Below are 143,871 nucleotides of genomic sequence, written 5' to 3' on the forward strand. Positions count from 1 at the left end.
GCAGGCTAACCCTTCCGCCCGGACCCCAGGGGCGCGCAGAGGGGCCGCGCGGGCACGCGGAGGGCCCGCTCGTGCACGGCGCCCGCCTGGCCAGGGGGTGGGGGGCGCAGCCCGCGCTGGCGGTGGGGGCGCGGAGGCCTCGGCCGGGCCCTTGCAGCAGCCGCAGGGCCGGGCGGGCGTCCGCCCGGGTCGCCTGGCACTCGGCTCGCGGCTCCGCAGGCTGGGCGGTCCGGCCCCGGGCCGCACCTCCCTCCGCCCCGCCGCCGCGCGCCCGGCCAATGAGCGCCGGGAGGAGGGCGCCTGCGCGCGCCCGCGGCCCCGCCCGGTGGCCCGCCGCCCGCGGCCCTGCCGCCCCACGGCACTCGCGCGGCAGGCCGAGCGGGGCGGGCGGCTGCCCGAAGATGCGCGATGGCAGCGCCGCCGCCGGCCAGCGCCGCGTGCCGCACCACGGGCTCCACCTGCCTGCGCCCGCTCAGCGAGCTCCTGGGCATCCCGCTGGACCAGGTAGGCGCGGCGCCCCACGGCGGGGCCTCCCCCGCGCCCCGGCAGGTGGCTTGGGGTCCTGGCGGGTGGCTCTCTCGCCTGCACGTGCCAAGACACTGGCGTTGCCCGCACGCCGGGCTCGCACGAACTTCTCTTGCCGTCAACTGTGGGGTCGCCTCGTTTCCTGTCACGGGTCGATGCGCCAAGTATTTCTGCCACAGTGTAGTCGCCTTGATTCTTTTTAATTCGCATGGCCCTGCCCCGCGAGCCTGACAGTCGGCAGGCTGCAGCCGGTGGCTTCGGAGTGGGGGCCCCGCGGGGGAGGCGGGCAGCGAGGCGCGCAGCCCGGGGGCAGTTCCTTGGCGCCTGTGTGCTGTGTGTGCCTCGGACAGGGAGGCGGCCCCCAGGGACCCGGCGCCCTCGGTGGTGCAGCTCGCGCAGTCGGCTTGTCCCTGAGGTTCCTGGCTCCTGAGCAGGACAGGTTACCGGGGAACCGGGGCTCTGTTGGAATTACACTGTCCAGGAATGGCCTGCTCCCATTAAAATTGAAAATGGCCACATAAGGAGCGGGGACCCCTGGTAAGGGAGCTGCCCGAGGGGCGGGGCTGCCCTCCTCCCTCCCTCGTCGCCGTAGGTGCTGCAGGCTAGACCGGCGTGTTGGGTAGCGGGTGCATAAATACAGGCTGGTTTCAATGAACCCGGAGGGTCCGCGGGGCCCACTGCTGGCCGTTTGGGTCCGTGCTGAGTTTTGCCCGGGTTTCTTCCTCTGCCTCTCACTAGCGAGCTGTTTCTTCTTCTTCTTTTTTTTTTTTTTCAAACAACAGCATACCTGTTGTCCTTTCCACCCACATTCCTTCAGCAATGAGGAAGTGAGACCTGGACGTTTGCCTTACTCGGATACTGTTTACCGAGCCGCCCTCCCACCGGGCTCCCTCTGCGGAGCCGATTCAGAACCCCACCCGGTCTGACCGCGGCCTTCTCATCAGCTGCCAAACCCCGAAGGCCGGGAGACTGGGAGAGGGACCAGATGCCACCCAAGCTTCTGTAACCTGCTCCTCAGGTGGTGCTGAGGATGGGAGAGACCAGGGACCTGGGCAAAGGCAGGGAGAGCAAGTGCTCTGGCCCCCAAACTCACAGGGCACAGGGCAGATTCCTGCAGGGGAGTTTGTTTTGTACTTACCCCTCCAGCCCGCAACAGTATTGATTTTAATTGCATTTGCTGTTTTCAGCTATTCTGCGCAGCTGGAAAGAGGAATCCAGGGAGGAGGCTCTTGTGTGGATAGAGATGGTGAGGGGACCCTGGTGAGTTAAGGCAGGGAGGTGCTTGTGTGACCTTAAGTGCTGTTTAACTACATCCACCCACAGCCCCAGTCTGGACCGAGGTCAGACGTAACCTGGTTTTAATTTATAAAAAAGAACCAAAGAGCCCTAGGGATGGATGTTTAAGGCTGGGAGAGAGGGATTCTGAGATGAACTGAAGGGAAAGTGTGGGTGGCAGGCCGGGAAGAAGCACCCGTGGGCTCTTTGTTCTTAGAACAGTTCCAGCACCCTAACGCTCCCGGTGGGAGGAGCAGGTACAGAGCCATGCCCGGCCGGCTTATTTTAGGCCCAGGGAAAATCCCCAGCCATTAATGATGTGGTTTGAGGCTCAGTTGTGGCTTGAGAGTTTGGAAGCCTGTTGTGTTTTTCTCCCTCACACTTTCAGAGGCTTTTTAAGGTCTTAGATGTCAGACTGACCTGGCTGTGATTCCTTTGTGACCGCTGCTGTGTCCCCTGACGGGCACTCTGCCACCCTCTCAGAGCCCCAGCCACCTCATGCATAAATGGGAGCAGGTGATAAGATCTACATTTTGAAGTTGAGAAATTTTATAGAGACATAAACCATCCTACATCCAAAAAGTCCTTGTATCAGATAGGTCCTGGCAGAAAATGGAATTCACCTCAGTGGGGTGCAATGAAGAACCTTTAATGAACTACTTAGAGGTGTGCGGGCAGCATTCAGAAGACCTGGGTGTCAAGGGTCCAGTGAGAGCTGCACCTAACCCCTGCCCCATGCAGGGGGAGCAGCTCAGTTCTTGTCCCCACCTGCAGCCCTGCCATCTCATTAGCACCCCTCAGTGGTCAGACCCCATCCAAGGCTGGCTGGCCTGGGGTGCCTGGCTGGTGCAGTCTGAAGGGGCTCACCTCTAGGTGCAGAACTCAAAGAGGAAGGTAGAGCCAGACCCAGAGGTCAGGCTGAGGCCAACAGCACAGTCCTTGGCAAATATTTGCCCCTGCCCCATTAAAGAGTGACGTTTTATATACTGCAATATACTAAGCATGATAAGACATATTCTTCAGGTTGCCCAAAGAGTTCTTCATATGCCTCTTTAAGACATTTAATTCTTTTTGTTATTTGTAATTTCTGAATTGATTGCACTTGTTAGAATGCCTGTGGCTTCTAGGTGTTCCCATGTCAAGTAGATTATTATTTGCAAAAACTGAACTATCCATTGAGCTTTCTACTACATAAATGAGTAACTTTTTAAAATTATTTTCCATTTGATTCTTTCACTTATCTGTTAATTCCTGGGGGAAAACTGTGTGAAATTGTGTCAATGCTGCAGAAAAGTCTATGGTTTTAGTCTCCAGGGATCTTCAGTAGTCAGACATCCTCCTAAAGGTGTTAAATATGATTTCTTCTTCCTTAATTAGAAGCAAAGAGAGCACAGCAATTCACACAGAGTAAAGGGAATGCACGACGACTTAGGGCCTCCACGGGTGCCTCACAGATTAGCTTGTGGAAAATGGCATTTCTAAAATAGTGAATCCCTGTCTGCCTAGCAAATGTGAAGCTCTGGCAATTAGAAACTTATTCAGATACAAAGCTTCGCTTGTGGGGATAAATTAGGTAAGAACTTTTCTTTCCCATTTAGGAGAAATCAGGGAACAGAGGGTGAGTGTTTAGTTTTGTTTTTTGTTTAAATCATCTACTCATGCCCTCTCCAGTTTGTTTTGGTTGTGGTATGACGTGACCTGTCTACAAACCAGCCATACATAGACTTCCAAATTTGCAAGATTGACTCAGCTACCAGGATGCAGTATTGTTGATATTACTGATTTGTGTGGTGCCTGGTCATATCCTAGGAGCTGTGAAAGCTAAGAAAGAAACTGTTTTCTGGTTTGAAGGAATTTCCAGTTTGGTGATGGGGACCTCTGGGAACTAAGGCTATTTTTGCTGACTGGCACCCAAAAACTTACATAAAGTATGTGTGTGTGTTTGTATAAAGTATCAATTCAGTGTTAAACTAGGATTCTTTGTGTGGATTTCATCCCCCCCCCCTAATTTAACCAGCAGAAAAAGGGGTAAGGGAAAAATAAACCAGGCAGAAAAATCCCAGAAATGATATTGATATAAAAGCAGCAGAAGTTCAGAATTCTTAATGGAAGCTTGTGTGACAGTTTGAAAGGCTGGGCGAGGAAGACTGGCTCTCAAGGCCTGGCGCTCTAGACCGACGGTGGCCCCAGCAGCGGGTTTTGATTATTCCTTGGGGCCTTGGACCACAAGGTTTCCTTACCTGCTTGGAGCTTTTAGTCGCCTGGTTGGTTCCCTTGTCTATTTTTGGAAAACCCAACCCTCAGTCCTCTTCTTATCTAAGTCTTGCCCTTTGTTAAAAGCTCAGCTCACATTCCCCAGTCATTATTAAGCGATTAAATATTTATTTAGCTGTATTAGTGCCAGGTACCTGGCCAGGTGATAGAAATACAAGGGTGAGAAAAATCAAATTGCCTGCCCTGGAAGAGCTTAGATACTAGCAGAGAAGACAAAGGACCCACCTAAGTACGCACGTGCTGTATACCCACAGAGGTGGGCAAGTCTAAGGACAGGTGGACTCCTGTGGCTTTTACTGTTTACCTCTGGTGTGGTTTACATTTGACACTTAGTATTACCTTACACTGTCAGTTAGTTATCTTGCTGAGTTAATAGGCTGAATTCCCAATTAATTTAAAGTCCCTTGAGATTGAGATTTTATCTCTCTTTATAGTCCCAGGAAATAGTAGGTGCTCAATAAATGTTTATCACTAGTAACAAAATATGCAATGTTAATGATACATATTAGCAAACTTCAACATATAGAAGCTTGTTTTTAAAGTGGATGGTATATTGGCCTCTGTTGGGGGGAGGGTCCTCTACCTAACATCCCCGCTGTTGACACAGCCTCCAGGCTGTACCCTTAGATTCCGACTTGAACAATCTTCTCTTCACCCTGTGTCTTCCCAGTTCTCCCAGCTCAGGATGGGTTTGGGCATGTGGCCAGAGGACATTAGCCCTGTGGAGAGCTACTTAGTTTTCTGTTTTGGCCTCAGTAGTTCCTGCAGTCAGGTCTCCTCTCCTCACTTAATTCCCCTTCATTGTCTGATATTTACGGTGATGGGCTTAAAAGAGGAAAATGATCTGGATCAACCACAAACAGCAAGTATTGAGTTTCTACTCTGTTCCCAGAGTTCCTGAGGGTGTGTTAGGCTGTGATGATTCAAACATGAATAAAATAGGGTCCATCCTCAAAACCCTTGCTGGCTAGGGACACGGCTACCCACCAGTGTGGCTTGTGTGCGTTACCAGTGTCAGCCTGGAAACCTGTTGGACATGTATGTTCTGTGCCTGGTGCCCCTGGCCAGGGCAGCCCGGCCATGGGTGATTTCATGGGCTGGCTGGTGGTGCTCATCACCCTCAAGTTGGAGTAGCGCTGCTCTACACAGACAGGATGTAAACCAGTCAGGCCCCGGGGAGGCAGAACGGACGGGGAGGTCTGGTCTGCTTTGCGGGGGGGTGGTTGTCTGAGCGTGCAGTATCTCACAGGTGAGCAGGCGCGTGAGCTGGGTCCTCCGGCATGAAGACCTGTTTGGGCAGAGTGGGCAGGGAGAAGGGTACGTGTGGGTGTGTGTGGAGAGTCTGTGGAGTGGCTGGGGTGCCAGACTCCAGGCTGGAGAAGAAAGCAGGGTTCCCAGCAGGAGAAGCCGAGGCGCTCAGGGGAGGCCTTGGCATTCGTCCTGCAGAGCCGGGCTCAGCAGACTTGATCTATCGAGGACCAGACAGTAAATATTTTTGGCTTTGCGGGGCCCTACAGCCTGTCACAGCTACCCTGCTGTTGTAGGAAAACGGCCGTCGATAATATGTTAATAATGGGGCATGGCTGTGTTCTCATGACACCTTATATATGGACCCTGAAATTTGAATTTCATATAATTTTCCTGTCACAAAGTTTTCTTTTGACTTTTTTTAAACCTTAAAGGAATGTAAAACACATTTTTTAGCAGTTAGGCCACACACAAACAGGCAGTTGGCTGGATTTGGCCTGAGGGCTGGTACTTGCAGACCCTTGCTGTGGACTGATTTTCCTCCAACCTGGTGATGGACTGTCATCAGCATCTACTGCCATGTGTGTTTCTGGGATCCAGCCCAGCCGAGTATCAGAGTCGAGGGGCGTCCCAGATGATTGTCACGCCAGCCCGGGTGGAGAGCCACAGCTGTCATCAAAGGGGAGGCACTGAAGCACTTTAGCTGTGAAAGGATTTTCAGCTTGTGATGCGGGCAGGAGGTCATGGCTGAAGGAGGAGCAGGGGTTTGAGGTTGGGTGAAGGTTTAGAGTTGTTTTCGTAGGGCAGTGGTGAAAAGAGATGACCAGGGTCAATTTAATGGGTTGCAGAGTATACTCAATGCACTGAAGATCATAAATGTGTAGAGGCACGAGTTGGTGCCAATTTATGATTTTCCTCTTTTGGCAGCTTTGTCTAGGAGCAAAAGTAAAACAGACAGCTGGATGTTTGCAGAGAAGATTGTTGAAAAGCTAAGAAGTGAAGGTGTTAAATGATGCTGACAGGGAGTTGGAGGTGATGAAAACCAAAGGAGAAATATCCAGTGACTGGAGAGACTTGGAGCAGGTGCAGAGGAGGGGAGAGGTCGGTGGGGAGAGCAGCCTCGGAGCTTCCTGGTGCGGCCTTCCCAGGTGATGATGGGAGTCAGGGTGTGGGCGTGGCGTGGGGTGGAAGTGGTTTGGTCTAGCAAACTGGGGACTGGGGATCGGACGGTGGTGCTCCTGAGCTCTGACGCTGCCCGGTGCACCTGGGCGTGTGAGGTGGAGAAAGGACTCTGCTGCCGCTCCCCTGCAGGGCTGTGGAGGCTGGGAGACTCGGAAGCCAGCTGCTCAGGGGCCATTCTGAGCATCCTGTCATTTAATGTCGGGAGTCCGGGCAGAGGCTGGAGGGAGCCGAGGATTTGTATGAGGGTGGTGGAAGCGGGGTCCAAGCGGCAGCGGGCGATCTGGAAAAGCAGTGGCTGCTTCTCTCTGTTTGTTTGCTCATTGTGGTGAAATGGGGAACAAACAGCTGGAGGCGGTCGTGTTCCCCCGACAGGCTGGGAGAGCTGGGAAGACACCGGATGTTTCTTGATGGAGCAGAGGGGGGCTTTGCGAGGGGATCAGCAGTGGGAAGATGAGGCACAGGGGAGCCGCCGTCAGGAGCTGCACGCGGCTGCGAGTTGACAGGTGGAGCTTGTGGGCTGGGCGGCCTCGAGGGCCTGGGATGAGAGGTGGGGTTTGGGGCTGGGGAGGTGGCCCCTGGGTTCCCGAGTGCTTACAGGGCTGTGGCCGGTGGCTGACCCTGAGCATTTCAGACCTTCCTGAGGCTGTGCACAAACATGACGGCAGTTCTTTGTGACTCTGAGAGCCTGCACCTGCCGCTGGGAGGTGAAGGACGGCTTGCAGAAACCACCCGAGAATATCAAGCCATATTCTGTGGAACTGAGCCCCTGGGGGCGCTGGGGGCTGTCCCTTAGCCCAGCCTGCAGGAGCTGTGTGCATGGAGCAGGGGGGTGAGCAGCCTTTGTGTTAGGGCTCTGCACGGGGCGGGGGTCCAGGGGCTGGGCTGCCCCACCTGCAAACTGCTGACTGTGTCTGCCAGGTGCCTTGATGACATCGAAGGGAGGGCAGAGGGCACAGGTGTGGCCAGAAGCTTTCTGGCCTTCCAAGCAGAAGCCTTGTGGGGCCTGGAGCTTAGCCTCTTCCCAGTTCTTCCCAGCCTGGCCTCAGTTTTCCTGCCTGGCTAGTGATACCAACAGCCTCCTATGTTGTATGCTGCACTTCCAGGCACTTGGGCCGCCACTCTGTGCACAGTCTCCTCTAATTGGTATGGCAACACTAAGCCACACCCCAAATTTGAAGGTAAGAGCAGGCCTACCCCTGAAGCTGAAAAGGGGCAGAGGCTGGACTTGAACCCAGGACTGTCCTCTGTAGCCTGTGCTCGCAGTCACTGCCCCGCACCCCAGCCGCCACCTCCCTGCGCACTGTGCTGTCCCCTCAGTGGAGGTTTACCTCCTGCCTGCCCCGCAGCGTATCTCTGGCGCCTCCCAGCGCCTGCTCACGCTCTTTATCCCTGGGCGTCGGCCCTCCCGCCTGCCCTCCGTTCCTGCCATCCCATCTGCTCTCTGGGACCCTGGTCCAGCTGTCTCCCCTGGACTCGTTGACACCCCCACTGCCCCAGGGCCAAACGGGTAGCAACTTTTCTGTTTCTCCACAGCGACAGTCCTGTCTGTGCGCACGGTGGGCACATGATGGTTTTGCCTTAGGTTGGGGATTTACAGGTCTCCCTGCCCGCCTGGCTCTGGGTGGCTTCTTTCAATAGTCATTTAAGGAGCCTGTCTGCCAAGTGGGGCTGGAATGAGGAAACAGGGATTTACTGGGGTCTGTGCCTTCCAGCAGATAAGCCCTTGAGAGACTCCTGAGTTACAGGTACCCGCTTGGAATACAAGGTGCTCGAAGCCACAGGGAATGTGCACAGGCCAGTGCCTGGGGACACAGGGCCTCAGCACCTCTGCGCCTGGATGTGTGTCAGGGGAAGGGGACCCCTGGGAGCCGATGTTGCAGAAGGGGAAGGGGATGTGCTGGGGTGGGGCTAGGTGGGATGGGCAGAATATTCCAGGTGTTTGAGCCAAGGTATTGCCACTCCAAACAAGATGGGCAGTGACTAAGGATGACTCAGTCAGTCATCTCGGATGCTTAGGACAAAGTGGGAACTTTGTATGTATGAATAAATGTATGTTGAGTTGACATGGAATTTTATGTACACTCTTGCATTGGAATGAATGACTAATCAAGATAGAATTGGGAGCTGGCACTTTTTACCAGCTAGTTAGGCCTGTTTATTATTTGGAGCCTGTAATTCAGAGCCGTAAGTTCTGATTTGGGAGTTAACTAATGGCCCCACTGCTGATCATGGGGGTCGTTTCCAAATGAAGACCTCCATTCCCATTTTCACCATGTGGATCTGATGTGTATGTCACTTGCAGTTATAGATGCAGAGACATTAATGTCAGGTTTTGGACCAGTTGTCTCAGATCTGTGAGGACATGTGGAAGTTTCCCTAGCAATCTGACGTCAAGCATACATAAAAGGTGCCATATAACCTGGTACTCCTATGTGTTCTGTAGCATGGCCTCCAAATTACATTTATAAAGAAAAATATTCATGAAAGGATTATTTCTAAGGAGATACAATCTGGAAATACCTTTTGTAGCAGCAACTTGTAGAAAGAATTCAGTTTGCATAATTTAATAATGGTGTGTGGTTGTGTGCTTTTCGGAAGCTTCCTATTTTAAGCCACCTGTTCAGTAAACAAGATGGAGGGAAAACTCACTGCAGTCTTATTAATGACAGTTTCTAGGGGGTTTGCCAGGATAACACAAGGATAGAGAGTCAGCAGTGGGAAAGTAATTTGAAGTAGTTTATACTGGTTAAAAATGTGCTTTATTTAAAGATCACCATCCTTTTGGACTGAAGCAATGTGACCATCTGCCACAAAATGAACTCGTTAACCCATTTGCCCTGTTTTTTACTTGTCCAAAAAAAGTGCTCTTGGCGAATCATTTACCAACTACCTTGTAGTAGTAGGGCTCTGCTTGTAACTGTACAGTTATCAGTGGTTAATCTTCTTTCATGCATTAGTCATATTGATCTGCTCTGAAGTATGATTTTGAAACTTCACAACAGCATTAAAGCGGTTTTGAGTGTTGAACTAAGATTTCTGGGCTGATAGTGCTGGGGATTTCCCAACCATCATAGTATTACAAATATTCCATCCTCAGGTTTATTCACCAAAACAGCACAGAGCTCAGGTTCTAGACTAATTTGAAACAGAGCAGGGGGACATTTGAAAAGCTTTTGTTCAGATGGTTCTGAATTCTTGTTTCAATCAATAATTAAAATAAAAGATTGTTTCTCTCCAGCCACTCCCCCGCCCCACCTTCCTTAAGTCTCATTCATCTCTCTGTGGCTCTGATTGGAAACAGAGTCAGCACAGGTATACACAAAATGTTGCTCAGGCCTAAATTCAAAAGTCATTTTGTGAAATGTCCTGAAGTGGTTTAAACTGTGAGTGTCACTGGGTTGAAACTTCTTTGATCCAAAGGACACTCCCCCCATTATTTGTTCTCTATCTTTGTTATTTTATTTAAATTATTTATTTAACTATATTAAGTTTAAAAAATATTTATAATCGTTTTTAAAAATTTATAATTTTTTTTGTTTTCATTTTGCATAAGTACAGTTTAAAAATTTTGACTGGGTAGCTTATGTACAAAAAGCACAGACAGAAAGGGGCGTCTAATGAAAGGCTGGCCCCCCCCTCCCCAGCTGGCCCTGATGCCCTCGCCCTAGCAGCCTTCCAGAGATGGGTGTGCAAACACACACAGAGCCTTCTTGTTTGCTTTCTGACATGCGTGATAGTGTAGGGTTCTTCCACTCCTTGCCTGTTTTTTTTTATTTTAAATGTAACTGTCTCTTAGGGATCGATTCATATCTGCATATACAGAGCTCTTGTGGCATTTGGCTTCCTTTCTGCCTTTCCTGTTTCTCTGCTTGCAGGACTGCCTTGTCCTTTAGCAAGTGCAGAAAGGGCTGGGGTGGTGGGGGAGCAGGGGGGAGGGGTCTTCCCCAGGAATATGGCACTAGGTGTCCAAAATTCAGCTGAGTAAATTCAAAGATGGAAGTGGCTTTATTCAATGATTTCATGGGTTGGGCGGCACCCCATCTAGCAAGAAAAGGAGCTTCACTGAGCTGTAGAATAGGCCCTGGAAGATGGAGAAGAGGTGGGAAAGGAGCTCACTAGCAAAGAAGTATAGCAGCAGGCAAGGTCCCCGCCCAACAGGGAAGGAAGCCGCCTGGCCGATCATCTCGCCTGGCTGACCAGGTAATCCCCTGCTGGTGGTAAAGGTCCTGCTCCTGGAGTGTCACAACTGCAGTTAGGTTCAGTCTCAAGTCGTGGTTTGCTGATGTGGGTTTAGCACTGTGACTCCAGCTGGGGCCTGGCATCTCCTTTCTAACTATGGAGAGCGCCAAGGGCCCCATCCTGGGGCACGTGTGGGGGCCGAGCACCGAGCCCTGTGGAGGGGCACCTTGGCGCTTGTTCCCACTGTCCTCTGGGAGAAGGACACTCTGGGCTCGGGGACCGGAGCATTAAGGATCCCCGTGTCCCCTGCCTCGGGGTGAAATGGCCCGACCTCTGACTAGCCTGCTGTCTGCTGCACACCTCTGGAATTCTTGGTATCCCCATCTGCTGGAAACAGTGCTTTTTCAGAACTCTTCAGCTCTAAAGTCCTGTCATTCCAAGATCTTCAACAGTCCCAAGGCCGGCTTAATGTTAGATTATAAAGAAACTTTCTGAGGGCAAAGCTCACAAACCCAAACTCTATTTCCTTTTCTACTTCCAGTGGATGTAGCTAAGAGGACTGCACCTGTAGATTTACTTTATTATTTCTTCAAATGAAGTATGTACATTTTGGTGCATTTGGCCAAAGTGAATTGACTTGGGGCTTCTGGAATCTTCTCTCTTCTTTCACCTCCTTATTAGAATAAGATCAAAACGGTGCCATGGGAGTGTGTGTACTTTACTTTGGAAAAAAGATTATGTATAGAGGAGCTTCTGTTTCTTATCTTCTAGGGGCTTTGAGGTGTTTTCCTTCCTTCTCCTTTCTGAAAGATAATTGCTCATTCTTCTCCAAACAGTGTATTAACCTTCCTGCATGTTATTTAAGAAAAGGGAAGCAAGTCAACATCTATATGAATTATATTCAGAAAACCATTTCACAGAAACTGGAGGGAAGACAAGGAGATTGTTTTATTTTTCTCATGTATGGGGTCTGGAGGTAGAGTTTACAAAAAATAGTAGAATATGATCTTACACTTAGTTTTGTAACCTCAGCCTTACTGAGTTAACATTTACCTCATGTTTATAGTTAACTTTAGTGAGTTGCAAAATGTCCATTGATTTATGTGTTTTTTTAATTTTTCTACTGACGTATTTATAGTGTCTTTATGTGTTTCTTTATCTGATTGTCGGGTCTGCTATGTTAGTTTAAAAAGAAGGGCCAAAGGAGGCTGTGAGCTCAAAGCGATCGTCTCATCAGGAGTCAGGACAGGGTTCTGTTTCAACATTAGAGCGGATGATGAATCATAACTGCATCTTAGCTAGCTGAAATTGCAGAGGGTATTTGCAGGCAGGTAGTGGACTATAAAAGAATTTAGTAATTGGCCACTTACAAGTTTTTATAGGAGCTGAAAGCCATCTCTTGTGTTCGAATATTTATGTGTCTAGTTTTGGTTCTCTGTTGCAAAATTTCTGGAAGAATTGGAGAAGTTAGAAAAGAGCAAGATAAATGGTTATAAACTGGAACAACTGAGGATTGCTAGACAGAAGGAAGTAAGCTTGAGTAGAAGAGCTGTCCAATGACGGGAAAACCCCAGACGGTGGAGCGTCCATCAGCAAGGACCCTGACATGCTGGCTAGGCAACCACAGGCGGGGTTCACCACTAATGCATCTCATTTCCTGAAGAAGGTCTTGAACTTGATGGCCTCAGAGAGCTCCTTTGTTGTGCCATTTGTAATTAATCTCTTTAGCTCCAGTGAAAATACCAAGGGTCCCAGCAGTGTTTCAAGAAGTATTTTGACTTGCACAGTCAGTCTTTTAAAGATTGCTCTGAGCTTCATAATAGATGGATCACACTTTTTGGTAATTTTGTTTTAAAAAATGTTTTGTTTTGAAATTATTATATATATATACAGAAAAGTAGTAGTGATAAAACTGAGAGTTTTTACACATGCTTCACCTAGTTTTCCCCAGTGTGAGCACCTTGCATCACACGGTCCATTGGTCAGCACTGAAGACTCAACACTGATAACGTAACTATTCAGTAAATACCAGACTTTTTGGGTTTCACCAGATTTTCCATTATTATCTTCTTCTGTTCTAGGATCCTGTATGTTACATTCACCCACTTTAAGTGTATAAGCAGTACTTTTTAGTATAGTCACAAGTTTGTGTGACCACTGTCACGATCTAATTGGAGAACATTTCTGTGCCCCCCTCACCCCAAAGAAACTCCTCGTGGTTAGCAGTTTCCACTTCGTCCCAAATCCGTCCTTCCCATCCCCTAACCAGGACTCCACTTTCTGCCCCTCTAGCTTGCCCTGTTCTGGTCATTTCATGTTGATAGAATCAGGTAATATGTGTCTCTGTGATGGTTTCTTTGATTTTCAGCTGAATGTTCATTCTCTGTTGTACTTTATCTGGGGGAACATTTTGAGACCTGGATTTCCGGCACCACTCTCCTGAGAGGACTTGGGGTCCCTCTGCCAGGGCTCTGGGGAGCACTCCCAGCCCACTCATGCTGAGAGCGTTTCCTGCTTCTAGTGCTTTTTTTTTTTTTTTTTGCCGTAACAGGGAATGTGGATTTAGGCCTCAGACTCGTTGTCAGGGGAGTTTTGTACATTTTGTCTCCCCACCGAGCGCCAAGGCCCATGGAAACACACATTCCACTGTCTCTGTCTGGGGTGAATGGCTTTGTTTCCTAGTGAGGTGTGACCTTGTAGAAGTTTAGGAAGGGTCCTGGCTTCAAGACAGGTCTTAGCTTTACACAGAGTCTCTATCCTTCCTCCACCTCCTTTCTCAGCCTGCTTTGTTCTGGTGTCCAAACTCTAGGCTGCCTGGATAGACATACGCTCCAGGGCAAATGAATGCAGGTCCTAGGGTGCTTGCTTCTGGAATTTCTGCTTTTATGCATTTCTGGCTTACGAGGAATTTTCTTACTATTCCATCAGTTGAGCTCTGCATGAAAATGATAAAACACATCAGTATGAATATTTAGCTCAGTATGGATATAGATGGTTCCATGTCAAAACATTTATAAGTTATGTGTATAGTCAGGGTTTAGTATACACACATTTATTTCCTTGCTTTGTCAGCTGAGAGGGTCTGCAAGGAGTGGCATTCCGTCAGCGGTGAGCACACCTACACCTAGATCTTGGTTTCTATTATCATTCCACAGAGAAGCGGACCAGGGCTCCTTGAAGAAGTGGCTGATTGTAGGACTGGGGCAGGAAATACACAAGAGGAGCCTGCAGTGTCTCATGGTGCCACCCACTAAGGAGGTGCAGAGCAAAAATAAAAACTCATGATGATGAGAGTATATCAAATGGACACAGGAGCCAAATGAAACAGCTTCCAATGGCCAAAGCTGGAACAAATTGAGCAAGAAAATAAAGACATATTAGATCATAGAAGCACAGATTAAAGAAGTATAAATTATAGATCTATAATCTATAGATTATAAAGGTATTAGATCATAAGCCAAAGTATAAGATAAGCATCCATGCAGTCATGCTGATATAAATAAGTGAGGGAAAATAGACAAATCTCCCTGTACAAGAATTCTAAATAATTCATGTAGATACTTTTCCCTCAAGAAGGGGGAGTGTTCTCACTTCTTAAGTGTGGGCTATGTATCATGACTTCCCTCCAAAGAGGACAGTATGGAAAGGGAAGGGGCGAAAGTAATCTTGGAGTGGAAGAACCTAACAAATGACTTCAGTTGAGTGGTCAAGGGCAACATCAACAGAGATAGTTATAGTGCCAGCATGTGATTCTTAATATGATGTGGCAAAAATAACACTTTGGTTTTGTGATCTCCCTCTGCAAACTCATAACTCTTGTCTAATTATGAGAAAAATATCAGACAAATTTCAATTGAGAGAGTCTCGAAAATATTTGACCAGTACTCTTCAAAACCATCAAGGTCAAAAACAAGGAAAGCCTGAGACGTGAGAACTAATGTAATGTGGTATCCTGGATGGGATCCTGGTCAGAAAAAGGGCATTTGGTAGACACTAAGGGAATCTGAGCAATGTATGGGCTTTAGTTAGTACTGGTGTATCAACATAGGTTCCTTGACTCTGACAGTGTACCATAGAATATACGATGCTAATAATAGGGCAAACTGGTTCTGGGTCATATGGGAACTCTGTACTTAACTACCTCTGTAATTTTTTTCTGCAAATCTAAGTGTTCTAAAAAATGAAATTCATTTAAAAACCAGTTCTTCTTATTTTTCTAGATGACTAGTTGTGCTTTTTCTATGTACATTGAGCTCAGGGTATTGTCAGAAATGGAATTTGGGACCAGTATATTCCTAGAAAATTGTTTGGTCAGAAAAATGGAGAGAAATGATGCAGGAATACTTGTGTTTGCACTTTAGATTTACTTTTTGCTTGAACATTAGATTTATTAAAATTTCTGTGTGCATCTGAGTCACTTTCAGTAAAGATGTGGGGGTTGATTGGTGCATCCTGAATCCTCAGGCTCCTCGAATTTTCATGAATGAATAGTTGTTTAATAAAATAAACATTATCTTAATAATTTATCTCTCAAATAAGTAGTTATCTGTGAGATTCCATGACTGGTCAGCAGTCGGGCCAGGATTCGGACCTAGGAATCTGGGGCTTCAGCCCTGGCTCCTATCTACTCTTGTGTTTTATGCTTAAGGGCACCTGGCTCAGCCTCCAAGCTGGGGTGGTGAGGAGGGTATGTGGTCAATCTGGGAATGAGCTAGAACGTAAAGCAGTTTTGCAGCCACCTCTTTGGCTCGCGGTGTGGTTGTGCCCTGGGGGTAGGTGTTTGTCCCCCTCCCCATAGCAGGTGCACCTGCAGAAGGGCAGGTGGCCACAGCGGTCCACTCCGTGCTGGTCAGGCCACAGCTCCCCCTGCCGGCTAGTGCGGAGTGTCCACTTTGCAGAGGAGCCATGGACACTGAGGCACAGCTGAAGGAAGTTCAGCAGCAGATATGTGGCCTTCAGCCCGCTTCATATGAGGAGGATGTTGGAGGAAGACGCTTAGTTTCCTTAGGTATGATGTCATCGCTGTTCTCAGATATTCGAAGAGTATAATTTTGCTTGTCCTCAGCAGAATTAAACTCAAGGTTCACAAACTCTGGGCTGGTGGTTTTCAATTTGTCATAAAGCTCCTTCTTAACAAGAGCTGTGTAGACAGAAGGATTGATCCCCCCGGAGCTCCTGAGTCCCGCATCCCTGTGTGCATGCAGGGGCTGTACGGGGATGATCCCTGTCATCAGGAGCCTCCCCTTCCTTCCTCCTGCCCCTGCTGGCTTGTGCTGAGTTCTGTTCCTTATCCAGCTGCCAGTCCTGTGATTCTTGTAGTAATTGATGAATAAATCGGTGGTTAAAGGAGTGACCTTTCTCAATGGGCATTTAAATACAGAACAATCCCTAAATGTTAAGCAGTAGAGGAATAGTTAGGTTAAGTTATGGTTTATGCAAGCTATGGAATCACATATCATATGTAGAGAAAATGAAGTCAGATTGAAAGACGTTTTCCATCATATTGAATAAAAAGAGCAAGTGGCAGAACAGCGTGCGTATTGTGATCCTATATCCTGCTTAAAGAATCAAAATGGTCTCTCTCTGCCTTTCTATCTAGTTCTGGAATGATAGTCACTGAAGTGTACTCAGTGGTCATGACGGCCCTGGCCCTCTTAACTGCCATCCATATTGTTGGGGTGGGGAAAAAAGGACCCTTAAAAATTTTTACGTTGGTTACTTTTTTAAACAAACATACTATTTTGGTATTTAAAAACTTTAGAAGGAAAAGAGAGCTTCAAGACCCAAAAGAGTGAAGTAATTGTGCAAAATGCCAGGCGGTGAGGCCTTTGGGCTGTCTGGTCACAGAGCCAGTGGAGTTGGAGGGACCTGCAGGAGGAGGCAGGTAAGAGTTGTCACAGGCTTGGGGTCCCCAGGATCCTGGCGAATGGGGCTCCTTCTGACAGGATGGCGAAACGGGAACTGGGGGTGACTGCGGAGGTGGAGTAACGACTCCTGCTTCAGTGGGGTTCCGTGAGTGCAGGATTCTCCAACAGACACACCTGAAGGCAGCGTGAGCCGCGAGAGATGAGGGCTGGGGAGATGGAGAGCTGGCGTGGGGCAGCGTGTGAAACCAGGGCAGGACGTGGACTCGCTGGCAAGGCAAGGTGGCTGGGCCCCAGCAGAGCCGTGCCCGGACCTACACGGCCCGTTAATGCACGTGGGGGATCCCAAGGAGCCGGCAGCACTGGGCAGGTAACTGAGCTCCGAGGCCCGGGACGGGTGAGGGTTAGGGGTGTGCAGGGCCCCCAAGGGAGGAAGAGGGTTGAATTCTGTGAGCCAAGGCCATTTAGGATGGCAGAGAAGACAGTTTCAAGGCAGTGGTGAGAAGGGGAAAATGTCATGTTAGGAGGGAGCGAGGAGGAAGGACGTGGTAGTGCCGGTGGCTCTCGGGCGAGACCTGATGACCTTGAAGCAGGGCGAGCGGACAGTGGCAGCGAGGGCCGAGGGGAGTTTTGTTTTGTGATTGTTTCTGTAATACATGGATGTTGTCAGTGTTTGACGACCGCAGTGAAGAAATGACAGGGCCCCTGGGGAGAAGCCGATGCAGGGCTGTGGGTGCGAGCGGACCGGCGTGCGAGGGCCCGGGCCCCGCGCTCTGCCCCCGGTGGACGCGGACGGAAGGTCCCCTCGCCGCCTGGGGGCACGCGGGCGGGCGGGGAGTATTTCCAGGGGAGAAGGGCTACTCGGGGGTCCCCGCTGCACGGTCCCGGGGCAGCTGAAGAGGCCTGGGTGACAATATGAAAACTACGCTTATCAATATTTATTCTTAAAGAGAGCGCGGACGGGGCGAGCAGAGCGGTGGGATGGGACCTGCGGCGCCCGAGGCGGCTGGGCGTCCAGGGTGCGGAGCGCCCCCCAACAGCGCCGCCCTCAGGACGGCCTGGGCCGCTGACACGGGGATGCCCGGGCCGCACGCCTGGCTCTCCGGCCACGGTTTCCTATGAAGCCCCAGCCTGAGAGTCTTAGAATGGGAAGACCCAGGTCGCCCCTCGGAGCTGCCCCGGGGCGCTGGGGGTCTCGTGCTTTCTGGAGAATGAAACTCAGTAGTGGCTGAAGGTTGGTCTGAGCAATTGCTGCTTCACGGACTTGGTCCAAATTTTTGCCCACTTGGGAAATTCTCATCTCCCAGTGACCAGGCGGCCTGCCGTTCCCGAGGCCGGGCCATCTCTGCATGTGTGGGTTTGTGCCTGTTTGTCTCTAGTCTCCCCGGCGGCTCGTTCCCGCACAGGTGCGCCCCGAGGCATCTCTGAGCAGCCCGCCGTCCTTTGCTCCAGTTGCTCTCCCGGTTCACGGGGCGCCTGTTAGGCTGCGCAGAGCGTCCCCACTTTACTTTGACCGCAGGTAGAAACCAGCGCACTGTCACATTTCTGACTTTCTTGCCTTGACGATGGGAATTAACTCTTTTTTTTTTTTCCTTTTCTCTCAGTAACTCACCCAGGGGTCTAACTCTTAGTGTCCCAACTCTCTTCTCTTCCGTCTTTGCTTTGTGGAAGATAGAGATCCTGGAACCTCTTCTGATTTTGTAAATCGTTTTAAATTTGTAAAGTAGGACTCTGGAACTGTTTTCACAGGGCAAGTGGGAAGAAGTGGGTGCGTGGGAACCAGAGCAGAGACTTGTCTGGGGAACATTCCCCACTGAGTAGGTGTGGAAGAGCCACTTAGGTGTTCTCACTAGATGAGCCACAGATAGTTTGTTTTGGGATTTTCAGAATTACACTAACAATAATCCTATTCCCTCTCTGAGTTTACAGACAGGAGGACCTCGGCTCCTTGAGGTTATATCACTTGCCCAAGGACACCCAGGTAGCTAGTGGCCAAGCTGGCTGTTTGGCACCAAACTTCATGCTCCTTCCAATGTAGCATGTTTACTACTTTGCTCATATCTGCGGAATTAATAAAGTGTGGCTGTGGTAAGAAGGCTAGAGCTTTGAATTCCATGGTTATTGCCATTGGTTGGTGTTAGAACATTAAGCAGCTGAGGACTCCTCTCTCTTGTCCTTGGGCTGACATTATTTTAATATCTGAATGAGCACATTGTGATGGTCAAAGATGTTTTAGAGAAATAAACATAGGAGGTGATTTTTATGCCAAAGATGTTTAAGTTTGAAATAATTGTTTCCAACAAACTTGGTAAATTGTTTTATAACCCTATTTACAGGCTGTGGGGTTCCTGTAAAGCTGAATGGTTTATGCTTTGCTGTCCACATGGCAGAATGTGGGACTCATAAACTAGAAACTGATCATTGGGAATAACTCAAGGCTCCGTGGGTTTGCTTCTGAATTTCTGGCTAGTTTATTTACTCTTCAGAAGTAAATGTTTTCTTCCTCATGTAGTTCTCTTAAGACCCGGGCCTGGATGGAATTTAAAGCCCTTTACTTGTTCGGGATACACTTTGGATAGAATATTCGTCCTTGTGCTGTTTCTTCAAAGGCCCCCCGAGCTCGGCCCTGAAGGCATGTCATTTCCGGCTGGCCCCCCTGGTTCCCCGGATCCAGACCCAGCAGCCGGTGGGGAAGAACCTGGCCGGTAAACTTGCTTCAAACAGCAAGTTCTTGTCCATTCCACCCTGGGTGGCACTTGGCCTCTCTCTCCATCTCTCACTGCCTCACCCTGGGCTGCAGGAATGGTGATTGGATGCAGGGCCTGTGGGGTTTTAAGTGCTGGGCGTGGCGAGTGAGGATAATGGGCATGGTGTTCCTGGGGCATCACTGGAGGTGGGGTACCAGTTGGTGCAGCCACTGTGGAAACCAGTATGGAGGGTCTTCAAAGAAGTAAAAATTGAACTCTCATCTGGTCCCGCAATCCCACTCCTGGGAATGTCCAAAGGAAATCGCTCTCAGAGATTTCCCTGTGCCCTGTGTTCACTGCAGCATTATTTACAGTAGCCTGAGTGCCCGTCAGTGGCTGAGTGAGTAAAGAAGATGTGAGATACACATACACACACATTTATATATACACATATATACACACATGTATATATATACACACACACATACATACAATGGAATATTATTCAGCCAAAAAACAGAAAGGACAACATGGATGGTCCCGAGGGCATCATGCCGAGATGAGTCAGAGAAAGACAAATGCAGTGTGATGTCACTTAGAGTGGAGTCTAGACAAGCTGAATTCCTGTGGAGATGCCCATAATCACATCAGAAAGCCGCAGACACTTGTTCCCTGTGGGGATGTGTTGATGAGGACATAGAGGAAGCTTCCCCCCGGTCCCAGCCTCTGGGCCTGCTGGCCTTCCTCCCACCACTTACTAATGTGACCAGTGGTTAAGTCAGGGAGGCAGGCAGCCCTGGTGGTGACCCGTGGGGCCCCAGGCAAGTCGCCTGTCACCCTGAGTTTTAGCCTTCTCATCTATTGAATGCAGATAATTGTACCTACCTCATAGCTTTGGTAAGAGGATGGAATGAAAAACATGGAAAGTGGTCAGATTATAGAGAATAAAATTATTTATTAGTAATTGTTGGACTCTGTCCTCAGACCTAGGCTTTCTGAAAGATGTGTCAACGTGTTCCTTGTCCACAGAGAACTCAAACGTAACTAGAATATACACACATACAAAAACCTAATTGTAATTGTGTGTGGCATTTGAACTATTGGGTGATACAGAGGTAGTACACAGGCAGACATGCAGCCCAGCGTGTGTGTCCAGGGGCGGGGGTGGCATCTGAGAGGAGGGAGGGAGAGAGGGGGCTGGGGTCTGACGGTGGGAGGGGTGGGTGGGCAGGAAGGGCTTTGGGCCTGGGAGAGACATGGCTGGGCTGTTCTGAGCAGTTCATCTGATGGGGGGTGGTTTGGGTGGTACAGACGGATCACTCACCACAAATCTGGGGAGCCTGGTAGACACACAGGGCCTGGGTATCCATCCAGGGACTGAGGCCCAGACTACACTTGGCTTAGTGACTAGGTTCTGCCAACATGCTCTAGTTGTCATCTGCTCTTCTCTGCCCACCTGTTGTGAATGGCATCGCCGTAGACAGTGTCCCGTCCTCCTGTCCCCCATCTGTACAGTGACCAGGACGCTGTGCTCATCAGGGCTGGTTGTGCCTGCCAGGCCGGCCTCCCTGTCTCTGTCAGCACCTGGGTGACCTGGGACATGTTCCCCTCACAGGCGGCCCGGCTGTAGATCCTTGTCCCCTTTGTGTCGCTCTTGCTGTGAGTTACTGGCTGGAGCCCCCTGGGTCCCTAAGGCACCCTCACCTATGGTCCTTGTAAGAGTCAGTGATGCCAGAGATTCCGGAGGCGGGCGGGTAGTCCTATGGGCAGGGCCTCGCAGGCAGCAATGACTTGGTGGGGCCGCGGCTCTTCAGGGTCCCGTTCTTAGCTTTGCAAACTATCTACAGTCTTGCTTTTGGTTGGAGGACTTAACACCAATGGCGCTGCGGGACGGAGACCAAACCGAAGGCCATTTTATCCATTCCCCGTGACTAATAGAGCCAGTAGGCAGGTGGGAATACTGAGGCTGCGTACTCATCCCATTTTTATGGTCATGGTGATCGGGGACTGAGCCACGCTGGTCATTAGACCCCATCGTATCCTACGGCTGTACCCGGGTCAGCTGGTTGTGGCCCCAGCTCACCTATAGGGTGCTCGCATAGTCAGTGTTGCTTTTTGCTGAATACAATCCCTGTAGACCCCCCCTTTCTGGAAACACATCATGTCTTCCGGGGAGCTCATAGTGCTGAGGGTCATGTGATGGTTCATTTTAGTTCTGTTTCAGCCCGGAGGACGGGCTGCCAGGTGCCTTGAGGAGGGGGCAGCAAAGGCAGCAGAGGCAGGGAGTCCCCTCGGGCCACCGTCGAAGCCACACCTCTCTGGGGACAGCGACAGGCCAGGGGCCTTTATGCATCTGAAGGGCACTGTATGTGACCCTGTTCTTTTATAAATGTAACACCAGTCTTTCCCATTGTGTTTTCTGAAGTTTTCTCCACCAGTGAAACGTCTCCACCATTTTCCGTAGTTACAGCTGTCGAGGTTTCACGTTCCATTTTCACCCCTTCCTGTGGGTTTGAATCAGGTCAGAAATACACACGGGTCCCAGCCAGGGTCTGGATATCAGCTTTGAAATGGGGGAAGCTAAAATGGAATGTCAGAGGGGCCCGGGAAGGAGAAGGGGCCCCTGCAGCCCAAACTGAGCTGATTTGCCCCAGGGGCAGTGAGCTACCGCCGCGGGGACTTGCCGCATGGGGGGAAGAGGCAGTGGGCGCTGGGCAGGCATCTCGGGAGGGGCCCGGAGAGCAGACCACGCATCGCTCCCCCTCAGGAGGAAGGAAGGGTCTCCCCAGTGTTAGTGCCTGCCCCCCTTGGGCCCACTGAATCTGGGAGGGGACAGCGTAGGAAGGTTCCTCCCCCCACGTTCCAGGGATGCGCTGCCCTTGGTTAGTACCAGCGCCTGAGAAGGGCAGCCACTTACAGAGGCGTGGGCGACATTCGCTGTGAGTGGCCTGCTGACTCACATTCTCCGAACAGCTCTGGAAGTGGGCAGACACCCGCACTGCACTGCTGAGGAACTCGAGCAATCTGTGTAGACTCGCCCGGATCTGTGAAGAGAGCAGGGGCTTGAGCCCAGGTCCCAGTGACCCCAAAGCCTGGGCCGGTGTAGCACAGTGGGTGACCTGTGAGAAAAGGTGTCCTGTCACCCCATCCTTGAGTTTCCTTCAGGTGTGAGATAAAAGCCCTTGGGTTTGAAGCAAGGTCTCCACGTGGGTCTCCTGCGTCATGTGCTCCCTGTGCAGGTGGGAGCTCGCTCCTCCCAGGCCCACGGGGTCTGTAGCTCAGCGTGAGGAACTAGGACACCTCGTGCTTCAGGGGCCCACTGTGCTTAGCAGCCTGCTGTGCTTAGGGTTCCGCTGTGCTTAGGGGCCCGCTGTGCTTAGGGACCCTCTGTGCATAGGGGTCCACTGTGCTTAGGGGCCCGCTGTGCATAGGGACCCTCTGTGCATAGAGGTCTGCTGTGCTTAAGGACCCGCTGTGCTTGGGGACCCGCTGTGCTTAGGGGCCCATTGTTCTTAGGGACCCTCTGTGCATAGGGGCCCGCTGTGCATAGAGGTCTGCTGTGCTTAGGGGCCTGTTGTGCTTAGGGGCCTGCTGTGCTTAGGGGCCCATTGTGCTTAGGGACCCTCTGTGCTTAGGGACCCTGTGTGCTTAGGGGCCCACTGTGCTTAGGGACCCTCTGTGCTTAGGGACCCACTGTGCTTAGGGACCCTCTGTGCTTAGGGACCCACTGTGCTTAGGGACCCTCTGTGCTTAGGGACCCGCTGTGCTTAGGGACCCTCTGTGCTTAGGGACCCGCTGTGCTTAGGGACCCGCTGTGCTTAGGGACCCTCTGTGCTTAGGGACCCTCTGTGCTTAGGGACCCTCTGTGCTTAGGGACCCGCTGTGCTTTGGGACCCTCTGTGCTTAGGGGCCCGCTGTGCTTAGGGACCCACTGTGCTTAGGGACCCTCTGTGCTTAGGGACCCTCTGTGCTTAGGGACCCTGTGTGCATAGGGGCCTGCTGTTCTTAAGGGCCCGCTGTGCTTAGGAACCTGCTACACATAGGGGTTGTTGTGCTTAGGGGTCCAACTGTGCCCCTTTCTCAGGGTTTGCGGGGGACCAGAGTCCTTGCTACTTAGTACATGTGGAGCCGTGTGGCTCGATGCCTGAACCCAGACAGGTGCTCTGGGAATATTTATCTAATTGAATAAATTTCAGTAATACTCTTCATCCAGTTCATAGTTCAGGGCTGAAGAGAACAGGATGGAGCGAAGAGGCAGGCAGGGAAAACAGAATGGAGTGGGGGCAGGAAGCAGGAGAGGGAACTCAGGCGGGGAAGGAAAAGCAGGTACAGAGGAGGAGAGAGGAAGGTCCCCCAGCAGGCGTGGGAAGTGGGCCGGAATGTGCTTCCTGGGACCTGCCATGCTCCCACCCCTCCGGAGTGGCTCTGACCACCCTGGTGTGGGGTGGTATTTGGGGTGGGGTCACCCTAGTGGTCAGTAGTCAGTGTGGCCTCAGTGTCATCGTAATCCACGCCTCCCCACTGCAGCCGGCAAGTCGGGAAATACCCTCAGCAGGCACACACTTGGGCAGCTGAGAACTAGGCGACCTTAAATCAGCTGGCTTCTATTTTTAGCCTGCTGTTAGCACTGCCTAAAAGTGGTTAGTCCAAGGTCATCATTTCCTGCTTTATTCCATTTTTAATTGCATATCTCATTAAACTCAGTTTGTGCCGCATCAACCTGGTTTCTGGTTGCTTCACTTTCTTTAATTATTAAATTTAAAGTTCTCATCAAACTTTTCTGTACCTCCAAATTGGGAACATTTTACAAGTTTAACTAAGAGATGCCATTTTTTAACTGGAAGTTTGCAGTGAATTTGACCATGGATACAGTGCATGTTTTTAAATTAAAAAAAAAAAAAAGAAATAACAAATCATTGGTATCTGTTAAGCAGCAGCAGGGAGAGTTGCTGTCACACTCAGATGCCAGAGACGCAGGTCACGTGCAGGGCAGCTCAGAGTGGGGTTTCCTTGGCAGCTCCGCCAAGTGCAGACAACTCTTGAGTTTAGTTGGCACAAAAATCAGAGCAGCAGATTCTTTGAGGGTCAGAGTGGGGAGCAGGCAACCCCCTGCCACGCCGGTGTTTACTGGAGGGAGAAGGGGCTTTGCGAGCTCCCTGGAGGCCTGGCGGAGGGTCCAGCTGGGGAGGCCTTGGGGAGACAGCAGGAGTGAGCAAAGGGCAGAGAAGGGCAGGGCCAGTGTGGGCACAGCTGGGCAGGAGAGGAGGGGACACATGCAAATGGCAAGTAGAGTGGGGGTGACTGTACATGGGGGGCAAGGAATGAGGGGGATTAAAGCAGGTTGGGAGGCATCAAGCTACCTCGGAGCTTGGTTGGAAAGAGCCCAAGAAGGTCTGCTTCCTGGCGAGTGCAGAGATCATCCCGGTAAGGGCCCTCCCTTCAAGGAAGATACCGTCTGGTGGCGGTGGTGACCTGCAAACAGCTCCTCAGGGTATCAGACAGTGTGCAGGGGGGCAGGAGGCATGGAGGGGAGGCCCAGTGCTTGCCTCTCCCAGGTCTTTGAGGGAAGAAGGTACTGGAGTTTTTTATTTTAAACCAATTCTTGGTAGGCTCCTGATACCGCCTAGACACCAGTGTATGAACTTTGAAGAGTGCATGGCGGGATACTGCTGTCGTTCCCCTGCTGTCTCGTCACCAGGGACCTCGCGTGAAGCGCGTCCGTCAATCATTAGCGCTGGTGGCAATCACCTGCTCCTGCAGGCTATGTGCTTTCATCTCAGCCAAAGCCGTAAAAACATCAATAAAAATTTCTGAGTTAGAAAGGGTCTTATTGGACACTGATATGCTGATTTGCCCAGTTAGAAAGCAGAGGCTCAGGGCTAGGTGAGGCGTATGATGCTCAGTGCATGACAGAGGCGGACTGCACCCGCCACCAGCCTGTCACAGCGCGCGTCAGGGGCTGGCCCGGGATTAGGGAATGGGTATCCTCACCCTGACTGCAGGTGTATGTGGACAGGCCACATTTAAAACAACTATAAATATTTTAAGTGTTTATTTCCCAGAATGCTGCAATGCTTTCCCAATGCTGGTGTGTTCCTGACGGATTGCTCCTTGCCGAGGGTTGTCAGGATGGAGTCTTGGTAGCAGGCAGCCACAGCTGGCTTTTGCCCTCTCGGGGAACCGTGTCATGTGGGGGGCCTGGAGGTCCACTCATCGGCTGGGTGCTTGCGTGCAAATCATAGGGGCTTCCCTGTCCCATTGGTGCAGATGGTCCTCTACCTCCCCTTCCCACAGAATTTACACCCCTGGAATACGAGCAGCTGCCAGGCACGTCTGCCCTACACTGTGGAAGGTCCGACTCAAAGGTAAAACAAATAGGAAAATCACACAGGGAAAGGAGGCTACATCTTGGCTTGACAGGGCCTGAGTGAGTAGATTCATTTATTTTTTAAAGTTTCCATGACCAAAAAAAATTAAGGGGTTACATATAAAGCCCAAAGGACTTCTCCCTCCACTCTGAGATAGAGGAGCTGTAACCCTCAACTGTGCGTCTGAGAACCTTTCAGGCAACTAAATGAATATTGCGAGTGACCTTTGATGCCCGCTAATCTGCCTGGTTAGCAAACTCCTTCTTCCATCAGAGACCTCTAGAAACTGGCCTCAGAGAACAGGGAAGGGGGAGGGGGAGCTGGCAGGCATGGTGGCAGACAGGCTGAGCTTTGGGGAGACAAATAAGTGAGAAAATAAATGTAAAACTTAGAGAGAGCAGACATGTTAGGATAATGCCTCAGAAATGTGCCACGTTTCATGAGAAATCACAGTGTCATGTTCCGCTTTATTGTCCATGTCTTTGTATCTTGGAGGATTGTTTAGTAGACATATTTGCTGTTATAATATCCCCAATGCAGGTTCGAAATTTCTGCTGAAGTTAATGAAGCAGGAGAAAACTTCCTGAAGGTCACGGCCGATGTGCTGGCCAAAGGTGACCGTTTACTATCAGTTTACTCTGTTTCAAAGATGGTAACAAGGTCTGGCCTCAAGATTATTCATTATGAAGATGGGTAAACTGCACACCTGACCAGCTGCCTCGTACAGATGAGAAACACTACAATATTTTTTAATGGTCTAGGCTACCCAAGGAATACCTGCTCACAGCCACTATTCACATGAAAACACTAGCAAAGATCCCAATTTCTGGAGTTTTGAAAAAAAAAACAAGCAACTGTAAAGCAGAGAAGCAGGTCGTAGGGAGGAAGAGCTGGTTCGGGTCACTCTCTGCACCACCAGCTGTGGGCGCTGCCGAGCAGTGCCTGCTGGCCGCCGTCCATGTGCCCCTTTCTCTGCTGCTTCTCGTTAGCTTCCTTCTTAGCTTTATCCCAGGGATTCATCCCTCTTGCAGAGATGGAGCACTTCTGATGTGCCTGGCACTGGGACCCAGAGAGTAATCAGGCCCCGGGGTCCTGTCCACAAGACCCTGACATTCTACTGGGAGAGTCACCAGTCACCGAGAGCTTTTACCATTTACACTGTGCTGTCAAGCCCGAGGCCTCTCGGAACAGGCGCCTGGTCCCATCCTCTCGTTCTCCCCCTGTTCCCTTCCCTTCCCCATCATCTTTGTCCTTCTCTGTTCTCCGTACTCAAGACCCGGTATTCCTAAATAGTCACCGTCACTGTCCAGCGCTGCGCGGAGTCCTCGGTTTGAAAACCCTGTCTGGTTTCTGGTCCATCCCTTCCAAAGCCAAACGATTTTAAATCTCTTTCATGTCTTCCTATTTGCAAGCAGCCAAGTGTATTTTGACTCTGCTTCAGGTTATTTTCCAAAGTGAGTCATCAGCCATTTCTGATGTAATGTTTCCATTAAATCGTGGTATCTTTTAAAATCTGTCTTCTTAATCTCTGCTTACTTTATGGAATTTTAAGATTTAAATCCTAGATAACCTTCAGGCTTTTTTTTCTTTGATGGGAGCCGAGGTCTAGAAAATACTGGTTTCGGTTACTCAGAGACCACAGAATTCCAATTTTGTTCAACTTGGGAAGACCTTGCTTTTTCTTTACAGAATCCATCTGGGAAAGCTGAGCCATATTCACACATTTTTGCCCTCCCTGCCTTTCCCTCTAGTGTTTTATGCATCCTATCATGTTTAAATGTTTATTAAATACACTACTGATTTATATATAGATTCAAATCAAGGTGATGTATACATACCCATATTATGCATTTATGTGTTTGTAGGACTTCTCAGGGTTGTTCTCCTTAAGGTTTACTTTTCTTGCAAAAGACATTTAGACCCATAGGGCATTTGCCAACTACGGATTTGGAAAGACGAAAAGACTGAGTTCCTGTCCCGGTGGGTATTAAGGGCCAGAGTTGGGAAAGCAGGTGGCAGACACTCCTCTGATTTTGTAGATATAGTATAAAAAAATCCAGCCACTCCTAGGAGCCAGTTTTTCCTAGCGGGTTAACCACAGCACATTTCCTATCTTCTCTTTTGTTTTCCTTCTGTTAAAGGATGTAGAAGGATTTCCTGCATTTAGTGATGCTTCCCCGGTTGGATTAATGAGGGTAACTCTTAACCTTTTCCATTGAAGTTGGGAGTGAGGATTAGATTTGAAAGAGACTATCAGGTCTGGATTGCGTTAATTACATTTAAATGAGTATATGTTAAATAAGTTTGATCATTTAAAAACAACACTTTTAATTCCAAGAAGAAGAGTTAATGAAGTCAGAACAGCCCATCTTTGCACAACAGTTTTTCAGTAAACATTTTCTGAATACCTAGTGGAGGCCTGGAACTGTTCTCCTTACAGAATAAAGAGTAAGCATTGTCTTGAGAGCCTTCTATGACCTGTTTTCTGTCCTGCCTTCCCTTTGTCTACCTTTCCTTGTTCTCCTAACATTCGGACCAACCTCCTCTGCTCCTGAACATGCCGTTCATTCGCTCATTCATTCGAATACTGAGCACTTAATATTTAGCAGGCCCTTAGGATGCGCTGATCGAAAGGGTAGACGTGGCTTCTGCCTTCCTGAAGCTGTCTGCCTAGTAGTGAGATCATTACAACCCATGTGAGAAGTGCTGCTATTGCAGAAGCTGAGGGAGCCGTAGAAGGGAAGGCTTCCTGGAGGAGGTGGCTTCAGTGCCAAGATCGGAAGGACTAAGGCGGAGGCAGGGAAGTGAGTAAAGGGCTGTTGAGATTGTCCAGGTAAAGGGAATGGTGGCTTGAATCAAGGCAGATGTAGAGAGGAAGGCAAATGGCTTAAGGCAGGCTTAGGTGGTAGAATGAATAAAGTAGGGAGATTTATTCTATGGAGGGAATTGTAAGGGAGGTGCAGTTCTCTGGTGCCTGGCCTCAACGATTGAGTGTTGAAAGGCCCTGTGCTTACGTAAGAGACCTAGCAAGAGAGGCAGGTGAGGTGGAAGGCGTTGAACTCCTTCATGGGCTTGGTGAAAATTAGGTGTGTGGTTTATCCAAGTGAGGATTGTGGGAGGCACAGGGGGTGTCTGCCTGGGAACTCAGAAGGGAAATCTGGGCCAGAGAAAAGATCTAGAAGCCATTAGCTGGTATTTGGAGGCACAAGAATAAGAGACGTTCCTTTGCATATAATGCAGTGTGTGTGAAGAGAAGCTGGCCTGGAATGGCTCCCGGAAGGGTGCCGTCTTAACAGGGGTGGACAGTGGGGGTGGGGGGCAGCTGTCGCAGGACGGGGCTAAGGACCAGTCAGCAAGGTGAAGGCAACCAGGGGGCTGTGGTGTCAGGGAGGCAGGAAGGACAGTGCGCGGTGTGCACCGTGCTCAAGGCGGGCCACCTGCATGGGGGGCCTGGCTTGCAGACACGGCGCTGGTGACACGATGGGCACAGCTGTGGAGTGTTAGGGCTGTGTCGTGGCTTACGGCTTCACGAGGGGGTAAGAAATGATTTTAGGGATTCTTTGGAATTAAATTAGAAGATACCAACCCTTCCTGCAATCCTTTCTCCCCTGGCTCTCACAGGTGGGAGAAGACCCCCCAAGGAAGTGGTTGCCTCCGACTTGCAGTTTTTCTAAACCGACTGTTGGTAATTTGTTTCCTGCCTTTGCAAACCATTGTCTAGGTTGCTGTTCATAGGCTCAGGTTTTTTGAAAGCAGGATGTGCAGTTTCTTTGACTCTTGGTCCTCATCGGAGTTTCCCTTGTATTATAAACACATATTCTAGAGAAGGTGATTACATAACAGGAACTGAAAATAGCTTAGTTCCTAGGGATCAGGCAGAATTGGATGCTCCTGTTTTGATGGTGCCCAGGGGTGCAGTTGCCACTGGGCCTGGGCCCCTCCACTCCTGCAGTCGTGACATGACTATTGTATCCCGCCTGGCCCCCCAGTGTCTCCTTTTATAAAAGCTAAATGGTGATGTGTTTTATTTTCAGCTTCAACTAAATACCAGTTAATTCTGCTTTGGGACTTTTGAGAATTTCATAACACACTCTGAGCTAATTGGTCACACCCTGGGGTGTTGCATAAGAAAATGTAGTCCTGGTTCCGCATTTTCCATTGTCCCCAAAGCTCTCACTCACGGTGGCATCTTGAACAGTCAGTCGCCTCGTCGGCGATAGGAAAGTGTACCTGCCTCTGGGGAGCACGTCGTTGGAATGAGAAAGTCTCTGCTTCAGTCCGCCAGGAAAGAAAGTGCTTCAGTTGGGGTTTTTGTTTAGGAGGCAGTCCAGGTTGTTGGGGAAAGAGGCATCTTGGGAGTCTGTTCCCCTCTCTCTCATTAAATAACCTTATTTAACCTCTCCATGTCACCCACTGGGAAAATACTGATGATATTTGTGCTTACTGCCTCCTTAGTGATAAGAGACAACCAAATACAGTGTGTGTGTGTGTGTGTGTGTGTGTGTGTGTGTGTGTATACTTACCTTTTTATGAGAATAATGAGACTGCAGTATTGTAGTATAATGATTCATGCTCTGTGCTGGTTGGGCTTATGTTTCTTGATTAATTCTGTTTCAAATGTGTGTGCCTAAGAATTTAAAAATAAATAATGAAGTTTGAAAACAATTTTAGAGTAATGAATTTGGCCTCTTTAAAGCACAGCCATAAATTCAGACCTCCTTTGGGAAAGATGAGCTAATTGCATTTTTGCATTTAGGACAGGTCTTCAACAATATAGGAGCTTATTAGGCATGTGGTAGAAATTCACGATTTTTAGGGTGTTCATCATATATGTGTTTTCTAAGGGATGTCTTCTTGCTACTGTGGTAGGTAAACAACTTGATAAAAACATAGATAAAAATATCTAGCATGCATTGAGCATTTCATGCTGGACAGGCACTGTGCTAATCACTGAACATGTATTAACTCATTTAATTCTGTGAGAATAGCTATGTCATCCTCATTTTATAAAATTAGAGATGCAGGTTAAATAACCTGGCTAAGGTTGTACCGCTGGGGGTGAGTTAGGGTGGGATCTGCCGCCATCAGGCCAGTGTCCAAGCTTGTCTGTAAGCACTATGCTCTGCTAGCTCTCATTACCACTGATTAAACCTGTGTGTTTATTCTATCTGTATAACCCCCTTTTTTACAGTAAATACTCGAAAACGTTAATCCAGTGGCCAATAAAGCCATTGGCCAAACGCCAAAAAACTAAATGAAAAGGAGCTCAACCAATAGTCAGAAAAATGCAAACGGAAATGAATACAATACTAGTTATTTATCATCTGATTGCAAAAACTAAACAGATTCATGGCATGCAAAGCCCCAGAGTTGAGGGTGTAAAGAACATGTACTCACCTGTGACTGTCAGGAGTAAAAAATTGCTGCAACTTTTAGAAAAAATAATCTGGTCGTATATTTTAAGATTGTAAATAGATGTACCACATGACCAAACTCTTTGAAATTTGCCTTATAGATATAAAATCACCAGTACATGAGGATATATTTGCAAGATTTTTTTAATGATGCTATTTGTAGTAGCCAAAAAAATTGAAAACTTCTTAGAAGTTGAAGAATGCTTGACTAAATCATGTCACAAATGTAATACTGGAGTTTTGGGGAATAAACTAAACCCTTTTCTTCCCCTCCTACATGTGCAACCAGTTTGGAAATAATGTCCAAAGAGTCAGAGGGAGGTCAAAATATTATCTTTATTAGTGATACAGCTGGTTGAGGACAACAGGTTTCCTATCTCTCTAACCCTGAGTGAAACTGACTTGCCCACCAACCTCTGGTAGTTGGGCAACCATACAAGACCCTGGGGTGGGGCCCCAGGGCAGGGAGCATTCAGCAGCGAAGGCCCTTGTCTAAATGCAGACGGGTCCCCAGAGAGAAAAGCCCCGAAGGAGCTAGGCAAGCTCCGTGTCTCCCCTCAGGTCTGCCAGTGGCCAAGTCATTCGTCCTTCCCTGCGGAGAAGAGAGCAGGGGGGTCAGAGTGAAGGGAAGCTGGAGGGTGTCCTTTTGTATTTTCTCTCCTAGGGAATACAGTGGAAATTATCTTATTCTTATGGAAATTTAAGGGGTGGGAAATGTCCCCCTCCACCCCCAGCACATGTTATGGACTATTACGCAGCTTTAAAAGTATAAATTAGTTCAATGTGAATAGACTTGGGATAATGTCTATGATATTCTGTGAAGTAAAAGATTGAGTTTCAGGGTGATTTTTATGCTGTGATTATATTAAACAAAAGGAGAAACCAATGTATATGGGTCTATTTTTATAGACACAGAAAAAAGTATTAAAAAGTATATTCCAGTTGGCTGAGAATTGGTTTTTTACTGCACCTCTCTGTATTATTCAATTGTTAAAATGCACATTTATTAATTTTGTAAGAAAATGAAATTGGATTAAAAAACCTATGGTATCTTTTGATTGTTTATTTAGGTATAGTTTAGCTTGATGTCTGGAAGAAGGACCTGAAGCTTTTAATATGTTTAGTCCATTCCTCAGAATATGAGGTAATAGTTTGATAATGACTTACCCAGTCTATATGGGGGTGAATCAGCTGGGTTCGCTGTTTGTCTGCATACCTTCTGTGAGGAATACAGTGTGCGAAACCTTTCTTGGTAGCTCCTCTGCCAGTTCACAAAGCAGGAGGTGATGGAGTGGTAACGGTTAGGGGTTCAAACTGCCGCAGTTAGTCAGCCAGCACGTGTGTGAGCAAGTGCCAGTTGCTACAGCCACCATAGTTCATGTGGGACGTGAAGTTCTGAATCCATTTGTAAGGTGGAAGCAGACCTTCTATACAGCTGGAGACTTTGGCCAGTCTCCCTGCGTCTTCCTTCTGTGGACCCAGTTTCCTTATCCACAAAATGAGGGTGTTGGGCCAGATAATTGCTAATGCTCTGAGATTCTCTTGCCTATTTTATGCCTGATTTAAAATCTTTAATTACTTTAAAAATATGTTTACCAAACTGCCTCTTACCCACCACTAGGCAATATGAGAAGGTGAAGCTCTGACTCGCAGACTTGGCTACACATTAGACTCATTCAGGAGCCTTAAAAAAAGATGACTGGCCCCCAACCCCTCACCCCCACTCCCTCCAGGTTCAGAGTGGGGCTCTAGAATTGGTCTTTTTTATTTTTTGTTTTTAAAATAGCTCCCTGGTTGATTTCTTCAGGGAAATCAGTGTTCAGTATTGAGAGCCACTGTCTTAGAGGGGCTCCCCGGAGGAAGCTGACTAGTGGGCGCTTTGGCATCCAGTGGCCTGTGTGTAGTTGGTTAGCTGACCTGACAGGTTGTAGCGAACCTAGTATTTGTGCAGCTTTCTAGTTTATACAGTCCTTTTGCCTTCCATTTAGTGCCCCTTACAGTCTTGTGAAGTAGGTATAGTTGTTACCCCATGTCACCTTGTCAGTGGTGGGAAACTTAGTTGAGGGTACTTGTTACTATGTAACCAGACTGAGAGTAGGTGGCTCCAGGCCCAGCTGGGGGTGGACTTGGGTCACATGAAAAAAGTATATATACACATACATCTACAAACACATTTATATATATTGTTTAAATTAAGGTACATATTGTGTATAAATCCCATATGTACACCTCTGTTCCTGGTGGTGATCTCCATCTGTGTGTAAAACTTGACCAACCCAGGCCCTATTCAAGAATATAAAGTCATAATTGAATCAATAATCATAAACCTCCCAACAAACAGAAGTCTACTAAACATTTAAAACAAGAATTAATACCAGTCTTTCCCAAACTCTTCTGAAAAGTAGAAGAGGAGAAGGAAACACTTCTAAATTCATTGTATAAGGCCAGCATTTCCCTAAGAATAAAACCAGACAAAGATACTGCAGGTAAAGAAAATTTCCTGATCAACATATATGTAAAAATCTTCAACAAAATATTAACGAACTGAATTCATTAATAGGTTAAAAGGGCATACACCATGATCAAGTGGGATTTATTACAGCGATGCAAGGATTATTTAACATCCACAAATCAGTCAACATGATGTGCCACATTATCAGTATGAAGGACAAAAAGCATTTGATTATCTCAATAGATGGAGAAAAAAACATTTGACAAAATTCAGCATACATTTATGATAAAAATTCTCGACAAAGTGTGTATAGAGGGAGCACACCTCAGCATAATAAAGGCCATATTTAACAAGCCCACAGCTAACGTCACACTCGGGGATGAGGACCTAAAAGCTTTTCCTCTACAACCAGGATCCAGACAAAGATGCCCGCTCTCACCACTTTTTATTCAAAGTAGTAGTGGAAGTCCCAGCTAGAACAGTTGGGCAAGAAAAAGACAGAAAAGGCTTCCAAGTCAGGAAGGAAGAAGTAAAACTGTCGCTATTGCAGATGTCATGATATTATGTACAAAAACCTCTTAACACTCCACCAAAAAACTGTTAGAACTAGTAAATGAGTTAAATTGCAGGCTACAGAATCAACATACAGAAATATCTTGTGTTTCTATGCATTAATAATGAACTCTCAGAAAGGGAAATTAAGAAAGTAATCCTATTTATAATTGCCCCCAGTTTCTCCCTGAGTGACAGCATTTCTGGGGAGAACACTGGGAACGAGGGGAAGCCTGCAGCCGGTGAGAACTCAGGCCAGGCTTTACGTGCCGCCTCTGCTGCTCACTGGCTTTGTCAGGTCACCTGCTACACTTCACTGTTTCGGTTGTTCATCTTCCTCCTATGTCAAGTGGGAGTAAGCTAGTTGGTAAAGCTGTTAGGATGCTTAAGGTGAGCCACCTATGTAAGGCTTATCGCTGTGCCCGCCACATGGTGAGCGCTCAGGAAATGGCATTCATTGTTATGATGAGACAGAACATCAGAAGTTTGGTTATGAATTACACACATTGATTATCAATCTTAAATAATATTTGCTTATCTACATGCTTGGAAAAAAATTGGCTCATTACAGATTTAAAAGCCTTTCTCGCTGACATTCCGAGGAGTCTGGAATGAAAATGTAGCAAGGATCTCTTTGAGAGCGCAAAGTTGAGAGGAAGTGTGGTACAAACGCTTTTTGTTCCACAAAAAGCTTAACTGTTCTAGCTGGGACTTCCACTACTACTTAAGGAAGTGGGACTTAAAGGAATACTCTTCCTGGGCACAGTTATTTGTCGGGGGGCAGTGCAGAAGAGTACTACTGACTGCTGTCTCTGGGGAGGAATGGCTTGCCTTTGAATAAGGAATTGTTTAATTAGACTGGTTTTGTTCTGGGGCATATAAGGCAGTGTTGCTGAGAAAAACATTCCAGGCCTGGACAGTTGCCTGCATCTCCCTGGGGAGCCACGGGTACCTCACTGTAGTAGGGAAATCATTGCAGACTGTTAATCTTTGCTGTTTGGTAGAAAAGCATCAACTTGCATCTCTTCATCAGGAAGGAAGGCAGTGTTTGTCGATCCTTCCCAACTTTGTGTTTCGTCGGAAGAATACGAAGGCCACGGGGCAGAAATCCCCAAACAGTGCCTTTCTAGCTGCACATTGGGGCACAAAGATTTAAAAATTAACCTTTAAAAACTGCAGCATTGTTTGTGATTGTGCTTTGGAGAAATAAGAGGTCAAATCCAGGGCTTGTTGCATTTCCGTGCAGTGACTGCAGTCTTGCAAGAGGGGGGCGGCCGCACCTTTGCTGAACGGAGCTCTGTCAGGATTGTTTGTGTGAAGACTGACCAAAAGCTGTGCTCCGCTGTTTGCAAACGCTAAGGGTCCTTCAGTTGTGGAGAGCGTGATGCTGGACACCACAGTGGAGGCGCAGCGTTCCTCCCGGCTCTGGACGGGAGTGTGTCAGTAGACAAGTGAAAACTTGGTGCCGACTCCTGTTAAATGTGAAGGATTTGTTTAAGAGCATCGTGGAACGTGTTTTCATTCTCTCTGGCCGTCCACATTGTTACCCTTCACAATTTGCTGTGCATTAAAACTGTTTGTCTTTAAGATGAAACTTTTTACAGGCTGATTTCTTCCACTATGCCGAACTCTTCCTGAAACTTTATTTGTACTACTTTCTAGTAAGTGCAACTCTGAGGGTAGAGTAAGTAGAATTTAAATAAAGATTTTTATGACTTTGTTAGGGTGTCCTGGTAGTGTGTGTGTGTGTGTGTGTGTGTGTGGTGAATGTAGGGGAAATTCCACATGGAATTTATAATTATAAATTGTAAAACAAAATTTATGAAATTTTGCCCAGATTCTTGTCACCCTGAGAAAACAACCATATTCAAATTTTCATATTATCTTTGCCACTTTCTATATGCCACTATTGTTTTAACATGGTTGTAAATGTACACATAATTTTATATTCTTCTTATTAGTGAGAGGAAATGTTTTTCATTTTATTATAGGTGCTTTATAATGCCCATTTTTCTACTATGATATTGAATGGGTTTACCATTAATTACTATACCACTCTTGTCCTATATTTAGGTAGATTTTACTTCATTTTGTCTTGTAAATAATGCCTTAACATTTTTTCAGCATTTAGATTTTTATCATCCAACAAATAAATTTTATCATCCAACAAATAAAGTAGCAAACACTACCGTATTATTATTGACAAAAATTATAATGCAAGATGTATTCTTTAGTTCTTCATGCTTTACCTGGTGTCTTTTCTAATCATTGAACTTTTAGGTACCTTCTTCTTGCTACTAGAAACGTCACCTCAGTAGGTGACTAATTTTTGTGTACATTTTTTGTGCACATTTCTAATAGTTGTAAGAGTGCATTTAAAATTTATAGGCACAGATATGCGAAAAATATAATTTTAATATTTCTCTGCACTAAAATAATTGAGCTTTCAAACTAACCTGCCAATTTTAGGCAGCTCACTTCCCATTTGAGGCCGGTTGTGTTAAGGGTCTGGTGACCCTGAGGACCTCTGAGACCTTGGTGAAGGCATTGCGTCCCTGGCCACTGGGGCCCAGCTGGCTTCTGCTCACATGGAGCCCATCCCTGCGGTCTGGGTGCTGGGTGGGGGCTGCACCCTCTGCTGTTCCCTGCACCCCTTCTGTGGCTCCTGGTGGCAGGTTCACACTCAGCGCTCCCCGCGGTCCACCTGCAGGACTCTCAGGCCTGCCAGCCGTCAGCGGACCTCGGTGCCGATCCCAGAGGCTGGGAGAGGCCCCGCGTGGTGCCCCAGGCCCCGGGCCTCATCACCCTCTCGGCCTCCGGGAAGTGGTGCTTCTCTGCGGGACTGGCCTTCGCCCGGGCTGCATGCAGAGAAGCCAGACCGCCGCCCCTTCTCCTGGGATACCTGAGGGTCCCCCAGACTTCCTCAGGGGCCCTACCACCTTATGCTGTCCCAGCCCCTTGGGCCTGATTTCCACCTCCGTAGCCAAGCGGTGCTCCTGTCCCGGGCTCCCCCCATTGGCTCACTGGCTCAACCAACTCTTTCTCCTTTATTGGGGGCAGAACGACAACCCTTCCATCATTAAGGGCTGTTTCTCTCCTCCACGACTGTGGAACAAACTCCATGCTTTAAATTCGTCAGCTTCGCTCTTACAGTTTATAGAATTGAAAAAAAAAGCTTTCCTAAATTTTGAGAAACTGCTCTGCCTTTCAGACCGACCTCTGCTTTAGCTCTGCAGGACCCTACTCAGAATCTGGGAGCCCGGAGACGGACTCTGGCCCTCCGCTGCCTCGCCGTCCCCTGTGGGAGGAGGACACGGGAAACGGCTCGCTGTCCAATGTTGGGTGGGAAGCGGCTCCGTCCAGGGCCAGCGGGAGCCGGCGCGAGAGGCCGCAATGACAGCCCGCCGGTGGGCAACACATGCTGAGCTTGTTCCGTGCAGCAGGGGGTGGTGACTTCGTGGGTGGCGCATCAGCCAGCGAGGGCGTGGCGTGGCGGGCACTGCCCAGGTGAGCTTCTGTGTCGGCCCCCTGCCCTCCACAGCCCGGCGGGTAGTACTGCTGTTACTCCCCCTCCCGTGGCCCAGGAGCCAGGAGGCACAGAGCCTGGGACTGCAGCCGGCCTGGACCGTGGTGGACCCGGCTGCTGGCCGGGCTGCACCTGTGGCTGGTCAGGGGTGGGCGGTCCCAGCACCTCATTGCGGGAGGCAGATCCCTCCCCCTTGTAACAGCCGGGATTTGATTTTCTTCTGTCGCGGGGGTTTGATCATTTCGTAAAAGGTGGTTCTTTCCCTATTTAGGAAGACACATCCCTTATTGTTGGCTTGTTTCTAAACATATTTATTACCTCGCTAGCGTAGGTGCATCTCTGAAGGGGAAAAAGAGAACCTCCCAGTTTGGGCTGCTGGCGCTCTCCACAGTTCAGTGTCTGTGTCAGGTCGGTGACGTGCAGCACAGAGGTGTGTAGTTTGCAAAACGCGTTTATCAAACATACCCGAAAGTGGGGAGGTTGGTGCCCTGAGCTTCCATGTGCCCGGCCCTCAGCTTTAGCTGATTTCACCTCAGGCCAATCTTTGTTTCATCTGTACCAGGATTTCTTAAACTTAGTACTGCTGACATTTTGGACCAGGAAATTCTTTTCTGTGGGGGGGGGTCATGTGCCTTTTATGATGTTTTACAGCATTCCTGGCCTCTACCCACTGGATGCCAATAGCACTCTCTCCCCTGCATTTCTTGTTATAACAGCCAAAAATGTCCCCTGTGGGGCAAGTCATCCCCAATTAAAACCTTTCATTTATTCTTATTCCACCCTCTCCATCCCTTGAAGATTATTTGGAAGCAGATCCCATACATCAAATCCAATCCATTTCTGGACAGTAACACCTCCAATTTTGTTGGCCTTCTAGAGAGAAAAAGAGCAAAGATCTAATTCTGTTCCTTTGTGACGTGTCATGACAGGGGGCCACTCTTGGCCAGAGATGGACATAGTTCCAACCAGCTACTAGTGCTGGAATGGGGTAGCAAACACTAAGAAATTGGTATCATCCCCATCTGTACTTTTTCAAAGAAATTGTGGTCAAATATACATAATGTAAAATTTTCCATTTTAACCATTTCTTAGTGGTTCATTCAGTTCGTTGGCCTTCAGTACATTCACACCATTAAGCAACCATCACCACCATCCATCACCAGAACACTTCATCTTGCAAAACTAAAACTCTCTACCCATTAAATAATAAACACTTTCCTCTATCCCCAGCTCCTAGGATGTCATGTAAGTGGCACCAGGCAATATTTGTCCTTCTGTGACTGGCTTGTTTCACTTAGCATAATATCCTCAAGATCCATCCATGTGTAGCATGTGTCAGAATTTCCCCCATTTTAAGGCTGAGTAATATTCCACTGTATGGATGTACCACATTTTCTTTATCCATTCACTCATTGATGAATAGTTAAGCGGCTTCCACCTTTTGGCTCTCGTGCACAATGTTCCTCAAGACCCTGCTTTCAGTTCTTTAGGGTAAACAACCAGAAGTAGAATTGCTGGATCCTATGTAATTATAGTTTTTTCTGAGGAACTTCCATACTGTTTCCCTCAGTGGCTGCACCATTTTACACTCTCATCAGTAGTGCCCAGGCTTCCAGTTTCTCCACATCCTTGCCAGCACTAATTATTTTGTTTTTAAAATAATAGCCATTGTCATGGGTGTGAAGTGGTGTCTAATTGTGGTTCAGCCGATACCTTTTAAGGTCATCTGGTAATTGGAAAGCAACTCTGCTCGAACCAAGTGGTGTGCTGTGTGTTTCCACTTTGGCCTCGGAACAGCTCGCATGGAACATTCAGATCACCATCCATGACTCACTCCTGGGAAGAGGGTGGAGAGTGGGTTGTGTCTTTGTGCAGGGGGAGTTTCTGACCCATAAAGAAGTTTTGCATTTAGGCATTTACCATTAACCATTAAGGGAAAGGATACAGGTTAGATACAGAATCAGAGGTCATAGGAGCTGGAAGAGGAGACATTAGAAATCAGTTTTCCCAAAGCATACATTTTGCAAAAAAATAGGATACCTAGGGCATATGTCTTTTCTTTTTGACATAAGGGCAGTGACAAGGTCCTTCTTATTGTCCCCAGTATCTGGCATATAGAGGCAACCAGTAAATATCTGTGGAATTCGTCAGTGAGTTACCCAAGGCTGCCCAGAACCAGGCCATGCAGGTGGCGCCGCAGCACATTATGGTGACTGAGACGTGGCAGATCGCTTCAGTGACCCTGTGAGTCTTCCTGGCCTCTTTTGCAGTCACTGGGTGACAAGGTCAGGTGTCGTGGCCCACGGTGGGGCTCCTTCTCCCTTAGCAGTAGGCTTGAGGGGTCCTGAAGGAGACAGACCCAGCTCAGGTGACCGTCAGGAAGCTGTGGCGGCCTGCTGGCCTGGTGACGGCCCCCAAGCCTCGGTGCCTGCGGTCTCCCACTGCATCTCTTCCCCAGCCCTTTCACCGCTCAGTCCCCGCTGGCCTTTATTCTGCTTTCCCTGTTTGGGAAAGGCCCAGGTCTTTGCGGAGGCCTCCCTCGGCCCTCTTCCTACTTCTGCACCAGCAGGCCTCTGTCTTGCCTGCATGTGAGAATCACCTGAATGCTTTGGGAAATTCTGATGCCAGGCCAGTGAAATCAGATCCTGGCTAGGATCCAGGCAGCAATACTTTAATGTCCTCAACCCTCTGCAGTTTTTACCTATTTGAACAGTTTTTCCCCAGTTGTCTGCCTGAGTCTCATCCCTCCATAACCGTGAAACTTGTCCACTTTGGATCGAAGGGAACATAATGTAAGACTAGAATAATAAATGGAGCAGGTTCGTCCAGTGTTCACGTCACTTTACCATGACTCGCACGCCACCTGTACCCCTTTCCCGTGTGGAGTGCAGACTCCCCCAGCTGGAACCATGCTTTCCTGCTCCTCAGTCCCAGGGGTTCTCAGACTGGAGCGTGCATCACCAGCACATGTAGGGCCTGTGAAATGCTGATTGCTGGGCCCGCCCTGGGAATGTCTGGCTTTGTGGGTCTGAGGGGGGTCCAGAGAATTTGCATTTCTAACAGGTTGAAGACCGCTGCTCTGTCCTCTGGGTCATGCTCATGTGCAGGGATGCTCAATAATTACTGGCCAGCCACACAGAATGGAGCCGATTGCCCCTTGGTTGCTTTTCTGAGTAGCTGTGCTCGCTGTGGCTGCGGGCTGGTCCCTGGGCTGGGAACGTGTGATTGATTATCTACAGATGATCATAACTTTGACTTTTCAGTTGTTAATTCCTTTACATTCTGAATATTGCTAAGATGGTTATTTTTCTGTGTGTATGTCTGTGTGTATGCCTGTGTATGTATATGTGTGTTTGTGTGTGCGGGGGTTGTGCATGTCGGCTACATGAAAAGATTTGACCACATCAGGCAGGATGGGATGTCAGGTCCCCTGCTGTCTTACAGGGTGGGAAGTAAGAGTGCATAGTTTTTTCAGGAGTAAGTTTCTGGCAAGATTAGTCAGGAAGGATCTCCAAATAGAGGGGAAACTTAGCACAATCAATTTTTAAAAACAAAACAAGAAATTCTCTGAAAGTTATTTTCTATGAATTATCAAGGGTTCAGAGTGTTCTTGTTTTTTATTGGGAAACCAGATGAGCTTGTGCGGAGCTGATGTCTGCTGCCTCCAGCCCTGCGTCTGAGCACAGCCCTCAGGAATGTCATGAACAGCTAGTGTTTTGTAGTGTGAAAAACTGCGAGGCTGAAGTTGAGGGTAGAATAGATTGAATAGATAGCAAATCAGTGTTTGTTCCAAATAGTCTGTAGAGTTTAAACTGCTTTCCCAGCTTTGATTAATGGTTAAACCATTTAATGTATTTTGGTTTTGTGTCAAATCAGCTGATCTCATCTATGGGTATCGGGATTGTTTTATATTTTTCTTTTAGGTGAAATACTTTCTGAGCGATGGATAACTGAGCTTTTTCTAAGGAAATTTGGTGCCCATATTGCACAATTGGACAGCGTTGGCCACGGAGGCTTAAAAGCAGGGTTATTTCTTTTTTGGGGGGGGGGTCCTTAGTGTCACACTCTGAATTTGAGCAACACTCTTGCTTAATTGGTGTTAATTTAAAATAAGAAGATGTGAGTCAGAAAACAGCTGATGATTCCTTTGGAGAAGCACTTGAGTTCTTAGATATCAACTGAGGGAGGCCTCATTGATTTGATTCATTTGCATGTCCAAAAGCACCTTCTTTATCTCAGCATAGAGCTGGGGCTTTGGGGAGGATGGGGAGAGGGACTTAGCAAACTGACCCCCTAGTCAGCTACACCCCTTGTGCGGACAAGACCCCTGCTTGAGGGTGGGAAATCAAACTTGGCTCGTCTTCAAGGATTAGAAAAAACAGGCTCCTCCCTTACACCAGACGAGGGGTTGGTTATCTTTTAAGTTGCTTGCAACTCCTCCCAGTGGACGCTCCGCTGCGGAAGGAAATCTGGGTTGATGTGGGAAGGGGGCAAAGGCCGGGAAGACTGGCTGGCAGGCCGCCAGTAGGGGTCCGGCTCTCCGTCCCGTGCAGGTGAACTTCGTGGCGTGCCAGCTCTCGGCCCTGTGCGCTGCTCTCTGGTTTCGCACCTACCTGTGTCCCGGGAAGACCAGTCCCGATGTCCGGCACGCCTTTGCCATCGTTTTTGGCATCTATTTCATCATCTTCTGTTTTGGCTGGTGAGTATGAGCTGCAGAAATCCTCATGGCTGCTTTTGGGTGTTTTGGGACTGTGTTTTTGGCATTTCTGAGGTGCTAAGGAAGGAAATGTATGGTATTTACTCTTTGTAAATTGTAAAATAATGATGTCACCAGAATCTCCATTTACTGTAGGAACCTAGAACCAATAACCTACCTGTTAGGTGAACTCGGTGATTTTTCTTAAAATTAGACTGTATGCATCTCAGCCTGGTCATGAACCGGGCATTACAGGGCCGCTGTCTGCGGAGGAACCTCCCCTACTGCGTAGATATTGGGGCTGCACTTGCCTTGCTGCTAGAGATGCTCGTATAGTCTAAGGGAATGTGAGTCATTCCTTCACAGGAGAGCCTGTCGTTTAGACTTTTTCACACTAGGTAACCGGGGCAGTTACCCTGGGAGTGGCCCTGACTGGGGAAGAAGTCTCAGGAACCGGTATTTCTAGTAGTACCACTGAAGGAAATTTGTGAATGGTTCAGGGCACCAGGGCACTGTTCCTTCTTCAACAAGAATTTGAGGAAGGGTGAGTATTTGTATCCACCACCAGGGGGAAGTCTTGGAATCGAGGGAAGCTCAGTTTTGGTCCTGGAACTAAAAAATTAAAAACCAAAACGTCCCAAAGAAAGAACTCTGTTCCAGACTCCCAACTGTGCATGTGAAAAAAAGTGTAAACATCCCATATATGGATACCTGACCTAGTTAGTGCTGTGTCGTGACTTCCGAGTGTAATTTCCAGATAGAATATCTTAATTGCATGGAACAAAAATACTTGATTCATCTTGTCTTACATAAACATGAGTTAACTGATCACTTGCTTTTTGGCAGGGCTGGGGGTGTGTAGCAATATGGGTGGGCAATATGTACATTGGTATGAAATACATTCAGTGTTCTTCCTTCCTCCAACGATGTCTTAAAGGTACTCGGTACATCTCTTTGTGCTGGTGTTGGTGTGCTACGGAATCATGGTCACCGCGAGCGTATCCAATATCCACAGGTAAGACCCTGGTAAGGTTTGCATGATCTTTGAAATGTATTTCCAGGGTAAAGGGGTTCCTTCCCCATTTGCCTCAAGTGGCACATCCTGAGTTCTCTGGGATATCAGAAGGAGGGATAGGGAGCCCGCAATCTTCAGAGAAAGCTTTATGAAAAGGGTGGGATGCAGGTGGGACCCTCAGGTGGAAGAGGGCAATCGGAATTAGGAGCTCTGTGATAGCCCCAAACTGGGAACAAGCCAAATGGTCACCACAGTGGAATGCGACTCAGCAATCAGGAGGTATGGATGATCGCCACACACAATGGCATGGCTGAATCTCAAAAACGCTGGATGAAGGAAGCCACACAACCTATTCTCGAAAATGCAAACTGATCTATGGTGACAGAAATCAGACTGGAGGTTATGGGGGGGGGTGCCTGGGGGATGCAGGGAGATGAAAGGTCACAAGGAGGCATTGAGAAACTTGGGGACCGCCAGGTGTGTCCGATATCTTGAATTTGGCTGTGACTTTGCTTTCTGGGTGTGCACATATGTCAAAGCTTTGCACACCTTAAATATGTACAGTAAAACTGTTAAAACAAGAAGAAACTTCCTTACTAGGATATTTTGGTTTCAAAGTCTAGAAGAAATTTAATTCTACCTTGCTGGCTATGTGCTTGGATAATCAATTCAGATATTTGGTTTATCTGTTTTGCATGGTCTCTGTCCGCTGTGGTCTTCGGGAATCCTCAGTGTTAGTTCAGCCTTTCGCCTCTGGAATGTAAGCTCTGTGGAAACAGACTTTCTCTCTTGTTCTCTGTTATGTCCTCAGACCCTAGAACAAAACCTGGCACAAGTAAAGAATCAGCAAATATTTATGGAATGAATGACTGAATATCTTTGAAAAGACATTTACTCTTTTATGACTTCTGATGGCTCCTCTGGAAAAACAGATGACTCGCTTCAGCTTCAGAAAACTCTTTGATTAACAAGAAAACTCTTTTGATTAGTAAGAGTATTAGCATGAGTTTTCCTTCTTAAAGGCATTGCAGTTTAGGCATTCATGGTCATGTATAATCTTGTAATTACTTAAAACAAATTTCTGGTTTTCAAGGGAGTATTTTTACATGCTTTTAAATTTTATAGTCATTCAACTTTTGAGGTCTGAAAATTTAAATTCTAATGATTCATCATCCAAAAGGGATAGTGTCATTCCTTCCAAAGGAAAAGAAATCCATATTTTCAACTTGATAAGAATGGGTTTTGGAAATGCTTCATATTATGACAAAATGCTTTTTTTAGCTAGGGCAGGTGGGAGGGCTGAAAATATCTGGCTTTTGCTAACCTTGATGTTGGAGGCAGTTAAATGATTAATAAAGATGTTGCATCTCTATAGCACGTTCCCAACTACTTTACAGGGTGTAGTTGTTGTAATTTGTCAGCTCTTCTCATACTCATGTGATGCTGAGGTGGGTGGGCTCTTTCTCAGAGGGTCAAAAGCTCATGTGCATCTGGGCCAGGCCCAGGCTCACTGTGTCAGCCTCTGGCTGGGAATGGAGTACTCAGGCCAGCAATGGAATCCTCCAGCCTTGGCAGAGCCGAGCAGTTTACAGAAAGGCTGCGACTCTTGCGCCACAATAATATTGCGGTAGCTGAGGGTGGTGTCATAAGACCAGAAAGAAAAGATGCCAGAACGTTTTTCCCCTTTTTCTTGGCTTGTGTGCTTGCCAGGCGTACAGAAGTAGGGAGCAGCTCACTGTGACCCGCGGAAGTTGTTCCCTGTTGATGCAGGGAAAGAGCAGCAGTCTGGAGTCAGGAAATACGGCTCCGGCAGTGTGAGTTCCAGCAGGTCACACAGCTTTTCTGTACGTCAGATTTCCTGATCTATAAAAGGTGGGGTTTGTGGTAATTTGGATGGAAGTTCTCTGCTGGACCAGGACTTCCCGATTCTTTGTGAGCTGTTCTCCTCCCTTCACTGGGAGCTTTAGGATGCTGTCGTCTGGCCTGGAGGAGGGGATGGGTAGAGTTAGCTGCCACGCACAGCCAGCCCATTTCCAGACCAACTGTTGTTACTCAGGGTGTGTCTGGAGTTCTTGGGGTACCACCTCTGTCTCTTTCCCAAGACACTGTGTTGGGTGGAAATCACAGCTGTTAATTTATCACATACGCACCAACTGGAGTAAAATGTGGTCTGTCTGTCCAAGGACAGACGGCCTGTGTGAGAACTTGTGTTGCAGTTACCATTTTTGTGGTACCTGCTTTGTGCCAAGTGCTGGCCCAGCTCTTTTAAATATGTGTGTCTCATTATTTTTAATATGTGAACTCTTGTTTCAGATATCATTTGATATCATTATTGCAAATATCTTCTTCCTAGGGAGACTCTATGGGATATAGGTGTTTTTTGTTCTCTCAGATGAGGAGTTAAAGCTCAGAGAGGCCCATAGGGATGTGGTTCATTTTCAGAGAGTGAATAGATGCAGGTAGCCACCGCCAGGTTGGTCAGGATGGGGCATATCACCATCCCTCCCGTGCCAGTCGCTACCACACACCTCCTTCCGGACGCGAGCGCTGTCCCGGCTTCTCACACCGTGGGTTAGTTTTGCCAGTGCTGGGCCTGGAGCCGTGCTGGCCTGTCTTCAGGTGCCTCTCACCATGCCTGTGTTCCTTAGGTTTCCAGGTCTGCCCAGGGCCGAATGCATGGCCCCGCTGTCGGAGCGCAGTGCCCGGAACTGCATTCGGCACGTGGGCCTTCTTGTGATAGTTACAGTGAACTTGCTTCCCAGCCTGGCTTGGGGGGCAGGGAAGCTGTGAGTCCAACTGCCATTGAGCAGAGAGAGGAAGCAGCAGGCATGGCTGCATTTGAAAAGGCCCTTGAAAAGAACCTGCCTCTTGAATCTGCTTTGCACGCTTCTGCCTTGACACTGGTGAACAGGTGGAGCGTGGGAGCAGGTGCTGGAAGCAGAAAGGTCTGACTCCCTGCGCCTTCTGCGTCAGCTCCTAAGGGAGTGGTTTTTTCTCAGCCATTTGCTTCATGCACTATCTTCCTGGTTTGGTAAGGGTTAAGGATGAACCCACAGCAGGAGAAATCTTTTTTGTGTAGTTATATCTGCAAATAATGGTAAAGGGAACATAAAGTTATATGGTATCTTAGAATCACAGAACTCCTTTGCCTTCATTGTCTAGCTCTCCCTTCCTACCAAATGAATTTTTATTATCCCTACTTTACTAATGCGTTAGGTTGATCTAGTCTTCATGACTTATTTTAATGTGAATTTGTGAATTCCAATGTAATTTAGTATCAGCATATACATCTTCCTCGTTTTATGACACGTTTAAAAGTTATATCTTCGGAATTTATGTCTGTTTCTGATTGCCTCCTGAACCACTTAAGTCGTTTAATGTACTCATTTCAGTGCATTTCAGCCCACAGTCAGTGAACCCTTCCAGTGGTCAAGGGTTGAAATGCTCAGGTCACAGTGAGTCGGGGAAACAGATGCGTACGTACGTTATGTGTGTTAGCAGGTAGCGCTTGATAAACGGGGGCCTGGGAGCAATGAGTATCCTGGGAGGAGAGCAGGTGACCGGGGGGCTGAGCCTGCCTGATAATCAGGCAGTTTCCAGATAGACTATAGGATGGAGAGAGGAGCTGCAGGCGGCGGGGAGCAGGCGGAGAGCTACCTGGCCTGGAGACGCAGGATGTGGTTGGGGAAGGCGAGCAGAGACCACGGTGGCCAGAACGTGAGGTGGACATGGAGCGTGGCTGGAGGTGGGTCCAGAAGGGGAACGCAGAGGCCAGCGTGTAAAGCACCCTGCCTGCCGTGTTCAGTTTCAGTGTGACTGCACAGCGGGACCCACTGGAGACAGAATTCTAAGACAAGTAGCGTTCCTGCGGCTGTTGGCTCGTCATGAAGTAGGTGGCCGGCTGAGTGAAGCGCGCAGGGTCGTCCTTGTCTCGTGGGGCTTTCAGTCTGGGGAGGGAGGCAGCAGTGAATGGGATCATCACGTAGGTCTGCGCGTACAGACTGAGGGATGTGAATGGCACGCGTGCTTGTGCATTGCACTTGTGTGCATGCTGCTGCCCTATGCTCTGGGGTGCCCAGGGCCGGTCTCCTAGCGGAGCGGAGTGGCGGTGAGCAGGTGGCGTGGGCGCTGAGCCAGGAGTGGGAATGTGGACGCCGCGGGGGGCGGAGGATGAGCGGAGCCCAAGGCTCGGATGAATTAACCGCACGAGTGGGAAGAAGGCGAGGAGAACGGGAGCCCAGAGAAGGGCGCCTCGGAGGGGAGCTGGCGGGAGTTCGGGAGGGTGACGTTGTGTCGTGGTGACCACTGCGTGGACGTGCCGGTTTGCGGAGGAGAATTGGGGCGCCAGCCTCGCGTCCCAGCTCGGCTGCGCTCTGGGTGGGCCCCCCGGGGGTGCCCGTGCCGGGGGCTCTGACTGTGCGGGGCGGGGCCCAGGCGCCTGGAGCGTGAGAGCCTCCTGGGCTCTGCCCCGAGGACTCGGCCGTCGGGGGCCCGGAGGGGAGAGAGGAGCCGCCCGCAGCGGGCACGGGGGGGGGGGGCGAGCGGGGGTGGGGGACCCGTGCGGCCGATGCGGGGGCGCGGGCGGGAGGCGGGGAGTCGGCTGCGCGCCGCGCCGCCGCGCCGTCTGATCCTCCGCTTTGGGTTTCAGGTACTCCTTTTGCGTATCGATGGGCTACCTTACGCTGTGCCACGTCAGCCGAATATACATCTTCCACTATGGAATCCTCACGACAGACTTTTCTGGGTGAGTATTCGGGGCGGGGCTTGGCCGCCCACCGGGACGCAGTCGCTCGGGGCCTGCTGCGCGTGCGCCCGAGATTCCCCAGGGGCGGGTTCAGCCCGTCGGTGCGTTTCTGTGCTGATGAGGTGGAGGCTGAAGACCTGACGGCCTGGGACAGTGAGCTCCGCTGTGCGGGAGGCAGGGGTCGCAGCGTCCCGCCGCCAGGGTGTGTGGGGTCACGGGGACAGGCCGGGCACTTCACTCGTTTATGCCTCTGGCTGTGGCACCACCACGTGGAGAAGTAGTGCCGTGAACCATGTGACCCCAAAGCCTAAAACAGTGACTCTCTTGCTCAGAAAGCTTGCCGGCTCATTCCTTAGTCCCTTAACATGGCGTTGGTTTTTATCTCTTACTAGTTAATCATGCAGAAGCTCTCCATACTAGCCAATCAGTAGCCGCCCCCTGATCCCCTCAGGGCACCCTGGCTGCCCCCGCCAGCAGCCCCAGGTGCGCCAGACTTCTAGAGACTTCCAGCACAGCAGGGGGCTCCGTACTAGTGGTACAGCTTTTGTCTGTCCCCAGGGCCTTAACCCGGTGGCCACCCCCTCCCGACGGGTCGCCCAGTGGAGGCTGTGGATGGATCAGTAAAAATTCTGTGCCCTGTTGATGTTCATTCAGGAACAGTTCATGAGCCTTCGGAAATGAATGCTAAAGCCGAGTTCCTCACAGCACATTGCGCGGGATCCGTGTAGCTTCCATAGCGGTCGGGCTGTGCTCTCGTTGGGCAGCCTGAGGTCAGGGCACGCGAGTCCTCCCGTCGGCTGGAGTTGTGTTCCTTGCGATGAGTTCCTGGCGAGCAGACATGAGATCCAGGGGTGACAGCTCGTGGCTCACTTCGGGGCACTTGCAATTTGTGCCACTGAGCTGCCCACCGAGAGGCTGAGGCAGGAGGAGGGTTGCCTTGGGGCACGGGGACTGTCACGTGGGCGTTCCTGCGACCCGGCCGGGGCCCAGGCTGGCTTCTCACACATCATGTCTTTCCACATCCTGGCCTCTGGGATTTTGCACGTCCTCTGAGTCTCTCCTTTGGGCATCCCTTTCCCCCCAGACTGTGCAGCATGTTTTCAATTTTTTGGAAACAATTTGCTCATGTGTATTGCTAGCAAAGTACGGAAAGTAGGGGAGCAACAAAGATATGTGATCCTAACTCTCTTTAGTGTTTAATCAGCAAACTTCATGTTTTTGGTTTTACCCTCCACCCACACCCCCAGGACTTAGAAGTTCCTGACAGCAGGCGTCCAGTAAATGAACGAGTTAAACACTTCAGTGTCTGTCAGTCCTTTCTCCTGCGTTTCCGGAAGCCTCGGTCACACAGCCCCTCTAGCCCTATTTGGTTGGGATATTTATTGAACAAAAACATGAGCCCAAAGCAGATCAGTACTTGTTTCTCATCTATATGATGTTTCCTTTTTAGGGCTCAAAACCTATTGATTCACTCACCCTTGCGACAGTGTTTGAGTTCCCAGCTTGCTTGGCACAGTGCCCCGTGCCAGAGACACTGTGTGTTGAGGCAGGAAGAAGGGCATTCCAGGTGGAGGGAGCAGCCCTGCGAGAGCAGAGGGTGTGAGATGGCGCCTATGGAGAGCCCAGAAAGCCGCGGGCTTTCCCTGACGCCCACGCCCATCACCAGGCCCTGCCTGCCGCTCTGCATGCGCACTGCCACCACCCCGGGCTACCACCCGCCTGCAGCCTTCCCCTGACCACCCCTCCTTCCAGCCCACCCCTTCTCCAGTCTGTACTCCTCACCAGCCAGGAGGAGGTCCTGAAATATGGAGCCGCCACTGAGCTGGGCCTGCTCTGGGCATCACTGCCACCGCGGTGGCACCAGCCACCTGGCCGGCACCAGCGCTGGGTGCTTTGTGTCCCTGTGTCTGTGCCTCACTCATCCCCTGCTGCAGGGCCCTTTTCCGCCCTCAATGTGGAAATCTCTTCCATAACTTTCCACAGCTCAGCTCGGAGATCACTTTACAAAGCTTTCAGTGATTGCCACCCTGTCGCCCTCCTCCACATGTCAGTGTCTGCACTGCGGACCTTACACCTGCCTCTCTGGCTGGTGCTGCCCGTTGCCTGTCTGTCATGCCCACTGAGATCCCACACACGAGTGTTTGTAGTTGTGGGTACTTATGCACTCATCAGTCGATATGCATGCTTCTCCAGTGTCATGCGTGTTTATTCTCAAACGTGCTTTTTCCAGTTTTTACTTACATATAAATTGATTACACGTAGATGTGAGAGAGTGGTTTCTCTGAATCTAGGTTGGAAAAGTATCAAAGCAAGTTTAGTATATTAAAAATAGTAGCTGTTGAATTAAGTGTGGGTAAGCGTGCTGAAGGGATGTGGGGGAGGATTCTAAAAATTAAGTTTGTTTGTAAGCATTCTTTCTTTTACATTCTCAATCCATGTCGGAGGGAATGACTCTGGAGATAGGGGATGGGATCATGTGAGAGAGGTGCCAACATTCAGCAGATGCACACTCCCAGGAAAGGCGTTGGTCCTGCATCAAAAGGATCATTCACCCCTCACCCAGCAGACACTAAGAAGCCTGTGTTTGCCAGGCATGGTTATAGGAGACAGGAGTGGGCACAGACTGCAGAACGCAGTATAGGATGTCCAGATGGGAGCATATGATTGTGTCCTGGACTGATCCGTGTTCCCCCAAACTAACGTCCACTTAGAATCTCAGAATATGTCCTTATTTGGAAATAGGGTCTCTGCAGACGTAACTAGTTAAGATGAGGGCACACTAGGTTAGGGTGGACCTTGGATTTGTTATGACTGGTATCCACAGAGGAAGGCCATGAGGACAGACGCAGAGGGGAGATGGCCACGTGCAGCTGGCAGCAGAGATAAGTGCAGGACCCCAAGGATGCCATCAGCCCCCAGCAGCTGGGAGGGAGGGCAGACAGATTCTCCCTCACAGCCTCCACCATCTTGGCTTCAGGCTTCTGGCCTCCAGAATCGTGAAACAATGAGTTTCTTGTTTTAATCCACCCTTTGTGCTAATCTGTTACAGCAGCTCTAGGGAGCTAATGTGCATTTTAGGATTGCGTACCTTTAGAGGTGCTAACAGCCGTTCCTGCTCCTGGTCGCGCAGGTGAGCAGTGCTTCTACCCTTCACATTCCTCCCCGCTGGGCCATATCGCCTCCTCCAAACTGTAAACTCTTGAACGATTGTTACATCATTTTTAGTATAGTCAGAACGGTGGACAGTTGCTGTAAGGAAAAGATAAAGGGCATTTGTGGAAAACAGCAATGTGTTTGTGAAACGTGGGGTTGGGCTTTGACAGCAGGGGAGGATGGAAATCAGTTCCTGTCGATTTTACTTTGAGCAACGTAGTCATGATACATTTCCTCAAGTGATGTTTGTTCTCTGGCATTTTTTTGATCTCTCTGTATTAAGAAATCTCTGATGTTACACACAAAATGGTAGAATGTTTGAATGAGAAAAGGACACTGCTTTTAGGGAAAGGATACAAAGAAAATGTATCTGCTAACCTGTAAGTCATAGGCAATCTAGATCTATAATTGCTGAGTGACATACTATCCAGTTTGTGGAAGGTGAGTCTTTTTTTAAAAAAATTAGAGATTATTATTGAGCAGCATAATGTGTTTTTGAAAACATGAAATAAGAAGAACCATACATGCTACTGAGAGCATACACTGGTACAACTCTTTAGGAAGGTAATTTAGCCTAAATTTCAAGTAGGAATTAAAAAAAAGAGTCATGTCCTATAATTAGATAAATCCCTAGGAATTGAATCACCTTGATGAAATCAAGTTTGTTCATTAGTGTGTTCAACTGTTGTCAGTAACAGTGAAAACCTGGAAATATCCTAAATGGTCCAAAAGAGGTAATGATTAAATCATGGTACCAATATACATCCGTTGAAAATGATGTTTTCAAAAAATGTTTTAATGACACTGGAAAATGCTTACAATGGAACATTAAAACCACAAAACAAACACACATGAAGATTCCATTTTTATGACTGTGGACATGTGTAAACAAATGGGAGGAAATACTCAGAATGCTAATGCATTGGTTCTGTTGGGAGGAGGTCTATATTGGTGATCTTAATAATTGTTTTATTCTTTAATATGATTATAATGAGAAATCCTAAATGTTATTTGAATATATTTGCATACATATTACCGTGATCTTCAGCCTTCATGAGTAGAACAATAGCCATTTGTGTTCCTTGTTACCACATTGGGGGCTTAATAGAAGCAACACTTGCCTTACCCCCTTGCTGGTGTGGAGGTCATTTGCCCATTGGTTCTGTGGGAAATGTTTTCCTCTGTTGATTTACAACATGCTGGTCGGTCCACATGACCAGCCCAGTATGTGCAAATAATTGGGTTCTGTAATAGGGACCAAGAAGAGGGATACGTGTGGTGGGATGAGGGAGTGACATCGTTCCTTCCTTTTCCTGTAAGTATATATCTGCCTGTTTCCCCTTATTCTTCTCTCCTTAGATTTCTTTTTCTGAGTTAGACTAACAATCTTAGGCTCGGGAAGAAAAAAGTGGTTTTCTTTTGCTATTATTTTTTTATCGTGAAAAAATATTTGCGGGCCAAAAGAGAAATGGCCCTACCTCAACTATGCTGGACTCAAACCCTGATTTCAGATTGTCCCCATGGATTCAAGTGCAGTGCCTACAGCTGCCCAGGCGCAGATCCCAGGACAAGGCACGTGTCCCAGGGAACAGACCGTCTGAGGCCTCGCTGCCTGGAGGCAGTTCTTTGGTGCACCCAGGGGCCTTCCTGTGCCTTCAGGATGTGCTTGTATGTTGGGTTTTTCATTTTTGCAGAAAGACAGCATGAAGCCAGCAAACATGTCTTGGATTATTTTTGGTTTTGATTGAAATAGACCGTGAATGGTATTTGAGTTTTATCTTAAGTCAGTAACTCTATGGGTTTGACTCTCAAATCTCAGTAACTTCTGCAAAGTAAATTTGGCATCTGATCTACTCATAAGTTTAAATAAATTAATCAGTGCAAAAATGTTCAGAGAGGACTTCCTCTGAGCAAGGGCATATGGAGCTCCTCCTCACATCCATAGAAAGTAAGTTTGTAGGAAGATTCGAATTCCATTTCCTGGTAGTGAACCCGTTCTAGTTATAGTTTGTGGATTTTGGATCTGCTTTTTCACAAGTTATTAATATATTATTGAGTTTTATAAACCCAGGGTCACATGTGTGAGTTGTTTCTTAAGTTGCAGAAACTTCATCAGATGTTTAAAACAGAAGCAAGATATTGTTGAAAATACAGTCTAGATGATGTGTAACAACATTTTATTCATAGTTTCTTCCCCACCCCCCAAAGGGACATTTTTTCTAAAGAATGAAGACTGTATGGTTTTTACATAGACCAAGTGGTGTAGATTTCCTATTGAGTAATTATATATTGACAGTGACCTAGAAATTCAATAGTATGTATTATATTAGTCTAGGTTCTCTGAGCAGCAGATGCCAGCAGGGGGACAGAGAGTAGGAGATTTGTTGGGTGAAATACCTGTGAAGGAAAACAGAGAGGCGACTGGATGAAGCTGAGAGAGCCTTCAGATTTAAGTGCGTGTCTGACCAGAGATGAGAGAGGGATGGAGGGAAGGAAGAGAGGTCTTGGACTGCCTTGCAGTTCCAAGAAGGTGTAGGTGAGTTCAGTGGGAAGTCCGCCAGCAAAAATTCCCAGGAGGAGGAGTACCACGCCTTGAAGGGAGGGGCCTGCTGGCTGTCCCGCGGCCTTGGCTTGTCTGGGAGGAGCTCGAGGGGGTGTGGCCACAGCACGAACTTGGAGGCAGAGTCAGCCGCAGTTGCAGCCAATGAGATGCTCCCCCAGCAGTTCTGAGGCACCTGCTCATGGCCATGGCATATGTGAGTATTAGACTACTTAACGCTTTGCTGAATGGGAGCTTAATTATGGAATATATTAAAACGAATCCCAGAAAGAGGAAAACTAATGTGATATTTCTACAGGGTCAGAAAAGTAGGCTAATTACATGACCTATTTTCTTTATTAATATGTATTAATATATATATAATAATATAAACTAATATATATATTTCCCTTTAACAACAAAGTTATGAGAATTAAATGGAAGGTAGGAACTTACTTGGTTTGCAAATTGCGTAGTCACTGGAATGTGTGCCTCAAATTTAAAAATTTTGTGCTAGACTTATTGGAAGGAAGGCTAAAAATTTAGGTCCTGTTACTGATTGCTGGGACTTTCAATCTTGCAGGGGAAAAGAAAAAGACAACAAGGCTTTGGAAAGAAAACTATTGTGCTTTGAAAGTTGTATTTAGAAACTACCTTGAACGTAACGCTTAAGAGTGAGTCCTTTCAAGACCAACAGCTTTTGGCATCATTATTCATTCTGGGTCAGAGGTCTTGATGATTATGAAGAAAGGTGGGCTGCAAAGTTGTATTAGTCTATAAGAACAAGTGGTTTATTTGTATTGATAATTTAAAATATTACATGCTTATTATTTTAGAGATTGGAAGTGGGAATTAGAATGAGAGGAATCAGAGGAAAATGAAGTCATAGAGAAAGGCCTTAGTGCAGTTGTCACACATCAGACATGGCCTGAAGATGGTTTTTGTCCAACCCCGTCCTCCTACACACTCAGGGCCTGGCCTGAGCTCAGGGCAGAGAGGCTGTGTGGCACCCCAGGGTCACCCCAGGATGCTGTCATAGGATAGTGATCAAAATCTAGCCTCCCGTGTGAATTGGTCCATAGGAGTCAGAGACAGCAAGTTCACTGAGAAGCCACAGGAATGGAGACCAGAAAACCAGGCCAGACTAAGAGTATTTGAAGGAAATTATAGTAGAGCAGTGAGATTTGATTTTTTGTCTTGTTGGACAAGAATAGAGGTATAAAGGTAATAAACTAGGCTAGACAATTGGAAAAAGAGGTGCTATTAAAAAAATGCAGCTTTATTGAAAAATAACTCATACATCATTCAGTTCACCCATTTAAGACATACAATTCAGTGGTTTTCAGCGTATTCACAGACTGCATTTATGGAGTTCAACTATCACTGCAATTAATTTTGCAACATTTTCATTACCCCCAAAAGAAACCTGTACACATTAATTATCACTCATTTCCACCCAATTCCCCTAGCCTTAGGCAACCAGCAGTCTACTTCATTTCTCTATGGATTTGCCTATTCTAGACATTTCATAGAAATGGTATCATTTGAATGTGGCCTTTGTGTCTGGCTTCTTTTACTTAGCATGATGTTTTCAAGGTCCATCTATGTTGTAGCGGGTGTCAGTACCTCATTCTTTTAATTGGTGTATAATATTCCATTGCATGGACAGACCATATTTTATTTATCCATTCATCAGTTGATGGACATTTGGGATATTTTCTTTGGGCTGCTATGAATAATGTTGCTCTAAACAATGAAGTTTTTATATTTTCTTTAGGTATATTTTTATTTCTCATGGATATATACCTAGGAGTGGAATTGTTTGGTCATATGGTAACTCTATGATTAGAAACTGCCAGGTTGTCTCTAAAGCAGGTGCACCATTTAATATTCCCACCAGCAACGTACAAGGGCTCTGATTCTCCACCTCTGGGACAAAGCTTATTATCTTTTTGATTGTATCATCGTAGTGCTTGTGAAGTGGTATCTTGTGGTTTTGATTTGCATTTCTCTGATGGCTGATTCCTGCCAGCATCTTCTCATGTGTTTATTTACCACTTGTGTATCTTTTTTAGACAGATGTTCATTCAGTTCCTTTGGCCATTTTAAAATGAGATTGTTTTTTTTTCAGTGAGTTGTCAGAGTTCTTTATTCTAGTATAAGTCCCTTGTCAGACATGATTTGCAGATATATTCATGCATTCTGTTAAACATCTTCTCACTTCTTGGTGGTGTGTGTCCTCTGAAGCATAAAAATTCTAAGTTTTAATATCTAACCTACTTTTTTCTTTTGTTATATGTGCTTTTGGAGTTATTTCTAAAACTATTTTCAAATCTAGGGTCATGAAGAACACCTGTGTTCTCTTTTAAAAGTTTCAGTTTTAGCTCTTACGTTTAGGTCTTTGATCCTGTTTTAATTCTATTGTATCCTTTTTATGTGGATATCTAGTTGTGAAAAGACTATTCTTGGCTCTGTTGAATTATCTGAGCACCTTTTTGATGTGGGTGCCACTTCTTGGACAAGTTTTTAGGTGATGGCTTTTTGCAAATTAAGATTGGTGTTATTTTTTGTCACTAAATGGTTTATTTACAGGCAACTGCATCATACCAATGTATCTTTTACTATGTGTATGTGGAAAAATCACCTTTAAAGAACACGATGTATCGGCATATATTAGGTTGAAGAAGCCAAAATGGACACATCTCAGGTATCTCTTCCAGGTGGACCCTGGGCCCTGGATTAGGTCTTTTCCAAACTAGTTTTGCTTTCGCTGTAAGTGCCTCTGATTTCCCCGGGGAACTTGTCATGAGTGGACTCTCATTTTCTGGTTCTGGAATGCAGTGAGAGGTTCTGCATTTCCAAGGACCTCCAGAAATGCTGATGTCACTGGCCCTGGGACTGAGGCTTAAGGGGGAGCAAAAGAGGGGCTTTGTAGGGTGACCTCATTGTTCAGTGTTGTTAAACCTACTTATTTAAAGTGACTTGGAAGTGAAATAAAAGTTGTATGTTTTGGTTTCAGTGTTTTTGCATTTTATTTCATAATCTTCAATAGGAAGAACCACCATGCAGAGAAATAGAATAAAATCTCTTCCAGGCTTGTCTGCCCGTCTTGATTGTTCCCTCTCTCTTTTAGGCCTCTGATGATTGTCACTCAGAAGATCACAACCTTGGCGTTCCAAGTTCACGACGGTGAGAAAAATGACTCCCCTTTTGGTTCTAAGAGTGAACCTGACATTCAGAGCTCTTGTTTTGTACTATATGCCCCATCCAGAGTTTAGACGGGTGCTGGAAGATCTTGCTGTGTCTTGCCAAAATTTTGCAGGCCCTTTAATTATAGTTTTTTACTTTCCCAGGTCCTAATTTCCGAAACATTTACTTGAGCACAGTGGGTTTTCTGTGCTTTTACAATGTTTTAAATTTACGTGAATTTGTGATGCACTCTGCCCTCCATTTCCAAATCTACCAAGAGGAAAACGCACCCTTTTTGCTTTGGTTTAATCTGTGAGCAGCTTACAAGGTGACAAAAGATTAAGTAGTATTGGCTGGTTAACTGTTTTTTAATGCTAGTTTTTTTGTTTGTTTGGCTTGGAAAATTATCTATTGAGATCAGGCTGACCCACTGAAAAGCTGGGAGAGGAAGAATCTTTTGTTTGTATAAAACTAAACATTTCCTTCACTCATGTCCCTGCTGAACATGGCCAGAAAGTGTGATTTATACTGTTAAAACAGCTCCAGGGGGCAGAGGATGGCATTTCCAGCCGGGTGGAATATTTCAATATAGGTGTAAGGGATGCCAGGCAAAATTAGTTAAAAGTCTGCTCTGTGGGTTTGCGTGGCCCCGGCAGGCGCTTTCTGACTGTTGAAATTTCTTTATGTGTTGAAGATTTATAATCTCTGCCAGCTAGTTTTTTGTTTTTCCTTAAAACCTGGCAACCAATTTAATTTCATTGTGATCCTGTGTAGTCCTAGTTCATACTGGTGATTTAGTCATTTTGTGAAGAACTGGGCACTTTTACACAAAGGATGGAATCCTTCTCAGGACACCAGTTGCCCTGATTTGCTCAGAACTGAGAAGTTTCCTAGGATGTGAGATTTCAGTGCCCAAATCAGGAAAGTACTGAGCACACTGGGGTGAGCTGGTCTCCCTGCTTGTACTGGAAAATCCACTTGGTAATGGTCATAAACCAATAGCTGAAATCAATGTGATTTCTGGGATTGCGGGAGATACACTATTTGATGAGATCTTAGAAAAAAGTGTGATTTTTTAAACACTGCTTCTTGGATGTTTTTTCCTTTAATAGGCTTTTTGCCAAAACTCACTTTCTAAGGCATTCTCAGCTTACCATATTTTCTGGAACCACCCTCACATTCAGCAGAAGTTCATTTGGTATTTTTTTTTTTTCTTGTTTGTGGCAGGAACATAAATTTCAGGAACACTCCATCTTCTCCAAGGCCCGTTTGTGAGTTGCCTTTATGATTGGCGACCATAATCAATCTTAGCTGAATATACAAAGTCAGCCTCTATTGCTTATGGCACTTCAATCAGTGACCGTAAGTCAAATATAAATGATAAAGGAGGCATAGATAGGATCTGCTTGGTAGTTTTTCTGGCATGCATGGGTTCTAATAAAAGAGTCTCCTGATAATTCTTTTATGTTTTCCCTGCATTCAGGGTGACATTTCCCATTGTTTGGAAGAGGAAAGTCTCCATTCCTTCCGCTGCTGCATTCCACCCCACACCCTCAGCTTGTACTGGGTGTCTGCACCCACCGTGACCAGGGACGTGTTCAAGTTGGTGCAGGCTGCAAAGGCAGGCTTGTTTCTCTCATGTGGCAGTGAAAACATGTACAGTGTGGTCGGCAGTATAGGAGATGTGGCAGGTTCTCTGGGGTCCACGTCATACTGTGCGAATTAAATAGCAGTAACCTCTGAATTCTCCCCTTCCTAAGAGCCTATCAACATTCTACCACACATATGGGTAGCTTTTTGACCCAGGGCATTTAAAAAACGGTGGGAAATGGGGGCCTTTATGATTTGTGAAACAGATCACTTTTTTCAAATGAGCTTTATAAGCCTCTTTTGGGATTGTTACCTACTTTACTTCAAACATCTTGTTTCTGATTTTATTCTTTTTCATAGGATTAGGGCGAAGAGAGGAGGACCTCTCTGCTGAGCAACATCGACTTGCTGTGAAGTAAGCTTGACCATATATATTGAAGCCTTTCATATGTCAACCTCTAGAGATAGTCCCCATTTTTTTTATATCTGCTTATTAACTTCATTATGTGGATGTGATGTTGTTTATTTAACAAATCTGCCATTGACAGACCCTGGGGTTGCCTACCAGTCTTTGGCTTTTGCAGACGGTAAGTGATGATACCCTCATCCATAAGTCCGCTTAAATAGGTTTGGGTGTAGTCCCAGAAGTGGACTTTCTATTTCTATTCCAGAATTAGTTTTATTGGCTGAGTGTCTGGGATCCTCAGGAAGCAGCTAATGACTGGCGCCCGTCAGTGTGATGAAATGCGGCATGGGAGGGGCGGAAGTGGGGCTGGAGAGGTGCTAAGGGAAACCGTGTGTGATGAGTAAATGGTTCTTGGGGAAGGTGGTGCCACCACGGCGGAGAGAGCATTTGGGAAGAGGTACAGGAGGGCCCCGAGTGTCAAGGAGATGGATGCTTCACTCCTGCATTAAGGAATTGGGACTTGGAGTCAGTGAATCGGGCTCTGTGCAAAGGGGGTGTGCATGTTGGAGGGCGTGGAACAAGGACCGGTCAGCAGCGGCCTTTGGGGAAGCCTTTCCCCACGGTTCTATGCGGTCAGAGAAGCATGCCCTTCAAATGTCATTAAAACACTGCGCAGAACTGGCCCCTGCGGGATCTCTTCCCATAGCCACCCTGTCTGTTTAGGACCGCCTGCCTGGTTTCCAAGGCAGACAGGAGACTCTCACAGGGGTAGTTTGGTGTGGCCTCTTCCAGTGGAAACTGGTTCCACCCACCATTTGTTTTGTATTTATTTTGGCAGCCGGGAGGGAGTTTCCCCACTGCAGCACATCTGGGTCTGTTTATTACCTTCATTTTCTCTTGCAGCCTGCGGTGTGTGATGAGAAAGCACTTCCCAGCTCAGAGTAGCCTGAGCGGCCCTCCTGCCAGCAGACGGGCCCCGAGGGCTGCGTCTCTCAGCTGCGCACCTCATTCAGAGCCCATCAGCACCCTCTCCCTCTCGGGCAGATATTTAAAGAAACAACCAGGAAGGATCATGTCATGTTCAGTCCCCTACAGAGACCACCCCGTGGTTACTGTTTGCTTATTGCAAATATGAAAGAATAAATTAAAAAATGACTTTTCAACATTTTACTTTAATTTCAGAGTCAAACCCTCTTTTTTGGAATACATGAGCTACCTTCTCAACTTCATGAGTGTCATCGCTGGCCCGTGTAACAACTTCAAGGACTATCTGGCCTTCATCGAGGGGAGACAGACACACATGAAGTTGCTCGAAGTGAACCGGAAGCAGAAAGGTTTGCACAGCCTGCCGGCGCCTTCTCCCACTGTAAGTTTTGAGTGCCAAGGATTTACCCAGAGGTCCAGGAGACAGAGCTTTCTGCCAGGGCTGACTCACTACTAATCGTTCCAATTAAAAAGCCAAATGTTTACCAGAAAGCTTGGCCAATAATTCGTTTAGAATACCAGTATTGGTATTTATTTGCAGCAATTCTCTGTGTTGGAGCAACAGATATTTATTTCACAGAGGAGCTCATGGAAATGTTTAGTCAACCAGCCAATACGTAGTGCCTACAATTTGCTTAGCACTGTGCCTGTTAACACATTTGAACTTAAGAGTGTTTTGTCTTTATGAATAGAAATTCATACACAGCTGAAGGATAATATGTCATAAAAGGCGGAGGGGGAGGCAGTAGGGACCAGACTAAATGTGGTTTTTATTGCAGAACCTGCTAATCGCACAGGAAGCCAGTTTTACATTGGCATGCCCGAAGCTTGGTTTCATTGACTTGAAGAGTGTTTATGATGGTATCTTGACATAACATTTTAATTTTAATTGAATTTTATTCATCCCAAATTAGTCAATATTAAGATACCTTACTGAACTTTACAAATAGGCTAAAGTTATTCAGATCAAATACCCTATTTTTAAGAGAAATTTGTAATTAACTGAAAGAATGGGCAAGATAGAAGAGAGACAGGATTCTCTGAGTAAATTTTTCATACATGCTAATTAAAGTCTAGGCAAAATAAATTATTTGAAAACTTAGGTGACTTCTAAATTAAGCATGAATTTTCAGACAGTTTTGACACAGTGGGTCCTCAGCACCTTATGGTTAAGTCCAAGGTCTCAGCTCCAACTGCTTTGTTGGAACAGTCTAGGAGTGGGGCCACTGAGGCTGTGAGATGTCAAAGTGACCCCAGGTGTTGTAGGCAGTGTCTGTCGCAGTTGTGCTTTTACTGAGAAAGTAATATTGTCAGACGGTCTTAACATCACTCTTTAAGGGGACCCTTGCAGTGTTGTGCACAGAAAAAGCAAAGTGTTGACATTGCATTTTGGCTAAAGGCACAGGGACAGAGGGGACGCCTATGAGCTGGAGCCTCCCCAATGGTGTTGTCATGGCCATGGCTGAGAGCGGAGAGCACTTACCTGGGAGCCAGACACGGGTCCCACCTTCACACCTGTGCTCAGTGCCTCATGAATATTCACTCACTTAGATCTGTGCTACTCCCAGAGGGAGGTGCAGCTGCCATTCCCACATTGCAAAGAAAGTAGCCTGTTCAGTGAAGCTTGGCACTGTAACTCTGTGAGGTTACATGACACTCGTTAGAATGTCAGGGAAACTGGCAGAATCACTCTGTCCAGAGACGTTTAAAACAACACATCTCAGCCCCAGCAGACGGCATGTGCACCACTCAGGAGGGCTTCCCAAAGCTCTCCATTACCTGTACGTCTTGGCTGAGCATTCAGTCACCTGCACAGAATCCTTCCTAAATAAGCCTCTCTCCTGCTTGCTGGCGATTCAAACTCATTTTCTTGGCTCTGCTCGGTACAGAAGTGGAGGGCAAATGGTTCTTTCTTTCTGATGAAAGAGTGCCACCCTGTAATGGTATCTATTTCATTTGAGCTGGGTAATACCACCAGCTACCCTTTGTTGGTAGAATTCACTGGTAAAAGTCTTCCAATTTAGATGAGTTTAGTCCTCAAGGTATATTCTGCATCTAAATATAGCACATAAGCCCATTGTGTCATGAATAAGAGAGTTTAAGATGGTCTTCTGAAATAACATTTTATTTTACTCTGAGCTTCATCAGTCAGTACCACGAGTAAGAATGCCCTTTGCCACTCCTCTAGGGAATGTTGCCCAAGCAGCTACTGGAACAGCTTTTTTGTTAACATGGCCTTGCTGAGGCTGTTTTCCCCGTACCGGACTCTTCTGAGTGGTCACGCTGATTTCCCCCTCCCCCCATTTCCAGGGAGCCGTGATATACAAGTTGGGCCTGACCCTCGTGTCTCTGCTTTTGTTTCTGACGCTCACGAAGACTTTCCCTGTCACCTGCCTGGCTGACGACTGGTTTGTTCATAAAGCAAACTTTTTGACTCGACTCTTCTACTTATATGTTGTCATGCAAGCATCAAAGCCCAAGTATTACTTTGCCTGGACGTTAGGTAGGTCTGGTGGGGGACTCTAAATGAATGAGACAAAATGATGCTCTGTAGGTGGCTTAGTCAAAACAACAATTTGGGTCTCCTAATCAAAAAAACATCTGATACCTGATGGGAGTGCTTGAGCTGGTGTATTTTTTACTTTTTGGTGTAGCTTTCCTCAAACACCATTTATAACATGAGTGATGTGTGGCGCAGGGGAAGCAATCCTGGCTGTCACCGAGGCCCAGTGTCACTAACAGATGTCAGAACTTGGAAGCTTCCTTTCCCAATTCCAATCAAACCTGGCCATTTAGCACAGTGGGAAGTTAGGGAAAAATTCCAGAATGATCTCTCTTTCCTGTAATTTTTCTAGGCTGTACATAATACGGGATACACACTGAATTAATTTTACGAACGTACATGTTAATTGAGGTTACAATTTCTCTTGAAATTGTTGGTTAAGCTTTGTATGTTAGAAAGTCATTGACTTCAAGTGATTGTTTTTTTAAGATGGAAAGTTCAACTTTAATTTAGTTTTATCACACTTTTTCCCCCCCCTGTGAGGCAACTTAGTCAATATTAAGCTTTTATCTCCTTCCTTTCAAACATTTTTAGACTGGAAAAGTTTGAAGCTTTGCCAAAAAAGTGAGCAATAAACCCTTCTGTTTACGCACAGGAATGGTAAAGAGTTTTGATAAGGCCCAGCAGCCATACCTGTTTCACATTAGGAACGCTTTCAGGAATAGGCGTTTAACATCTTAGCTACAGGTGACCAGGGACCTGATGTCGGGGAGCCGTGACTTGGTTCATCAGGTCTAATAGGTTGTTAGACTCCGTTCCTAGTGCTCAGCCAGTGTTCCGTGGGGAGGGCACAGCCCTTTGCCGAGCTCCTCCGTTCCCATTTCATATTCCAAGTTTTTACCTACAAATTAAAGTTTCTGGTTATTATACTTTTTTCCATTTGTCATTTGTTTAATGTGGTAAAATATACAGAGCATAACACTGACCATTTTAACCATCTGTAGTGTATAATGTGGCATTAAGTTCACTCGGAACACGGTACAGTCCCCTGCACCGGCTGCCGCCAGAGCTGCTTCCATCCGCCTGAAGTCTGAGCCCAGTAAATGCACTGATAACTCCTGGTTCCTTCCTCTCCCGGCTCCTGCTCCTCATTGTTTTTAAAGGTTGAAATGTTCAGGGATAAGTTCACTTCAACGCAGTATTTATGTAGTGCTCGGCCAGAAATACCCAATTTAGGGCTTTTTGAAAATTTGCAGTGTGGGAAATCTTGTTTCTGTCACATTCAATTTAATTCAGGGAGTTTTTGTTGAGTACCAGGTTCTGTGCTATGAAGAATTCAAAATAAGTAAGACACCTTTGCTCTCAAGACTGTCGCTCCTGTGGGAGCACAGATGTGCCCACCCACCGGGCAGGGAGGCAGGAGATGGGGAGCATGGGGGTCCGTGGCAAAGGCTTCGACATCTATCGTATTCCTTTTCCTGCAGCTGCGTCATTTATTTTAAAAGGATAATTTCTTCTTTAGTAGGTAGGCATGAAACCTCCTGTGGCTGGAACTGTGCTTGGAACACCAGGGATATTTTTCTGTGTGAAAGTTAGTATTTCCTCTGCTTTAACTGGAGTGTGTGTGTGTGTGTGTGTGTGTGTGTGTGTGTGTGTGTGTCAGAGAGCGAGAGTGTGTCACTCCCTTCCGCCTCTTCACTTACCTTCCTTTTCCCCCCTCTCCCTGCCTGTCCTGCTCTCTATTCTGTATCCTAGGGCTTAAGGCCTGGCTTCTGGACTAAATCAGCTCCTGGCTCAGGAGGACAGAAAGGCCATTGCCTGGCCTCATAGGGAAAGCCTAACACGAGGTGGGTTTGCTGGTGGGCTCTGGGTGGGAGGGCGTCACGGGGGCCGGGGGTGCCTGGCATCACTGTGCCCAGCTCCCGGGAGTCCCCAGCTGTCGGAGCAGAGATGTGACCCTTTCTGTGGATAGCTGCCTCTGCGGACCGAGCTCTCTCCTTTTCTCCCCTCTCCTCCCCTGTCTTTTTTTTTTCTTTTGGGTGACTTCAGTAGAAACACTTCATTAATTTGCATGGCCTCAATTTGAATGTGGTTACAGTTTGGATGGCATGGGCTGGTCTGAAATTAACCTTTGTATTATTTATAATAAAGAAGCAGTGAACAGCATAACAGGGAATATTTAAACTGCTTCACCAAATAATTGATTTATCCAGCTCCTTAAAAGATCATTTACATATAATTGTTGTACTAATTATACATGATTATAAATTTAATCCTTAAAGCTGGCCTCTTGATGAATCTCAGCTGAACTGCACTGTTAGCTTAGTTCTAGTTACTGTTTATATTGAGATAATTAAAGTTATTTTCTTTGGACTTAGTGTACAGTTCTGGTTGTTTTTCCCTACTAATTAGTACTAATTAGTAAGAACCAACTTTAGCCCTGGCTGTGTTCTAAGGATCCCAAACTCCAAAATATGGGTGTCCAAATTAATTTATCTGTCATATGTATGATACAGCACACAACACAAGTGAAGCCAGTTTGGGACTGGTGAGTTCAGACCCTCTACCTGCTCTGAGGCAAAGCAAGTCTTGGAGAAGCTGTGGACAGCACGGGGGGAGCAGGAAACCCGGCCTCCTCTCGGTGCTCCATCCTGTCCGTTATCCATCTTGCAGAGCGGCTGTGAGCTGCTCAGCTTGTGGAATCAGCATCTGCAATGGCCTGCCACCCACTGAGCTTCATATTACTCACTAATCTCAGCCCCCTTAACCACCAGATGGGGGCAATAATAATAATAATAGTAATAGTAATAACAAGAGCAGCTGTTATTTCTTATGTGCTGAGTTGGGCCAGGCACTGTGCTATGTACTCTATGTGTATTTAATATTGTTTAAATCTTTCAACATCCCGTTAAAATAGGCGCCATTATTATATCCATTTATACTCAAGGGAATATGTGTGGGCAAGTCGACAACTCTCCCAAGGCCGTGCCTCTAGTATGCTGTAGAGATAGAAGCGGGGTCTGCCCACCGTCCTCACACCGCTGTGAATAAATAGTATATGAGAACTGCTGCTAGAATGCTCTTCAGGGTCCCAGGAAGATAGTAAGCACCGAAAAAAAAAAAAGAAGGCAGGGCTGATCTAAGATGGGCAGTCCAGCGTCATTTCAGGTGCCCACCCAGACCTCAGTGGCTCTTCTGTTTCTCTTCTGTCACTCGTTTGTTCCCACACATGGCAAATGGTTAGTTTCTTAGCCAGCATGCCGTGGCTTTGTCCTTCTCCACGGCGTTTCCTCCCGGTTGGCTTGGGAGAAGAGCCAAACAGGGCTCCGTGCTCCGGGTCCTTTCTCACAAGGGAAACCAGATCATCTTCCAGGGAAGCCAGACGTAAGATAAGCAGTATTAAATCATCAACCGTGCCACAAGGAAAGGACACAAACCTAGAACAGACTGCTTTTCTTTAGAGCCCTGCAGACGTCCTTGAGTTGGACTTGAACTCCTACAACAACTGAATCGGGCTACAGGAAAGAAAGATTTCCTCCAGACCTAAGGCTTTACAGCACTGTGATTTCACTCGTTTGATGAACGAATGATTTTTTTAAGGCAAACTTGTAATGGAATTTACTTGAAATAGGATAAATAAATAGAAAGAGCAAATTAGCCTCTGGGTCATCATAATGAAAGTGTGTTGATCTCATCAGGGCTGTGTGATCACAAAAACATTTCATTCAGGAATTGATTAGAATGTACTCACTAAAGGGGGACATTTCTTGGAGTTCCGTGAAGTGGAATAAAGATAGAAGCAGGAGCGCTCAGACTGCTTTCACGGGCAGCACGCGAGGCGCCTCTGCGGCAGCTGGCCCCAGACTCGCATCTCTAGCCCTGGCTTTTCCTTGTGTTCTAAACGTATCTAACCGCCTCTTGACAGCCCCAGCTGGTATCTTACAGGCATGTCGTGCTTAACAGCCCCAGAATGAGCTTCAGTTTCTTCTTCAGAGCTGGTTCTCCGCCGCCTTAAGGGGGTGGGTTCATGTCCTGGCGTCTTTCCCGGCAGCTCTTGGACCTCTGCTGTATCCCCTTTCTTCTGGCCTCTGCTTCTGAACTTAGATGCATTTTTACCTTCTTCCCTTTCTCCCTTTACATCAAGTCGGCCTGCGTCCTCCTGTTTATTGCTCTGTTTCGGGCTTCATCTTGCCTTTATTCCCATTCTGCATTCTCTGAGTGCCTGGTGCCTATCTTATTTAGCAAGTGCCCACTAAATGCCAGTGAGTGAGTTAATGTGAATGAATCCAATTGAAGGTCACCAGGAAGCCAACAATATTTCTCTGACGCATAATAGTACCAGGTCCTTTAAAAAATTTTTTTCAGTTTCTTTTCCAAGGAAACTAACTACAACACACCTCTTAATCTTACAACTAGACAGATGCTTAGTATCTTTTAAAGCAGCAATGTAACTTTTATTCCATATCCTAACGTCTTGTTTTAAAAAACCGTAGCGGATGCAGTGAATAATGCAGCTGGCTTTGGGTTCAGCGGAGTGGATAAGAATGGCAATTTCTGTTGGGATCTGCTTTCTAACCTAAACATCTGGAAAATTGAGGTGAGTCTATTATGCTTTGAAATCAAGCTTCCATAGCGAATAAAGCAAATGGTTTGCTTTGAGTGTGGAATTCCTGGAAGCTGTTGCCCCGAGGGTCCAGAAGAGCTGTCAGGGAACGGCAGGTCAAGCAGCCTCCTGGACATTTTGCATCTTTGACTTTTTCCTCTCATTTTTTGAAAGATACCTACTTTCTTGGCAGTTTTTAATGGCTCAGGGAATAAAGACACAAACATCTGAAAAGGAGTCAGGAAGACCTTTTTTGCTGTTTACATTCCTGTTCTTCCACCTGGAAAGTAGAGATGTCATTTTCTCTTGCTCACATTCTACTGTCTTCAGGTAGGAACAGACTAGAAGCACCTGTATTTGGATTTCAGTATTGCAAGTGTTCCCTGTGGTCCCTTTGGGAACATTCATAATCCATTTGCTTTTGAGAATTGTCATGGCGCACAGCTTTTAGGCCACAGGGTCAGAGTGGTTTTCCTCTTTTGCTGGCTTTGTTCTTAGACCACAACTCTTGGTATGTCCTCCACATCAGAGGGGTCTCTTTAGGGCCACCTTGCCCTTGGGTCCCCTGGTCTTGTCTGCGCTCAGAGCTGATGGGAACACCAAGCTCAGACTCTTTCCTAAGAGGCACAGTTCTCGACCTACATGAGTCTGTGCGCTGCGGGGGGAGGTGTTCCACCTGCCCCAGGACAGGCAGGCTGCCACTGGACACTTAGGCAGATGTGCATCAATGCAAGAAATCTGATGTGGAGCTTGGCCTCTGCCACCAGGTTAGCTGGATGCTTGGCCTGGGGGTGCTGTCCACCTTCTTGACACCCCCGGCTTCTCTTCATCCTCAGTAGACAAGCACCAGCCTCAAGAACCCCATCTGATATTTGAAAAGCAACGGAGACAATCTACAGGCTTCTCTTTTCCATACAGATGACACTAGGGAGCCCAAATATGCTATGACTTTCCTTCCTTTTACCCCGAAAATTCTTCTCTCCCTCAAGAATCTTGGAGCCCTGCTGGCCACCATGGCATGCTCCGGCTGGTGTCCTTTGCAAGTGGCTCCCCTCAGCTCTTGCTGCCCCCCGACCCCCTCAGCTGTATGCCACAGAGCCCTTTCAGTGGGGACGTGTGTTCAGGGAAAGGGATAAGTTGTTAAGTTCTGTATTTATTATAAAAGAAATCCAGAAGGAGAAAGTTTGCGTTTTCAATTGAGTCAATACTGAGCCAGGAGCTAAAGAAAACACACAAGTCTGGTTTAGGTAAGGTGCCTTGAAGCTGTGTCTACAGCATTTTCTTAGTCAGACAAGACATGGATAAATAAAACTCCTTAGGGTTTTGAGATAAAAACCCATAATACAAACTCTTTCTATCTGTCAATCAATCAATCATCTCTCTCCCTGTCTTCTTTCCTTATGAACGTTTGTCATCCCGCCAGTGTGGACCTAAGGTTTTCTTAGGGTTGAAGTGTCGCTTCTTTCCGCCTTCACTAGGAGTTCTGGCTCTTGAACGTTTGCCGCATGCTTGCTGCCACCAGCTGCTGATAAGACTTCTGGGCCAGAGGACCCAGTTGATGGCTTATTTTGGAACCTCTGTTCCTCAGCTGTGGCTTTACCTGGGTTATGGCCCATTGGGAGCTCTTTCTCTCTCTCTTCTGTATTGTGACCCCTCCATACATAAAATTTCTCGCTCTTCTCGTTGTAACTGGACGCATTTGAACCTATGCAGCTATTCGTAGGATACCTAGAGAAGACTGACCTAGTTTATAAGTGGCCATGCGGTGAAGAGGCGACAAATCACATTCAGACTGTCACCACGAAGGCCCTGAAGCCACGTGGCTGGGCTTTCCTGTGGCAGATCCCCTTTCAGAGTAATTAGTTTTGAAACTCATGTGACTTAAACATTTTTTTGTAACCAGGGTGGAAGGAAAACCCACAAAACCTTCCTTCAGTTTTTCTATAAGATGAAAATAAATTTTGAGAAGAACAGAGTTTGCAAGCAAAGTAAGTTTTATAAACGTCGGAAAATCTTGCTGGCCCTGATTGAACAGTTGATCTGTTCTTGCCCGAGTTGTCCTCCTGTTGAAATAGCACATCTAAGCTGCTGCCAGGGAAATTCTGAGGGGGACTTTCCAGTGCTTGGGGTATTTTTAAAGCTAATGATAGGTGTTGTTTTCTTCTTTCTAGACTGCCACAAGTTTCAAAATGTACTTAGAAAACTGGAATATTCAGACAGCTACTTGGCTAAAGCGGTAAGAAAAACAAAAGTGACTCCATTTATCACGCACTGGGATGTGTTTAGGGGGAAGTCAGCAGATGGACAGCGGTAATGTGTCATCAGACTCTTTTGTATCAGCATCTATGTCCCGTAAAAAAAGGTCACAAGGTAGCATATTTATCTGAAATGTACGAACACATAACTGCCATTCCTGTGTACCAGGTACTCATTTAATCCTCGCATCCATCCCACAAGATGTTGGCAGTTATTAGCCGCATTTTACAGATGAGGAAAGTGAGACACAGAGAGATAATGTCACTTGTCCAAAATCACACAGCTGATGAGTGATGGATATGAGTCCAAACACATGAGGTCTCCAGAGCGAGGCGTCCGAGTACCGCACTCCGCTGCTTCTCACTCAGAGGAAAGTCCCTTCGCTCAGAGGTGAGGGAGGGTCAATGCCAGCATCGAATCACTCCAGATCTCTGTGTGTTTCCCTGGCATTCATAGCTTTATGGTACCCCAAATGTTTATGCTTTTTGACTTGCATTTTTGTTGATATATCTCAGTCCTTTTGTTGCCCTGCACATTCACAGGGGTGCAGGGAGAGTATCACAATATTCAGCTGTAGATGACACTGTTTTTGATCTACGGCGTTTTTCATAGATCAGCATTCTAGAGTAAAAGAAGAAACAATGTACAGTAATTCTTCCAACATAATCTCATGCAATGTTGTCTGAAAATTGATCTGAACATGCAGTTTTTGGAAATTTGCCCTTAATATTATCGCTATTAATTTTGCCAATACTTTTAGTATAAACCTCAATTCCTGTATATTGAGTGATCCCAATGTGGCAGGAGTCCCACGGTCTCCACTAGTTTATGTTCTAAGATGACTGAACATACATGTGCATGCATACAACATGAAAAAGGAAATATATAAAAAATCATCTTAGAAAATGAAATATTTTGTTCACATACTAAGATACGGAGGGTAAGAAAAAAATACTTGTGCAAACTACCCCTCCTTTCAAAAACAAACATTATAAACGGAGTGGTAGTCCCATATTTCTCTCCCCAAACCATTCTTTCTTCCTATGAAGATGGAGTCACAATCCTTGGTTTGAGTTTAGATCAGTTACTTTCAACAACCCTCACAGGTCTGGACTAGTGTTACCATCTGAGTTTCTATTTTATTTTTGATTTGTGCTCTCTTATTTAATAAACCACAGAGTGGCTTCCTCATAGTGCCACTGGTGATTCATAGACTGACTTTGAGAGAGAGTCCCCTGTCACTTTGTTGTAGTGAACAACCAAGAAGTCAAAGATCTCCAGGGTATTTGCTGACAATATCTAGATCCTCAAAGTGCCACTCTTTAAGGCAAATTCATGGACTGAAATCCAGTGGACTCCACGAGGGCTGAAAGGCCGTAGAACTGACTCACCAATTTATGCTGGGCTCGCTGCCGGGGAGGTGAAAAGGGCTGCCGCTTTGATGGCGTAGGAGCCCAGTCAGAAAGGCAAATCAATGCTGACTAAAACAAGCTGTCCATTTCTCATCCATCAGGACCCTCATCTTCATCCCACATCTTCGGTGCTGATGGCACTTATCCATGAGTACGTCCGGGCGATGAGGCCATGCGGGGCATAAGCTTCTGGGAGGCAGGAGCCCTTGCTGGGTGGAGTGGCCACTCCGCCTCCTCCCGGATACAGGGTGACGGCATCCGGATCACCTAGTTCTAGGGAGGCTAAAGATTCATATTCATCTCCCCAAAACATTGAACTGTGAATTGCCTGCCTGATAGTGTTCAACAAAACGGGTGTTCAGGCTGCTTGGATTGCATCGCGAGGGGCTGAAATCACGCTGAAGGGTCTAGGCAGGCACGCCGACAGTGATGGATCAGATCGTTCCCTCGTGGTCCCATCCAAAGTGATGCAGGAGAGGCTAGAAGTTTCGGTATGCTTGACCTGTGACCCGGTTCCCTTCCTGTGTTCGCAGAGTGTGCTATGAGCGGGTGCCACGCTACCCCACGGTGCTAACTTTCGTCCTCTCTGCCTTGTGGCACGGGGTCTACCCCGGATACTATTTCACCTTCCTAACTGGAACGCTTATCACAGTGGCAGCCAGGACGGTAAGACTCCTGCGGTGGTAGGGCCTCCTCCTTGGTCGTCTGAGGCCCGAGGGCACATTGTTTTCGAGGCTCCCCCAGGGCTCAGGGCAGGGGGCGGGCGGCAGTGATATTTTGAAAAATCCAAACCAAAAGTCTCACCATTAGAGGCTGACTTCAGTATTGCCTGTTGATCATAAAACGGTTGCCCATCGTATTTGACTATTATTTACAGACGGTATTTGCAAAACAAAGGAATTTTAGGACTACTGTCTAGTACCTTAAGAGATGAAAACAAATTTGATCACTGAAGGCTGTAAACAAACACAGTCTACTAATTACAGATGATGATGATTAATTAACATGGGCTCCATAGGACTTTTTCGTATCCTCCCCTTAATTGTTCATTGCATGATCTGATGCCTAGAAATAATTCACTTCTGAGCCAGTAATAAGTTTCTGAGCCAGTAATGTTGGCACCCCGAGAACCATGCCCTGACACGCTCTCGTGACTGAATCAGTCAAGTGAGTTTGCGTGCGATTCTTTGTGAATGTTATAAATCTGGTTCTCCAGGTGTTTTAGGTCACCTTCCGTTTGTCCTGGACTATGCCTACTCTCTTCCATGCGCAGAGAAGGATAATAAAGGAATAAGAAACATGCCTGTCTTCCAAGAGTGAGATGAACATGTACACAAGTAATTATAATTCAAGGTGCTCTGATTGTCAGATAGTTCTGTGTTTGATTTAACTGCGATCTTTGGTAATGACGGCGGCCTGCCTTACTCAGAGGCCAGCAGCTGTTGATGATATCTGTATTTGGATGTGAATTTAGAAGCCCCAGCATAGCTGTTCACTCCCTTTTTGATTCATCTAGTCTGTGAATTTTTTTAGGAGCCTTAGTATGTACCCATCAGTGCTCCAAGTGCTGGGCCAGGCAGGGAGCAAGCCAGGAATTCCTACCCACGGAATTCCTATTCCCAGTTAGATGGACGTTCATTGGGGTGTGTATGCGAAGAAGATGGATAACTGATTGTATTCATGCTGGTTGGAGCACTTTTAAAATGTTGTATGTGTTGTACATAGAAAACGGGAGGCATTTTATTTTCTCCCATTCGTGTACCTACCTGGATTATAACAGAAAACTGAAGGGCACATGGACTGGAGAAGCTAAAGGCCAGAACTGTTGATCTTTTCAGAGTATTTATCATTCCTTCACTCTTCACCTGGCACAGAGGCTTTCATTAGTGGGAAGCCTTTCTTCTGGGTGGCCCAGAAACATTGTTCACAAATGCATGAGGAAGAGGTGAGAGGGGGGCACTGACAGAATTTTCTTCTAAAAGGAGCATGAACTGGGTCTTGCGTCCTGGGAAGTGACCTAATAACATGGCTCACATGCTTCCTGGTTCTCCCCACAACGGATGGGTCTCTGGCCTCCGTTCTGGGGACCCAGGGCTGAGGAGAAGGGCCCTCACCTTTCCAGGCGGCCCCGGGAGCCTATCCTGCTTCGGGGATGACCTGCCGTCGAGCCACCACTGTTTCAGCTCTGCTCTGCATTCTTGGGTCTGGAATCGGGTGGCTTTCTGAAGGCAGATCTGGTCACATGTGGCAGGAGACCTATGAATGAGCGTTTGCTCTGATCCAGCAATTTCCATTTCGAAGAATTGCCTCCGTTTCCTTATCGGCAAAGTGGGTGTGATAATGCTCACATTATGGGCGCGTTGGGAGGGTCAGCAGAGACGACACACGCAGAGCAGCGGGGCAGGCCTGGCGTACAGTCAGCCCCAGCAATGGGAGCTGTTCTTAGTAGTAGCAGTAATGCTGTTGTCCAGAGGAAAGTCCAGGGCGATTTATTTACGAGGGTCTGCATCACAGAACTGCTCACGATAGCAGAGGGCAGGAGTCTGGCCTGTCCATGATTAACCTACAATTATCATGGAGATTAATACCTACGTGGAAACAAAAATCATGATGGATTTTTCTACCTGTTTTTTCATTAACCAATGGCTTTGGAAGTATGAATGTGGACACATATGAATAGAAAAAGGTTTGGAAGGCTATGTGCCAGATTTATCAACAGTGCTTTTCTCTGGGAGATATTAAAGAAAAAAAACTTTTTTTTGCTTAGCTGTTTGAACATTTTTCTACCATGAACATGTGTTTTTTTTTAATAATCAGAAAAACCATAATGGCATTTTCCGTTGAAAGTGCAGCTCAGGTGGGTGGTGTGTTTGGCACATTGTTCCAGCGATACCGCCTTTGTGCGGGCGGTAAACGTCATTCTTATTTTTCACCCCCTCCCTGCCCTCTGCTTTCCCTGCAGGTAAGGAACCACTGCAGACATTACTTCCTTTCTTCAAAAGCCCTCAAGGCGGCGTACGATGTGGCCACCTGGGCCGCCACGCAGCTGGCTGTGTCTTACACGGTAGCGCCCTTTGTTATGTTGGCAGTCGAGCCAACCATCAGTTTATACAAGTAAGTGCCCATCATTTGGTAAACTTTCTCCGTGTTTGACTTAGGAGCTGGGAGCTGAATCCATCCGTAAGTGTGGTCAGTGTGAAAGCGGCCATAGAAAGCCGTCGCGCGGTAACAACCTCCAGGAGCGGTGCTGGCAGGCAGCCCCCCAGCCATGCCGAGCGACTAAGGGGTGTGGGTGGTGGTGGATTTTGAAGGGGTGTGTCTCGGTCGCGGACTCCGAGGGTGAATTTGCTGCCTCCGTCCCTTCTGCCTGGAGCTAGGCTCTGAGAGAGAGTGTGGGGCATGCGGAGCAGGCAGACGTGCCTGAGCCAGCCGTGGACGGGGGAGTCTGCGGGGGGCTCAGCGCTGGGAGGGCAGAGCTGGGGGGATGGCACACCTGGGGGAGGGGAGTTTGTGGAATTCCGGGTGGTGATGGTTCTGCCAGAGACAAGAGGCTTTTGGGGAAAGGGTGTCAGGCCTTGGCATTCAAACACCAGTGCTCCAGGGAACTGTCAACCTACTCTTACTTGATTTTACTGTTTCTGATGTTGAAGTAGTCGTATTTCTCCACTGTTGCAAACTGCTTGTGTGACCCACAGCAAGTTAGTGGCTTCCTTCCTCTGTGTTTTCTCAACTACAAAATGAGGCTTAGAGTCCCCCTCAAAGCCCCATCGTGAGGGTTGAACAAGGCAAACGCGCAGAGGCCCCGGCTCCATCCCGTATGCAGCCTGCCCTGTGCGTGTTGCTTACTTGAACTTAGTGGTTTGCACGGGCTTTTGTAGAGTGACCTGGCAGCACAGCCAGGGTCAGCTGAGCAGCTTAGAAGTAGCAGTGCACGTGTCCTAGTCGTAGTCCAGGGATCCCCAGGAGTGAGTCAGGAAGCTGACTCATCACGGCAGGCATCAGTGTCTCTACATAGGAGGGCTTTTCCCACATTATCAGAAAAGCAGGTGGAGGGAACTGCGCACAGCACACCGTGCTTAGGAGCTAGCCCTCTGCTTACAGAGGCTCTTAGGTTTTGAGTTGTGTGCTTCTAACATGATCTCCCCTGTCCCCACTAGAAGGAAAAGAAGGGACACGAACTCCACAGTCCCAGCAGGTTTATTGCCAACCCTGAGAGGGCCCCTCTGTCCTGGCCAGCAGAACAAAGAAGGCATCTCTTACAGGCTAAGAGGCTCTTTATGGCCAGGGTTTTTGGCGGGCTTGTGAGGAGAGGGGTCAGGGGAAAGGTGGGCTTGGGTCTGCTGACGTGTCCTCCGGAGGGTGCTTGCAGCCTCAGGAAGATGAAGCCTGGGTCTCCCAGAGGTGGTGGGTGGGCTTATTCTATCGCCCACCATAAACTTTATTTTAAGCATGTGATATTGCCAGATACAGGATTTTTTTCAGGAATGTATGTATCATAGTCTAGCAGAAATGCCTGTATTCAACGTAAAACCATTTAATGCCGACAGTGTGCAGGGCGCAGGAGGAAGCAGGGTCACGTGCGAGGGTGGTGGGTGAGGTGATGCACTGCGGGTCGTGCTGCAGATGCAGCAAACAGCCCAGGGAAGCCCCCTCATGAAGGGAGTCAACTCTGCACTGACAGCCCAGAGGCCTGAGTGTGGGCAGCGCACAGGACCGAGGTGGGGAGTGGTATCAGTGCCTGGCCATCAGGAGGACATGGAGGCTTAGAGAGGGTGGGTACCTTAACAAAACTCACACAGCAAGACCTGAGCTTCAGACTCAAGGGTCCTTTAATAGGCGCACTAGTCACTAGATTTTCTTTAGGGGAAGCCGCTGTGGAAGACTGTTTCTGCTTGAGGGTCACGTTTAGTGGTTTGTTTACGGTGTCATGTGCTCCACCAACTAAAGTATGCGGATTCCCACCCTTAGGCAGGGTTCTAGGGGAGGAGATCAGCTCTCAATCCAGATCACTCTCAAGTAGATTTCCGTTTCTTCTCAAAAATAGCATTCACTGTGGAGCCCGGCTTTGCCCACCAGAAGTCTATACATGATGGAAATGCCACCCAGTGCATTAGCCACTGGCACATGGGGCCTTTGGGCATTTGAAAGGTAGCTAACATGACTGAGAAACGATTCCAATTTTAATTAATTTGAATTTTAACAGCCACATGTTGCCAGTGGCTATTATAGACTGCATCTCAAAAAAGTTTTCAGAATCTCTAAAGAGAATCACTGAGTCCATAAAAGATTAAAATTGAGTCATATTTAGTGGCCCTGCGTCTGCTTGCATTTAGATCTCTTCTGCACTTGGGGCAAATTTCCGTGAATATCAGTTGTATGCAAATCCGCTTTTCATATCCTTCTTGCTTAATATTTAAATTTCAGATGGCTTCATTCTTATGTCTAGTCAGTTTCCAATCTATAGTGATTTCAAATCTCAGCTTAAACTTTGTGTTAATTTTTCTTAAGTTGAAAGTGAGCCCCAGGTGAACACTGAGATGTGTGATGCGAGAAGCTGCGTGCTTGGGCTGCTCCCCTAAGCGCGGGCTGGGTGGCTCACGCAGCAGGCGCCACCGCTCCCAGTGTGGAGGCTGAGACGCCCAAGGGCGAGGAGCCTGCAGGTTGGGATCCTGGCTTGCAGAAGGCCGCCTTCTCACAGCAGAGAAAGAAGAGAGAGACTAGGGCAGGCAGACAAGGAGAGAGGTGAGCGCGAGAGAGGAGACAGGACAGGGACGGGGGAGAGCCGAGACGGGGAGGGAGAAAGACAGCGGGCCGGTGAGAGGGGGAAGGGAGGGCAAAGACAGGGCAGAACGGGAGAGAGCGCAGAGAGAGACAAGACAGAAAAAGAGGAAAGACAGGGACAGATAGAGAAGACACACTGAGCCAGAGCCAGGGCCAGAGGAAGGGGACTGGTGAAGGCAAACAGGTGGGGGGGAGAGTAGCAAGGCAGTGGAGGAAAGACACATGAGTGAGGGCAGATGGAGGGAGACAGGAGAGAGGAGACGAGGCAGCAAGGAGGAGAGGAAAGGTCAGCGGGGAAAGGGGACAAGGCAGAGACAGAGGGTGGACAGAAGAGACACCCAGAGAAGCTCAAAGAGAGATGAGTGAAGAAGGATGAGAGAGAGACCGAGAGAGAGACAGAGAGAGAGGAGAGAGGGAGAGAGAGAGAGACAGAGAGACAAAGAGACACAGAGACAGAGAGAGAGACAGAGAGAGAAACAGAGAGAGACAGAGAGACAGACAGAGAGACAGAAAGAGAAACAGAGATAGAGAGACAGAGAGAGAGACAGAGAGAGAAAGAGACAGAGAGAAAGACAGAGAGAGAGGAGAGGGAGAGACATAGAGACAAAGAGACAGAGACAGAGAGACAGACAGACAGAGAGACAGAGACAGAGAAAGAGACAAAGAGACAGAGACAAAGAGAGAGAGAGACAAAGAGACACAGAGAGAGAGACAGACAGAGAGAGAAACAGAGAGACAGAGAGAGAGAGAGAGGAGAAAGACGGGACAGAGGGAGAGAGAAGACAGAAAAGAGAGAAAGGAGAAACCAATGGAGACAGAGACACAGAGAGAGAGTGACAACAGAGAGGAGGGGAGGGTGATGGAGGCTGGAAGTGGAAGTGAGGCGCAGGAGAGACCAGAGGGAGGGGCGACGGGGGACGGGGAGGGGGAGCGAGGGGAGAGGGAGGGCAGGACCCGGAGAGCCCCTGCCCTGGGTTCCCCTTTCCCTGTTACGGGGGCACCAGTCCCCTCACAGGGCCCGCCCTTGAGGACCCGTCTAAACCAGACCACCCCCCTCAGGCCGCTTCTCCAAATGCCATCACACTGGGGCCAGGGCTTCAGCACAGGGACCGGGGAGGACACAGACATTTAGTCCACAGCAAACCTTTCTATGAAGGCATTTTGAAAAGCAAAGCAAATCTTTATCAATTTGTCTTTAACTAGAAACCTTTCTTAAATTTTTTTATGTTCAACATAATATTTGCGTAGAGAACTCCGTGAGAGCAGGAACTATGCCTTATCACCTGGGTATCTGGATTACCTATTCTGTCCTCCCATACTCGATGCTGTTGAGTTTTTCCATTATAAAAAGATGAAGTATTCCTGAAGACTGGAGAGAAATAGGGAATGTCAGGATAGGTCACTAAACTTCACCAGGGGATTCAATTTATTTTTCTCCGACTTCCAAAAATTTGGCTTTAATCTAACATAATTGCTCCAGTGTAGATTTGGCCACATGTGAAAGATTAAGGCAAAATGCAAGAAAGTGTATTTTAGGCAAGCAGACTTTGAAAGCTGGGGTTCCCTCTGGCTGAGGTGTGCCCGTGAGAACCAGGCTGACACTCATAGCCCAGCCTGTTTTAGTGTCACAGCTCTTTTCCACTCTCAGCGATGTCCTGATCTAGACGATGGACAGGTGCTGCCTGCGGCGCTCACCCGCCGCTGGGTAAACCACCTTTCCTTGTACACTCGTCTTGTTTCCCATCCCCCTGAGTGGGGGAGTGGGGGCTGTGCCTTTTGTAGATCCGGGTTAGTGCAGTGCACGCAGTAAACACATAGTGAAACAATAAGTGAGGGAAGATGATGTTTGCGCCTGTTACAGCTTTTGACAACTCCATAGATGTTTCCAGGGAAATTTAGGGAATATGTGAGTTATCTGATTCTAATGTGGCTGACCTTGTGATAACAGGAGTTGAGGAATGGCACATTAATCAATTGTGGGTTTTCTCTCCCTTTTAACATTATTTTCCTTCGATCTTCAAAAAGATGGAGAATGTGTAAGTTCAACTTTCCCAAATAGATGTAGAACAGTTGTAGAAGTGCAAGCTCTTTCTGATTGCCTGCATTTACTGATATGCCCAAATTTATTGTTTACATTATGCCCCATGTGCTAAATACCCAGCTTATGCAATGGAAGTCCACAAGCCTCAAAAACAAAACTTGTTTCTTATTAGTTTGGATGAAAGTTATTTTCAGCATTAGGGTAGGTTTTGAAAACCTAGATTCTTCTGGCTGCTGTATACACAAGAAGAACCCCTTACACTCGAGCAGAACACAGTGGCTCATGTGTCGTGTTTAGGGAGCAGAGTATAGGGTTTTAATTTGGTCCCATTAGACACTTTGAATATTGAGGGTTTCTGGCTGCAGTGGGGTTAATTCTGTCGGTCTGTTTCTTGTGTCAGTGGGACAGTGTTGTGTGTCTGCTTATGGTCCGGCCAGTTTGCCCTGCCCAGTTCCATGGTTTGGGTCCCTCCCTGGCCTGCTCACCCTCCAGAGGAGTGGCCTGTGGTGTGGGTCAAGGCGACCCTCAGTGGGGACACAGCCCCTCCGTCCACAGCAGCGCCGCCAGTCACCAGACCGCAGAGGATGTAGTCGCATTCCTGGGACGTTCCCCCTGTGCATCTCTGTTTGAAATGTAACCTGTGTGTTCATTCCTAGGTCCATGTACTTTTATTTACACATTGTAAGTCTCCTGATAGTGCTGTTTCTGCCAGTCAAGCCGCAAGCTCCTCGGCAGAGGCGGCCTCGGACCCTGAACTCTGTCAATAAGGAGAAAGCAGACTGACACCTCCCGCAAGCTGAAAGAGTGAAAGCGTCGTAAGAAGAGGTCAGCGGCTCTAGGTGCCCCGGAGACTCGGAGGTGATGTTTACATGCTTCTTTTCATGTGCAGGGAGTATTTTATAAAGCCTTTTGTACCATTAAACCTGCCACGTCCAGTCACTTCGATATTCATAGACGCTCCAGTGGCGTGGAGATGTGCCGAGGCGCGGGAGCTGCCAGGGAGCCCACTGTGCGCGGCCGGGTCCTGCTCTCTGGTGATTGACACCCTGAAATCTGGGTGTTGGGACCTGACACCTGCCCCAGAAGTTAGAAGAAGGTGCCTGAGGAGAGGACACGTCTTCCAGAACACCCCCCCCCCATGTGGTCGTCGCTCAGGAAGCCCCAGACCCTGTGGCTTGTGACTCGACTGTCCCAAACACAGTTAACGGCCCTCTGACGACCCTGGGGGAGGCCGGCGGCCGGGACCTGGGAGCTGGAGGAGCCGTCGGACGCTCTCGAGCAGACAGCAGTCAGTCAGGTCCCGAGGCAGGCACACCTTTCCCCCAGGGGGTAACTCTCCCCTTTGTGTTTCTGAGCTGAGCTGAGACGAAGTCAGGAGTCTCCTGCACATGTGTGCTGGGAGCCCGGGAGGGCACCACTGCTGTCCACGGACTGTCCACTCACGTGTCTCATCTGCTTGTCCGGGAATGGCCCTGCGAAAACACCCAAACGTTCACACCGAAGGCAGTGCAGAATGTTTTTTAAAGGAACGATTTCCCAGAGAAGTTTAAAGTCAGGCAGAGGCATGGCTGAGAACAGCAGACGTTTCGCTCTCCCCTCGGTCGCAGAGGTGTCTGTGCTCACAGCCATGAGGCGCACGTGGCTGACTTTCACATTCCCAGGTTCAAGGCCCGATTAAATCTTTTAGTTGAATCGTCATTTTGAAAAGCAGGACTTGAAGGACACCTTCTGTCCTAAGAGTGTACCATGGCTCTAGCTGGAGGACGTCTATGTGGGAGAAAGAAACATGTTATTAAAAGTTGTGGAAAATAATAATAATGATGATAATAGATCACGTGTTAATGATGTCCCCCTAGATGCCTTGGGAGGAGAGAATTTGTTTAGATCGGATGGCTGACAATTGGTTTCTTACTGAGTGAGTGAATTCTGTGTTTCTGTGTAAAAAGGACCTGTGTCTGAGCAGAATGATTGCCTTTGGTTTGGAGCCTGGCATTCTGGAGCCTGTGTGTATTTGCGTGTGTGTGTTTTAAGAAATGTGCATAAACTTTAAGGTTTTAGTTGTTTAACATTGGAGCATTTTAACAGGTTCAGTTTTACCTACATGCCAGGCACTTAGGTGGTTCTGGTTTTTGGTTTGATTTCCCATCTTCATCCCCGACTTTGCAGGTAGGATTAAACCCCTTTGACAGATGAGGAAACAGAACCTGGGAGAAGGTTGCTGACAGTCCGTACGGTCACAGAGTTAGTGGTGGAGCTGAGACTGGAATCCAGGGCAGTACCCAGGATGCTGTGACCGGGGGTCTGTCCCTGAGGTGCCCTGCTAGTTCTTCTCTGGGGACGATGAAATGGGAAGTCACTGTCCCTTAAAAAGCTAATGTGGTCCTGGTGCTGGGGAACAGTACCAGGGCCTGAGCTCTGGTCCTCTGGGGAGACCAGGTAACCCTGGGACAACCGGCTTTGCTGTCCCAGGAGGAATATTAGATAGCAGGTAAGGCAGGTGGGTGCCTGAAACCCACCAGGGTCTGTCTCCTACAGGAATGTGTTGGGTGCAAGACTAAGAAAAAACACATCTCGCACACCAGCAAAAATGGCACCGATCACCATGGGCGCGGAGTGGACGGGACAGCCTGCACTCCTGTGAAATCTCGGAACTTGCAGTATGTCTGGGTCCCACTGTGCTTCGGTACGTTCACTTCTGAGAGAAGAGCTTTGGAAGCGAGAGGAGAGGCGATCCCTGGGGTGACCGGCCATCCTGCTTTGCTGGGGACTTGGCCCCAGGCAGATGGGACCACTGATCCCCCAGGGACCACCCAGAACCGATTGCTCCTTGTGGGATGGAGTCCAGGTCAGGCTTCCAGGTCTGAACTCAGACAGGCTCACGTCAGGCCCTTGGCGTGTCTTCCCATGAGGCGCAGGCAGTGCAGAAAGGACAGCGTATTGAAGACAGATCGGTGCCTTTCCCCCAAGAACCGCTCACCCATCTAGGACCGAAGTGCAAACATAAGGTTGGGGCTGTTTCTCCTGCCTCAGAGACCCAAGTTGTCCTAGACTCATGTACATTTAATTAGTATATATTGGATCAGTGAGCTTTCAGTTTGAAAGACATACATTTTATGGCTTTGTTTTTGAAGAAAGTCAAATCTAAAATATTCTGTTTTAGTTGGTTTAGTTTTTCTTTTCTCTCTAGTTTTGCTTTGTTCTTTAACTTTTCAAAGTTAACTTGGTTTTTTTTTAAGATCTTTAAATTTTCCTTATAGGAAATTAAGGAATGGGGAGCAAAAAGCAATTAATCATTGGGTCTGATGTTTTGGCAGTTTAAGAGAGAAAAAGGTAGAAACTGGGATATTGGGAGGAACAGAGGAGTTGGTAGGTGGTCCCCAGACTGGGGGTGGGGGCGCTGTGCCGTCCATTCCAGGCAGGCTCTGGGCAGCCAGCAGACAGGTGGTTCTCCCAGACAGCCCTTCTCCACCCTGGCTGCACATTAGAAAGACAAAGGAAGTTAAAAAGAAGCCAATCAATGTCCAGTGCCTGGACGGGACCACATCTTATTTCTCTTCTTGTCTCCAGCACTTGACACAGTGCCTGGCACATAATGAAGATGTGTTTGTTGAATGAATGAGAGATTGGATGAATTCATTTAATGCGTCATTGCACTTGACAGTTTGATGGAGTTGCTTTTACACTGGAAAACATCTTTTCTGATTTTCAGAATTCGTTTTTGAAATAAAGGCTTGTGTTTTCAGGGGATTCTGAAAGTACATTATGTGAAATAACCACTCAGGCTCTCAGTTCACAGAGCCTGAACCCCCTGGTCCATCCATCTATTCATTCCTGCATTCACTTATTTATCGGATGTTGTCATGTCTAGTGCTGGCCTGGCACTCCTCTAGGCGCAGCAGGTAAGCGATGCTCTGAAGATCCTCTCTGCCCTGGAAGAGCTCACAGTGTGAGCAGAAAGACGCCATCCCGAGCGTGTGCTGGGGGACGGCCCCGGGGACCCCAGCGTTCAGGATCGGAGTCAAACCTGCTGTCCTCCTGTGAGTCCGGGGCAGCCTTGTTCACGGTGCTGGTCACCCAGTCATGGCTCCCAAGACTCCCGTCCCGGACTCATGGCCAGTCCTTCAGGGGCTCATCTTGCCCTGGTCCTGACATGGGAAGTTGACCTTGGAACATATCAGCCCAGGTAATGCAGAGTCACTGCTCTGAGAAGCAGGCTGTACTTTCAGGGGGTTGCCCACAGAAGTAGAGGGGTGACTGGGCCCCTCCGGAAGGATGCAGTGGTTTCCGTGCTCAGTAAAATGACTTCATGAGGCTTAGCAGGAAAGGTACTGGCAGAGAAGGCCCGTCCCACGTGAGCATCGTCTGACTGTCTGAACTCAGGTGAGGCCGCCTCCCACACACTCTGACGGCACAATCAGCTACCCTCCCAGCACACCCCGTGTGGACCACGGGCCCCGGCCGTTACCCCCCAGCACACCCCGTGTGGACCACGGGCCCCAGCCGTTACCCCCCAGCACACCCCGTGTGGACCACGGGCCCCAGCCGTTACGCCCCAACACACCCCGTGTGGACCACGGGCCCCAGCGGTTACCCCCAGCACACCCCGTGTGGACCACGGGCCCCAGCGGTTACCCCCAGCACACCCCGTGTGGACCACGGGCCCCAGTGGTTACCCCCAGTACACCCCGTGTGGACCACGGGCCCCAGTGGTTACCCCCAGCACACCCCGTGTGGACCACGGGCACCAGCCGTTACCCCCAGCACACCCCGTGTGGACCACGGGCCCCAGTGGTTACCCCCAGCACACCCCGTGTGGACCACGGGCCCCAGCGGTTACCCCCAGCACACCCCGTGTGGACCACAGGCCCCAGTGGTTACCCCCAGCACACCCCGTGTGGACCATGAGCCCCAGTGGTTACCCCCCAGCACACCCCGTGTGGACCGCAGGCCCCAGCGATTCCTGACAGCCCCCCTCCCAGCACACCCCGTGTGGTTCTGTGGACTTGGCGTCAGGATCCTCTTTTTGCAGATGTGAGGCCAGAGCTCAGAGACTTTCAGTGACTTGCCCAAGGTCACCCAGCGAGTCAGTGCAGGTGATGCGGCTTGAATCCTGGTCTGGCTGACTCTGAACTCCATCCCACCCACCACTGCAAAAGCACTTTTTGTTTTCAGAGACACAGGAAAGCTGAAAGTAACTCTGCGCAGGACCTGGCTCAGTGGCTTCCTGCTGCAGGCTGGGGGCCCTGCCACCAGGGGGCTTAACCCCGTGGGGGTGGGAAGTGGATTTGCCTTTGAAAAGAACATGTTGGCTGTGCTTCTTCCGTCTTCTTTGGGGGCAGTGGGTTCATTTCTTGAAGGGCGGTGGTCCCCTCGCGTCTTGGGTTAGGGGCAGCGGGAAGCAGGTGGGGGGCGCAAGCTGAATCACTTCATTCTGTTCAGGGGGTTATGTTGGAGGTCCTGTGAGCACTTCTGCTCTTAAAATACCTTTAGTTGAACATGCTCCTTCACGCATTTTGAAACACGCTGAGGTTGGCCTAGATTTCCAGTCCTTGATGTCTGCATGGGGAGCAGCTTGCTGTGCTGGAGATGTGAACAGAAACACTGTGGTGATGGGGGGGCTAGGCAAGCCCTGCATGAGAAGGCAGAGGTTTGGGGCCCGAGGAGGACGGGGGTCCAGGGGTGGACCGGTCGGGCGCCTTTAAGAACAAGAAGGGGTGGAGTTGCTGGGCTGTCAGGAGTGGTCGTCTCTTCCCTCTGTAGCCAGAGATGCCTTCCCTCCTACTGGGCAGCCAGGCTGGTCCCAGTTAGGGCTGGCATCCGGAGGAAAGAGAGCAGCCAGTGATGCAGAAGGCTCTGGGGATTGTGCACAAATGCCCAGGAGTGACCTGAGCCTCCTGTGAGGACCTCCAGTTGCTGGTCAGAGTGCAGGGCTGGGCGATAGTGCGTGTCTTTTCCGTCATTTGAATCTCCAAGCATGGGGCTGTCTCATGAAACGAGAGACCCTGGCCGTGTGGTGGTGACAGGTGCTGTCGCAGGTATTTGGTTCCCAGAGGCCTCCAGGTCCTGCCTCTTTCTGGCTCCCTTGGTCTGGGCTTTCGCCAGGGAATCGGTCCTCTTACTCCCCACGCCCCCAGAACTCTGACTTGCAGCCAGGTTTGGGAGCTACTGGTTTAATCCCATGTTTTTTCGAGCATGGAGGATACCGAGTTGGGGATTCAGTGGCTTGCCTCGCTGAAGCTCCTCTGAGCAGAGCTGTGGGTAGAAGCGAAGTCTCTCCGCTCAGCAGGGCATATGCCCCGTAGATGCATATGGTCCCATACTTCCAACAGACCCTGGCAGAGCGCACATGGCCGGGCCAAGGGGCCAAGGGGAGCCCTTGGAGTGCCCATGACCGTCCTCGGAGGCGCTCGCCCCTCTCAGGCCTGGGGATGAGAGCGCGTGGCCGTGTGCCTGCCGATCTGGGCACCTGCACCCCGGACACCCGCTGGCCTCTGCTTGCTGAGGCCTAATGTTGCCTGCTGGCTACCTCAGTTTTTCCAGAACTGCTGATCCAACCGGTGGGGGCGGCAGGGAATCCCTTTCTGGACGGTCGGTGCCGGTCTGGACCCACACAGCCCCGAGGCTCACGGCCCCTTTGTTCTCAGACAAAGGAAATCCACACGGCACAGGCACTTTGACATTAAAATGTACACGGCTAAGCAGCTGCCACAGTGGCCCATTCTTTCCGGGCCTTCTGTCTATTGTCTTGTGTTTAAACGGCAAAGTGACCTTTCAGCATTTCCAGCTGCTGTCCCGGGTGGTCACTGTCCAGGGTGGTCACTCACTGTCCCAGGTGGTCACTCACTGTCCCCGGGTGGTCACCATCCCGGGTGGTCACTGTCCCCTGTGGTCACTCACTGTCCCCGGTGGTCACCATCCCAGGTGGTCACTGTCCCCGGTGGTCACCATCCGGGGTGGTCACTGTCCCTGGTGGTCACTCACTGTCCCAGGTGGTCACCATCCTGGGTGGTCACTGTCAGGGGCGGTTACTGTCCTGGATGCTGGAACAAGGTTTGCGCGCCTGGTCACCAGTCCCTTCTCCCACCAGTCCTCCAGGCTGACGCCAGAGACTCTCTGGACAGCCCATCAAATCAGTCTTCCCCATAAACATTTCCATTGACTCCTACCGTCTGCACCATGAGGTCCTCCCTGCCCAGACCAGCCTGGCTCCCGCCCTGCCCTCCCACTGGGCAAGGTAGCTGCCCCACTGGAGCTGCGGCTGGCAGCCTGGGGTGCTGCAGCCTCTGTGCCCTGGCACCCTTGTTGCTGTGGAAAGCCTCCCGTTAAGCAGAGACAGGCCTCGCAGATCCTCAATAACGTGTGTGTCATGAGTGCCTTGACTCCAGCCAGACGGCCAGCTGCCTTGTGGCTCTAAGTCCTGCCCCCGTTGCATCATCATGCCTGCAGGTGCTGACCTCCGGGGCCGTGGGGTTGGTGTTGGCCGAGCAAACAAGTGACTGGTGAATCCCACACAGCCTGGTGGGGTTGCTTCTCTGCAGTCAGGGGAGGGGCATCTCGGAGAGGCAGGGTGGGTCTGGGGCTCTGGCTTTGGCACTTAAGAGACCAGCCCTGTCACCAGGCCCAGTAACGACCAAAGTGTTCACTTTTCTGTGCCTTTGTCCTGCATGTGGCGTGGAGTCAGGCTCTGTGGCCGCTGGGCTTTGGGAGGGGAAGGCTGGTGCTGGAATGGGCCTCCTGGGGACCGTCCACCCAGAGGCCTCCGTGCTGCCGGAGCCTCGCACTGAATCGCGTCTGGGATCAGTGGCTCTGCCACCTCCAGGACGAAGGCTCTGTCCGCCCGTCCTCTGTGGACGGACTTTGTGATCATCGCCCGGCTGCTGTGGCAGAGTAGCTGGCGGTGGGGGCGCTCAAGCAGCAGGACGCTGCCGTCTCCCAGCCCGGGAGCTGGGGGCTGAGATCGGGGACTTGGAGGGTGGGTCTTCTTGGCCTGTTCACAGCTGACTTCTCACTGTCTTCATGAGGTCTCCATTTGTGCCTGTCTGTCCTAATCTCTCAGAAGGACGCTGTCCTTTTGGATTAGAACCCGCCCCAGTGACCTCATTTTAACTTAATTATCTCTTTAAAGACCCTGTTTCCAATTACAGTCACATTCTGGGGTACTGGGGTTTAGGACTTCAATATGAGAATCTTGAGGGCACACAGTTCAGCCCACAGCCGACCTTTGTGCTGTCCTGCTGTTTCCATGGTGATAAAGTGAGTGCTGCACTGCGCTGCAGTGAGCACTGTTCTGCGTTTCTCTGCACGTGTGGAGTGATAAGGTCCTCTGGGAAGTGGACTTGCAGGATCTCAGTATAAAGGGACTTTGAGCTGCCCAGCTCTGAGTGGTCCTGGGAGTTTCCCCCTCTGTCTACACTCCCATCGGGCTTGGTGTGCCCAGACTCGCGTTGTTGCCTGGAGGCAGGGGACACCCGCTCTGGGCTGCCCGCGGCGTTCCTTCCCCACCCCTGGACGCTCTGAGCTGATCTGCTTTGCGCTCGGCCTTTCTGAGAAACCCTGTCCCCTGCGTCTGGCTTTGAGGAGGTAGAAGCCTTTCTCCATGTTACTACAGAAACTTTCCAGAAGTTGTTTTTAATGGCTGCGTAATATTCCACGAATGGATGTGCTACATTTGGAAAAACATCCCTGGGTTGTTGCTTCATTTAAAAAAACATTCCTTTTAGAAAATTTAAGAATTCATGGATAGGAGGAGGCATCCATAATCCCAGAGCCTGTTGACATTTTGTTGTATTTCTGGTTTTTCTTTTGTAGTCTACATTTTTTTTCCCAGTTATTTTGTTTATAGGTACTTATTTTTACAGAAGTCCAGTGCTTCCCATAGAATGTGGAGTTTGGGCTTTCGTGCACCTTTACGGCACGAGCGTGTCCCCGTGTCCTCACGTTCCATCCCTTTCTCTTCCGCCCCAGTGAGCACTTCTGGGACTGAAAACCAGGGAGGTGATGATGGTGGTTGGCTTGAACGTGGTCTAGTGATTTATTTAACTTTTAAAAAGTAAATGAATTGCTAACTTTAGCTCTTTGAATTATTATCAGTAAGAAATGACTTTGACATGTTTCACAGTCCATCAGGACATGGAGGCTGAGGCCTGCTTCTCCAAACCATTTAACCCACTGCCTGCCAGTGGCTTCATCTAGCCTCTCAGTAAGACGGGAAATAGGCACCTTCACAGCAAAACAGCTCCTTCGATCCATAAAGTTGAATGATTTTCAGAAAACCTACCAAGCAGCTTCTTTTAAGAACAAAAGGAGTTCACTGCCTTCTCAGGTTTGTCGGACTTGAAGTGCCCATATGAAGATTATTTATCCCAATTTCAATAAAAAAGGAGAAAGACGCTCAGTGGGGGACACTAATAACATATAGAAAACCTCAAAACTTCCCTCAATCCACAGGAACATTTTGCATCAGGAGATCTCACATGAGTCAAGCATGTCGATAAACTGAAGGTTTGTCGATGCTTCGCAGCTGAAGTTGAAATGTTGAACCTGGTTCATAATTTTGGTGTTTTTAAGACTTGTAAAAATGATTTGCAAACTGTATTCTAATTATACGTGGAAAAACAAAACAAAACAACCCAGCCAGCACAGGTCAGCCCTGAACGGGATAATTACACATACATGACCGGGAAACGCACTGCAGCCGTATGAACATCAGTCCTGGGGAGGGAGTGTGTGGGAAGTGCTCGAAGGAGAGGCCTCCGTGCAAGATCCCAGTGTGCTGCGTCTGGGTGTTGCTGAGTCACTTTCCATGGGGCTGAAGGAGCGAGGGTGGCAGGGTCACAAGAAAGGGCTGCAGGAGCTTTGCAACTGAGCAGGTTAGGGGCTGAATGCAAGGTCTCTAGCCCTTGCCTTTGTTTTGCTGAGCCACTGGGAACCCCCTGGGCAGGTGACTTCTTGGTTAATGTTTCCCAGCAATAAAGCATTAAATCTCAGGTCTTAGATAAAGTCTACATTTTGCAGCATCTCTTGAGGTAGGTTTAAGAGAAAACAAGGAAGCTGTCAAAAGACATTGGAAATGACCAAGCCTCTTAATTATAAGTGATGAATCATACCTCTGTCTGAAAACCTAAAATTACTGACTTGAATGTGGATGCTTTTTTTCTCTGAAGTGGTGGAAAGTTGTGACATCTTGTGGATATTTAGGTCATTGCAGGCAATTTATATTGCATTACAAAGCCATTCATTCATTCCGATGAAACAGAACTGCCCTTTTAGCTTACCTGGTGTTCCTTCTAATCAGTAAGTGATGGTCTTTTGTAATGAAGGTCAGGTTTTAACGACTGTGTTCCTATGGGGTCAGATACTTCCCTGTCCCCTCCCTACCTTAGACAAAACAAAAACCAGGCGTTAAAATCCATTTTTATGCTAGGAGCCTGAGATCTGAAGAAACTGAGTGGCTTTCCCAGGGGCACATAGCCACGAGGGACGGCGCCAACAGCGCAGCCCTGGGGTTAGGGCCTGTGTTACCAAGCTGTGGAAGCTCATTTCAAGAATTATACCAAAAACTCGAGTTATTAGTTTGACTTAACTGCAGTTAGAATTGGGTTTTTAAGCCTTATTAATTTCTGAATGAGGAATGACCCCTTTAGAAAGACAGAAAGGTCACTGGGTCTTTCCAGACAGAGACCCTGAGATGGGGATTTCATTTTCAGTAACAGCAGTTTGTTTTGGAAGTGATAGAGGAAGGATTTGGAATGGGGAAGCGAGAAAGGGAAAGGATGGAACCTAAAACAAGGTGCACTGGTTAGTAGATTACCACTGTGGGCCACTGGGGCTCGGTCTGCTGGGGACGTCTGGGAGACAGGGTGGAGCACACCCCACAGCTGTCCCACCTAAGAGAAGAGGGGTTTGGCGCACTGATGGACTAACCCATTTGTCACTGAGGCAGCTCCCCAGCACCATGCATGTCCTGCAAGAAGGCCAGGCCTGCTCAGCCGGCAGACAGGGCCCCAGGCGGAGGCAGGGGGTTACATTAGACACCTGCAGGAAGGGGACAGCTGAGAGGAGTGAGTGGGTACTGCCAATGTGCCCTGCCCAGGTACACCTGCTCTTCCTGTGTGTGGCACTCTTACGACTATGAGTCCATGTCTAAGCATCATACAACATGCTGAGAGACAAAATAAACTTGTAGCATAGGATCTCCACTGATCACAACAGGCTGCAAATACAAGTATTTATGTATACATGCTTGAAACAAGGATCACTGAAGACAGTTGGTTGTCAAGTGTCAAAATGAGTAAGATGCATACCAAATTCGAGTTCAGGGAAGGGAGAGATCAGAAAGCCGTGCTGGGAAGAACTCCAAGGGCTGGTGGATTTGTGTAGGGAAAGTGAAGCCTGAGGTGGAATCAAAAGTGTACACAAGTTGGCACATCTTCTCACCTGTCTTCTAAACAATGGGAAGTTGAAAGCCCCCTTAATCTAATTAGTGTATGCACATAGCTTAAAATGAAAGAAATAGTTTATAGGCTTATGATGGGATATCAATAAAAGTAGATCTAATATTATTTTTAAAATCAGTGATAAAATGTAAGCCTATCCATGCAGAACTACAGAGGGGCTACCGCTACTAATAAAACAGATCGGCGAGGAGCAGTTCAAGCCCTGCTTAGGGTAAAGTTTATAGCCTTATGTGTTTGTAAATAACAAGATCTGAAAGTAAATGAGCCAACCACTCATCTCAAGAAGTTAGAACAAGAAAACCTAATTAAACTCCTCATAAAAAGTAGAAAGAAGGATATGGTATGAGAAAAAAAATTAAATGAAATAGCAAATAATAAAGAAAGAGGATCAATAAAACTTAAAGTTGGATCTTGGAAAAGTAATAAAATTTATAAAATCCAGAATAAACGGAAAAAAAAGAAAATACAAATTTCCAGGAATGAAGAAAACACTAAAAGCACTGCTACAAACATTTAAAAGATTAAAAGTATATGATAAGCAACTTCAAACACTTCAAGAAGTCAGGTGAAGTTGGCACATGCCTAAAAAATGTCAGTGTGACTGACAAAAACTGACAGAGCAGCTGAACAGATTTTAAGAAACAACTATATGCTGCCTTTTCAGGACTCACTTATGCTTCAAGTATGCTCACAGGTGGAAAGTGAAGGGATGGGAAAACGTATTTCAGCCAAATGGAAACCAAAAGAGAGCACATGTAGCTATACTTATATCAGTCAAAATAGACTTTAAGTCACAAACTGTAACAAGAGACAAAGCCATTATGACTTGATAAAAGGGTCAATTCATCAGAAGGATATAATAATTCTAAACATATTAGCACCCAAATTGGAGCACCTCCACATATTAAACAGTTGTTAACAGATATGAAGTGAGAAATAGGCAGCAATTCAAAATAGGGTACTTCAGTACACCACTTTCAACAATTGACATCATTCAGACAGAAGGAAAGGAAATGATGGACTTGAATGACAGTTGAGATGAAGTGGACCAACAGATGTACAGAAATTTTGATCCAATAGCAACACTATACATTATTCTCAAGTGTACACGGGCCGTTCTTCAGGAGGGTCCACATGATAGGTCACCACATGTGTATTAGCAAATTTACGAAGACTGAAATCGTGCCAAGTATATTTTCTGACACAACACTTTGAAACTAGAAATAAGCAACAGGAGGAAAGCTGGGAAAGTCAAACAACATCCTTCTGTACAACCAACAGGTCAAAAAGGAATCAAATGGGAAATCAAGAAATATCTTGGAACAAATGGCAATGGAAGCACAAAATATTATAAAAAGCCTATGAAATGCTGCAAAAGCAGTTAGAAGGGGAGTTTACAGCAACAAATGGCTACATTAAGGAAACAAGAAAGATCTCAGACACCCTTACCTCCTTACCTTACACCTTAAAAACTAGAGGAACAAACTAAGCCTAAAGTTAGCTGAAGGAAGGAAATAAAGATCAGAGCAGAAATAAATGAAATAGAGGCCAGAAAAAAAAGTAAATATCAATGAGATTAAGAGCTAATTCTTTGAAAAGATTATCAAAAGTGACAAACCTTTAGCAACACTAGGAGTGCTCAAAATCAGATATGAAAAGAAGACATTACAATCGATACCACAGGAACACAAAGGCTTGTGAGAGACTACACGACAACACACTAGATAACCTAGAAGAAATGGGTAAATTCCTAGAAACCTATGACCTACCGAGATTGAATCAGGAGGAAATAGATTATCGAAACAAAAAACAGACCAAAAATAAGATTGAATCAGTAATCAAAAACTTCCCAACACAGAAAACTCTGATTCCAGGTAGTTTCACTGGTGAATTCTACCAAGCATTTAAAGATGAATTAATACCAATCCTTCTCAAACTCTTCCAAAAAATAAAAGCGGAGGAAACACTTCCAAACTTATTTTATAAGGCCAGCACTAACCTGATACTAAAATCAAACAAGGACACTGCAAGAAAAGAAATTACAGGTCAATATTCCTGAAGAACATAGATTCAAAAACTGTCAAACCAAATTCAGTACCACATTAAAAGACTCATAATACTTTACCAAGTGGATTTATCTGTCAGTACAAGGATGGTTCAATATCCACAAATCGGTAAATATGATACACCACATTAATAGAATGAAAGACAAAATAATGATTATTTAAATTGGTGCAGAAAAATCACTTGATAAAATCCAATATCCTTTTATGATTAAAAATGATAAATGAATTGAGTGTGGAAGAACTGTTCCTCAACATAATGAATGTAACATATGATAGCTCCATAGCTAACACCATACTCAGGGATGAAAAGTAACAATTTCTATTCAACATGAGTCCTCGAGGCCCTAGCAGGAGCGATTAAGTAAGAAGAAGAAATAAAGACACCTTTATCAAAGAGGCAGAAGTAAAATAATCTCTGTTGACGCATGACATGATTTTCTACATAGAAAACCCTAAAGCTTCCACTAAAACTGGTTGACCAATGAATTCATGAACTTTCAGGATGTAAAATCAATATACATAAATTCATTGCATTTCTATACAGAAATGAAAAACTGAGGAATTAAGAAAGCGATAATTGACAATAGTACCAAAAACAATAAAATATTTAGTAATAAATTTAACCAAGGAGATGTAAATTATAAGACATTGATGAAAGAGATTGAAGAAGACACAAAGAAGTGAAAAGATATCCCATACTCATGGGATAGAAAATTAATATTGTGAAAATGTCCATATTACTCAAAGCAATCTACAGATTCGGTGAAATCCCAATCAACATTATAGTAGTATAATCACAGAAATAGAACAAACAATCCTAAAATTGGTATGAAAACGTAAAAGATCCCAAATACCCAAAACAACACTGAGAAAGAAGAACAAAACTCATTTTAGGAAGGAATCACAATAACTCATTTTTGACTATATTATGAAGCTGTAACAATCGTAACAGTCTGTTTTACTGCCATACAACAGGCACCTAGATCAGTGGAACAGAATAGGGAGTCTAAACATAAACCTTCAAATATATGGCTAAGTAATTTTTGACACGGGTAACAAGAACACATGATGAGAAAAGAACAGCCTTTTCAACAAATGGTGCTAGAAAAATTACATATACGCATGAAAGAACAAAATTGGACCCCTATCTTACACCGCTCAAAAAATGAACTCCAAATGGATCAAAGATTAAAATGTAAGACCTGAAACTGTAAAACTCCTAGAAGAAAACATGGAAAATGATCCTTGACATTGGTCTAGGAAGTGATTTCTTGGATAAATAAAAAACACAGGCAGCAGAAGCTAAAATAAACAAGTGGTGCTATATTAAACTAAAGAGCTTCTACACAGCAAAGCAAACAATAAATGGAAAAGGCAACTTATAGATGGGAGAGAATATTCACAACCCATATATCAGATAAGTGACTAATATCCAAAATATATACAGAACCGATACAACTCAATTTCAAAAAAGCAAATAATCCAATTTAAACATGGGCAAAGGACCTAAACAGATATTTTCCCGAACAAGACATACAGATGGCCAACAGGCACTTGGAAGGATGCTCACCATCAATGATGATCAAAGAAGTGCAAGTCAAACATACAATGAGATATCACTTCACCCCTGTTAAAATGGATTTTATCAAAAAGACAACAGATAACAAATGGTGAGGATCTGGAAAAAACAGAACCCTCATACACTGCTGGTGGCATTGTAAATTGGTGCAGCCACTATGGAAAGCAGTGTGGAGGTTCCTCAAAAGACTGAAAACAGTAATCTGTCTGACCCAGTGATTTCACTTCTGGGAATTTACCCAAAGAAAGGAAATCACTAATCTTAAAAGACATATGCACCCCTATGTTTATCACAGCTTCATTTACAATAGCCAAGATATGGAAGCAACCTCAATATCCACTGATAGATGAATGCGTAAGAAAGATGTACATATATGCAATGGAATACTACTCAGTCATAAAAAAGAATGAAATATTGCAATTTGCAACAACATGGATTGACCTAAAGGGTATTATGCTAAGTGAAATAAGAAAGAGAAAGACAAATACGACTTGATTTCACTTCTTTGTAGAATCTGAAAACCCAAAACAGTGAGAAAACAGAACAGAAATAGATTCAGATGCAGGGAACAGCCTGGTGGTTGCCATAGGGGAGGAGGATGGAGGGAAGAGTGAAACAGGTGAAGGGGGAAAAAATAGAATTTTTGATATATTGATCTAGATAATGGTTACATGAGTTTATACACATCAAGGTGCATTAAGCTGTACACTAAAATTTATGCATTTTATTGTAAGTACCTCAATAAAATAAAGCAGATAGCAAGTGTTGCCAAGAATGCAGAGAAAAAGGAGCCCTTATACACTGTTGGTGGGAATATAAACTGGTGCAGCCATTATGGGAAACAGTATGGTGGTTACTTAAGAAATTAAAAACTGAACTATCATGATTCAGCCATCTCACTCCTTGGCATGTATCTGAGGAACTGAAATCAGTACCTCAGAAAGACATCTGCACACCCAGTTCCACTGCAGCATTATTCACAATAGCCAAAATATGGGAACAACCTAAATGTCCGTCAAAAGATGAATGGATAAAGAAGATGTAAAATATTATCAGCCATGAGAAAGATGGACAACTTGCCATTTGCAATAGCAGGGGTAGATCTTGGTGGCATTATACTAAGTGATATTAGCATAAGAAGACAAAGACAAATACTGTGTGATATTATTTATATGTGGAATCTAAAAATCTGAAATCGTTAAAACAGAGAGAAGAATGGTGGTTACTAGGAGCTGGATAGTAGGGGAATTGAGAATTGAGGAGATGAAATTTTGGGTACAAAGTTGCAACCAGTAGATAAATAAGTTCTGGGGATCTAATACAAAGCATAGTGATTTTAGACAACAGTGCTGAATCATAAACTTCAAAGTTGCTAAGAGATTAAATTTCCCTCAACACAAAAAAGAAATGATAATTACAGATGTGATAAAGGTGATAGCTAATACTGCTGCAGTAATCTATTTGAATATATGAATGAATCAAACCAACAGGTTGTATACCTCAAACTTAAACAGTGTTATATGCCAATTATATATCAATAAAAAAAGTAAGGCAAAACAGCATACCACCATGGAAAATCACCAGGTTACAAAGATAGGTGAAATGGAAAGTGAAACAATAAAAATGCAAAAATAACCAGAAAGCAGTTAATAAGATGGTGCTAGTAAGTCCTTACACATCAATAAGTCTAAATATAAATAAATTGAATTCACAAATCAAAAGACACAGAATGGCTGGCTGGATCAAAAGCCAAAAACCAAAATCACAACCCACCTACATGCTGTCTATGAGACTCACTACAGCTTTAAGTACACCCAGAGGCCCAAAGTGAAGGGATGGGAAAAGGCATTCTATGCCACTGGAAACCAAAAGAAAACAGGGATAGTTATTAGACAAAACAGACTTTAAGCCACAAATTGTAACAAGAGACAAAAAAATTCATTATATAATGATAGAGAGGTCAGTTGAAAAATAACATATAACCATTGTAAATATATATGCACCCAATATAAGCACCTAAATATATTAAGTAAACACTAAAAGACTTGAAGAAATAGATAATAATGCAATAATATTAGGGGACTGCAAACCTCACTTTCAGCAATGAATAGGTCTTCCAAATAGAAAACCAGCAAGGAGCTTTTGACCATGAGCCATGTCAGGCCAAATGGACCTGACAGACATTATAGAGCATCCCAGTCAGCAGAATGCATATTCTTGAGTGTACCCATAACACTTTCAGTGCGGGTCATATGATAGACTTGTTAGTCTTAGCAAATTTAAGGAGACTGAAGTCATAATAAGTATATATTCCAAAAACAATAGAAAGAAACCAAAAACCAACATGCAGAAAGCTGGAAAACTCTACCGATGTTATCAAACAACATTTAAACAACACACTTCTGAACAACCAATGGCCAAAAGAAGAAATCAGAAGAGATGTAAAAACATAAAAATAAATGAAAATGAATGCCCAAATCTATATGATGATACAAAAACGGTTGGGAGGGAAATTTATAGCAAAAATGCATATTTTAAGAAAACAGAAAGTTCTCTACCTAATTTAAAAACTGCAAAAAGCAGAACAAGGCCAGAAGTCAGCAAAATGAAGGAAATAACAGGTATCAGAGCAGAAATAAATGAAATAGTGACCAGAATAGTAATAGGAGAAATCAACAAAAGAGTTTGTTTTTCATAAAGATCAACAAAATTGACAAATCTTAGCTACACTGTCTCAGGTAAAAAGAAAGAAGACTCAAGTGAAATCAGAAACAAAGGAAGAGATGTTGCAATTAATATTATGGAAATACAAAGGCTAATTAGAGACTACTATGAACAATTATATACCAAATTGGATAATCCAGAAGAGATGGATAAAATTCTACAACATATAACCTACTGAGAATGAATCAAGAAAAAATAGAAATTCTGAATAGATCAATAACAAGTAAGGCGATTGAGTTGATAACCAAAAAATCTCTCAACACAGAAAAGTCCAGGACCATATGGCTTCACTGGTGAATTCTACCAAACATTTAAAGATAAATTAATGCCAATCCTCCTCAAATTCTTCCCCCAAATAGTAGGCTATTGATCACTTCTAAACTCATTTTCTGAGGCCTGCTTTACCATTATTACAAAGTCAGAGGACACTACAAGAAAACTTAGACCAATTTATCTGATAAATATAGATGCAAAAATTCTCAACAATATATTAGCAAACTGAATTCAACAACATACTACATGACCATATTAAGAGAACTATACTACATGACCAAGTGGGATTTACCCCTGGGATGCAACAATGGGTCAACTAAACAAAACAATAAATATGATATAATATGTTAGTAGAATGAAAGGTAGAAATCATATGATCATCTCAATAGATGTAGAAAAATCATTTGACAAAATACAATATCCTTTCAGGGTAAAACCCTCAAACAACTGGGTGTAAAAGGAACATATTTCAACATAATTAAATCTGTTTACAACAAACCCACAGCTAATGTACTCACTAGTGAGAAATTAAAAGGTTTTCCTCTAGGGTCAGGAACAAGATAAGGTTGCCTACTTTCACCACTCTTATTCAACATAGCGCTGGGAGTCCTAGCTAGAGCAACTAGGCAGAACAAAGAAAGAAAAGGAGCCAAGAAAGGAAGAAGTAAAAAAAGGAAGAAGTAAAAAAAGGAAGAAGTAAAAAAGGAAGCAGATATTTTTATCTTATATATGAAAAATCCTAAAGATGCAACCAAAAACTAATGTTAAAACTAATCAACCAGTTCAGTAAAATTGCAGGATATAAAACCAGTGTACAAAAATCATTTGTGTTACTCTACACACTAATAATGAAACATGAAAAAGAAACAAAAATCCTATCCCATTCAAAACTGCATTAAGAAACACTGAGGTACTTAGGGATACATTTAGCAAAGGAGGTGAAAGATGTGAAACAGCTAAAACTACAAGACTGATGAAAAAAATTAAAGCAGACCAACAAACAGAAAATTATCCCATGTTCTTGGGCCACAAGAATTAACTTTGTTAAAATGTCCATACTACGTAAAGATAGGTATAGTTTCAATGCAATTTCTATCAAAATTCCAATGGCATTTGTAACAGAAATGGGAAAACCTAAAATTTGTATGGAACCACAAAGACCCTGAATAGCCAAAACATTCATTAAAAGGAAGAACAAAGCCATAGAGATCACACTTCCTGCGTGTGGAGAAATGTGGTTTGGACTTCAAACTATATTATAAAGGAATAGTAATTCAAACAGGATTATGGTACTTGCATAAAAATTGACACATGTATCAATGAAACAGAATAGAGAGCCCAGAAATAAGCCCACACATACAAAGCCAACTAATATTTGGCAAAGGAGTCAGGAACACTCAATTGGAAAAGGATAGTCTCTTTCACAAATAGTGTTTGGAAAACTGGAGCACACATGAAGAAAAATGGAAGTGGACCCTATCTTATACTACTTGCAAAAATTCACTTGAATGGATTAAAACCTGAAACATAAGACCTGATACCATAAGACTTAGAAGAAAACATAGGAAAGAAGTTCCTGGTCCAGGCAATGATTTAAAATATGATGCCAAAAGCACAGATAACAAAAGCAAAAATCAATGTGGAACTACATCAAACTACCTTTTTTATTTTATAAAAAATGTATTTTTATAAACAGTGGTAACTGAGATAAAAAAATATTTACTGGTCTCTTCTCTGGTTCCTGGCATAGACCATCTGAAACCCTTGTAATTTCCTAATCAGTAAGAGCACTAGAAGCACCTTATTTCTAATATTTGGTCTTTGACTCTGGTTCCTGCACAGAGCTCCTAAGTTCCTTGTAATTTCCTGAGTGACAGGAGGGTCTTTTATTCTAATGAGGCAACCCTGGGTGGACTTCTGGGTAACTCCTGGATGAGGGCTAGTCATCAGAAGGAACAAATTGTGATAGAGGCTTGGAATTTCAGGCCCTCTGCCCCAGGTCTCTTGAGAAGGGAGAAGGGCTGAAATGAACTTGATCACTCATGCTTGTGTAATGAAGTCCCCATAACAGTCCCAATAGCATGGAGTTTGGAGAGCTTCCAGGTTGGGGAACATCCCTGGGAGGGTGATGCATCCAAAGCCCACAGGGACGGATGCTCTGCACCATCTCAGACCTTGCCCTGTGTATCTCCTTACCTGGTTGTTCATCTGCTATCCTTTATCATATCCTTTAATAAACTGGAAAATTAGGTAAGTGTTTCCCTGAGTTCTGTGATAACTAATAAAACCATTCTAGCAAATTAATAAAACCTGAGGAGAGGGTCTTGGGAACCCCTGATTGGCAGCTAAGCTGGACAAAAGTTGTGGGTAACATAGAGGCCTAGTACCAGCATTTGCCACTTGAAGTGGGGTGGGAGCAACCTTTTGAGACTCAGCCCTCAACTTGTGGAATCTGACACTATCTCCCTATACATTGTGTCAGAATTGGGTTAAATTGTAGATTGCCCAGTAGATGTTGCAGATAATTACCTGATGGATGAGTAGGGGACCCCCTTCATTTTAATTGGGTCTTAGAATCATTTTCAGAAACCACAAGGGAAAAGCCTATTGTAATTACTGAAGAACATGATAAGGAAGTCAAAGAATACTGCTACCGAAAGACATCGAAACTCAGACATAGCAGGCTGTGGAACAAAGAACACTATGTCTATAAAATGGCTATTAAACAATTAACAAAATGGCAATAGTAAGTCCTTACATACCGATAATTATTTTAAATATGAATGAATTCTCAAAAGACATAGAATGGCTGGATGAAAAAACAAGATCCAACGATATATACGTACAAGAGACTTACTTCAGCCTTAAAGGCGCATATATAGAGTGAAGGAATGGAAAAAGATATTTCAAGCAAATGACAATCAAAAAATAAAAGCAGGGATTTTTAAAAATAGACTTAAGCCAAAAATGGTAATAAGAAACAAAGAAGGTCATTATATAATGATAAATAGGTTAACCCATGAAGAAGATACAACAATTATAAATATCTATGCACCTACCATCAAAGCACCTAAATATATAAAACTAAATCTAGCAGAGCTAAAAGGAGAAATAAACAGCATAGTAGTAATTGGGGACTTTCATACCCCACTCTCGACAATGGATAAACCATCCAGACAGAATCAGTAAGGTAACTGCAGGTCTGAACACTATACACCAACCTAACAGAAATATACAGACCATCTCCAAGAACAGAATATGCATTCTTCTCAATTGTACATGGAACAATAGACCACATGTTCTATCTTAGTAGAGTCTTAGAAGATTGAGATTGTACCAAGTATCTTCTCTGACCACAATGGCATTAAACTAGAAATCAATAACAGGAGGAAAACTGGGAAATTCACAAATACATGGAAATTAATCAGCATGCTCCTGAACAACCAATGGATCAAAGAAGAAATTAAAGGGGAAATAAAAAACTATCTTGTGACAAACAAAAATGGAAACCTATCAAAACTTATGGGATGCAGCAAAAGCATTTCCAAGAGGAAAATTCATAGCCACGTTAAGAAACAAGAAAGATCTCAAACAGCCTAACTCTACACCTCCGGGAACCAGATAAAGAAGACAAACTGAGATCAAAGTTAGCAGAAGGAAGGAAATAATAAATATTAGAGCAGATAGAAAGATTGGAAATGATCAACCAAGGTAAAGTTGATTCTTTGAAAAGATAAACAAAATTGACAGAACTTAACTAAGCTTAACTAAGAAAAAAAGACAGAGGATGCAAACCAACAATTATAAATGAAAAAATAGACATTATACCTGATACCGCAAAAACAAAAATAATCATAAGAGGCTAAGTGTGTCACTTCTTTTCAGTATATCAAGGACCTAGCCTAGGGGACCCTGCTCATCACAAGACCTGGAACTTGTAGGCGACAGGAGGATATGATGTAGGGAAAGTAGAAGGAAGACTTCCTGTTTTCCAGCCCTGGATGATGGTGGGAAAGAAACTTAAGTGATAGAAAAGGAGGCAATTAAGACCAACCACTTTGTCCTGATGGCCCTGGATCCAAGTCCTGAGATGGGGGAATGTGTCTCATAAGGGGGGTAATTGGGAGGCAGGACTCCTTATTTGGGACCCGGGGAAGAGGCCCCTTCACAGTAAGTCCTGACGCAGCCTGAATACATCTGCAGCATCTCAGAGGTGAGCATAGTCAGGCGAGGCGGGCCTGAGGTTTGGGAACCTCTGGGGTTCCCACGTTGGGTGGGGGCCCAGAGGGCCTGCTTGGCAGTTTTCTCAGGTAGCACTGAATGAGCTGCAGAGGCTGGGGTGGGCATCTGGGCCTGCAGGCTGGATGGAAACCTTGGCAGAGATCTGGGGCCCAAGGCTGGTGAAACACAGGTAACCCCAGGTCAGCCAGGAAGGAGCTGAGCCAGCCGAGAAAGACCAGTGGCCACTGAAGTTGGCTGGGAGCCTGGGGGCACCTGGGGACAATGCTCTGGCAGCCAGACTCAGAGGACCTTCAAAGACCTGGCTCTTCCCTTACCCAACAGCCCTCAGCTTACACACTTCAGTACTGCCTGGGGAAGAGAGATGGGCAAGGGGAGCGTATAGTTAGGATTCCCCAGAGAAACAGAACCAGTAGGAGATATCTCTGTGTGTCTGTTTGTCTGTCTGTGGAATTGGCCTACGTGATTATGGAGGCTGAGAAATCCCAAGATGCCCAGTTGTCAAGCTGGAGTCCCAGGACAGCCGATGGATAGTTCTAGTTGGAGTCTGGAGGCAGGAGAAAACTTATGTCCTGTTCAGGCAGAGAGTGTGTATTTTCCCTTATTCAACCTTTTATGTTCCAGTCAGGCCATCACTGGGCTGGATGAAACCCACTCACATTGGGGAAGGCGATCTGCTTTGCCCATTTGACCGATTAAAATGCTGATCTCATTCAGAAACAGCCTCCCAGACTCACCCAGAATGACATTTAGCCAGATCTCTGGGCACCCTGGGGCTCAGTCAAGTCGACACATAATATTAACTATCACAGGGTGCCGTCTAGAAACAAGTTTTCCTAAAAGCGACAGAGTATTATCTGAGGGGACTGTTCACACGATCAGATTGGACTAAGTTTAATCAATATTGGAGATTTGCTAGTGGTTTTTTTTTTCATCCCGCTAACTACTAAATAGGAGGTTGTGAAATGTAATAGGTGAACTCCAAGGAAAAACAAAAACAAACAAAGGACAACCCCAATGAAAAACAAGCCTGAACCCCACCTGTTCTCTGCATATTCAGCCGCAGAAGATGAACTACATGGGGTCACACCGTATCTGTTGCTGTCCCCATACAAACACGCATCACGGAGAGCTTCTGCGATGAATAAATGTGCATCTCCCTAAGAGTCATTTTTAATATTGGCTTAAGATTTCATGGTCTATAAATATCATAATACCCAGACTCCTGCTGATGGACACTCAGGCTGTTTCTAATTTTCACTCTTACAGAAAGCCGTTTCTGATAAATATCAACAGGATTCCAATGCCGACAGTTCACCCCAAAAAGCTCTCAGGCTCCCAACTGTATGGAACTACAGCTTGCCTTTTTTGCCATGTTATGGAGAAAAATAACTGGTATTAACTCTTTGTACATGAGGGCATGGGCATATAAAGAAGGGAGAACAGGAGGCTGACAAGCCGCTCACATACGGTCGTGGGGTTGCACAGGGATGGGGCCTGCGCGTGCCCAGCCCTTGCCCCCAACCAGCCATGGCCACACTGACAAGGTAACAGAGCCAGAGGTGGCCATCATTTGTGCCTCCAGAAAACTCTGTTCACCTGCCGTGCACAGTTTCCACTCTGCTTGCATAGCGGACTCCACGGCTCCCCTGGGGCCGAGGGTAGAGCTAGGTAGGAAGCATGCTTCTGCCTTCCCACCGCCGAGGTAATAAACAGGAGGAGGCAGGAGAAGCTTGGGGCCACCTGAAGGATGGCCAGCAGCCCTATCTGAACTGTCCAGAGCGTGGACTGCTGTGGGTGAACTGTGTTTATCGAGAGCCACATGTTCTCGATTGCAGGCTACTGCATGGCTTCAATTAGACTTTTTGACTGATGGCCAGTTTAATGAGCCTATTTACAGAGGGTCATTCAACATGGCAATTACACCTATAAATCTATTTGCAGCAGGGCTCGAAAAACCTTCTGCACACAGTCCTGTATAAAACTGCTGTCTGATTAATTAACATTAATTTCCCTGCCGTATGGAACCAGCTGCAGTTGCTGTAAATGCTTCCAGCTCCTCTCTGCAGGCCCCAAGCGAGGGGCAGGGCCTCTCTGGCTAAGGGGAGCATTTCAGGGTCTGGGAGGGAGGGGAAGGCCAGTAGTCAATGTGGTTGTTATTCCAGAGAAGCTCAGTTTTTCTTCTTTCCCTCTGTTCTTTCTCGGGTCCTGTTTGATTGATGTTCCGGGGCAGTGTCATAGATAGGGGGCAAAATTCAATTAATTGGATATGAAATATTTATAACCCTGCTGTATGTGTCTATCAGAGAAGAGCCCTTAATAGATCTTCTCATTAGTATGAACTGGTGAGTCATTTCTCTGCTTTCACAGTCATTTGGAATTAAAATCCAATTAATCTAATATCCCTGTGAACATTATTAAATTATTGGAAAAACTGCATTCAGGAGATAGGGTGGGGGAAGACGCTGGCCGCATGGGTACTCATTTCCTCTCTGCAAAGCACACAATGGTGGGGACCAGCCCCTTTTCTTTGGGCTCTTCTAGCTTTTGGGTTGTGTCTGCACTCAGCAAATAGAGCGCAGGATTGTGAATTGGGGTCTGACACTGCCAACGCTCACAGCACGGCCACCACCACCGGAAAACTGGTTTCTGAAAGCACAAAGCAGTTGCAAGATTGTAATTAAGTGAAAAGGTAAGATTTGCACTGTTTTGAGCAGCTCTAAACAAATCTCATTAAGGTGGAAGCAGTTCTAGGACCAAAGACTGAAAGGGAAACGCCAAGAATCCATGCAGTTCTAGCATGCTGTGATTTTATGGATTTCTGATCTGAGTGCCTGTGAAAGAGTCAGTAATATGTTCTATGACTTCATAGGATTAATGAGTAGAATAAGAAGGCAAAGGCTTCTCCTTGTATTTGGGGAAAAAAGGGACCATGGCCCTCATTATAGACCAATATTCATATTAGGGTGTTTCATGCCGTCAGCCCCAGGGGAGCCCAATGGTCTATGGATGCACCTCAAATTTCTGCAGTTTTTTTTGGGGGGGAGGGGGAAGAGGAAGAGGGAAAGATGTTGCAGTAATGGCGAGCAATGTGCTGAAGCTTCGCCAAATGACCGATGTTATGACATTTTGGTGTGTTATTTGGAGGTCATTAACTCTAAACTTTAGTTATGATTGTGACATAATGATTCCAGAACCAGTGACAAGGTTCTCAGCTTCCCCCCTCCTTGCTGAACCCAGTGCTGCAAATGGATACAACCGATTGAGTTCCTACTTCATCCCAGGCCCTGTAGCAGGGGCCACCACGCTGGGGTCTCCTTGCACCTACCTCTGTAACCAGGAATGTTCCTATAAGGATGTGGTGGTGGAAGAGTTGGCCCCTGACTTAGAGAAGCTTGCAGATGTGCAAAAGATAATTTAAAATATGATGGGCTGAAAGACTTGGCTACAGGAACACAGCAAGGAGAGCTGGAGGTCAGGGTGAGCTTCCTGGAGGTGGTGTGTGGCTAGGATGTGTGCCTGCGTCGGCTCAGGCTGTTCTGCGGTTTATGACCTTTTCCCCTCCTCCTACCTTACCTCCCGTCCTTTTCAAGTCCCACCTTTTTAAGGACCCTTTCCTAACCAGTGCAGTCCTTCATTAAACCCCCCCATCACTCATTGTCTTTATTGCTCTTTCTGCTGCTAAGGCAAAGATTGCATTTATGGTTAACAAGTTTCTGTGTGTATCTTGTTGCCCCTACCATGCTGTGGGTTGTTTGAGGCGTAGGACTGTCTCTGACACTCCCTGTTGCACCTTCTCTGTGGTGAGCACTCTAAGAATAGTTGACACCCGATGATACTGAATGAAAGGTTACCTAGCTTTGCATTTCTGTTGCAAATACTCTTCCCTTCTCTTTTTCTCCATTTCTCCTTTTGTTCCTAGCCCTCAAAGTGGCTGCTCTGATTGTAAACATTGCTGTTGGGAGAGTACATTCACACAAAGTCTGTGGAGGGCACTTTACCCATATCTAGTACAATTGGCAAGTGCATTTACTCTCTTGGCCCAGCAATTGCATTTTGAGAAATTATTCTATTGATATATTTGCACATATGTAAAATTGTACATATAAAAATTATTCATTGCATTAATGTTTGAAGTAGTAAAAGATTAGAAACCAGATGCCCGTAATTAAGGGCTTAAATAAACTATGCAACAAGATATAATTATATAAAAAAAGAATGCGAATGTTCTCTATGCACTGTTATGAAAAGATCTTTGGAATAAATTGTCAAGTGAAAACTGTAAGGTTCAGAACAGAATGTATTATAAGCTACCCTATGAATAAAAGAGGGAAGAAAAATAAATGTGCTGGTTTAACAGGTAGAAAGAAACTCTTTTGAAAGCTAAACTAGTAGTTTTCTTTGGGCAAGGATGTGGGATTAGGCAGAGGCTAAAGATTGGAAACACATGTTTCATTCTATCATTTTTAGTATTTAAAAAACTTAAAAATTAGCAGACAGTGGACTTTTTGAATGATGGTTCTATGAATGTTAATACACATGACCAATTTTAATACATGTAGCCACCACCCTTAGGATACAAAATAGTTTCATCACTCCCCCATGTTCCTTTTCTAGCATTGTGCTCCTGCCTCCAAGACCTGGCAACCACTGATCCGTTATCCATCACCGTGGCTTTGTCTTTCCGAGTGTCTTATGAATGGAATACTGTACATGATCTTCTGAGGCTGACTTCTTTAACTAGCATGATGCCTTTGGGATTCACTCAAGTTGTTGTATTGGTGGTTTATTCCTGTTTATTGCTGAGTAGTACTCCGTGGTTTGGACATTCCGTGGTTTATATATCCATTCACCTGTCGAAGAACATTTGGGTCATTTTATTTTTGACAATTATGAATAGAGCTGCTGTAAACATTTATAGCATGTGCTTGTATGAATGTGTTTTCAGTTTTGTAGGATAAATGCCCAGAAGTTGGACTGCTGGGTTGTATGGCAAGTGTGTACATGCCTTTACAAGAAGCTGCTGAACTGTCAGTGTGGCTGTACCTTTTTCCATTCCCTCCAATATGAGAATTCCAGTTGCTTCACAGACTCAAAAGTATTGTCAGCATTTTAGACTTTAGCCATTTTAATAGGTGTGGAAGTTCATCATGGTTTTGATTAGAATTTTCCTAATGGACTGTGTGGTACTTATGTGTCATTCTTATATCCTCTTTGGTGAAGTGTCTGTTTACATTATGTATGCATATGTGTGTATGTATATGTATGTATTTAATATATATGTACATATATATATAATATTTTGAGCAATGTGAATATATTAGTTATTTGAAAATTAAATTAGAAAAAAAGATTTCCTTGTCCCCAAGACCCCAAGCCCTATTTCCCTGTTCAGAAAGGGATTCTGGGCATGGTAAGTCACTTCAGACTGACCTGTCTTTCTCCACTGAAAATGAGGGTGATCATCTTTACCCCACTGACTCAGAGATGTCCTTCATGGAAAAACAAGTGACCAGTAGATTCCATGACCTTCCCATGGTCCCACAGGAGTGGCCTGAAGAGCTAATATGACAACTGAAATCTTGGGTACCAAAATGTCAAGGCAAAAAGTCCTTCAGACACCTTAGCTGCTCCTGGTGGTGGTAACATTAAAACCCTTAGCAGATGAGTGGGACTTCTGTCCAGATACACATAGCATTATTTTGTATATGCATTTCTGGGTTTTTCATTCGCATTTGGCAAAGTTTTATGTAAACAAATGAACCTAGCATTTCCCACTGTCACTAGCCATTTGGACCATCCTGGGGAGTTCCCTGGAGCCGTTCATCTTGTGTTTTACTGATGGGAGCCTGGGATCCTGTTTGCTGTAAGTCTGCTTGGCAGGAAAGTCTGTCACCGTCACCTGAGGGGGAGAAAAGGAGCCCCCAACCTCGGAGTGGCTCCAGCATTAATTTAATTCAAGTCAGAAAATGTCTTGACTCCTACTCTGTGCTTGGCCTGCACTAGGAATACTAAAATAGTCTCTGGAACTCATCTGCAGTCGAGTGTCATTCATTATAAGGAACATTATAGTGATAACCTGGGAGGTGGAGAGAAACATGCACCCTCATTTTACAGATGAGAAAACAGAGCCAGAGAGCTTAGGTATAATACAATACATAAGAGATCTGGGAATTAAACTCAGGTCCCTTTCACTGTCAAGCCCATGTTCTTTCCCATACACCAGTGATTTATTTTGTCATCAAAATTTCTTATATTTATAAACAATTTTATTTGCCATATTTAGGGAAAAATCAGGCATTAAGCTTTGAGCTGCTAAAATATAAAATATCTCAAAAAAGTCTAGAAGTATAAATATTCCAACTCTAGAATAAAGTTAGTGAACTAAGCCTTAATATCTTTGTCATAAAGCCAAAGGCCTATCAGCTCGAGGACATAAGTCACACCCACACTGAGGGACACAGCAGCCCACACAGAGAGTGTGAACCACAATGGCCAAGAAGCAGAGCTGCCTTGCAGGGACTCTGCTGGGTGGAGAAAGGCTCAGCCTGTTGCTAGATCCGCTTTGTAGAAAGGATTTTGGTAAACCACTGAAGCAGTGTAATGACCTTCAGTGGTCCTTCAGCAAGGAGGCAGTGAGTCCTTGATGCCCTGAGTACTTGGTGAAACAGGCTACTGGCAAAAGTTATGGCATAGGCAAGAAGCCCTAGGAAGCAGTTGACAGCATGTGGTGTTAAAGGCTCTGCCTCCATATCAGAGCCCCAAGGGTCAGTACACACCTCCTCCCAGAAGCAGGCAGTGTTCAAGATGCAAAGAGTCTGTCCGCTCCAGTCATGCCCTTCAGACTCTAATATTTTTTACTACCACTGAGTTAAGTCTATGTCAAAGCATAGTAATGGTAGGCTTTTGTTTTTAATTAGAGGACATCTAGGAGCCCCACTATCACATGAAATTAACAGTGTCTGTAGGTCTTATGGCTCATATCAAACATCCCTACTAGTAATGGGGAGAGCTACATAATTAAACAAATAAAGGAGTAAGCAAGAAAGAGAGAGACATTGATGAATTTTTGATGTAATCCAGATTTTGAAGTCAAGAAATCTGGTGAAAACCCCCTCCTCCTGCTACAAACCTGATGAGCACCAAACTAGGACAAACCTGTTTAACAGAGGTCAGCTTCCACCCATCACCTGTTTATAAAGTGAAACACAATTCCTCCTTCTCTTTAAATTATTGAACAGAATCATCCCAAGATGTATCAGTACTTCTAGGCATTTCTAAAAAGTAAACACAGTTGGAAGTCTATGCACACTTGGAAAAACAAAAGAAACATGAAGGTCTCTTGTTCCGTCTCCAATTTTGAGTGACATGATAAAAGGTAAATATGTGAGTGAGGGTGTGAATCTCAGAGAAAGATTTCAGATAGTTGAATATGTATACTGAGGAAAAATAAATGAAATTTTTCATGTAGGAGGTTATTAAATCCGTAACAAATATAAACCGTCATTGCTGAAGATCCTCTTTCTCTTAAGTGATTCATTTTTTGTGTTGACAGTAATAATTGATTAAGTAGTTACTGTATTTTACCATATTTGCGCTATTATATAGAAGGGATCAGACCAAAAGGAGCTCTTCCATGAAGGGAAAGACCTAAAAGGAACTGCTCCATTTAAGAAGGAAAACAGCAATTTAGTGGGTGGGTAATACATAAAAATCAGGGTCATACAATTTGGTACTGGCACAAGAACAGACCCATAGACAAATTGAATAGAATAGAGAGCCCAGATATTAACCCAAGCATATATGGTCAATTAACATATGATAAAGGAGTCATGGACATACAGTGGGGAAATGACAGCCTCTTCAACAGCTGGTGTTGGTGAAACTGGACAGCTACATGCAAGAGAATGAAACTAAATTACTGTCTAACTCCATACACAAAAGTAAACTCAAAATGGGTCAAACACCTGAATGTAAGTCATGAAACCATAAAACTCTTAGAAGAAAACATAGGCAAAACTCTCTTGAATATAAACATGAACAACTTCTTCATGAACATATCTCCCCGGGCAAGGGAAACAAAAGCAAAAATGAACAAGTGGGACTATATCAAACTAAAAACCTTCTGTACGGCAAAGGACACCATCAGTAGAACAAAAAGGCATCCTACAGTATGGGAGAATATATTTGCAAATGACATATCCAACAAGGGGTTAACATCCAAAATATATAAATAACTCACATGCATCAACCCCCACAAAAGCAAATAACCCTATTAAAAAATGGGCAGAGGATATGAACAGACACTTCTTCAAAGAAGAAATTCAGATGGCCAACAGGCACATAAAAAGATGCTACACATTGCTAATCATCAGAGAAATGCAAATTAAAACCACATTGAGATATCATCTTATACCAATTAGGATGGCTGCCATCCAAAAGACAAACAACAACAAATGTTGGCGAGGTTGTAGAGAAAGGGGAACCCTCCTACACTGCTGATGGGAATGTAAACTAGTTCAACCATTGTGGAAAGCAGTATGGAGGTTCCTCAAAAAACTAAAAATAGAAATACCATTTGACCCAGGAATTCCACTCCTAGGAATTTACCCTAAGAATGCAGGAGGCCAGTTTCAAAAAGACAGATGCACCCCTATGTTTATCCCAGCACTATTTACAATAGCCAAGAAATGGAAGCAACCTAAGTGTCCATCAGTAGGTGAATGGATAAAGAAGATGTGTTACATATACACAATGGAATATTATTCAGCCATAAGAAGAAAACAAATCCTACCATTTGCAACAACATGGATGGAGCTAGAGGGTATTATGCTCAGTGAAATAAGCCAGGTGGAGAAAGACAAGTATCAAATGATTTCACTCATCTGTGGAGTATAAGAACAAAGGAAAAACTGAAGGAACAAAACAGCAGCGGAATCACAGAACCCAAGAATGGACTCACAGTTACCAAAGGGAAAGGGACTGGGGAGGATGGGTGGGAAGGGAGGGATAAGGGGAAAAGGGGGCATTACGATTAGCACACATAATATGGGGGGCACAGGGAAGGCAGTATAGTACAGGCAAGACAAGTAGTGACTCTATAGCATCTTACTATGCTGACACACAGTGACTGTAATGGGGTATGTGGTGGGGACTTGATAATGGGGGGAATCTAGTAACCACAATGTTGCTCACGTAATTGTATATTAGTGATACCAAAAAAAAAAAAAGCAGGGTCATATAAGCATAGATTTTTCTTCATAACTTGCCCTTTCACATAATAGCATATATATGGTTTTTCCTATGTGATTAGGTATATTAGCTGTCTGTTTCTGTGTAACAAATTAGCCCAAAACTTAGCAGTTTAAAACAACAAACACTTGGTATCACACACGGTTTCTGAGGGTCACAAACATGCCTTTGGTGGGGCTCTGGCTCAGGGTCTCATGAGGTCATTCTCAAGATGTCAGCCAAACAAAAATAGACCCATCGATCAATGGAACAGAACAGAAAGCCCAGAAATAAGCCCACACCTATATGGTCAATCAGTCAATGTTAAAGGAGGTAAGAATATACAATGGAGAGAAGAGAGTTTCTCCAGTGAATAGTACTGGGAAAACTGGACATGTACGTGCAAGAGAATGAAACTGGATTACTAACTCCATACACAAAAATAACCTTAAAAGGGATTAAAGACCTAAATATAAGACATGAAACCATAAAATTCCTAGAATAAAACACAGGCAGTTAAACATCAGCATTAGTGATTTCTTTCTGGATATGTCTCTTCAAGGGAAACAAAACCAAAAATAAACAAGTGGCACTACATCAAACTAAAAAGCTTCTGCACAGCAAAGGACACCATCAACAAAATGAAAAGGCAACCTACCGTTTGGGAGAATATGTTTGCAAATGATACATCTGATAAGGGGTTGATATCCAAAATATATAAAGACCTCATACAACTGAATACCCCAAAGAACAAATAATCTGATTAGAAAATGGGCAGAGGGCCTTAAAAGACATTTTTTCTGAAGAAGACATACAGATGACCCACAGGCACATGAAAAGATGCTCCACATCACTAGTCCCCAGTGAAATGCAAATCAAAACCACAATGAGATACCACTTCACACCAGTCAGAATGGCCATTATCCTGAAGACAATAAACAACAAGCGTGGTGAGGATGTGGGGAAAGGGGAGCCCACCCATGCGTTGCTGGGAATGTAAATTGGTGCAGCCATTATGGAAGGCAGTTTGGAAATTCCTCAAAAAACTCAAAACAGAAATACCATGTGAACCAATGATTCCACTTCTGGGAATTTACCCAAACAAAACAAAATAATCAATTTGAAAAGATACACGCACCCCTATGTTTATTGAAGCATTATTTATAATAGCCAAGATATGGAAACAACCTAAATGCCACCAATAGATGAATAGGTAAAGATGTTTGTACATATACACAATGGAATATTAGTTGGCCATAAAAAGAATGAAATCCTGCTGTTTGTGACAACATGGATGGATCTAGAGGGTATTATGTTAAGTCAGAGAAAGACAAAAACCACATGATTTCACTTATATGTGAAATCTAAAAAACAAAACAAGTAGACTCAAACACAGAGAACAGACTAGTGGTTGCCATAGGGGAGTGGGGTGGGGGGATGGATGAAATAGGTGAAGGGGATAAAGAGGTACAAACTTCTAATTATAAAATAGTTGTGGGGATGAGAGTACAGCATAGGGAATATAGTCAGTTATATTCTAATATCTTCATATGTTGACAGATGGTGACTATGCTTATCATGGTGAGCATTTTGTAATGTATATAATTGTCAAATCACTATGTACCCCTGAAACCAATATAATATTGTATATCAACTCTATTTCAATTTAAAGAAAAATAAAAAGTCTGAAAAAAAAAAGATGTCAGCCAGGCTGCCATCCACTGAAGGTTCACTGGGGCTGCAGGGTTTGCCAACACACAAGGCCTCAGACTTGTTGCCCTGTGGGCATCTGCTCGGGTGGCTGCTGGCCTCCCAAGGAGCAGCGACCCGAGGGCAAAGCTGTGACGCCTTCCGTAGCGCAGTCTCAGGTGTGACCTACCACTGCTGTGGACTTATCCTGTTGGTCTCATTGGCCAGTTCTGGTAGGTGTGGGGGGACGGCAAGGGTGAGACCACCAGGAGGTGGTATTCAGCCCCATCTCCAGGTGTGCTGCCAGGTGTGTGTATGTTGTCTGTGATGACCTGGTTCAGGATCCCAGCCGCCGCCCCTCCCTAGTGCACACAGCGCACAGGTCAGATCAGCCGCTGCCCCTCCTCCCCCTTCGCGGGAGTTTTGGGAGTGGCTCGTGCTCACACCTGGGGTCTCTGTGCATTTTGCACCCACACCTCCTCCTTTATCTGGCTAACTTCAATCCAGGTATCGGCTCCTCTTAAAAGCCTCCTCTGAACCCCCAGTCTGGATTAGGTACCCACCTGAGTGTTCTCACAGCATCCCTTTCTTCCTCTGCAAATATTTTCACCATCTTTTAATTAAGTGTTGATATGCTTGCCTTTGATTCTAGACCGTCAGCTTCTTAAGCACAAGGCCTTAGGACAGTGGTAACTTGTTGAATAAATGGACACCCTGTGAGGTGCCTCCAGGACCTGCAGTCCACGAGAGCGTGACTGATGAGACTTTGTTGCCGTCCTCCCCGCGGCCACCTTCCTCCTCCACGGCCCCATCCCCACCGTCTGGCTGCTGTTTATTTCCCCAGCAGGCTCCCACCGTCTAGAGCTCTGCTGTGTGAGCCCGTCCAGAGCCAGAACATGCCAGCCAGCCTTGCAATAGAGTTTTGTTTCCATTATGCAGGCTTCCTGGGTAGTTTCAAATTAATTTTAATCCTCTCCTCACTTTTAAGGCCTCTGAAAAGGGCTGTGTTCCCACCTTCCTTGGTAAGCTGGGTCCTATTCCATTCCCCGGGACAGCTCTCAGCCTGGCGAGGGCTGCGTACCCTCTCTTCCCCTGTGCTTCTGCCAGGCCAGCAGCTTCCAGACTTCCAGGCTCGCAGGGAAGCGTGTCCAGACCAGGGCAGCCAGCCAGTGCCTGCACGGGTCTGATGGGCCTCTGCTTTTAAAATTCACCCCACAGTACATACTGTTTGCCTTCACCTTTATTAAAAGCAGACAATATGAAAACCATTATTCTGCTGAGTTTTTTTGTTTTAAACAGTCTGCTTGGAATGTTTAGTCTGAAGCTGATGTGAAAGTGAGATTTATGTAGAGTCCATTTTCTGTCCTTTCTTGATGCAGATTTCCATTTTCTTGCTTAGAACCACTTACAGGGTGTTCACAGACCCACTCAGCTAAGAGATTATGGATAAACGGAAGCTACTTGATTAATTACTACCGCTTATTTAGTGACTCCTGTGTTGCAGGGTTGGTATTAAACGTTTGCACATACTTGGTCTCATTGGCGCCTCCACACAGCCTTCTGCAGAGCAGCAGATGCCGTGACCCCCATTCTGCAGAGCAAAATTGAAGTAGTTTGCTCTCAGTCGTGGAGCTGCCACGTGGTCTTTTGTCTTCTGTCCCAACGCTCACTCATGACCACCGCAGGCTCTTGCCTTCTCAGCTTCCTTCTACTACCAATCTGCGCGAATGTCTTGGCTGCCTGAAGATTCATTTTTCCATTGAGGTTGAAGGATCTAGTGATTTGGGAAGTTTTGACGAGTGAGTGTGATGGGTTACTGTGCCCGTCGCTGCTGGGCTGTTAAAGGGAGGGGTGAACAACGTGGGTTGAGTGTGCTCCTCTTAGGGACAAGCCCTCTAAGCGGGGCCCAGGAAGGGCCTTTCATGAGGACATGCTTGTGAGGCGTGATGGTAGTTCCCGGGGACTAAGCCTGAGGATGAGGGAGGGACCCGCCTCAAGGCGTCCTACTGGCAGGAGCCATTCTCCCACCCCATCCATTTGGACCCTTTGTGTCTCTTTTTTTTCCTCTCCAACAATATTTCTAGCATCCAGAGACTAGCAGGTGCTAGGCATGGATGGACGTATGGCTGATGGGCTGGCTCAATAAACAGCGGGATGCCTCAGTTTCCCCAATCAGCAGCATTTTTTTTTTAAAGAATAAGAAGAGATTTGGTGGTCTCTCCAGGTAACCATCGCCAGATTCCCACTGTGAGACGCACACGTAAGAGGCCTAGATTAATCTCAGGCCCAGGCCTCCCGGGAGGCAGCTGGGCCATCAGGCTGGCTGTGAAATGCCTTATTTTATTTTCTGCCTAACATCAGGCTGCAAATGAAAATACCTTTTCAACCCTAGTATTATTACCCCTGTGGATGGCACCTTTAATGTGTGCTATTCATTGTTATAATGGCCGCACCTGTGTAGCGTGTGCACATTGGAACCGAAGCAGCTGTGGACGGTAATTGCTAAACATTATTTTCTGTTTCTCCCTGAAAGCTTTTGTGCATGTGCGTGTGTGTGTGTGTGTGTGTGTGTGTGTGTGTGTCCATGTGTTTGTTTCATCTGCAATGACTCTGGTCCATAGATTTCCCCCCTCCTTTTCTAAAACATAAATGTAAATACAGTTACTTCCAAATGCGTGTTTCAGAGGAAGTCAAGCACAACAATCCCGCCCCTTCCGCGCAGGAGCCCCCACCCCCCGGGCCCGGGAGGAGGCCTCAGAGAGATCCTGGGAGCGGGGCCCAGGCTACCGCGGCCGCTGGGCGCAGCCTCTTCCCGGTGAATGTTCCGTGGTGTTCAGCCCCCGGGCGTCTGCAGGACAGGGACTCAATGTAGCGCCTGCAGGCCTGGATTATCACCAACGCCAAAGACATTTGTGCGCCAGGGTCTTGCCGATTCAAGGCGGGACTTCTAAGAAGAACATGGTTTTTTCGTGCTTCCCGCGTAGCCCCTCAACCCCGTGTGCTGTGCATCCCCGGACAGGCCGCACTGAGGGGGCGGCTCGAGGGCCGGAGGTGGGGGCGCAGCTGAGGCCCCGCTGCGCGCTCCTACAGCTCCCCAGGGGCCCTGGGCTCCCGCACAACCTGCCCCGCGGCCCGTGGCTGGTGTAGTTTCCCCCGTGCCTGCCCAGGGGTCAGAGGCTCGCCTCTCCTCCTTCCCTGGCCGGACCTCGTTCGCAAAGACGCCGAGGAACTGCTGTGGCCTCCAGCCTGGGGACGTGCGTCAGAGAAACCAAGGTGGGATCCTGGCACCGTGTGGAGACGGGGTGCTGGGGTGTGGGGGGCTGGGGGGAGGTGACAGGGCTGACCACGTGCCCCAAGGGATAGGGGACAGGACGGGCCACCAGAAACTTTTGGGACACGCTGCAATGAGAATGGGCCTCCGCACAGGTGTCCCTTTGGTTTAAATGGTGGTGACAGTGAGGCAGGTGGGCGCTGCTGTCAGTCACCATCAACCACGTCCTCAGACCCCAGCAGTTTCTCAGAGGAATGGCGTTTCCCTCTCTCTGCCAGGTCCTGAATGTAGGGGACACTGGGCTACACGTTTCGATCCCCAGAGAGCAAGAAGGCAGATCCTTTACGTTCTCTATGTGGTGCTCATTCAGCTGAGAAGTGAACCTCTAGACTTGCAGATTTACCCCCGATGGAGGCATAAACAGGAGGGCAGCTCCTGGCTTGTCGTGGGGTGCTCCCTGGGTCCCCTGCCAGCAGCCACTTGATTTCTCTTCAGAGGTGCATGGTGCACGCTTGGTCTCAGGGAAACACGTCTGTCGGAACGGCCTTTTTTATTGCAAACGTGTGCCGGTGAGCTTGCTCAAGGGGCGGGGCACGTGGAAAAGATAAAGAGACAAAACAAACATCGCACACCTGATTTCATTTCATTGTTTGATGCTCAAAATAGTACTAATGGCTTCAAACAATGAAAATACATTGAAAAAAATCAAATGTGAGAACCTCTAGGTAGGTGAACTTGGACCTATTTTTGAGAGAGATAAGCATTAAAAGATAAAGGGAAACCCTGGTTGAGGGTATCTGCCTTTCTCCAAGAAAGTCTCCAAGAGTCAAGTCTGTGAGTGAGATTAGAAAAATCTGGTAAACTTTGTGTGATTATTTCCCCCTTTGAAGAGGTGGCTTCCTTGGTGAAATGGGCTTTTTGTACTATTAGGCATATGATTAGCGCTTGTATAGTAACTGGGGTTTTTTTTAGTGTATCAGTTTTGTGTAGGCACAATGACAGAAAAGGAAGGAAGCCAAAGGAAAACTCGTCTTTACTGACCCACCGAAAAGGGTTTGTAAACAACAGGCTGGTGCCCAGGCTGTGGTGACTGCTTGTTGAGCCTCTGTCCAGAAGGTGGCAACATTTCCTTAAGTATTTGTAAGAAAACTGGCTTCAGGAACTCACAGTTTATCTACACAGTTTTTTGTTCTCTTTTCAAAGGCACAGCCTAAAACACCTGGTCCCTCGCCAACATACTCCTCGCCTGTTCTCACCAGATTCAAGGCAAGAATACTGTTTCTTCCTCTCTCTGGAGAGCAAATTCAAATTGCCAAGATTTGCAGGCTAAAATGAGTGTAGAAATGAACTTACGTCGCTGGCAATTTTAGACGCTTTTTTTTTACTCCCCCCCACACAAGGATATTCCAGAAAGGGGTATATTTTGGAGAGGGGAAGGTCTGTGTGATGAGCCATTTACATCTATAGCAGTTAAATCAGACACCCACTTACAACCATGAACATTTCTTACTTTCTGCAAACCCCAGTGAACCTCAGGGGGATTCTGGGAAGCCGTCACTCTTTGCTCTGTTTGTTTGCTTGTCCCTCCGTGTTTGGTCACGCTGCAGAGGTTCAGGAACAAGATGAAAGCATGGAGACACTTGCTTGGCCTGGGAAGTAAATGAAACAGAATAGGCTGTCCGTACACAAACATGCAGAACCCTGCATACACTCGTCTCACTAGCAAGCTGGGGAATAGTGTTCCAGGAATTTGAAATGTTGATAATGTTCTTCTCCACCCCACCCTACCCAGTCTTCCCCCATTTTTCAGTGTATTTTAATTTCGGAAGATTGGTGGTTATAGAAACACAGAGTCCAAATGGGTCTGGTTTAAAGTAACTTTGGAGACGTGTTTGTTTCTGACCTGCAATATCTATGTGTGATATACTTCCTTCTTGACTAAAAAAGAGATTGGGAGTCAAATATTATTTAGCTATGAGAATTCACTCCAAATTATAGTAAGAGAGTAAGAATAACATTTAAAAATTTATTGGAGTGATTCTTGGTGTTGTATAAACTTGTGACCTTGCCTTTCATGCTGGAAAGATGGACAGTGTGTCCAGAATATCTTACCAGCCAGTGTCGCTGTTCTTAATCCCCTCCCCCCTCCCCCACACTCTGTCACACACACGTGCACACAGTCTCCCGCAGGATGTAGGGTACAGCTCCTCCCATCTGGCTCAGGTATCTCCATTACAACCTATAATTCCCCTTGGCCAGAGAACAGAAAGTGGCTTCTCAAACCCGTTCAGATGGCTTTGCTCTTTCTTCCTGCGGCCTTTCCTTGGACCTTGGGAGAAGGCGTCTCATCTAATTCCTTCTCCATCACCTGACCCACAGACCCCAGGCCCCTCCTCTGCTCTCCATCCCGTGGTGCCACTCGCCTCTACTCTGTTCTTGTTCGATTCCTGGATGTTGTGTGGTGGGGTGGGGTGGGGGGGGGACCCTTCTGATTGTCCCCAGAGGGAGTCATGCATGGGGTGACCCGGTTGGGGCAGGAAGGACAGGAGGCAAAATGTCCTGCCCCATATGCTCATCAGCTTGAAAAATGTAAAAGATAAAAGTTTATGGATTATACATAAACATATACATAATTCAGGATAAGACCAATATCCTGATACAAAACAACGTGGCTAAAGAATGAAATTTTATAGTCTTGAAGTCAGTTACATTGACTTTTCCCAAGGCTCAGAATCTTCCATCTCTACCTGCAGCTGATTTAGACTTTTCCTGAGGCTAGTGGACCCACATTACAGATTCGCTCATGCTGCACTCCTCCGCTCAAAGAAAACGTGACCTCTTTATTGCTCTGATCTTCTCATAAGTCCTTGTCTGCTGGGTAGTGGGGGCAGGGAAAACGGGGGATTCCAACTTTTAGTGAAATGCCATTAGCCTAGTCTGTTATCTAGGTCACCTCTGCCCCTCCGGGTCCCTGATCTCCCACCCGTGGCTCTGCCTGCCCTCCAAATGGCATTGACCTCCTGGACGTGAGGTCCTCTGTATCTCTGCCATCCTCCAAGGCAGGTGGCCGGCTTCTCCTATTCCCTGCCTGGCAACCACTGAGGCATGGCTGATGCTCTAGCACGTACGATCCTTTTCCTGCAGCCCCCCCACCCCGAGAGCTCCATCACCCTCATGCAGCCTGTGCTGGTCCCCCCACCCCCGCACCCTTGCATGAGGCACAGGCTCCTCCAGAGCCCCACGGACCCCGTGGGGAAGGGGGACGTTAGCAGACCCATCACGCCGTTTCCACCGATGAGCTCTCCCTCCCTGCCACACCTTGTAATTGCCACCAGCCCAACGTTTCCTGCATCTCTTTGACCATCCTGGCTGTTCAAAAGCTCTACCCACCCTCAGGATAAGGAGTGGGCCAGGAGGACCTCACGGCTGGAACTTGCTTTCTTGGCCTCTCAATTCTTTCCCTGATCTCTTCCTAGAAAAGGCACCCTCCAACGTTTCTAAAGGCTCAGAATCTTCCATCTCTGCATCTTCCTCTTTGGCGTAACCTCTTTCTCCTTTAGGGCAACCGGTATAATGGTCTCATGTGTGATCAACAGAAGGGGAAGCTCATCTACATTATGGGAAACAGTCTCGGATCCCATCCCTTGGGCTTGGTTCCTGATATAGTAAAGGAATTTAGCAAATTTGCTTGCGTTCTCTCCTCTCTCCACAAAGTCTGTTTTTCAAATTGCCGTGTTTCCCAATTTTGGATGCTGAAAGCTAAACACAAACACTGTATTTTTTAATGTGTTTGAATAATCCTAATGCTTTCTATTGTAACCCCTGTTCTTCAATAAATATTTCCAAATGAGAGAAGGTGTGTGTACAGAATTGCACAGAAGAAAAGCCCTTAATATTTATTGCCCCTCCATGCTAATCTCACTCAGGCCTGTAAAAGAGACCATTTCTTGCAGCAGCCCCTCTAGCTTCAGGCAGAGGAAACGCCGTTTCTCCTTGCGGGTTGTCCACTGGTGCAATACTTCAGCTGATTTGTGTCAGGTGGGTGGTACTGAAGGGTACCTTGTGCAGAAAATGAGTTTGAGTTCGGGTTTATTGAGTTTTAAGGTTGCTGCCTGACGTACTCGAACTCCCATTGAAGTCATGTCCTGTAAATCGTTTCCGTGTCGGGGGGAGGGTGTTGGGTATGGCAGACGGAAGTGTCTAAGAGGTCCCCTTTCTGCAGCTGACAGTTAGGAACACGTGTGCATCAGTGCCTGCCAGGACTAAACTGGGCTCAGCTCTTCAGTTCTTGCTGGTTTGGGCTGACGTTAGAAGCGTCGTTTTTTGTCCCTCTAAGGACAGGATGGTCGTCCTTCCAGGGAAATCCCAGTGGATGGCACTGGGTGTCTCACAGGCCCATGGAAACCTGCCGGGAGTCCTTGGCCTCCCAAACTTTGCCCTCTGGTTCTTTGTGGAGGGAGAATCAAGGAGAGGACCCTCACCACTAGAGACCCCAGAAGTCAGGGAATGATCAAGAAATGTTAGCAGTCTTGTGCAAAATTTCTGTCAGGTAAGCCCAGACTGTGTGCAGACTATGGAAAATGGCTACAAGATATATTGACTGAGGGTCATGTCAGCATGTCCACTGTCACGGCAAACAGATGTTTGGACAGAGGCCCCGGTTTCGTTCATTACTGTCGGTTGGTAGGAGATTATAAACTTGAATTTCAGTGGCATGTGTGAGGCTCAGCCTTAGTCAATATTTACACATAATGATAGTTCTCATCAAGGCATAAGGACTTAGATAGTTATGAAATGATTTTACATCACAACTCATCTATAAACAGGATTTTAATTATCATCGGCAGCAGTGACAACATTTATTGAAGAGCCTACCCAGTGCTGTAATTGAATTAATGAATTTGTTAATCGTTGCTTCCTGTTGCCATAAACATTTGCTTGCGTACAATCTTAGTCCAATCACATGGGTAGCAGACGGAGGCACCTCATCATTGGGGAAGAGGAACTGTTTTCTTAGAACTTGTGTTTGAGAAGTGCAACTTTCTCCCGCAGTGGCAGACTGCCAGGGCACAGTCAGAAGGGTCTGCCTCTACTGCTGAACGGCAGCGGGTTTGGGCTCTGCCGGCGCCTCCAGCCGGGGGTCCTTGGGTAGGGAGGCCCAGTCCTCTGGCACTCTCTGACGTTGGGCCCATGTGCCTCGCCTGCCTTCTCGCGGTGGTGCCCTGTGGCCCCCCGTGGCCATTTCCCACTGTGTGTCCATCGCGAGGCCCCTGGGGTAGACGTGCTCCTTGGCGCCCCTGCAGGTGGGCTCTGGTGGTACCCACGTTCTGTGGCCCTGCTTCTACCCCCCCTCCCCCCCAGCATAGATCTGGTCATCCCTTTGGCCACTGATGGGCTGTCCTCTTTCCAAAGACCCAGTTGGATTCTAGGCTCAGAGGGGGGACGGCCCTGTGTTTGCAGACACCTGCCGTGCCCCTGGCTCTCCTTTCGTCCTCCCCACTCCATCTCATCCCCTGCTGCTTCCAGCTCATGTGAGCCTCCGCCCGGAGCCACCGGGTGGGGGAGACGGGTGGGAAGGACCCGGGGAAACTGCCCGAAACCCCGTCCGCGCACTCAGCCAGTGTTCCTGGAGCGGGTGCCCTTGAGCCTGGCTGCTGCCAGTTTTCTGCCAGGAACATTTGCTCCTACAGCTCCTGGGCCAAGAAGTCAGGGCTGTTCCTGACTCCGTGCGTTAATGAGGCCAGTGGGACAGGCGGCATGTCCCCTCCACCTTCCTGTTTCTAACAGTTTGCCCTCTCTTGGCTCAGAAGTAGACATGCTTCCTGAGTTTTGTAAAAGCCTGAGCTCAGCCGAGATTAGGCCTCCCCCGGAGAAGGAGGGGAGAGCTGGGGTGTTTTTGAGAGCACTGCGAGGAGAGAAGCCTGGCACGGGAGGAGGTCGGCAGCGGCGAGTTTCAGTGGTAGCAGGAAGCACATGCCCACGGAGGCAGTGCCCAGGGAGGATGCTGCTCGAACAGGTGTCTGCGGGGAGCCCTTGCCTTGCAGGAGGCAGGGGCTTCCAGTTTGTCAAAGGCTTCCCGAGTCCCACAAGCGGAGGGGAGGCAGGAGAGCTGCTAGACCCCCCGGGGCTGGCACCAGGCCGACCCAGAGGTACTGTGCCCTCAATGTCCAGTGATCAGCTGGACCCCTGAAGTTTGATGTACTTAGGATGCAGGGACCTCTGGTGGTCCCAAGGTGGGGGGAATCCCTTAATGACTGAATTTGACTTTTGTACTCATCAGGGGCCTGGATTAGAATGTGACTTAGGCTGACTCAAAGGAAAATGAGGAAATGTGCTATTCCTTGCACTCTGACCCTGTGGTTGGCCATCAGCTCTGCTTTGTCCAGTCTTTGCCTCTCTCAGGGGGACCCATTAGATAAAGAAACTGAGTCTTGGAGAGGTTAACGTATCCGTTTGGGACTCACACAGGCAATTCTATGGCATTATATCTAAAGTGCCTACTTACGTATTCTACAACACTGCCTCCCAGACTTAAACATTAAATCAGAACAGAGGTGCTGTGGAAGGCAAGGGGTTGAGAAATCTAGAACTAGGGGGTTTAACAGAATTGAGAAAGAACTGGAACCTCCAGAGAAACTGGCCACTGCTCCTGGACAGGTTTGATGTCATGTTGTGAACATGCCCAGTGGACAGCCTTGAGAGACACTCACAACGTAGGAATTACCAGGTATTCAGAATCTGTGCTCTGTAACCTCCGGCAGAAGATTTTCCGACTGTGATGCTAAGTCTGGGGTGGACTACAAGCAGGCTGAACTTGTTGTGCACGATAGGTTTGCCTGGTGGGTTAACAGCCTGTGAATGGAAAGGCAGGACTCAGAGCGAGAAGCAGAGCAAGCGGGTGAACAATGGTTTGAATTGTGAAATCCAGTGAGGCTTCCCAGTGGATGGTCTGGTTTGGGAGTGAGCCTTTATTCATTATTCATTATTAGACCTACTGATTTTATGCTGCATTCTAATGGCTGCCCACATTGCCCTGAACTACAGAGAAATCACCACAATGAGAACTATGTTTTTGTGTTACTTGAAACTGCCAACGTTGGTCTGGGAACTTAAATACAGTGGCAGCAGCTCTCCGTCTCCCACCTGCAGGTTTTCTGTACACAATACTTGTTCCTGAATGCACAGGGGGCCTGGAGACCCGTCCCTTGGGAGTTTTGGAGTCCTTCATACTGTAGGCGTGAATGGGGACATCCCAGTGGCACCATGAGAATTTGTAAATTCCTGTCTTCTTTCTTTACTAAGCAAATTTAGGAGATAAGAAATGATGGAGAATAGAACACATGTTCATGATAATTAGGCAATGTGCCTTCCTCTCAATTATTCATGCTGTTAGGAGGGAACGGTTTCTCACTGACCACCCCCATACTCACTTCCCAGTAGTCGTAATTATCAGACCTATATAACAACAAATAATACTATAGAATTGATAATAAATAATTGTACTCCCGTGATCAATTAAACATATTTGCACATTCATCTCTTTTCTTTTTTACTAATTAGTCTTTTCAGAAATGAAAGACACAGATGTGCTCTTTCTGCCCTGCACTGCGACCATGCGGATCAGCCACGGTCTAGCAAATGAATCCCCAGCACTGACAGAACAACATCACAAATGCAGAGAACACAGATGATTCCATATGAGGGGAGGGAAAATGTCATAAATTAAGGGGTCTGCATATGGTCATTTCATATTTGCTATTTCATTTAATCTTCACAGCAACTTTATAAGACAGGCATTAATGTAATCATTTTACAGATAAAGAAACTGAGTCTTGGAGAGGTTAACAAATCATTTAGGGACTCACACAGGCAATTCTATGGAATTGTATCCAAAGTGCATACTTACGTATTCTACAACATTGCCTCCTATGCTTAGACATTAGAGCAGAGAAGAGAGGTGCTGTGGAAGCAGAGGGGTTGAGAAATCTAGAACTGGAGGGTTTAACAGAATTGGGAAAGAACTGGAACCTCCTGAGAAACTGGCCCCTCGTCTGATCATGCTGTGAGACAGACCTCTGACAGCTCAGCCCAGAGCACGGTCTGAATAGTTGGGTTTCGATTAAAGTGAGAAATTTACAAGAGGGTTAAAGTATAATCACTTTCATTGCTTTATTTAAGTCATAAAAAAGATGAACATGTACTAAGCCGAACTGAAATTACAGGGCCAAAGCTAACAAGAAGTAATTTTGCTTTTGACAGATTCCCTTCCTTATTCCTCCACTCGCTCCAGATGGAGGATAATGTAAACTTTATATCATAGGAATAAATGCCTATTGATTGATTAAACATTGATGATGGCACTCTATCTCCATCTGTATAGGAAAGTGGCTGTTTTCAAAATTAACCCTTTTATGGGTCTGACACATGCTGTCGAGATGCATCCTGAATTTTGGAAGCCAGACTGCCCACAGCTGTGCAATTATGTAAACTAGGCTATTTTCCAGACATCATTTGCATGCAATGGTAAAAAGCTACTTTTGTCATTTAGTTTAGATACAACACACGCTGGAATACTGTTATTGACTTTCTTTCTTCAGTGTGCATGATGCTTCATAATTATTTGGGACTTTCCTTTTCCTTCACAAATACATAGATTTTCCCCAAGTACAAGTTCACCACAAAGGAGTTCCCCACACAGTCCAAATAAGCATCTTTCTCTCAAGATTGTTATTTCTGACCTAGGCAGTCTTTTTTGGCCTGGTGTGTCCCTTCCTTTTCTTCCTTGTAGTCAGAGCAGAAACTGACTGATTAGTTCTTTTCTTACCCCAACAGTCGCATTTCTATACTACACAGTCCTTCTTGTGGTCTGTGATTCTGAGTTTGCGAGACGCTGCTGGTTTTGGTCTGTGAGTCATCCACCCCGTGCCCAGTCCTTGACAGGGAGCCTGGGACTTAGCTAGCAGGTAGGCCTGGTTCTGCTGGGCAGCATTTGCAAAAGACTGGTGATGGGATCCAAAATATTTGTATTTTTTTTTGTTCAGCCACATCTTATTGAGCAACTCCTACCAGCAAAGCATCGTTACCCACTGTGGAGAACATACTAATATATGAGACATAATCACTGCTTTCAGAATTTAGTGAGGAAAATGAAATGTGTGTACATACACCTACATATGAGATGGTCAATCATAATTGCTACGCGGGAGGGCAAATTAAAGTGGCTGAGGAGTGTTCAGACAACTCTTATTTAATATAAATTCATACATTATAAACACGTTATGTGTGAATTTATCTAAATCCTTTCGAACATTTTCCTTACCACTTCTTTTCTAAACCAGGACTCCCTTTTATTGGTATTTGACACATTGGATGGACATGTCATAAGTTACTTTGTCCTCAAAGAAAAAGTTTCAAGCTCTCTTCCCCTTAGTCTTGTACTGAAATTATTTAACAGACTGTAAGGGAGGTGCCGAGTGATTGCAAATTTCTAATACACTAGCATATAAGACTTCAGTAGCCATGAATCGAAAGTAGATTTAGTGTGGAAGAGACACCTCTAGGTTAGCAAGAATTATGGTTTAATAGGTAGGATGAAATATTGGGTGCTATTTCCAATTCTGCCCCTTGTTCACTGGGTAGTCACTTAACTGCTCTATATTTTAGTGTTCATAGCAATAAAATGCAGATAATAAGATTTCAGCAGCTATTATAATAAATTAATGGTAGAGCAAGGCTTTAGAATTCCTATATTTAAAAAAGCAACATTTAGTCCATGTTCAGGTATAATATACAAAGACATAAGTTAAAACACTCTCAAAGTAACATGAAAACTTTACAAATGTATAAAAATATTTTTAAAATTGTATAACTTTTGTTTAGTCATTTCTCCATTATTTAACTTCTGCTATCATCTTCATTTTTGAAGAAGTTCACTTTCTTTGAAAGATAGTTAATATTGTCGTAAGGTTTTTAAAAATGCTGTCTGGACATCCCACCATCTGTGGGTCCCTGTCTCGCCTGCCATTGATGTCACCCAAACTGCGACTTGTCCTCTAAGGCAGGGGGGAAGATGCTCTGCAGCCCTCACAGGGACCAGACCTTTCTGAAGGTGACCTGCTTTCAAAGTGCTGGGGTCTCTCCAGGGGAAATCAAATTTAATAGCCCTCTGGCCTTAAAGTGGGGCATGCGATGCACCTGTTCCCCTTTCCTTCCATGCTTTTGTCACAAAGCAAACCTTATGAGCCCATCCAAGTTGGCAGTGAGGAAGAAAAGATCTACCAGGCTAATGCCTGCAAGTTGTCCTAACTCTGGGTGTGCCTTGAGCCTGGTTCTCCTTCAAGTTAAGAAACAAATTCTCTGGCAAACTGCTTCGACACTATTGCCCACGAGTTAAAAGAACCAAACCGACAAGGAGGCATTGATTGATTTCCTCTGGGAGGATCTCCACCAACTTCAGTCTCAGCAGGTAGACTTTTATCAAGAGAATGGAGCTACCAGAATATTCCACCCAAAGGCCCCAGGATTCCTCACACAGATTGTCAGGAGCCTGCTTCCATGGGCGGAGTGGGCCTCTTCTCCAAATCCTCTCCCCCACAGGTGGATGAACGCATTGCGTATGCATCTCTAGGCCTGAGGGGTGGCCAAGGAATGGCTGTTTTTATGGAGGGATATGGACAGAGCTCGGCCATACAGGGTCGGGTGTCCACATATGTACACGTCAGGTCCCTTGTTGTGTCCACTGGGGCCAGTGGTAGGAAGAGAGGAGCACTGGGTCATGGGCTGATGGTGGCTCTCCTCGCCCCTGTGGAGTGTGAGGAGCCCAAGACAGCTTCAGGCTATTCATTGATTCCAATTCCTCATAGCCTTTCTAGCTCTGATGTCATGAATTTTCTCCTATTTCTTTCAGTTAATTTTCTCTTCTCATTAATAAGGTAAGTCTCCCCTATCCTTAAGAAACTAAACCAAAAACAAACAAGTTCAGTTGACCTTCCTGTCCTGCTAGCACGTCCTGCCCCTACACACCCAAACTTCTTTCAAGCCTGCTCAATACCGATTTGTCTTGATATCTTCACCTCATGCTTATTAGTACAACCTTTATAATCTGGTTTCTAACAGACCATAAATCTAATGGCCATTTGTTCCTTAATTAATTAGTCGACTAGACTTTTCTGGTGTATTTGACTTCTGCAGATTCCCCCGATTGCCATCTTAAGTCTTGAATTCCTTGGTTTTGATGACACTGAAATGTGCAGATTTTTCAACTTCTACGACATTTCTTCTCTTGGCCTCCATAAAAACTGATGAGCCACAGGATTCCATTCTGCACTCGCTGTTCTTCTCAATCTACGAACCTCAACCACGTGCACTGTTTGCTTCCTGTATGATGGGAATACATCCCTGTTTGCTTTTCTAGCTCTAATGTTTGCTTTCAACCTTGAACTCCTGTATTCAAATGAGCACTGGCCATTTCCAATTTGAAATGTCATCAGACTCATTATCTTCTCTGTTCATTCTTCTCATTCTTTGTTCATTTTCCCAAGTCCAGAAGTCTCCTAAGTTTCTCCTTCTTTTATATACAGGCTGTTGCTAACTCCTCATAATTCAACCTCATAAGTGTTTCTCAGGCCCGCATTACATTTTCCGCCCCTGTCCTTGCCACAGACCTGACACTTTCTCTTTTAAAGTGGTGCTTCCTGTTGGTCTCCCTGCCTTCAATCTTCCCCAGTATTGTCTTTATATTTCTACTGAATCTAAAACACAAATCTGATCAACTCATTCTCCTTAAAAATCATTCATGGTTATGGAATGAATGCTAAGTTCTGTAGCGTAGCGTCCCCAGCCCTCTGTGAGCTGTGGCTTCATCCCTTGCTGCATCAGCATTGAAGTCATGCTCCCACCTCAAAGCACACATCTCTCTGCATGTCACACTAGTGACCTTCTTTTCCAATGTTCTCTTTGCCTGAACCGCTTTTTCTAGCTCCTGCCTCCCCAGCCCTAGAGGCGGAGCTGGGCTGCCCACTCCTGTATCTCTTCGTACCCTTGGAGTATCTCTATCACGTACTTACTACATTGTATCAGCAAGATCTGCTTATGAGTAGATCCTCCACTAAGCTGCTTAAGAACTTGGGGGTATGTCTAACTTATTTTGGTATCTTCAGCACTTCCCAGGAGGTATTTGATATGTGTCTAGTGGTACTGTTCCAATCTCCATGTGTCGTAACATTTATACCCATTGGTCCCTGTCAACCGAGAAAAGCTATTCCTCCATTTTCCTTTGTCCAGTGATTCAACTGGCACAAATGGACCCAGTTCTCTAGCCTTGAAGATACCAGAATCCTGGGGTGTCGTACTGGACCTGGTGGTTCAGCTGCATGGACACAGCCACCCTTCCTGGCCTCAAGGGCTGTTTGTCTATGTCTTGACATGATTGACAAGCTGAAGGGCTGTTGAATTTCGGTTTTCAGGAGTGTGACATAATTAAAGGGGGTGGGGAGGCAGGAGGTCAAGCAGTGGTCATTTCCGCCTGTGAAGGGGATGAGGCGTCCGCTGCACGGTGCCTGGGGAGGCATATCAACACCGTTCCTGCCCTCTGGGAACCGGGGTGTTGTATGGGTTACTCAGCAACAGATGACATTTGGGGGGAGCTAATATCTAGGATAACAGTGTTATCAGCCTTATACTCATCAAATGTCTGAATTAAATGCATCTTAGGTGCACATTTGCTCTGTGGACTTACAATGAAATCCCTAGTGCCTACTTTTCTTAGTTTTCTACTGCAGTTGAGATAAAAACAAGGGTCCAAACAGATTCAAGGCTTCTCTCTAGGGGTGAAACCCAAACTCCGTCACAGGGCCACGAAAGCCTGGCAGGCACGGGCCCCACTATGTCCCCCAACTGTGCCACCGCCGCCCCGCCCCAGGCCGCCAGCCCCATCGTGGGCTGCCCTCGTGCTGCCCTCCCCCGCTGACCTGGGGCTGGGCCCGTGGTGGGGCATCTGGGAGCAGAGGGTGGAAGAAATGCGGGGCCCGCCCTGAGCCCTGCTCTCGAAAGGCCGGGCAGCGCCGACCTCCTGCCCGGGAACTCGGCGGCCCTGCTGGGAAGCCCACGCAGCCGTGAGGGGCGGCCGCGCGGAGGACAGCACGGCCCCTGGCTGGCACACCAGCTGGCAACCCGTGCCAGCCTCTGGCGGCTACAGGAGCAGGTCTGGGGCTCCGCCCGAGGAGCTTCCCCAGTGCGTCCTGCCCACGCTGCACAACTGAGAGCTGACGGCCTAGGCAGCGCCGTGGGGCGGGCTGGCGTTCAGGACCCCGGGAGGCCCCCACACCTCCGGGCTGCCCTGCCCCGGGGCCTTTGCACGGCTCCGTCCTCGTTGTGGAACGAGCCTCCCCATCCTCTCTGCTCTCATGCAGCCGCTCCATGCCCTCACAAAGTCGGCCCTAAAATGACCCACCAAGGCAGGTTTTTGTTTTAGACTCTGGCTTGTCTCTTACTGTCTGGCCTTGGGCAAGTTGCTCAACCTCTCTGAGCCCCAGTTACCCTTTCGTTTAGGATGGAGGTATTGATAATATCTACCTCGTAGGCTTGCTTGTGGCTGGGGATAAAGTGAAATAACACATGTAAAGTACCTAGAGCGATGCCTAGCCCACAGCAGTTGCCTCATAAATAATAAATAGCGTGCTGGTCTCGGCCTGGAAGAGTCGTGTCCGGAATCATCGGTAGCTTCTAGGCCTTAAGGAAATACACAGTCATGCCTAGTGAGAGGGAAGGGATGTGGGTGGCTCTGAAAACATTAATTACTGCAGGATAAGGACAGCTAAGCAGCATTTATATTGATGATCTTTGGCCCTCGGATGGCTTTGGGGCTGGCGGTGGAAATGCCTGTTCTTATTAAGAGACCTGGGTCTGGCGCGGGCTTATAATTCCCCCATTACAGCCCCGGTCATCTCCTCCCATTTGCCCGGCCCTTGTCCTACACTGAGCAGGACGGCCCAGGGCAGATAATGACCTCATTTGTATCAGTTAGGGTCCCAGCCTGCTCTGAAATGTTCTTCATTAGGCTCGCAAGCGTATTTATTTCCATGACTGATTCTTGCAGAGCCGTGTGCCGCACCTCTTTCTGGCCTTTTCCCCCTGCAGCGCTCTTCTGCGGTGTCAGAAATGCACCTCCTTGTTTCTTCCTGTGCCATTCATTCTGTTGTCATAAAACATGCGGCTCTCTGCGTCCCCGACACCCACACGGCCCCCTAGCAGCGCGCCCGGCCTCGGGAGGCGGGGCCCGAACACCGCCAGGACGCCCTTCACCCTGGAGCTGCCCGAGTCCGGCGGTGTCCGCTGGCGCAGGGCTTCCTCCCCTTGCTGTACACACACCGTTCAAGTTGTGCATCTTTAAAAGGCTCTGTGCTATGCGGAGGGAGGTCCAGCCGACCACAGTTAACGTGAAAACGTCTATCAGATGTAAAAATAAAACATAAACGGAAAAGTTGATTTTCCCTTAGAAAACATCTAAGAAATGTAGACATAAAATATGCTGCTTTTCCCTTCTTCAGGCCATCAGACCTGTAATGAACAATAAGGAGTGTCTTCCAGGTCCTGGTTTGGGCGAAACCGTTGAGGAGAGGGACGTCAGGTGGGCAGAGCCGAGGGCACAGGTGCCCAGGGGCTGCGCCTCCGCAGAGGCCCTGCAGCCTGTCCCAGCACGGAAGGGCGCCACTCACCGGGTACCGAGAAGGGCCGGCTGAGGGCTGTGCCGTCCCGGGCACAGCCGACGAGGAGACAGACCTCGTTGCAAGGTGCCTAGGGGGCCGCAGCCCCGCGCTGTTTACTACGGCCCGGCTCCCACGTGCTCCTCTCCCAGCACGGCGTGTGATTCTGCTAGGAACTGTTTTGGTAAATGAGTCATATTGTAGCAATCTTCATGAATCAAAGATAATTATATTTTTACTCCGCTAGCACTGGTTAAGAAAACTCTCTCATTCTTCAATTAGCTGTCTTTTCACTCTGCTATTTATCCAGAAGGTCTTCCGCATAATTTTAACCTAGTTCCTTGCTCGCTTTTCCCCCTCAGTTAACGCCTTTTTGATTTTCCTGCCGCCTCCTGTTTTCCTGTGTATTTGTCGTCATTGCCCGTTTTACATTTGCCGGAAACCGTTGTGGCGGCTGAGACACGGCTTGCCTGAAGGAGACAGAGATAATAGTTTTCTACATCCAGGAGAGTTATTTATAAACCATGACATTAGCTTCTCAGTCTGCAGAGAGAAGGCTATTGTTGCCATCTCATCTGTCTTCCTCAGAATGACCAAGGGGTGGAAATTGAATTACTTCTAATGATAGCTGCTGTTTTGGAGCATAAGTACCAGAAACTCTGTCAAGAGCTTTATACATTTAGGTCCTGACAGGTCACAGTGACCTTATGAATTAGCTGCTATTTTCTCCATTTTACAGATGAGCAAACTGGGGCTTAGAGGTTACACAATCCGCCCAGTGTCATGCAGCGGTGACAGGCTGCCGACCTGGCTTTGATTCTGGTGGCTGTTATATCCCGCCCCCCTCCCCCCGGCCCCTATGGCCTCTACACGCTGGGACTTCAGAGTCCCTGCACTGATTCTGCCTTTTTCAGAACGAACACAGGCTCATCATACTTCAGATATGGCTCCCTCAACCCCCTCCTTTTACATTTTTATGGAGGCTTCCTTCTGTGGTGAAGACCGGCCCTGTCCACCTCCATCACGCTCACCTTCCTGGCCAGGGGGTGGGACTGAAACTCTAACCCTCTCATCCCATGGTTGGGGCCCCTGGCCACCAGCCCCCATCAGTGGGTCACCTCATTATCATAAAAGTCAACTTTATCACTCTGATCACTTAGGGAATCCCAAGGGTCTGGGGAGCTTTCTTGTGTCAGGAACCAGATGAAAATGGAATATGTATTTCTTATCGTAAGTCACGACATCTCACCTGGGCATCAGGTGGTTCCCAGGTGCAGGGCAGCTCTTCTCAAACCTTAACATGCATGGGAATCACCCAGATTCTGATTCAGTCAGCCTGGATGGGGCCTGCGAGTCTGCATTTCTAGTGAATCCACAGGGGCAGTGAGGCCTGAGACATTCAGATTCAGTTTGGGCTGTGGCCCAGTCGACAGCATTTTTTAAAACCCCCTCAAAGGATTCCAGTGAGCAGCCCAAGTTGGGAGCCTGTGGTGTGGGGTCGCCTGTTCTGTCTTTACACATCAGAACTTGTCCTCAGATGTGTTACGTTTCCAGGTCAAAGCCTGGAGCCTCCCGGGTCAGGAGGATTTTACCACTAGCGACACTGCTCCCTGTCTAGGACCTGTGCTTTCGCCAGATCTTGACCACTGTATGGACCCCCATGTTCAGCTATTACCTGCTAGGTAATGTGGGGCAACTCTGTTTACCTCTCTGGGCTTCTGTTTCTTTATTGTTAATAAGAGAGAGTTGAGCCAAATGCTCTAGAAGATATGTGACTCCTCAAGACACCCTTCCTTATACCAGAGCACGTGTCGTCCTTCTTCAGGGGACAGTTGTGAACGACCCAGTCTTGGCAGGTGGGTGGGAGGGCAGGTTGCAGGAGGGAGAGGTTGCCGCCTCAACACCACTCCCTGGTCAACCCTCTGAGCCTCAGGGAGTATCTGCTATGCAATATTACAATAAAAAAATTACCTGCCAGGCCCCCAGTCATTTCCCAAGGGGGTATTAACATGGGGCATTTGCACAGCGCCCTTGTTTCTCCATCGGGGTGCAGCCCGGCTGCACCAGCTCCTCCCTGGGAACGGCGAGCGCGTGGGTGATGCGGCCACTGGCTTTCCAGCGAGTTTGCTCAGAGTCTCATGTCAGTGATGTCTGTGAGAAACGGGAAGCTGTCTTCCCATCTCATTCACATAATAGATAAATGAGGAGTAGCTGTTGGATGAGTGACCTGGGAGCTGTTCATTTTGTCCGAATGAATAAGGCTCTGCAGTCGCTGGCACTGCCTGGTGCCCACCCTGCGCTTGCTCACGTGAGAGCCTCCAGCTTTACCCCAAGGAGGTTTCCTTTCGGGGTTTTCCCTCTGCCTCTGCTGAAGGTGTTCTCAGCCTGCCAACACCTGAACCTGCAGGGTTTTGTGGCCACTACAGCTTTACTTCTGGGCAAGCCTAGGGGCCCCTCTCCCAAGTCACCTTCCCCTGCCTCCACCCATCAGCCAGCCCTCCGCTCCTCCTGGCCCCTGTGCCAGCGCGCCCACCCCATCTGCGTGCTGGGTGCACACACAGCCTCTGAGCCCCACCCCAGACCACTGAGTCAGAGCTGGCAGGTCAAGGAGGCGCTCCGGTGACTCATTCCTTTGCGCCTTCAGGCTTGAAGAACACTGGTCTAAAAGAGCTAAGGTGGATCTTGTAAATCCAGGAGATGGGAGTCTGAGATGCAGCATTTGGCTTGACATTCAGGGTTTCTGGAGCAGCAACCCCCGCCCCCCACCAAGCTGTTCGCTAGGGTCACAGTAGGACGGCTCTGGGCTTTCTTCAGCCCGGGGACAATGGGGACGCTCTCTGTGCACAGGTGTGGCAAGGCACATGTCTGTAAATGCCCTGGTGTCCTGGGGGAAAGGCACTGTGATCCCACACACAGGAGGGAGTCAGGGGTGCGCCTGAGGCTTCCCCTCCCTTGACGGCCTTCCTTAGTGTGATGGCCTTAGGGTAGGGGGTGCCGGGGGTGGTGGGCACCATGAGCAGAACTTGGAGTAATGCGGCATCCAGGTTGAAGGGGAGGGCTCCTTGCCGCGTGTGTGGATTGGAGGTAGATGTTGTGTGGGTTTTCTAGGGCTGTCATAACAAAGTGCCAGCGACTGGGTGGCTTACCGGACAGAAATCCATTGCCACAATTCTGGAGGCTGGACATCGGAGATCCAAGCGTCAACAGTCTCGGCTCCTTCTGGAGGCCGAGGAAGAGCCTGTCCAGGCCCCTCCCAGGCCCTGGTGGTCGGCCGGCGTTTCTGCCTTCACCAGATACGGGCACCGTGGCCTTGGCCTTCCCCTCCGCGTGGACCTCTCCTCCGCGTGTGTGTCCATGTCTGCATTTCCCCCTTAAGGACACAGCAGTCATACTGGGTCAGGATCCACCTCATGTTTACCATATCACCTCTGCGCAAACCTTTTTTGCAAATGAGGCCACATTCTCAGGTGCTGGAGGTAAGGACTCTTAACATCTTTTTGGGGAAGGTCACACCACCTGTGAGTTTAAGGATTTCTTGTGAACTGCACCCTGACGCTCCCGGGCGAGGGGGACATCCTTGCACACTCCTTCCCTCCTTTGGGAGCTTTTGGGATAAAGAAGGCGGCCAGGGCCTGGGGTGGGGCAGCAGTGGAAGGGCAGCTGGGAGAGCGAGGGTAACCAGGGCGGCGCTTTCTGTTGTTGTTTAATGTTTAGAAACCTAAAGAAAGGGAAATCAATTATGGGGCCTACCTGAATTTTATTTCCTCACCCAAAACCAAATTACTCAGCAAACTTATCACTGGCTCTTGCAGGCTTTGGTATTAAAGAAAACAATCAGGCGGGCAGGATTAATCTCTGACAGCTGCCTTATCTTTAACTTGCACCTTTGTTATTTTCTGATGACTTTCCCCTCTTTTGCTGCCACGTTGTACCATACCTCACTGGTTCCTTTCATTTTATCATCAGGCAGGAGCGAGGGCCTTTCAGTTTATTAAAAAACCTTTATTTGTGAAGAACAAAGAGGGGGGAAAAAGCAAACAATGAGGTCAGACAATCTCCTTCCTGCCAGGAGTCACTCACCTGTTATTTAGAGTGTTATCAGTTAGGGGGCCTCGCATCGTGGAAAATGAGGCTCTGACAGGCTATTCGGTTACACGCGCGCTCTCACATACACACGCACATGCACGCACACGCACACGCATACCCGCATACCCCAAATCTGACTGACACACATCAACCCCCATGAAAGGCCCTTGACTAGCAAAGCTACAATATTTTCTTTCGTTTCTAATCTTCTAAAAAATATAACAGCCCACCCTGCCCTCTCCACCTTCTCGGTCAACGCCACTGAGCCTTCTCGCAGACGGTGAAGCCGGGGCCCTTTTAGGGGTTGCCTCTGGCCCATGAGAGCTGGGAACGACTCCGCTGGCTGACAGCGAGCTTGCGTATCTCGTGTCCATCTTACTCGCTGTTTATTGGCTTTGGGGTCAATGGAAGGCAGCAGTTCCCAGCACGTGCTGGTTTCTGTCGCAGCCCTGCTGTTGTGACATGACTGCATGTGGGCTGTGACATGGCTGGTTAATTGGAAAAGAACACTTCCAATTCCCTGATCTCTCTGTGCCTCAGTTGCTTCCTGCCAAAAACGGAGGCGCTTCAGCAAGGTGATGTTTAAGATTCCTGCAGTGTAGAATTCTCTGCATCCTTGATCCATTTTACAGCAGCACTACTTCCAGACATGCCACGTGTAAGTCTGACTGCTGTGTTTTCCACTAATTAGCAGCATGGCCTTGAGCTAGCCACCTCAGCCTCCCCAAGGGCTGGAGGAGATACTCTCCAAGGTCTGCGCATCTCTGAATCTCTGAAGTGAGTATTGATCTGTTGTTCTACATCATGTAGAGAAAATCAAAGAAGATCAAGGTTCAGGTTATACCTGCAGCCATGTCCTCCATCGGTAGGCAAGGGGCAGCACTGGTGCTGTGTAACAGATTGCCGCTAACTTGGTCACTGTTTCTGGGGGTCAGAAGCCCAGGTATGGGTAGCAATGTCCCTGCCCTGGTCTCACAGGCTGAAATCAAGGCGTCAGCTGGGGCTGTGATCTCAGCAGGCCTGGGGTCCTCTTCCAAGTGCATGGGTTATTGGCAGAATACACTTGCAGGTTAAGACCGAGGTCCTGGTATTTTGCTGGCTCTTAGCAGGGGAATGTGCTTCGCTCCCAGAGGCTGCCCACAATTCCTTGTCATGTGGCTCCAATACGCAGTTCACCTTCTAGGCCAGCAGGAGAATCTCTCTCGTGTGTCTTCTTTTAAAAGCTCCTCTGGTTAAGTCAGGCCCACCTAGGATAGCCCCCTTTTGCAGAGGGGTGACGTTCCCTCATTTCCCCAACCCCATCCATACTCAAAGATTCTGCAGGGCTTGCACATCAACAGGTGGGCACGTTAGAGACACCTTCGAATCCCACCTATCACACAGTCTCTAAATTCCCTATAAATTTTCTCTAGGATCAGTTGCCCCCTAAAACCAGTCTTAAAATTTTCCTGCTGTTGGTTTGCAGCAGAGGCAGTACCCTTCAGTTTTCCATTTGCTCTGCTCACTCCACTGAAGGTATGGAGATGATTTTTATGGTTCGCTTGGCAGTTGCTTGGAAAGCCCTCGAGATTCCTGTCCTCCAGGGTGAGAAGAGGTAGGTCTGCAGGAATGGCTGTCAGCTGAGTGGAGCGGACTCACCGCCAGGCATTGCCAGGGATGTTGGGGACCCCAGCACGATGTTGGGGACCTGCTTCTCTGCACTCAACAGGTCTTAGTGACCTTGAACCCGACTGCCTCCTCAGTTTTTTCTGCATCTAATTTCCTGTGTAACTGATCTCAATTTAGGAGTCCACACTGGCCCTTCCAGGGTTTTGACCTTGCTTCCTGTTATTTTGCCCCTACTTCCCTCCAGATTGTAATCTCTGAGATCCTGCCCTGCCCTGTAACCTTACCCAGATTCTGGAATTCTCCCTTGTTAGTATTTGATCCTGTCTTCCAGTCTGAGCTGGACCCTCACCATTGTAGAATCAGCTTTGGCAACTCAGTGAGCAAGGCCCAGTCCCTCCTCCCAGCAAGGACTCTTGTGGGCCTGTAGACCTGCTGCTTGGCCACACTGGGCTCTGATGTGCACCCCGATCTTCTGTCTCTGCTCCCTCCCTCCTTCTCTAAGGCGTTCTGAAGAAACTTTAGGAAGTGAGTTTGAAAAGGCAAAGAAATATGCCAACTTTTCAGCCTAACATGCTTCGGTAAGCTCTGTGGACTTGCTCATGGCCTCAGGGTCAAGATCAAGAGTTGTGTCCTCTCCCCGAGGACTGAAGCCTTGGCCCTCCTAAGAGAATGGGGATCAGAACATAATGACAGAGGTCTTTCCCAGCCCCGAGAGAGTCAGCTTCTCTCTAGTTCCGTCTTTAGCTGTCTCTATCTTTAGAACATGCATATATATAGAAACATGAGGGCAATCAAAACTATAATGATACCACTTCAAGCCCATTATGATGGTAATTACTAAAACTAAGAAACAAATAAAAAACATGGAAAATGACTAGTAATGGTGAGGATGCGGAGAAAATGGAACCCTTGTGCCATGCCAGTGGGAATGGAAACTTGCGTAGCTGCCGTGGAAAGAGTGTGGTGGCTCCTCAAAAAGTTAACAGAGAGTCACCTTATGATTCAGCAACTCCACTTCCAGGTGCACATCTGGAGGAACTGAAGGTAGGGGCTCAGACAAACCCCTGGACTCCAGGGCTCACAGCAGCATGAGTGCCTGGAGCCAGAAGGTGGAGACAATTTAACTGTTCACTGACAGATGAATGGATAAAGAAAATCTGGCATATACACACAACGGAATATAACTCAGCCTTGAAAAGGAAGAAAGTCTGACTCATGCTACAACGAGGATGGACCTTGGGGATGTTAAGCTCAGTGAAATAAGCCACATTCAGGAAGACAAACAGTGTGTGATGCTGCCTGTGTGAGGTGCCCAGAGGAGTCACCCTCAGCCACAGCACATGGAATGTGGGTGCCAGGGGACTAGGGCATGAGGGAATGGAGAGTCACTATTTAATGGATTCAGAGTTTCTACTTGGGAAGATGAAAAAATTTCTGCAGAGGGATATGGTTGTGATGGTCATACAACATTCTCAGTGTATTTAATGCCACCAAACTGTACCCTTAAAAATGGTTGAAATGGTAAATTTTGTTATGTGTATTTTACCGCAATAACAATAAACAGCACATAGGCATGTTTATGTGTGTGCACTGAACCATACCACATACAGATTGCTCAGTGCACGACAGAGAATCAGGGCTCTCCTGTAGAAAGACCACCCTTCAGTTCATGACACCCTGGCCAAAGGAGAAAAATCCATGGGAGAAAGGCACTGTGTAAGTCCTCTCCAGCTAGGTGGCACCACACGCGGCATATTTATTTCACATTTAATGATCAAATACAAATGCATCATGTAAATGAAAGATGATACCCTGTTTTTTCTAATCAACTTTTCAGACATAGGAAAAGTTTATTTTTAATGCCAAGAATTGCTAACCTGCTCTTCTATTCTAGAAGATGTTTGAAGGGATATACAAATGACGTTGAGAAGAAAGATAAAATGCATTGGCCCTGTGGGCCCAGGGAACAGGCTGAGGTCAGCCACGCTGTGCAGGTGGACAGCCCTGCTGGGAGGCAGATCTGGGCTTGGCCACACACTCATCTGTCGTATGGCTTTTCAACATGTCATTTAACTTTGGGGACCTCAGTTCCCTCTCATATAAAATAAGGGGTTGTCCTAGAGTCAGTCCTTAGCCCACGTGGATTAAGTGAGCTTTGGGCAAGGACCTCTGCTGGGGTTTTGGGGTTCACTGGGAGCCCCTGGAAGGCTGGGTCCTTGTCCTATAGGAGCTCAGTCTCCTGTTCTTCCTCTCTCGTCTCGGGGACCCCTTTCTGGTCTTTGGTCTTCTGTTGCCATGTTTCGGGTACCACTTCCTTCCCTTCCTGTGGTACTCATCCCATTTCGCCAGCTCAGCGGCTCCCACATCTTGTTCCATCGCTCCTGCCGGGCTGGCCTGGAGCCCCGAGTGGCGAGGGGTGTGATCTTTCTAGCGTCTGACAGTTTACATTGCACAAAGTATATGCTCAGTAAGTGTTTGAATGGCATGTTTCTCTCGCTGTGAAAGTAATCCAGTGCTGAGTCCAGAAACGGCGGGCAGCAGGGAAAGCCTCCTGCAAGGAGAGCACCGCCGAAGTTGGGTAGCTGATGGGGCCCCCGCAGAGGGAGAGGCAGTGGGGGGCAGAGGAGGCTGGGGGACTGACGTTTGCAGGTGGAATTGGCCCAGCTTGGAGCTCTGAGCCCTTAGAGTTGCCTGATGGGTCCTCACCAGGTGCAGCTGCTGGCCACACCCCCAGGGCCAGGCTGTGGGGAGCGTGTGGGCTGGCGGGTGGGGCCTGCTGCACAGGACTAGGCATGCCGGCGGCATGTGGAACCGTGGGCAGGTGGTGGGCGTTGGGGTGGGGGTGGGTGGGGTGAAGCAGGCAGCGAGGGGTGGGCAAGAGTCTGCTCCTTGGAGATTGGCAATAGATGGGAGGGCTGCCTGGGTGGGGCTTGGCAGGAGTGAGGTAGGGACCAGGCTTGGGAGAATAGGGTCCAGGGCAGATCTGTAGGGCAGAGACCCAGACAAGGAGGGATCAGACAGGGGTGCAGGATGGGACTTGATCACAGAGAAAAAACAGAGGCGAGGCTGAAACAGGGTTTGATGTTTATGCAGTCATTCCCTCTTCAGCACAGTTCAGCTGTGCACCCATTCTGTGCCAGGCTGAGGGCAGGACAGTGCGGGTGGTGGTGGGGCCAGGAGAGAAGACAGTGACCTCACAGACCCCTGCCTTCTAGCAAGAGACAGTGTATGGCAGACAGACAAGTAAATCAGGGACTAATAGAGTGTCAGATATGTCAAAGCATCGAATGCACACCTAAAATATGTGTCATTTCTTTTTGCCAATTATACCCCAGTAAAGTTGGAAAAACGGGAGGCTACCAGGTAGTGGGGAGCACCGTGGAAAAGTAGCTCTGGACAGTGAGACGGACCAAAGGGGGAGGCCAAGGAGGCCTTGCTGAAGAGGTGCCTTGGTGTTGGGACTGGAAGGACGGATGTGGCTGCCTGTGTGAGGCTCTGAGGCCCAGGCCAAGCGAGCGACAAGGCCCAAGGCCCAGAGGGGGAGGGCTAGACAGGAGGCCCCGTTGGGGGTCAGGCCTGAGGGGGGCTTGGGATGAAGCTGAAGCGGGAGGCCGGAGCCCCATCTCCCAGAGCCTTAGGCTGTGACAAGGGATTTTGAATTGTACTCCAAGAAAAATGGAAAGCCACTGAAGACTTAAGAAGGGGTGTTTTTTGGTCCCCAGTGGTTCTAGTAGAACAGGATTTAGTTCGCACAGCTCCAGAGGCTGCAAGTCTGAGATTGGGGTGTGGGTGCGGTTGGCCCCTGGTGAGGACCTCTTCCCTGCTTCTGGAAGGCTGCCCTCTTACTGTGTCCTCGCCCTGCAGGGAGAGAGCTCTGTTCTCTCTTCCTCTTCTTATAAGACGCTAGTCTCATCTGTGGGCCCTGCCCTCATGGCCGCATCTCCGTCTAATTGCCTCCCAGGCCCCACCTCCCGATGCCGTCACATCAGGGGTGAGGGTGGGTCTATGCCTGGGGGGAACACAACCATTCGGTTCACGACAGGAGCTGACCTGACATTCTGGAACTGTCCATCTGGCTGCTGTGTGCGGATGGAGTGGGCATGTGTTGGGGGGGGTGAGGGCTAGGTAGGGCAAGAAGCTCAGGGTCTTAAGGTCTTAAGGTCCCTAAGTTCTTGCAATAACTTCCTTTTACTAAGGACAGGAAGATTTTCCAGAGTGTGGGTTTTGGCAGTCAGAGCTGGAAACTAGCGGGGCCGACTGTGGGGAGAGACAGCAGGCGGGTCACCACGGTGAGTGACCGCAGGACCTGTGGGGCTGAGTGGAAGGAACACGCCAGGGCAGCCCGTTCTCAGACGGGTTAAACAGAACCTTCCCAGCCCCGTTCGACTCCCTTCTAGTCACGGCCCTTCCCTCAGGAGTCACCGCTGTCCCCACTTCTGACAGCCCAGATTAGTTTTGCCTGTTTGTGTACTTAAAATAAATGGAATCGCGGATGCTATTTTTAAAGTTGTTTCCAAAACTATTTTGAAGCTTTTTCCAAAACGACACGTTAACTTGGAAAGAGGGAAGCCAGGAGGGGCAGGGCAGGGAGATGTGCTGCTGAAATCCACAGTAGTTCACGGACACAAAGGGCTCCTGGTTCCCCAGTGTCTGCAAATCAAGGGAGTAGTCCACCATGCGGACGCTTCTCTGGAAGCACGTTTTGCCTTTAGAAATCTCCTTCTGTGTCCTGCTCTATTTAAAACCTGACCATTCTGCTGTAAGGGGGAGGAGAATGTGTTTGGGGGTCTCAATGCTGCCCAGCTGGGCTGGTCCCATTGCACTGCCGTTTCACAGTTCGTCTTCACAAAGCAAAATGTAAGAAGATGAAAGAATAGAAAACAATCAGTTTTTATTTCATATGTGCCTTATTTAATCTTCACAGCAATATTTTGAAGTAGACATTATTATTACAATTTTGTGGAGGAGGAAACTGATGTTTACAGAAGTGAAATGATTTGCTTCAGATCGCATGCTGGAAAATGCCCAAGTCATTTTCCTGCTTTAAAATCCACCTCCATCATACCACCCTGCCTCTAGCTATATTCCAGCACATCTCAGTACCACTTCCTCCATTTCCTTGTATCAGTTATGATTTTTAAAATATAGAAAATAATAATACCTATTGCATTCATGTTAACAAGTGAGGCACCTCCTGGTAGTGAGGCTTTTCTGTGCTCTGGATTGAGTCCCAGGTGTTGGGGGAAACTAGAGAACAAATGCAGACATTTCTGTCCTTGGGGAACTTAGAGGTCAGTGGAGGAGATGGCTATAAATAGAACAACTACACAAATGTGAAGCAGAAACTGTGAACAGTGCAAAGAAGGTGAGAGATGTAGGTGCCAGGAGAAGCTACAGCCTTTCTCTTCCCTTTCCATCCCCAAGCTCTGCAGAAGCACACACACATGCATGCACATATACACACACATGTGCACACACTTCTTTCACACTTGGGGTTTCAGAGAAGGCTTCCTGGAGAACAGATACTTTTTGAGTTGAGTCTCCAGGATGAGTGGGAGATAACAGGGTGGACTGGGAGCAGGAAGCCCATACCAGGTGGAGCAAAGAGTATGTGCAAAGGTTCTGGGGTAGGGGGAGTGTTGAATTCATGACAGAAGGAAGGAAAACAGTATGGCTGGAATGTAGAGAGCAAGACAGGGCAGGCTGGGAGATGCATGGGTGAGACCAACAGGGGCCAGACCAGCCAGGGCTTTGTGAGCCTGGAAAAACCAGAAACAGATCTCACAATGAGTTTTTACAGATTTGCAAGGAAAAAGGTCACACATTTTCAGCTGCCTTTATCATTTCTTGTATTCTTGAGGATGCTTGGCTGCTAAGTGTTAAGTCCCCTGGAAGTAATATGATTTGTTTCCTTTTGGGAAATACGTTCCTTCCACAGCGCTCTACAGAACCAAATTAAAAATAAACATCTAAACCAAGTTAGGCTGCCTAGAAACATTGATGATATGAGCCAAAGTGAAACCAAGTTGAGATGTGGATGGAGTTCATGTCAGGTTAACAGCACTGTGAATCTACAAATCATTTACAATATTCATTTTTCTTTTAACACTCACATGTCCATTAATCAAGGGCCCTTGCGTTACTGGCATCACCCAGTGAGAGAGGCAGGGGTGCATCCCCAGGGATGCAGTGCACTGCTGTGAACACTTGGTCTCTTGAAGGTGGACCGTGGTGGTTCAGACTACATAGTTCCAGGGAAGCTCATTTCTACTGAAACCACACTGTATTTTTGCTTTAAATGCTCAGAGCACATAGCAGCCCCACAATTATATGCACGCTACATTAACATTTCTTAGCCTGTGGGTGTCAGACCCCCAGGAAGGCTTGAAATTAGTGCAAGTGAATCCTGAGACCCCATAGGCATCCCATGTGCTTGCACAGATTGATACAGTCCAGATAAGGATAAACTGGACATAGATGATTTTGCAGTTATGTAAAGTTATTCCATCTTTTTGTCCTATTGAGTCTTAATGGAGAATAAAAGTATAACCCCTTTGCAGGAGGTGGCCCTTACTAGTTGTTGACATTTAGAAGGAGGTCTTGTGCTCGGAAGGTATGTGAAGTCCTCACCTGATTAAGGAATCGGCATATTCAGATATGACAAGTATGTAGTGAGTGTCTAGATTACTTATCCTCACAAGAGCTCTGGGATGTTGGTGTGAGGGCCCAGCAGCTGATTTGGGGAATAGCCGTGATGGGTTATGGTAGATGCAAAGAGCCCTTTACAGGGATCCAGGAGGGGAGACGCACATGCAGCTCAGTCATTGCTGAGATTTGCTTGTGGGAGCTGTTGCGGAAGTCCTGCACCCACCCTGAGGCCCCCTGTCTGGTTGAGGGCACCTGCTCTTGTTTGCAGGGTAGGTAGAAATCAGCTTCGAGGGTCATTTTCTGCCAAACACCTCCAGTATCCCAGGAGAGAAGCTTAGGATCTGTGTGAAGTTGCCTTCCTCCTGGCTTGGGGGGAATGGATAGCTTACGGTGCTGTTGGGTCCCCGACCTCAAACCAGAAAGGTAATTTTAATCACCAGTCCTCTGATTACTTTGCATAATCCATAGCCTTTTGTAAGAGGACTGATTTTTTTTTTTCACTCTTCTTGCTTGGCAAGGTAGAACTCCAGTATTTTATTCTCATTTTTAAGAGATAAATGAAGATGCCAAGGCCGTGAGGACACTGTCTTCTGCTTGGGCAGTCCTGACCTGCACTGACCCCAGAGGTGACTGAACAGGCGGGGAAGGGGCGAGGGAAGGTCGCTGACTTCGCATGTCCTCTGTGCGCCTGGCTTTTTCTGACCTTGACCTCCTGCAATTCTCTCATGCCAACAAGGGCGATGTTATCTTCCCATTTTACAGTTGAACGGAGGCTCAGAGCAGGGATCTGAACCCGTGTTTGCCAGACCCCCATCTGGGCTGTTTCCTGAACACCGTGCTTACTCCCAGTCACACTCAGGGGAGGCTGCCTCACTGGTGGGGTTCATTCTGCCGGGAAGGCTGGCACGAGGGCTTGGAGTGGGCGAAGCCGGGGCAACAGAGATGCACTGGGCAAGGTCAAGACCACCTTTAACGCCCCAGGGTGAACTGTTAGCCCAGGCCCAAGGACACACGGGGACATCCTTACTTCAAATATCACTGCCCGCAAAGCCCGCCTGCCCTATCAGCACAAATGTGGCATTAAAACCCTGGCTGGGTCACTAGAAACAAAATTAATTCTGATTCCCATTAATTTTAATGTGTGTGTACATATGTCACCCAGTCTTCTTTCCCCTGGGTGGTTTTCAAAACTGTTGTAAAAACAAACAAAAACACGGAAGGACAAGCCCAAACAGGCTGAGAATCACTGGGGTACTGATGAAATTAGGTTTTCTTATTGGCAGTCTTAATGCCTCCTGCTTCAGCTCAGATTTCTTTTCTTTTTTATATTTTCCTTTCTTTTTTTGTGGCTCATAGAAATGGAGGCTTAGGTCTTCGGGTGCCTGACGTCTGTTCCTATGCGCTTTCCCGCTCTTCCTTCCCCGGATGGGACAATCCACCCACAGCCCACGTGTCCCCTCTTCACAGCGGCCTGCCCCGTGGTCGGCCGTCCATCTGGCAGGAGACGGCGAGTGGTGCCCGGCGGCCCTGCTGAGCCGGCCTTGCTCATTTTGCCCCTCAGGGCCATTCTTTGGAGGCCCTTTTCCTTACTGCCACCTTCATTCTCTCCCAAATGGTCCTAGAAGTTCCAGAGCGGCCAGACAAACCCTCAGCAGGCTTCTCGCCCACTTCTGGGCTTGCACGCGCTTGTTCCTTGCAAGTGTCAGGGCGATGCAGGCACCGCACAGTGAGCGGTTTGGGGTCGCAGCCTCTCTCCTTCCGGACACTGTGCACCGCCGCACCCCAGTGACAGTGACGGTGACCGTTACCCCAGCTGGCAATCTGTGCTGACGGTCATTTCC

At 47.1% G+C, this 143,871-nt stretch overlaps 1 protein-coding gene across 5 annotated transcripts; it reads left to right on the forward strand.

Moving 5' to 3' along the window:
- Positions 1-335: 335 nt before the first annotated feature.
- Positions 336-82,223, forward strand: MBOAT1 (membrane bound glycerophospholipid O-acyltransferase 1). Of its 5 annotated transcripts, none has more exons than XM_073225021.1 (15): positions 338-504; positions 42,100-42,245; positions 43,180-43,257; positions 47,906-48,001; positions 56,827-56,882; positions 58,833-58,887; positions 59,021-59,059; positions 60,061-60,244; positions 62,173-62,365; positions 66,859-66,962; positions 69,140-69,204; positions 71,170-71,302; positions 73,599-73,750; positions 79,115-79,283; positions 80,994-82,223. In XM_073225021.1, exons 1-14 carry the CDS (start codon positions 409-411, stop codon positions 79,239-79,241), a joined length of 1,524 nt encoding a protein of 507 aa, XP_073081122.1. In that variant the 5' UTR covers positions 338-408; the 3' UTR covers positions 79,242-79,283; positions 80,994-82,223. The 5 variants fall into 5 exon arrangements, with proteins under 5 accessions (XP_073081123.1, XP_073081122.1, XP_073081121.1 ...); XM_073225023.1 differs by lacking the exon at positions 80,994-82,223 and adding an exon at positions 6,250-6,470 and having other exon boundaries at positions 370-504; positions 79,115-80,276; XM_073225020.1 differs by lacking the exon at positions 80,994-82,223 and having other exon boundaries at positions 79,115-80,276.
- The last annotated feature ends 61,648 nt before the right edge of the window (positions 82,224-143,871 follow it).

Source organism: Manis javanica, chromosome 16 (genome assembly GCF_040802235.1).
Source record: "Manis javanica isolate MJ-LG chromosome 16, MJ_LKY, whole genome shotgun sequence".
Classification (NCBI taxonomy): Eukaryota; Metazoa; Chordata; class Mammalia; order Pholidota; family Manidae; genus Manis; species Manis javanica.

Bases quoted from the DNA above. Each gene is read 5' to 3' on its own strand.
- MBOAT1 (XM_073225021.1), top strand. From the start codon at position 409: ATGGCAGCGCCGCCGCCGGCCAGCGCCGCGTGCCGCACCACGGGCTCC. The intron at 42,246-43,179 runs GTGAGTATGAGC...GATGTCTTAAAG, and splicing joins ATCATCTTCTGTTTTGGCTG to GTACTCGGTACATCTCTTTG. The intron at 71,303-73,598 runs GTAAGACTCCTG...CTTTCCCTGCAG, and splicing joins TCACAGTGGCAGCCAGGACG to GTAAGGAACCACTGCAGACA.